Source organism: Calliphora vicina, chromosome 4 (genome assembly GCF_958450345.1).
Source record: "Calliphora vicina chromosome 4, idCalVici1.1, whole genome shotgun sequence".
In the NCBI taxonomy this organism is placed as follows: Eukaryota; Metazoa; Arthropoda; class Insecta; order Diptera; family Calliphoridae; genus Calliphora; species Calliphora vicina.
This window is the reverse complement of record NC_088783.1, coordinates 11,807,582-11,929,477: the sequence shown is the minus strand read 5'-3', so window position 1 is coordinate 11,929,477 and position 121,896 is coordinate 11,807,582. Positions and strand designations below refer to the sequence as shown.

Below are 121,896 nucleotides of genomic sequence, written 5' to 3'. Positions count from 1 at the left end.
TCACTGAAATGAGAATACTAATAACAACAACAGCAACTACGACGACATCCATAAACAACCTTACAAGTCAGTTTTGCGGTCACTAATGTAACCTGTTTTTTCCGTAGTAGTTGAAGCTGTTCGTTTATTTATCGTTGTTATTGCTATTGCTGTTGTTGTTTACTATTCACATTATTTTTATCATTCTTATGGTTAGTTACGTTTACTTCAGTCAATATATCTGTCAAATAAACTGCTCCTACTTTTTTTTCCTCAGTTTCTGTCGTTTGCAATTTGTTGTATTCGTCGTCGTTGGTTGTCGTCTCTGTTGTTGTTCCTGTAGTTGTTGCTATCTAACAGCAATTGTATGTTTGCAATGTGTGTATGTAGTTTATTGTCACTCTCAATTGCACTCGGTGTTAAAGTATTGTTGCTCTTGGAATATTGATCATAAATGACCTTGAAAATATTTATGCAAAAAAATGTAATTGTGTTGAGTGTGTTTGAGCTCTTTTTTTGTGTGTTTGTTTGTTTGATTTGGTTTTATTGGAGAGGAGTTTGGGTGTTTGTTTCTTCTATTAATACCTTAATTCAAATTTACCGTTATTTTGCTTTAATGGTTTTGGCAACACACACACACTCTAAACATAAGAAGAAGAATGAAAAAAAGAAAAGAAACATGGGTGCTAGTGGGTTTTTATTTTAGTTTGGAGGTAGTTACTACCTGTACAATGTACATATTTACTACACGTTTTATTTTCTTAATTCATATGTATAAAGTTGAATCATTCATAATTCAGTGTGTGGCATTTCTGCACAGTGTTTAAGAAGTTGTGGAAAAAGTGAATAATAAATATAAAAAATACCGGAAATACCTAATTTGTAGTTTACAACTCAAAACCGTTAAAAGAAGAAATAAAAAGAACATAATTGCAAATATGAATAAAAACCAATAATCAAAATTTAATTAAAAAATCGCAAAAAACCTTAAATTGGTAAAATAAAAATAAAAGTATTAATATTAGCAAACGTTTAATAAATTTTAAAAATTTAATTTAAAAATATGAACACTTTGGAGAAATCAAAAACACCAAATTCTAAATTTCAACTAGAAAAACATAAAGCTGAAGATCAAAATCAGGAATTGGTAAGTCTAAATTTTATTTAAATATTTAGTAGCTTTATTTAAATTTTAATAATCTAGGACAAATGCGTGATTTAAACAATGATTTATTGAAATTAGTTTAAATTTGTTTCCAATTTAGTTAACTTGGGTTAATTTGCTGTTGTGATTTGATACGATTACAAATGTGACAAGATGTTCTGAGAAACATATTAATGGTCATAAGTTTGGCACTAAATTTGTGTTCACGAAGATGAAATAATGAAGTCAAATGATTTTACCATCATCAAATTGCTGTTTTAGCCAAAACTGTCCAAATTTGCAGTTACAGAATCAATCTTGAAATAAATGTTAATGAAAAAATTAAAATTTAAACTACCAATAAGGAGCACTACAGTGAATATTTCGGAAATCTGCCATTTTTAACTGGCATAGGCTTAGCAGAGGAGTATTCAAGTTTAAGAGCACATTTTTCAGGAGCGGCGCTGTGGGATAGGGCACCTCAGACAACATTGGTTTATCCAAAACAAAAGATTTTAATATATGTAAGTCCTTGATTAGATCTATAAAAAGCATAGTGGCATCAGCTATTTACCTCTAATAGTTATTGAGTTATACGCATTTGAATACCCTGGAACAGGTTTTCACAATATCGGGCATAATGTATGACAGCAACGTTAAATATCAAGATCGTCCAATTGACAATTTCCTATTTTAGCACTAAATAAATGTCAAATGATGACAGCTTAGTTCTTGACATTTCATCATTTGACAGCCGATTTACATCCTAACCTCAATTAGCTCACCCTTTACTATATTTATTTGCTTCACAAAACCCCTTGTATCGAGTGTATTATTGTATTCAATACAATAGTGTAAGCTTGTTGTTGGAAATTTTCATACAAAAATTAAATACACTTGTACACTTTTATTTTATTTGTTTTTAAAAAGTTGTATTGCTTTACAGCTATAAATTTGTTTACATTTCTCTGAGCTCACATAGTACCCGTATATGTGAGAGAGTAATTTGAAAAAATTAAGAGTTGTCTACTACTTTTTCAAAAACATTCATACAATATAAAATGGGTGTTCACAAACTAATAAACAAAAAGTGTATTTCATACAAGATACACTATACAAAATGTTGTGAATTCAGCAATTATAGAGTTACTCATTAAACTATAAACTAAAAAAAACTGGAGCTAGATTTTTTTACAAAACTTGAGAAAAATTCAAATTTTCTCAATTATAAATACAATTTTCCCCTGATTGATCATGACAGTGGGAACGTATGAGTAATATCGATCAATCCTAACAAGTATACTTTAGAATAATATGCTACACTATACTTTCTCTTATAGCGTTTTCTTTTCTGGCATAAATGATGCCTTTATTCTGCCTTTTGTCCTTCTTTGTGGTATTTTCTGAAATAAATGTAGTTTGGCAAGCATATAATGTGTTCTTTTCAAATAATGTTGCCCTAAAAAACTGAAAATATGCTACATGTTTCACCCTCAATTTTATTAATAGGTTAGAAAGGCAGCACTTCTTAAATAGCTGTTCTTGTTTTTGTTCGTTTGTGTCAATGAAATAGTTTTTGTATTTTTTGATTAAAAGTTTTAAAATGGAATCAAAAGGTATAGTTTTAAAATATTTAGAAGAAGGGCATAAATCTGTAACTTCTAAACGGTTAGTACGATTTGAATTAAATTAGATACGCGAAAAGAGAAAGTATTGTCGAATTTAAGTTTTGAATTTGGACCTCATGAGCCCAACAAAGGCACGGCCAGGCGTCCCGAAAGTAGGACACCTTCGGTATGTTAAATTTTTTTTCAAATCGGATAAATTGTTCTCGTGTTATGCTGTGTTTATTTTCAAAGTCAGCCAAAACAATTATGGCTTTTATCAAAATTAACTCCAAAAAGTATGCTGCAGAAAAACAAAAATGTTTGTCGTACTGTGTTTTCAATGGTAGGATTATAAGAGGAATAAAATATTAATAAAACTTGATTTAATATTAAAAAGTTTTTCCGGGAAGATTTAGTTTTCATGCTATATTCCCAATTATTAATAAATTTAATTGAAATTTGTTGTTGGTGAATAATCTATTTCCTATGCGCATTTCACTGGTTGCTTAGGCCAGATCATCATAATATTGTCTTTTAAAAAATAAAAACCAATCTTAGTAAAATTTGCCATTTATTCTACAGCCAAAATAGATCAAATTATCCCCCAACTACCAACATTGTTAACACGTATTTGTCCTATTATTAAGAGCATGTATTTTCAAATTAACTAACTCACTAACTAAAACTCTCTTTCAACAATAATAATTCTCTTTAAACAAAACGAAAAAATAACATCAATAAACTTTTATATGTAAATAATAAACAAACATTTAAAACTGTTTACACAAGTGTGCTTTTACAACAGTGGTTTAGCTTTTGAGAATTTAACAGTAAATAAAATAAAGTTAAGCTTAAGCTTTTGCGCGTCAATACATACTTACATGTATAAGTTAGCATAAGTGTGCGTGGCTGTGTGTGAGTATTTGCGTGTTTTTAATAAGCTGTTCATTTATTTGGCTGATGTGGAAAACAAAAGCTTATTTTATTTTGAATTTTCATAAATTTTTCCTCAACTTCTGGTATTAAGCGATGAGAAATAACAAACAAACTCTAATACTCTGAGTTAGTAAAGGTTCAGTGCCTTGAGGTGCACGACGTGCTACGGATTAAAAAACCAAAAAAAAAAAGAAAAAAACCTAAAAAAAATTTAAACATTTTAATGAATTGGAATAATAAACAAATATTGGAATTTAATTGTTAAACAAAACAAAAAAAAGAAACAAACAAATAACATTTAGTTAGTTTTTCTAAGCAAGTGATTAACAAACAACATAATTGAAACAATTTTGTTAATTGTAGGTTTTAACTAAATGGTCATTGATCAAACATCATCATTAGCATCAACAAAAAGCATCAAAAATAAAAAAATATTCAGAAATCAATTTGGAAAAAAATTAACAAAAAAAGTGATTGATTTAAATTACATGTGTTGCATAAGTGTTTTATATATTTTTTTCTCTCTTCATCTTTTATATATTTTTTTTTTTATAAATTTTTCATACATTTTAACTATGAAAATGTGTATTAGTTGGTGGTGTGTGTTCGAGTGTATATTTGTATTTAAACTGTAAAACTAAGTGAATGAAATACGAATAAAAAAAAGCGCGCAAGAATAAGCAAGGGTCTTAGTATGAATTTCAAAGAAAACTTAATACTAAACCAACCCAACTAAACCAAAACAACAAGCTTGAACTGAACTGAAAACAGTTCATTAAAGAATCAAATCGTTTGTTTTTTTTTTACACTATACAATAAATGCTATTCATTTGTGGTCATTATTTTAAAAAAAATTTGAAATATTTTTGTGAGAAAAACAAATAAAAAATTTAAAATAAAAATATAAATTCGTTACTTACAGTTTAATGGTTAGTAAACAGAAGTTGTTTTAAATAATTTATTTGTTGTTATAATGAAATTCAGCAATAAAAGAAAAATTATATTTAAAACACTTTTAGAAGTTTAATAAGTGTTACAATATTGACAGTGTTTGCATTTGTCACTTAAAACTTTCATATAAATGTTTTTTTTTTTTATTGATTTGTGTTTATACAGCATTTTGTCTTTTTTAATGTTGGTCCAACCGAATTTTAATTTTACCGGTCTAGTTACACTCATAGATTCCAAAAATCTGTTCAAAATTAAGTAATAAATTCGCAACAATATCTCTGTAATTTTGACTTTTCTTATTCCCCAAAAATTCTTGAACAACAAGTTTAAAAGAATTCCATGCTGCATTTTCAACATCGGTTAATAGACACTCAAATTTGGTATCAACCAAAATTTTTCTTATTTGAGGACCCACAAATATCCCTTCTTTTATTTTGGCCTCAGAAAGACTCGGGAACACGCTGCATAAATATTGAAATGCTGGTTTTGTCTTATCTAAAGCTTTTACGTAATTTTTTAATGTAAATAAGCATTTTGCAGTGTTTGTGTTATAGGAAAACCTCGATTTGACTGAATAATTTTTCAGCAAATAAAACAAAAATGGTCTGGGTTTATTTTACACTTTCTAGAAGACATTTTAAAATAGTTTTTACTTTAGAGTTTTGTATTTAATAGCGATTTATTAACTTTTATCTACAGAAAAGATGTACTTTTAAACAGTATTTATTTTATTCCCGTAAATTTTTTTCGGAATTTGTCAAAAGAATACAACTCAGAAAGTATCTAGTAGCTTCGCCAGAGTGTTGAGTACCCAAAAACGATGTAAATACTTAATTACTACAATTCGGTACACTACAGTATGCATTAGTAGTACTCAGGGCAGGTGAAAAATAAAAACCCATATATCTCAAAATTTTGACGTATAGGTGGGAAACAAAAAATGGTCAATTAACTAGCGTCCCTAGCTCTTCTCAAAAATATAAGTTTCATTCCATGAGCAAACAAAAATGTTTGATTTGTAAACTAGTGTAATCAGTATATTAATTATACTATTAAGTATTATTTAAGTAGTATTTATAAAAGTGTTTAATATCGGGACAAAGTTTTTGGGAATTCTCGGGATTTTTTAAAAAATTTCCGCAAAATTTTTGCCGGCAAATGTCAGGAATTTCTTTATCCCCTGTCTATACTTAACCAATATTTTTCATAACAATTAATGACATTTGTTATCAAGACAAAGTTGTCTGAGCAAAAGCACTAATAATTTTGTCATAACGAAGCAATAATACTAATAAATGGAGACTATACCTGATAATTTTTTATCTTGACAACCATTTTGATGTTTATCATGATACAAATGATCAGATTATACAGATATGAATCAGCTGGTTTCAATAGAAATATAACAAAAGAAAATGTCAAAATGTTGTGGTTTCACACTAGTTGTCTATTAAAAATTATATTTTTTCTCTCGCTCTACAAATCACAACCAATGAAAACTTTTTTGACAACTGTCATTTGGTTCATATCTGTAATAATCTGTGTAGAAATGTATCAGGTATAGATAGGGGGTTATAAGTTTTCGACTTAAAGTTAAAGTATTATCTTTGAACAGATAAAATGGGCTCGTTGAGATTTATTGCAAATCTAATAATTCGATAGCAGCTGACAAAGATGAATTACCATTGATATAACGAATATTTGTCACCATAACAAAACATTTTATCCACAACACAAAAATTGGTTATTTAAACAGAATTATTAGTTTAGCAATAAATTCGGTTATCACAAACGAAACTTTTGTCTTTGTAAAGCTTAGTAATCTGTTCAAAATTCATTAGGACAAAGTTCAAAGACTTGCGAAATTATAGTACTCTAGATATTTGATAATAACTATTTAGCCAAACTTCATGTAGCGATAAGACAAAAATAGTTGAATATAGCAGGTGCCACGTCCACTAATCCAATCCCGTCCACTTTCAGCCAAATTTTCGAAAATTAAGTTTCCTATGATTTGTTTTCATTTAACATATTTCTCCATTCTTGATACCTCTCGATATACGAGAGTTGGTAAAAGACGAGAGTTGTGCCAGTAAATCGGAATTATTTAATTTTTCTTCCATTGTTGTTGTGAATAGTTTCTCTATGTTTCTTAAGATCAAAAATCAATTGACTGAAAGGGATAGAATACAAAGGGATTTGGATTTCTATTTGAGTTGAAATCCAGCTTTAAAAAGGCTCATAATGCTACAGGTCTTTTATTGTATTCGGATTGTTGTGAACTCTATAAGTAATCTAGACTGTTTCTTAATAAATTAATCTTTAATAATTATTATATGGGTTATTATCCTTTGCATGTCACTGTATAGATAAGTTTATTCGTGACAGATCACAGTTTGTTCAGATTTGGTTTGGTTTTGGTTTGTACCACGAATATATTTCGGGCAGTTCTACAGGGATCTATATTGGCTTCACAATTATTTTTATTGTACAGCAACAATATTTTTTACAGTTTATTTCCCTTGAGCGGATTTTTGTATGCAGACGATTTTCTAATTCTGTGTGCTGAGAATTTGATTAAATATTAAACGTTTTTAAATCGAGAGCGATATTTCGTTATGGATCGTCAATGATCAATGATCATGAAAGATCCATAAGTTATTTCTGAACAATATAAGCTAAAATTCCTTAGAAATGTACACAATTCTACACCCTTTAAATACTTTAAAAGCTCTGACAGTGAGGAAAACATAAAATAAACGAACAAACAAAACCAACAATAGTTTAACCAACGAACCAAACAACCAACTAACCCACCAACAAACAACAGCAGCAACAAAAAACCGTCAGTCAAGACAACAATTGTAACTTAAAAGTTACGTAACTCAGCAACGATCCTGTGAATTAGAAAAAAACCAAACAAAAATAAGTAAGACTTCAATAAAACAAGTGCAAGTGATTTGAGTGTGTGTATGTTCACACACATACTAATGCAAACACACTTACACAAACACATTGTGCTAGTACGTGTGCATGTTTGTTTGTTGTTATTTTTCGATTTGTAGGCCAAATTATTTTTATACAAGTTTTCCTGGGCGCAAAAAAAAATCAATTTTCTTATAGAAACAACAAAAAAAAACAGCGTGAGAAAATAATGTTCAAACAATATTTTTTATGACACCTTAAATGAACAACTTTTATACTCAGACAGACAGACGTACTACTTGATTGTTTGTTGGTGAATTATTTCAAGTGTTGTTGCAGTTAGTTGATGTTGGTGGTTGCTGTTTTAGTATTTTTATTATGCAGCAGGAACATTAGCAAACAAACAACAACAACAGCCAGTCAGCCAGCCAGCAGGCAGCAATAATATGTAACTATGTAACAACAACTGCAACTACAACAAAAGCTAAAACACCAACAAACAGCAGCAACAAATACATAACAGTACAAATCCAATGTATTTATTAAACAAAACGTACACATATTCATTCATTCAAACATATTTACATTCATTGTACATTTTTATTAACCAGCCCGCTAACTGGCATTCACTTCACTTCTAAACATGACTTAAAAAAATCAGCAACAACAACAATGCCACAAATAAGATAAATAATCATAAATAAAAAAGCCAACTGAGAAATAAAATAAAAAAAAACGTGTGAATTTCAATTTGGTTTTAAAGCATTTTCATTTTATTCTAAACTAAATTTTTAATATGAGTATTATTTATGCCAACAGCAACAACAATTCTGAGACATTTGTTTTGTTTATTTTTATTGCTGTTCTGTGCTCTCCTCTATAGTTTTCTCTCAGTGCTGGCACTTGCATTCATACATATTTTATCGATAACAAGTGAATTGTGGATGTGTATCAAACAGCTGAGTATGTTTTGTTTTATTTTGATTTGTTGTTTTAAAAAACAACTTTATTACTGAAATAAATTATGTAGCATTAAGTAAAGATTTTATGATTCTACTTGCTTGCATACATAAATTTTAAAACAGTGCATTTTAATTTCTTATTAAAAGGGGAACATTAAAAATAAATAACTACTGGGATTTGAAAAATTATTTGTGTGTCCAAAAGAATAAACCATTTTAAAATGCACTTTTCCAATGTTCTAGAAATTTGAGTTATTAAACTTTTAATTCCTTGACAAATCATTGGAAACTTTTCCAAATATTTCATTAACATTAGGGTGGCTCCAAAAAAAGTTGTGGATATTCCCAACTAAAATTAAAGTATAATTCATTCTAAGATACTGTTTCTCAAAATTTTTGTCCTGGCGTCCCTATTTGGTGAGCTGGATCAAAGTATAAAAGGTAATTTTTTAAGGTTTTTATGATTTTTTCATATTTCTCGCAAAATAAATATTGGTATCATATAAATCATAAGAAATAAATACAATTTTTTTGCATGAAATGTATTTTAGTTAAACTAAAATATTTGTTTTATAACCCAACAGAAAGCTTGTGAAATTACGCTTATGATGTTTATAACGTATTAATTTAAACTAAATTACCATTAATTGAAAAAAAGACTTAAAATTGTTCCCAAAAATTACATAAATTCAAATATTTTGATACGATATTGATTGAATTTTTAATTGTACAATATAAATTTATTCAAAGCATTGGCCATTGTTAGCTATCAACTTTCCCCATCTTTCTGGCAACATATGAATTCCGAGTTAAAAGAACTGCTCATCTCAGAGAGAGCGCTCTATATGGATCGAAACAAATAGTATTCGACGGCACTTTTTACACATAAACCGATAGAACTCATTCACCATAAGCTTTGGTGAGCAATCGGTGTGCTTCGACGGCACTTTTTACACATTAAAGAAGTAAAGCAAAACTTCCACTATAAAGTTTAATAACTAAGTGAGTTATTAAAAACAAAAACCGTGTTCAAAAGATACGCCATCTATTGTAAACAACACATTTTTAATAAAAATACACATTTTACCTTTCAAATAGAAGATACTTTTTGGAAATCGGTTTTTAAAATGGCTGAGTTATGGTCGATTAAGTTTCCAAAAACGCAGTTTTTATAACCTTCACCATGAGTAGCAAAGGTATATATCGTCCCCTTAATAAAACAATATTTAAAATTTTTGTGTTAGTTGACATCTAGAACAAAAATAATATTTCAATCCATTTTGTGGAAGTAGAATTTCACCAAATTTTGACCACATATAGAATAAGTTATGTAGATTCTTATTATGCAATAATGGTGTATATGCTTATACACTATTGTTTTATTGAGTGGACGATATAAGTTTGTCATTCCGTTTAAAATTTCTACATTTTTCATTTGCAACCCCACAAATTATATATATTCTGGATCGTTAGAGATAGCGGAGTCGATATACAAATGTCCGTCTGACAGTCTGACCGCATGTATGTTGAAATCAACTTTCCATGGCCCCCAAATAACTTACATACATCAATATATAGGGAATTCTAACGGCTCGGTTGCTATTTAAAATCGAGACAATCTACTAGGACAACCTCGATTTTTGACCTATTTTTTATCTCTATCTGGATAACTAAGACATTAATATCCAATAATAGATATTTCAAAGACCTTTGCAATTTTTTTCACTAATAAATTAATTTTTTTTTAAAAAAAACTTAAAGAATTTTTTAAAAATTGTGAATTTTTTTTTTAAATTTTGTTTACTTAAAAATATTTAAAATTTTTATTTTAAAGTATAATTTGGTGAAGGATATATAAGATTCGGCACAGACGAATATAGCTCTCAACAATTTTTAATTTTTTTAAGCTAAAAGTTGATCGTGAGGCTGTAAAACATTTTGTCCTTATTTTCGTGAAAAAGCAATAAAATAATAAACGATTTATGCTAATTTTTTTGAGAACATGTTCTTTATATTAATTTATATATATTTAGGGAGAATCCTTACTTTAAATTACCGTAACTCAGCCATTTTCCAAACGATTTTTACAAGTATTTTTATGTTTAAAAAATAAAACTTTTGTACTTCAAACAAAAGAAGCAGTTTTAAAATTTGTTTTAAAGGGAAATATTTATGATGTTTTGAAGTTGAACCGTTGTTTCACTAAAACGAAGTGATCGAGTAAAACTATAGGTATTTTTACATGAGAACCCCTTCACTTTTATAAAACTGTGCAATTAATTATTAACATGAAAATTACACTAATATTTTTTAAACTGGAATTACTTCCAGCGTCCTCATATTATATAAACATAAATATAAAAGCTAAATGATCAATGAATTATTATTAATAACTTTTTCAACAATTTCCCTAATGGGAAAATAATAAAAAAAAATTACGTAATTTCTCTATACTAAATAAAGCAAATTATTTTTAATTTGTAGCTTTGTTGCAATTAAAAAAAAACAATCAACTCACTGTGACTCCTAATAAAAAGTCCAATGTTCGGTGTAGATTGAAAAAGTCAAATTATATGAAAGAAAAAATGGGTTAAAAAACTAAGTGTAGCTATCATTACACTATTAGAATTGAAATGCTAAAGGTGCTTCTGAATTAAATGCACACAATATGTAGATTTGAGCACTTACATGGCTATATATAAATGTATAAATATAAATATGTATCTCTGTATGAATATGAACATGTTCATATATGTATTTATGTTTATTAGCATATATGTATGTACAATAATAATTTTCATTCATTCTTCATAAACACTTTATAATAGTTTGTCTAATGGCTAAAACCCAGTAAGTATCAGCATGTTTGGTTTTATTTGGTAACGAGTCATGTACACAAATGACAGTGTAGAGCAGAATATGTATGTGTTTGTTAGCCATTCTTTTGATTATACTAGTAGGTCCGTCCGGCGCAGACCTGGTCACGAGCTGCTGCTGTTTTTATTAGTATTTTAAAGTAAAAAAAAAATATATAAAAAACAACAGCAAATTTTTGTTTGGTTAAAAATTTTTCAACCCATATTTGCGTATTTTTTCTTATATATTTGTCGTCAAAATGCTGACTGTTAAGAACAATGCGAACGATTTTTGAATATTTAATTAAGTTGCCACAATTTATAATTGAACATTTATTTGGCTAATGAAGAAAACTGAAATTTACCAGGTTTTTAAATATTTTTTTTCTTTTTTTTTCAAATAATCCCAAAACACATTTTTTCTTCAAGTGCTTATTTATATAAAAGAGAGAACCGGTATTAAAAAGGCGCGATTTGCATTTCAATTTTATATATTTTCAATTTAATATTTTTTGTGCGAAAGTTGTTACTTAGTTCAGAGAGTGTGTGTGCAAAATATAAAAATGTTAAATGGGATTTTTGGATTCTGTTTGAAAACCACAAACATACTTAAAGTAGTACAAATTCTTTTAAAAAAATAGAACAGACAATAGTTAAACTTAATAGTTTATTGTTGTTAATAACACTATGATACAAATTAAAAATTAAAAGATTTTTATATAAGGTGCGTGTAAAAATGATAAGGTCACATACTACAAAATACAAATATTATTGATGGGCAAATTCAAACAAATATTTTCCCTGTATCATGTGTCTTAAATTGAACAAAATTAATTTTTACAATAAAAATTTTACAAAAATAAGAACTAAATCGAAAAAATTTGAAAGGCTTTTTAAAGCACTACACAATTTTGATGTATTGTGGTTCCAGTAGTACAAATATGGTCCAAATTTTAAATTCTATAGAGAAGTTTTTTTAAAAAATTTTTTTTTTTTGGAAAAAAAGTTGAATTTTTTTAGACGTTTTTCCACATAACTCAAAAAGGGTTAGTCCGATATTATTAAAATAAACTTAGAATTGTAACGAAAATTGTAACAAAAACAAAACACATGTAAAATTTACACTCAAAGTACACACTTGTAAGCACATACAATTTTGTGAAATTGAGCAAATTCACTTAATTGTGAATAAATTCGAAAAGAATCAATCGATTTTTATCTTCAATATTTCATTTTGTTCCTAATACATGTGGCTTTACGATAAAGCAATATGTCTGAACAATTTCTGCCTTTTTCGAATTTTCCTGATTTTTTTAAAACAAAAAAATTGGATATTTTTACATAAAAATTATATTTTTTGCTTCAATTTGTTATTATAACTCCGAAACTACTGAGCCGATTAAAAAGCAATATATATGTAAAAATGTGTACATAGCATGGGAAAATGTTTTCAAAATTCAATCATTCAAAACAAGAACATTTACTACTCAATTTTATGTATAACAAACAAAAAAGTTAAATTTTGTAAAAATGAGCGATTTCACTTAATTGTGAATAAATTTGAAAAGAATCCATCGATTTTTATGATCGATATCACATTTTGTTGCTAATATATGTGGCTTTGCGATGAAATAATAAATCTGAACAATTTCTGTCGTTTTCGAATTTTCATGATTTTTTTAAAACAAAAAAATTTGATATTTTCACAAAAAAAATATATTTTTTGCTTCAATTTGTTATTATAACTCCGAAACTACTGAGCCGATTAAAATGCAATATATATGTAAAAATGTGTACATAGCATGGGGAAAATGTTTTCAAAATTCAATCATTCAAAACAAGAACATTAACTACTCAATTTTATGTATAACAAACAAAAAAGTTAAATTTTGTAAAAATGAGCGAATTCACTTAATTGTGAATAAATTCGAAAAGAATCCATCGATTTTTATGATCGTTATCACATTTTGTTTCTAATATATGTGGCTTTGCGATGAAGTAATAAACCTGAACAATTTCTGCCGTTTTCGATTTTTCATGATTTTTTAAAACAAAAAAATTTTAAATTTTCACATAAAAAATATATTTTTTGCTACAATTTGTTATTATAACTTTGAAACTACCGAGGCGATTAAAACGCAATATTACAAAATAAAAAGGTTGTGTAAATTTGAACTTTTCTAAGTTTTTTTTAATAATATCGGGCCAACACTTTCCGAGTTATAACAAATTTGGAAAAACATCTAAAAAATTCACAATTTTTTGAAGAAAAAAATCTATCCATAGAATTAAAATTTTTTAGCATTTTTATACTTAGGTAACCATGATGAATCAAATCTATGTATATAGTTGTTAGTGAAGCCTTTGTTTGCTGTTGACCTGTGTTATCACTGTGTTAGGAATCGTGAATTTTTTCACAATCAGCAGAATTACGAAACAATTTTTTGAAATTACGAAATATCCTTTTTCTCATTTTTCCTATTCAAATTCTATGTTAAAAAAACATATAGGGAAAAACTCCCGGTGAATTTTTTTTCATAATTGGGCTGAATAATTCCAAATTTTAAGGAAATTTGAAAATAAAAATTATTATAATTAATAGAAATTTCCCGTTTTTACATTTAATGTCATAGTTAATCACAATTCGATTTAACTTACGTGAAAAATTTTAAAATTTTTATCTTAAGTTGGCTTTTTTGGCCCATAAAAATAACAAAATGAAAAAAAAACAAGTTAATACCAAAAAATGTTATAGTTATACTTAATTCTATATAAATTACGTGATAAATTTGCTATTTTTGCCTCATAAAAATATCAACATGAAAATTCCAAAAAAAATTTTTTACAAAAAATGTACTTATCACGTTTGTACAATTCGCTAACACCCCAAATTCTAAGAAAAATCTACAAAAAAAAAGTAATTTAACAAACCAAAAATTGAATTTTTTATATAAAATGCAAGGTTTTCAAAGTTTTATATCATATTGAAACAAATTTTAAACTTGCAATAATAAATCTAAACCTTACACTTAAAAAAAACCAAATCAAGGTCCTTCAACTTTTACAAAATATAAAGACAAAAACTTGAATTTTTCTTTAATTAATTATATAAACAAATAATGAAAACAATATAAAATTAAAAACAATATTTAAGAAAATTTCCCATAATAAATAAATATGAAGTGATGCAGGCAGGTATTTTCCACAACCTCCAAAATTTCAACTCTATTGAAAATAACTAGCTAGTTTTTTTCATTATTATTATATTATTAATTATGTAGTTTAAACCTGGATGGTTAAAGCTTGTCATAAATAGTCGCAAAAACATCACAAACTAAATGAAATTAAAAAAAATAACAAATAAAAACAAAAATGGCAAAAACAACACAAAATTATATCTACTGTAGTTAAATTTACAAAAAGATACTTGTGTATCCCACAATTGTATGCATGTCTGTCTGTCTCTCTGTACGGCGAACATTAAAATTTTAGTTATTGTTGTAGTTAGAGCTGTTTTTTTTGTTGTTATTGTTGCAGTGCATATTTTATATTTTAACTTGAATGTCGTGAGTCAAAAATCTAGGGCGAACTATTGAGTAACCCAACAAACTACACCACCACCACCAACAACAACAAAAGTAACAACCTCAAAAAAGGAAAAATCTAAAAAAAAAATAACAAAAGTTATTAATATAATACAACACTGCGAAAACACATATATAAAAAATAAAAAAAAAAAAAAAATAACTGAAAAAATATAAATGACAACTATAATAAACTAGAAAAAACAAATTACATTTTCATATGTAACATACACACGTACTAAATGTATAAACATGTGTATGATAGGTGATTTGCCATAAAGAAAAATTATCAAATAATTTATCCTCAATACAGGAACTAAAAATTAAAAAAAAAATATAAAAACAAAATCATCATTGGCATCACTAGCTGCAAATAAAATAAAAAAAAATAGTTTCGTGTGAATGAATAAATAATGGCAGTGATAATGATCAGCAAATATCATTAAATACAAAAACAAAACAATAATAATGTAGTCAAATAATGAAACAAACAATAACAACAACAATCATAAATATGAATGACTGTGAGATGTGTTGTGTTAAATTGTTTTGAAAATAGCAAAACTAATATAAAGAGAAAGAGAGAGAAAAAGAGTTACAAAAAAAAAACAAGAAGAAGAAGATGTTCTACAGTGAATTGCAAAATATGTCAATATAAAATTGTGTTTTAATGCATAGAATGCAATTTTTTAATTGCAGGAAATAAGTTTTTGTTGAAAACAGATTTAAATTACCAAAATTATCATTTACATTTAATTGTAAATAATATAGCGCTTAAAATAACTTTTATTAAAATCATTTTTGTTAACCTTTATTAGTTTTTGTGGTTTTTTTAAGCAAATAAATTCAAAATATCCACAACAACATCAAGAAACTGAATGAATTGTGTGTATTTTTACGCTCTATTACGCTATTTTGTTCACATTCGGGTTGTTTGACGAAAATCATCGTAACCTGAACAATATGAACGCCTACCATGGATCTAGAGTATCAAAAACCATCGGTTTCGGTTTAACCGGTTTTTTTAAAATACAATAATCAAAAACACTTTTTCGGTTAAACCGGTTTTTCAAATTTGCCGGTTTTTTGGACACTCTAGCTTGATCTCAATACATTTATTTGTCCTTTAATATTTACTCAAATATATATTTTTGTTAAAATTTTCTAATTCGTTTTTGAGAAATAGGGTTTTTGTAAATGAATTTTTTTAATTTTTTTTCTAATTTACATGTTTTTTCTGTGAAATGAATTATTCGTATTAATCGTATTTTATTTTAATCAAATAAAAGTTCATAATTTTTTTATTCGAGTGATCGATTAATTTTAAAACTTCCTTGATTATTTCAATGAATAGCGAATAAAAACCAGGAAATTTTTAATAATTTTTTTGTTAACGTATGACTTAAAAATGCGGATTTTTTAAAATTTTTTTAGTTTTAATTTTGAAACATTTGTTCAATATAAATTTATTCAAGGTCTTGGCCATTGGATTACGAGCCAAAAGAACTGCTCATTCTTTTGAGGCCAAGAACGAATCAGGCCAATTTCGGATACTCTGTTCTGAAGTGAAGCGTATCCCAAAGAGAGCATTCAGCATCGATCGAAACAGATAGTAATTGGACGGGCCACGGTCTAGACTATAAGGCGAGTCAGTCAAAACTTCCCAACCACTTCATTCTAAATACTTTTTAACAGATATTGCAACATGTGGCCAAGTGTTGACATGGTGTAATATTTTTAAAGTCTGGCCGCATATTCTGGGCTTTTTTCGGGCAATGCTAGCTTCAAACGAATCAGTAGCATCCCTATGATGGTTTGGTTAGATTTTAGCAGTAGATGGGACCCTTTTGTTATCACCAAATACCGAGAATTACCTTAGCGCCTTGGATATTTGGCATTGGTGTCGATTCGGCTGGTTGAGCGGGCTTCATCGCAAGTAATGATTCGGTGCAAACATGATTTTCTTTTATAGCGTTCAAGCATCATTTCGGTTATGCAAAATCGTTTTTCACAGTCTCTCAGCTTCAATTCGCATGAAACACAATTTCCCAGCTTTTGGATGAATTCTGCTGCTTGCAGACCTTTTTTGAGCAGCTCTCAATGATTATTATTACGCTTTAGTTGAATTTGACAACAATATTCATATACAGCCCAATTATGAATAAAAATTTCCCGGGAGTTTTCTCCCTTTTCCCATTTTTCCTATGTAAATTCAATGGGAAAAAACTCCCGGGGAATTTTTTATTCATAATTGGGCTGATAGTTATTCCACCAATTCTTGGTCTTCAAACTTGTTTGGCTGGCCTGGGCGATCTTTGTCTTCCGTGTCAAAATCACCACTTTTGAACCGAATAAATCATCTATAGAACATTGAAACCGATAGAAAACATTCACCATAAGCTTTGATGAGCAATCGGTCTGCTTCAGCGACAAAACTTCCCGCATATGACGATTCGTTGGTATAAAATTCGAGGACCTCATTCAGGTCCTGTATAATAATCTGAATATAAATGAGAGAATCAACAAATGGTCCAGAACGCGACAAACATAAAGTGAAAAAATTATAGAAATTTAATTTTTGGATATAATTTTAGTAGGTCCAGTATAATAATCTGAATATAAACGTTAAAACAAATGCCAGTCTTTGTATCGTTCTCCATTAAAATCCAAAAAATGATCCAGCACGCGACAGTCGTAAGCCTTTAAAGTGAAAAAAGTATAGAAATCCAAATTTGTTTTTTTGTTTACAAACTTGAGTAGCTCCCTCCTCTCAAACCATGCCGGAATCAGATTATACTCTAGTCAGACATAACGGTTTGTTTTCCAAGCCTTTTTGTTGTAAATATTGTATCTTAACTCATGTTTAAAACAGGCGGAGATATGTTGCTAATTAAGAAGGTTACTTTGTATTATCATTTTGTATTCTCAAAATTAGCACTTGAATGATCAAAATAGTGTCAATTTTCAAATGAATGCTAAATGCTTAATTGAGGTTTATCTTGTCTTACTATGTTTGATATATTTTTTAGAATTTTCTTTTAACTAAAAAATTATCTTACATAACAGAACATTTATATTTAATTAAATAAACTTTAAATAGTTTTTGTATTGCTAACTTTTCCATTCACTGTAATAACAGCACAATTACAAGGAAACTAAAATAGAAAATTGAATGCAAAACTAAAACAAGCATAAAAATAAAAGCAAAACACAAAAAACAAAAAAAACTATAAAATGTAGTATGAAGTCATCTTCCGTTAAATTTGCATTATTTAAACAAAATCACAAAACAAACAGAAATAATGATTTAATACTTGAACATCAAAAATAAGAGTAAAAACTAAAACTAATTAATGCATTTTAAAAGAAAGAAAAAATTAATTTCAACAATAGAATAATGAGAAAATTACACTATACAAAATGGCTAGACAATATGAAATTTAATGATCAAGTGAAATAATTGTATTTGGACAAAAAATAAAAAAAAGAAACAAACATAAAACATTATTCAAAAAATAATAACCAAGTAATAATTAACGCACACTTTTACAAAACTATAAGGTCACTCACGATCACGCTCAAGCTCAATCACTCCGTCAGTCGTCTAAAAAGTGACACAAATTAAATGAATGAACTATTTCAAATGATCGAATGGTGGTGATTTTACTATTGCCGCCATATTCTACAAATGGCTGTGATGGAAGATCAAATGAAAGCAGCAGTACTGCCACATCGACAACATCAACCGGCGAGACTGCCATACCAAATATCGACTATAATCTACCACAACATCAACTGCAAATTGGCAAATCATTCGAAGATTACAATAATAATAATCAAAAAACTGCATCATCGTATTATTACACTGCCCCACCACCAGAACCACCTGCAGATTATTATCAATATAGAGAAAACGCTAACACAACATCTACTACTACTACTACTCCTCAGCCTCAACATACTACCCCTACTACTGCTTTACCAGAAAATACTAGTCATTATAAATATACTTCAGTTTCACCACCCCCGCCACCTTTACCCAAAACCAAACCACCCAAATACAAGGCGGGTAGATCAAAGCCACATGAATTTGACTTTGAATTTGACCAAAGTAACAACAATGTCAAAATATGTGCAAATATTGTACCAAAACCACCTCGCTGCAGATCACAGTCACATCCGACTTTGGCCACAATACCAGAGCATACAATACAACATCAACAGCCTGCAAAGAAATCACCACCGACCACAGTTCCCGCAAGCACACCGACGACCACTACTACAACTGCGTTTCACAAAACCCACAATAAAAGCAACAGCAACAATAACAACAACAACTATTTACTACCCTCAACCTCAAAGAAATCCAAATCTCTTAAGAACTCTAATTATATTACTAACACCACTAACTATGTACGTCACGTAACCCGTGTTAATTTCTATGATATCGATACTTCCCAGGTCGAATACGAATCGAAGGATTATGATGGCGACGATAACGATAATTTAACACTAGACGATGAAAATAATACGGAAGCTTTAACCAAAGAAGGTAAGTGAATGAAATTTTTATTTTTATTTATTTTTAAAAGACTTTTACAAATAAAGGAATTTAAGTGGATCCCTGTTTAAAAACGTTAAGTGGACTACGAGTGGTATGAGTAATATTTTTCTTAATTTGAGTTTATTGTGAGAATTGAATTAATTTATAAAATTTGGATATTTTCTGTTTCTGTAAGGCATATTAAAATACGAGTATTAAAAATAGTTTACTGACTGTAAGTAAAACCGGCCGTGGTTTTTTCTAAAAATTTATTGGGTTTTTGACTAAAAAATGCGGATATTTTTTCTTCAAATTTTTAGCTTTTATTTTAAAAAATTTGTACAATATTGTCATTGTTAGCTATGACCTTTTCCCACCCATATTTCTTACAACATATGGATTTCGAGCCAAAAGAACTGCTCATCTTTTGAGGCCAAGAACGAATAAAGCCAATTTCGGATACTCTCTTCCAAAGTGAAGCGTGGTCTGCATAGATCGAAACCAACAGTAGTCGGACGGGGCAAGGTCTGGACTATGAGTCAAAACTTACCAACCACTTCATTCTAAATACTTTTTAACAGGAATTGATACATGTGAACGTTGTCATGATGGAATATTACCGTTTCATGTCTGGCCACATATTCTGGGCGTTTTTCGGCCAATGCTCGATTCAAACGAATCAGTTGCGTTTAGTGCAGGTTTCCTGTGATGGTCTGGCTAGATTTCAGCAGCTCATAATATATAGAACCCTTTTGCTCCCACCAAATGCAGAGCATTACCATAGCGCCATGAATATTTGGCTTTGGTGTCGATTCGGCTGGTTGGCCGAGATTCATATACGATCTCTTACGGTTTGGGTTATCGTAATGGATCAATTTTTCATCGCAAATCGTTGCAAACATTATTTCCTTTTAAAGCGTTGAAGCAGCATTTCATACATACAAAATCGTCTTTCAAGGTATCTCAGCTTGAATTCGTATGGTAGCCTATTTCCCAGCTTTTTAATGAATCCTGCTGCACGCAAACGTTTTGACATTGCTGTTTGATTAGCTCCCAATGATTTTACCAGCTCTTGTTGAGTTTGACTACAAATCTTCATGGAGTAACGCCTAAAATTCTTGCTCTTCAAACTTTTTTGGCTGGCCTGGCCGATCTTTGTCTTCCGTGTAAAAATCACCGCTTCTGAACAGCACAAACTATCTCTCGCACGTTTAAACAGATGGAACACATTCACCATAAGCTTTAGTGAGCAATCGGCGTGCTTCAGCGGTATCATTGTACCAGGTACCAAATTCGACATTTTCGAAGCATAGAAAAACTTTGTTATTTACACTATAATGTTCAATAATTAAGTTGGAATAAATGACAGATATGTACCCTTGAAAATGAAATATAAGTTATTAAAAACAAAAAATGCCTTCGAAAAATACGTCATATATTGTAAATCTTGCAATAGAAATAGAAATTTTAATAATTTCAAAAAAAATATTAAAATTTTGTGTAATTTTTGTTTCTTAGTTCAGTTTTAACAGAAGTTTCGTATTTATTATTAATTCTGTTTGTTTTTGCCAATTTCGATTGCACTTCTTAACTACTTTTTTCGAAAAATTCTTTATAATTAGTGAAACTATTTTAATTTTTCTTCATTCGTCATACATTTTATCAATCTAAATATGCCTGTTAAAATAATAAAAAAAACTTTGGTTATGAAAAATCAAATAGCGAACAAGACGCATTTGATTATAATGATTGCTAAGTACTGATAAAAATGCTGATTTAGGTAGCAGAACGCGACATTGGAACATGAACAAAAATCAAAGGAAAATTTTATTGTTAGTTGAGTTTTTCATGGCCTCAGGTAATTTGTTTGTATTGAGGATAGAAAGATTTCATAAGATGTGTGCAATCATGATTGAAAATTTTATTAAAAGTAGCTAAGATCAATAAAACTTATATTTTCAGTTTTCAGGCAATTTTTTTCATTATAACAACAAAGATTAGCTGCAAATACCTTATAAAACAAGTAAGAGTTCTATATTCGGCTGTGCCGAATCTTATATACCCTTCACCAAATACCAAATACGTCAAAATTTTAAATATTTTTAGGTAAAAAAATTTTATTTTTTTTCAGTTGTTTTTTTAATTTTTTTGAAAAAAAAAAATTTTTCGATTGTTATTTTAAATTTTTGTATTTTTTTTTAAATTTAAATTTTTTTATTTTAAATTTAGAATTTTTTTTTTTAAATTTTATTTTTTTTTTTTGTTTTTTCAATTTTTTTTGTGAACAAAAAATTCGGGTTAAAATTTTTGTCCGATTTTGACCCATTGTAGGTCCAACTTACTATGGTCTTATATACGTCGTTGCAAATGTCTTTGAAATATCTATCATTAGATTAGATATCCATATTGTCTATATTAATGTCTTAGTAATCCAGATATAGGTCAAAAATAGGTCAAAAATCGAGGTTGTCTTGGTTTTTTCCTCATATCTCAGCCATTTGTAGACCGATTTTGCTGATTTTAAATATCTGGGGTCTTCAGAAAATTGATTTCAACAGACAGAAGGACAGACAGACAGATAGACGGATATGGCTTAATCGACTCCGCTATCTATAAGGATCCAGAATATATATACTTTTTAGGGTCGGAAATGAAAAATGTAGAAATTACAAACGGAATGACAAACTTATATATACCCTTCTCACGAAGGTGAAGGGTATAATAAAAATCTAGACACTTTCAATTGGAATCTTAAAAAAATCCTTTGTTTATTTACATTTTAATTTTCGGGGCTGATGAACTTTTCTGTGAAAATGTAAAATTTCATTATTTTACATAAAAGTTTAAGTTCATTTCACATACGGTTGATTTTGTTTTATGCATTTGTAAAAAAAGTAAACAATGTTTGTTTCTAAAATCTTTTATTTCTACAACTTTATCACAAGTTTGTTTCTTAACTTCTTTGTTTTTTAATATACCCTGCAAGAAAAAGTTCGTTTCATAGGTCTTTCATTTACAATTTCAGTTCGGTTGTTGCTTAAGTCTTATGTTAAATTACACTCCATTAAAGAAGAATAATAAAAGTTTGCTTTTAAAGTCTTTTGAATTTTCATTGACCTCAAGGAAATTATGTTGCTAAAGTAACCTTCGATTTACGTTACAGAAAAAATTCGAAAATTTTTTTATTAAAAAAAATTCTGTTTTAATGCAAATAAAGTAAACAAAATTAAAATTAACCATATTTAGTTTATTTAAATAATAAAAAAAATAATAATTATATTGGATGTATGACTTAAAAATACGGGATTTACAATATATGGAGCACAGTGGCTCATTATCGTTTTTCATCGGCCAAAACTCTGTAGCTTTTGAACCGATATAGAGATACTTTAGAAATTTTTTAATTTGTTGGACCGTATGTATGTACTAAATTTACAATTTGGAACTAAAATTACAATTTGGAACTAAATTTATTAGTACTAAATTTACAATTTAGTACTAAAATTACAATTTAGTACTAAAATTACAATTTAGTACTAAAATTACAATTTAGTGCTAAAATTACAATTTAGTACTAAAATTTAACATTAAAAAAAATGTTTGTATTAAAATTACAATTTTGTACTAAAATTTTAATTCGCATTCGCTTTTTACACCAAATTGAAAGTGGAAGACTAAAAAGAAACATTTGAAAAAAATAAACCATTTTCTATATGCCAATATGTATACAAAAAAAATAGAAAAACATAAAATCTATATTTACACACATGAATCTATTTACAGTCATGTTGGCACCCCTTGAGCTGTATGTCATGTTAACTGCGAGCCCCCAGTGTCAATATGTTTATTTATGACAGGTGTTTTTTTTTATTTACGATCTTTTTTAATACAAAGTGACCATGAATTCAACTTGAACAATAAATATTCTTAGCTATAACAATAATAACATTGTTAATTTCATATTTCTAGCTTTATAAACTTATATGGCGCTTACAGCATGATATTTAATGACAGCGGTGGTCACTTTTAACCCAAAGTTAAAGAACTAGTTTAATTATTTGTTAAATGGCAGTTTATAATATTTTAATTAGCCAGCTATTGCAATGTTAGAAATTTATTTTGAATGTTGCAAATGTCATTGAATATTGAAGTGTCAGTTTGTTATGACAAGTGTTTTCAGTGTTAATTAGTTGGTGCAAGTACATTATGTGACCATCGGTCAAAACCATTAAGGTTTAATTACACGTATTAAAATATAATATAGAGTAAACAGAAAAAATACTAAATAAATGAACAGACTGACACTTGCAAAACAAAACTAAATAGAACAAACTTAAATAGTCTTTAAGTATTTCTAAATATTTATTTTGTAGTTGTTTCTGAAAAGTTCCTAAGATATTCATGTACAATTTTTAAGATAATTTGCAATTTCCAAACAGGAAAATGCCAGTAATAAAACACTTGGTGATAATTATTTCTAAATTATAAAACAATGCCGTCCATACGATTCCTTCCGTAATCAATGTGGCAACAAAATTAAGCGCTTAACTTAATAGCAGTACATACATATCCAATTAGTGTATATGCAATAAACTTGTATTTAAATTATGATTAAATCAAATCACCTCTTAAAAAATAATTCAAATTAATTATTTTAATTTACATCAATGATTTTACAATGAGTACACAACAAGTATTAAAAACATTTTCATTTCATTTAACATTTAATTTGTGTTTTTTTTTGTTTATTTTTTTATTGGAATTTTTTCCTTTTCAATTCTCTGGCATTATAAAATGTAATTGATATTGTGTAGCAGTTGCAGCAGCAGCAGCTGAGGCGGCTGTGGCAGTGGCTGCAGCGGTGGTGGCAGTAGTTGTAACTAAAGAAACTATTAGATAATTGATGTTTATGCCACGGAATGTAGTTTTTATTGAACAAAATTGATACCTCTTCAAATAGACAGAAGAAACAAACGGACGAAACCAGACATAAAATGTACTTAACTCGTGTACAAGTACCAGTATAAAACTTTGCGCATTCATGCACATGTTTGAAATTTTTCAAATATTTGCTTCTCTATGTCTATACTCGTATGTAGTATGTACGGTTGGATATTATTAGATTTGTACCCTTACATGTTGCCGTCCGTTGCAATGATTTGGTTTGTTGGGTTGTTTTATTTTTGATATTTCGCCGATATGCTTGAGCGCATTTTCTTATTACATAATGGACGTATAGTCAGTCAGAGTCTATAACAACCTGATAAATCTTAATGTTACAGTGAAAGAAACTACATATGTACATGTGTTGAAATGCATTTAAAATCTTTTAATTGTCATATGTTTGTAGATTATAAATGTGTTTGAATAAAACAATATTCCAATAATTCTGTGATTATTTTGAATAACCCTTATTTTTTTACTGATGCCAAATTCTTTAAAATTTAGGCCGGTTTCAAAGACAAAAGCACGAATACTACACCATTTCCAATTGTATTTTAGAAAATACCAATTATATTTCAGAAAATTTTAATTGAATTTCAGAAATTTCCAATTATGTATATTTAAATATTTTCTAATTGAATTTCAGTATATTCCAATTATTTTTCAGTATTTTCCATTTATATTTCAGAATTTTCTATATTTTCTGTATTTCAGAAATTTCCATTTGTATTTCAAAATTTTCCATTTGTATTTCAGATGGGAATTTCTGAAATACAAGTAGAAAATTCTGAAATACAATTGGAAATTGTGTAGAATTATTTTCATAAATTATAAGATTGTACGTACCACTTAAATTTATTTGTTTAAATTGTAATATTAAAATTACAATTAAGTACTAATATTACATTTTAGTATTAAAATTACAATTTAGTATTAAAATTACAATTTAGTATTAAAATTGCAATTTAGTACTAAAATTGCAATTTAGTACTAAAATTACAATTTACTACTAAAATTACAATTTAGTATTAAAATTACAATTTAGTACTAAAATTACAATTTAGTACTAAAATTACAATTTAGAACTAAAATTACTATTTAGTACTAAAATTACAATTTAGTATGTACTCAAATTTAAATTTAGTACTAAAATTACAATTTAGTACTCAAATTTAAATTTAGTAAAATTACAAATTAGTACTAAAATTACAATATACATAGTACTAAAATTACAATTTAGTATTAAAATTACAATTTAGTACAAAAATTACAATTTACTACTAAAATTACAATTTAGTACTATAGTTACAATTTAGTGTTATAATTACAATTTAGTACTAAAATTACAATTTAGTACTAAAATTACAATTTAGTACTAAAATTACAATTTAGTACTAAAATTACAATTTAGTACTATAGTTACAATTTAGTGTTATAATTATAATTTAGTACTAAAATTACAATTTAGTACAAAAATTACAATTTAGTACTAAAATTACAATTTAGTACTATAGTTACAATTTAGTGTTATAATTACAGTTTTGTACTAAAATTACAATTTAGTACTAAAATTACAATTTAGTACTAAAATTACAATTTACTACTAAAATTACAATTTAGTACTATAGTTACAATTTAGTGTTATAATTACAATTTAGTACTAAAATTACAATTTAGTACTAAAATTACAATTTAGTACTAAAATTACAATTTAGTACTATAGTTACAATTTAGTGTTATAATTACAATTTAGTACTAAAATTACAATTTAGTACTAAAATTACAATTTAGTACTAAAATTACAATTTAGTACTAAAATTACAATTTAGTACTAAAATTACAATTTAGTACTAAAATTACAATTTACTACTAAAATTACAATTTAGTACTATAGTTACAATTTAGTGTTATAATTACAATTTAGTACTAAAATTACAATTTAGTACTAAAATTACAATTTAGTACTAAAATTACAATTTAGTACTAAAATTACAATTTAGTACTAAAATTACAATTTAGTACTATAGTTACAATTTAGTGTTATAATTATAATTTACTACTAAAATTACAATTTAGTACTATAGTTACAATTTAGTGTTATAATTACAATTTAGTACTAAAATTACAATTTAGTACTAAAATTACAATTTAGTACTAAAATTACAATTTAGTACTAAAATTACAATTTAGTACTATAGTTACAATTTAGTGTTATAATTATAATTTAGTACTAAAATTACAATTTAGTACAAAAATTACAATTTAGTACTAAAATTACAATTTAGTACTATAGTTACAATTTAGTGTTATACTTACAGTTTTGTACTAAAATTACAATTTAGTACTAAAATTACAATTTAGTACTAAAATTACAATTTACTACTAAAATTACAATTTAGTACTATAGTTACAATTTAGTGTTATAATTACAATTTAGTACTAAAATTACAATTTAGTACTAAAATTACAATTTAGTACTATAGTTACAATTTAGTGTTATAATTACAATTTAGTACTAAAATTACAATTTAGTACTAAAATTACAATTTAGTACTAAAATTACAATTTAGTACTAAAATTACAATTTAGTACTAAAATTACAATTTAGTACTAAAATTACAATTTAGTACTAAAATTACAATTTAGTACTAAAATTACAATTTAGTACTAAAATTACAATTTAGTACAAAAATTACAATTTAGTACTAAAATTACAATTTAGTACTATAGTTACAATTTAGTGTTATAATTACAGTTTAGTACTAAAATTACAATTTAGTACTAAAATTACAATTTAGTACAAAAATTACAATTTAGTACCAAAATTACAATTTAGTACTATAGTTACAATTTAGTGTTATAATTACAATTTAGTACTAAAATTACAGTTTAGTACAAAAATTAGAGTTTAGTACTAAAATTACAATTTAGTACTAAAATTACAATTAAATACTCAAATTTCAATTTAGTACTAAAACTACAATCTAGTACTCAAATTACAATTTAGTGCTAATAATGGTTAGTACTAAAACTATAGGTCAGTACTAAGATGAGATCTTGTACTAAATTAAAATAAATTTGGAACCCAAATTGCAAATTTAAATTACAATTTTAGTAAAATATTACAATTTAGTTCTAAAATTACAATTTTGTACTAAAATTACAATATACTATGTACTAAACTTACAATTTAGTATTAAAATTAAATTTTGTACTACAACTATTCGTGAGTAGGGGACCACAACTAGCTAAAGGGTAGAGACCGGTTCCAGTTCAAAACTTTATAGGAAACACTCGTACTTAAAAAAGGTGATATTTTCGTTAAAAAATTTATGATTTTTTTATTTATTTTATCAGAAATATGTATGTATATGTATATTTCAAATTGTATAAACTATTTTTTGAGTTAAAACCCTTTTCAATTAAACTCTAAAACAATTTGTCTTTGTAACGGTTTTTATTTGAGTTTGCAAAATTCTGGACACACTTTAGGTTTCGCTTTAAAAGTTTCGCAAATGAAAATGAGAAAAACGAGTATTTAAATGCAACATTTTATAATTTTGAAAATTGTTGCTGTTGTTGTATTGCATTTTACTTAATTGTCTAGTATTTCATAAAAAGTACCGTAATGTGCATTTGGAATTGCTGGACCATTAAAGGTCGCTTGTTTTTTTGTTTTGTAGGTTTGTTGTTTTTTTTTTTTTGTTTCGTATCAACCAAATAGGAAACAACAACGAAATATTTCCATGTAATTCACTGTTGTCCGTCTGTTTGTCTGCGATTTACACTGATAAATATTGTATTTGTTCACAGTTTTTTAAATGCTTTTAAACTGTAAAACTTTATTTAAATACACAATGACAAGAAAATAATAAAACGTTAAAAATAGAAAAAAAAAACGTTACACATTGTTGTTAGTAAAGTTGGGTTGGCGCCATCTATCAACAAGTTGAGTTTGAGTTTAGGGCAGCAGACATTTGAATCTTGTTGTTGATTTTTTAGTCTTTTTTATGCAAGCTAAATAGTTGCACAATATTAAAATGCTGATAATTGAAATGTTCTTTATATAAACCACATATTTAATAAGAACATACGTATAAACTTATTTAGTACGAGTTCAACTAAAACTGTTACTAAATGAAAGGACTTTGGACAAAAAAAAAACAAAGAACAACAGTTGTGTTTTCTGTCTAACCGCCATTTGACATTTAATGTCACTTTAACATCAGTATCAGTATTAATAGAATTCATTCATTAATTCTTTTAGAAATTCATAGCGCGTATTTGTTGTTCGATTTATATGCAATAATTTTTTTATTTATTTAAATATAAGAAATAATTAATTTTCTTTTCTATTGTTTTGTATTATTATTTTTTATATAACTCACACGTCATATATAAGTACATAATACAAATAGCAAAAATAAACCTTATAATATGAAATATTAATATGATGTCATATGTTTGTAACTAAAGTAAGTAACTACGAGTACGTCGAATTGTACATAAATGGTCTTCTTATTCATACTTTGGTTTTTAGCACACCCTTTTTCCCAGTTTGCTTTATTGTTTTTTTTTTATTTATTGTTAATAATATAGATTTTGTAGCATTATGATGTACAAACTTTATTATGTTTGGGGCCTAATAAAATATTCTATATGAAAAACTTGGCCAGAAAAATATTCAAGACTTTCATAATAAAATTACAAATTAGTACTAAAACTAAAATTATGTACCACAATTTTTTACAATTAAAATTTTGTAAAAAAAATTCAATTTGGTACTAAAATTATAATTTTGTACCACAATTTCAATTAAGTACCAACAATTAGTGCTGAAATTACATTACAGTTCAAAAACTACAATTTAGTACTAAAATTACAATGTAGTACTAAAATTACAATTAAGTACTAAAATTACAATTTAGTACCAAAATTACAATTTAGTGCTAAAATTACAATTTAGTGCTAAAATAACAATTTAGTACTAATAATACAATGCAGTACTAAAATTACAATCTAGTACTAAAATTACAATTTAGTACTAAAAATGCAATTTAGTACTTAAAGTATAATATGCATAGAACTAAAATTACAATTAAGTACTAAAGTTACTATTTAGTACTAAAATTGCAATTTAGTACATATTAAAATTGCAATTTAGTACTAAAATTACAATTTAGTACTAATATTACAATCTAGTACTCAAATTACAATTTAGTACTCAAATTACAATTTAGTACTAAAATTTTAATTAAGTACTCAAATTACAATTTAGTACTAAAATTTTAATTAAGTACTCAAATTACAATTTAGTACTAAAGTTACTATTTAGTAATAAAGTTACTATTTAGTACTAAAATTACAATTTAGTACTAAAATTAGAAATTTTGATTTTCTCGAAATAAGGTTCAAATTGACACATAAAGAGATAAGGTAGAGCGTTAAGATCTTCCACAAAATTGATCCTCATAAAATTCCATAATATAACTCTGAAAATAAAATTCGCTCAGACATTAAGTTAGAAACTTTTTTAATTTTGTATAATTGTTCGACAAAAAATTTTAGTAAAATCCGGAAACGGAAACGTTAAGCCTTTCAAACTCTGGGTAAAAGTTAAAAATTTTTTATATTTGGTATTCTTTATTGAAGTATGTACAGTAAAATTATATAAATTGTAATTTATTAAAAGCGAACACATGTAAATTTACCCTTTTATACCCTTGGGACCAAACTGCTACATCATTATTATTATAGTTCTATTGTTCAGTTTTAGTAAAATACATTCAAAATATTATTACTCAATTCTTAGCAAATACATATACTGAAGATTTTATTGTAATCTGGAAACGTTAAGTCTGTATTTACACACAGCAAGTTTACTTGTAGCAAGTCACTTCGATTCCCTTTTAAAGTTGATCGTCTGTTTACACACAGCAAGTCTATGTTCAATTTTGTATGTCAAAACCTAATAGACGCTATAGTGAAAATGAGAAAACAAAAGAGAATTGAAGAGACTTGCCATTGCAAGCAAGTGTGTACCCCTCTTATTTCGTCTTGCCTCTCTCTCCTATAAACTCAGACTTGCGGCAAGAAAACTTGCCATGTGTAAAAGCAGACTAAAACTTCGAATATTCAAAATTTTTTAAACTTCACTCATAATCTAATTTTTTATAGAACTAATTCTGTATGTAATTTTAATGTTACAATTGCTCTGTACTCTGCCGTAGTCTATGTTTTTAAAGTCTTTCCATTATACTATTTGACGACATTTTCAGAGTTAAACTATTACAGCATATGTCACAATAATCCAACAACTCTCTATGAAATTCGCCAAAAAAACATCCCATATTATATAAAATTGTGGATTTTCTTTTGATCGCAATTATTGGTTGTATGACTTAAAAATGCGGAATTTTTTTAAAATTTTTTGTTTCTATTTTGAAACATTTCGTCAATATAAATTTATTCAAAGTATTGGCCATTGTTTGCTATTAGCTTTTCACATCTTTCTCACAACATATGGATTCCAAGCCAAAAGAACTGCTCATCTTTTGAGGCTAAATATTTCTAAATACTTTTAAACAGGTATTGTGGCCGAGCGTAGTCATGATGGCATATTACGGTTTCATGTCTGGCCACATATTTGGGCGTTTTTCGGCCAATGCTCGCTTCAAACGAATCAGTTGCGTTTGGTACAGAATCCCTGTGATGGTCTGGTCCGATTTCAGCAGCTCATGGACCCACCAAATACAGAGCATTACCTTAGTGTCATGGAAATTTGGCTTTGGTGTCGATTCGGCTGGTTGGCCGGTCTTCACATATGATCTATTACACTTCCGGTTATCGTAATGGATGCATTTTTCATCGCAAGTAATGATTCTGTGCCAAAATAATTTAGTTTTATAGTGTTCATTTCAGACATGCAAAATCGTCTTTCAAGGTTTCTCGGCTTCAATTCGTATTTTACCCAATTTTTCTGCTTTTAAATGAGTAGCTCCCAATGATTTCGCAAGATCTTGTTGAGTTTTACAACAATCCTCATAGAGTAATGCCTCTAATGCTTGGTCTTCTAACTTTTTTGGCTGGCCTGGGCGATCTTTGTCTTCCGTGTCAAAAATACCACTTCTGAACCGCACAAACCATCTCTCGCATGTTGAAACTGATGGAAGACATTTACTATAAACTTAGGTGAGCAATCAGTGTGATTCAGCGGAACTTTTTTTCAAATTAAAGAAGTAAAGCAAAACTTTCCGCATATGACGCGAAGAAAAAACAATTTGTTGCTTGCACTATAATGTTCAATAACTAAGTGATAATAAAACAAAATCCGTGTACAAAAGATACTCCTACTCCTACTCATCTAATGTAAATCCCGCATTTTTAAGTCATACTCCCAATAATTTATAATTAAATTTTCAAAATCAAAATAAATTTTATTTCTTAAACATTTCATTACGAATTAATTAATTCATACCCAATAAGCACACATAATATTAAAATTCAAGTGGTTGAATTTTAACTGGAATTCAATTTGAATTTCAGTTCTATTTTCAAGTATTTTTCGAGTAAACAATGTTTGATAATGTTTGAAAATTTGTTTCAAACATTTTTTTATTGTCAATATAATAAAATTTAAATCCGAAAAAATAATAGTTGAATTTAATGCTTTTAGAAATTGCAGTAAATTATAACTAAAATGCAAGAATTCAATATAAATAATCAGTGTTTTATAAAAAAAGTTAAAGTAAGTTCATAGTAAAATGGTGAAAAAATCAAAATTAGACTAAAAAAAAAATTGTTTCATTGTTTACTAAACAGTCAATAGAGCAGTCAACAGTTCCATAAAATGTGAGAAGTATATCCACAGATCACAAATATAATCAAGACAACAATAATCCTGGAAACATCATTGACAATGCAAGTTTTGAAAGAAAAGAAGAACTGGAAAACTAATTAGCTAAATTATCCTGGTGCTCCAAATCTGTATTTATAATTGAATTGTAATATTTCAGTTTAATTTTACGTTAATTTATGTAAAAAAATGTAATATAAATAAAACCAATATTAATAAGAGCTTGAATATAATTATTTTGTTCGACTTGTATTGAACTATAATTCAAGGGTTGAATTAATCTATATTTCAAAGCTTAAATTCAAGTATTTTTTCGATTTGTATTTCACTGTAATTCAAGGCTGTAATTCAACTGTATTAACACTATAATGTTTGACTTGAATTCAAGTTTCCTTTTCACTGGAGAATGCTATTGAAATAAAGTGTAACCCAAGTGTATTTCAACTCTTGAAGTTTGAATGTATGACTGGAATTCAACTTGTTTTACACTTGAATTCCAGCAAAAATGCTTATTGGGTAGGCTTAAAACCTTAGTACTTCATACATATGGAATTCATTCCTTTAAGCAGTCATTCTTTATATAATTAATTTTTCATTACATCATACAAGCTTTCTTCCAAATTAGATTTGTTTAATTGATCAAATTAATTAATATGTATTGCAAATGAAGCATGAAATGTTTAATTTCATTTATCAAAAAAAATAGTTTCAATTATGTTAATCTTTTAAATCAAAACTCACCACTGTTACCATCAATAAATGTTAACATAATAAAACATCCATACACACATTCATACATACGTATATGGTCACCTTTAAAGCCCTAATCGACACTCAATACAATTTGTTTGTTTTAAAACGAATATAGAGTTTCAATTCAATTAAATAAATATGATTAGTATACTTTTAGGCCTTTAACTATTAAAAATAAACTTAATACACTTACAGAAACTACATTGTACTCATACTCTTTGGTTTTTTTTTTATTTTATGCTCTTTTTGCAGAAGAATGGATAACAAAACGAAAAACCGAATTAACAACAACACGTCAAATCGAAACTCATGTCAAACGTCAAGTGGTTTTCGAAGATGGCAAAGTAATCGAAGACAGTGGACCCATTGTATCAACAAATACCACAGAGGATACGGATAAACAAGAAACTGAAACAACAGAGGTATGTACAACTGCTAGATTGTGAGTGCATTAGAGTGTAGACAATTGAGCAACTTTAATACAATTTACGAACACAACACAAAACAACAACAAAAATATGAGATTTGCATAATCAATACACTTTTATGTGTTTTTTTCTGTTATTTCTGTTTTTCTATTTCTGGCAACTTGTGGCAGAAACGAGATTTAGGTTTACCAGTTGCCTTAAATCCCAACGATATTAAACACAAAGGTGCTTTGCAATATGGCAAAGATACGGGAGTTGCCGCAGCCGCTGGCGGAGAAGGAGGAGGTGGTGGCGCAGAATTGGCAGAATTGGAAAATGCTGGGGGCACATTAGTCAAGAGCATTGTGCCTAGACCGGCTGATGGTCTAGTGAGAGAGATCAATGAGAAACGGGTAGTGTCGCATGAAGAAACAAAAGATTATATTGAAACGGAAGATGTCAAACATATGGGCGATTTTTCCGATGAGGTAAGTTGTTGTTCTACCACTTCTCTACTCAATTAGGCAGCAGTTGCAAATGTTATAATATTACACATACATAGACGTTTCTGTGGCACTGCTGCACAGCTCAACGTTATAAAATAGAAATGTGGAAAAAAAACCGAAGAAAGAAAAAAACTCAAAAAACAAGTTAGTAAACAAATTATAATATTAAAATGAAAATCTTGTTGAAAAATGAAAAGAAAAGATAAAGAAGAAGAGAATGAACGCATTGCAAACATCTTCTTAAATCATCTTAATAATGGGCAAAGTCTCAGTACAGTGGGTTAGGTGGAAAGATTTTTTTTTAAATTAATTTTATTAATGGATTTAAAATATAAATTGCCTATGGTATAACAGGAATTTCCAATAATTTAATGATTAATACAATACATAGTGGAGCAGAATCAAAAAAAAAAATATCATACGAAACAAGTTTCAAACCAAAATATTTTACGAGTTTAAAAATAATTGAATTTGAGTATTGAATTTGAAAATTGAGAACATTTTTAATTTTCTTGTTTTTTGATTGAAAATTTGCTATTACTCTTTGCTTGCTAGAGAAAAAGTTTCTTAGGGAACTTATAACGATTTTATATTTTTTGAAAGGTGCTTCGCCAAGGATAAATTTAAAATAGAAAACGCATAAAATAGGCCCTACCGAATTTAACCTATTTTTTTATCTGAATTTTGAATTAAGGCTAAGCTGGGATTCAAAAATAGGCAACAGTTTTAGGTATGCATTCCAAATTATTTTACCAGCCTCGGACCAAATGTGGTTTTTATGGGCGAAATTTCTGTTTTTATGAGAATTTCTGGATTTGCTTTTCCTAAACTGAACTGATCATCTTTTGAGGCCAAGAACGAATCAAAAAAATATGGGATACTCTGTTTCAAAGTGAAGCGTATCCCAGACCCAAACAAATAGTAGTCGGACGGGACACGGTCTGGACTATAATGCGGGTGAGACTAAACTTCCCAACCACTTCATTCTAAATACTTTTCAACAGGTATTGCAACATGTGGCCCAGTGTTATCATGGTGTAATATTTTTCCTGTCTGGCCGAATATTCTGGCCGTTTTTCGTCCAATGCTCGCTTCAAAAGAATCAGTTGCGTTCAGTACAGGTTCCCTGTGATGGTCTGATCAGATTTCAGCAGCTCATAATAGATATTTTAGCTGCATAAATATTAGGCTTTCTTGTCGATTCGGCTAATTGGCTGGGCTGCACATACGATCTCTTACGTTTCGGGCTATTGTAATGGATCGTGTTTTCATTGCAAGTAATGATTAGGTGCTAAAATTATATTTTTTTTACAGCGCTCCAGGACATTCAAAATCGCCTTTCAATGTCTCTCGGCTTCAATTCGTAAGGTACCCAATATTCCTGTTTTTGGATGAATCATGTCGCTCGCAAACGTTTTGAAATTGCTGCTTGAGTAGCTCCTAGGGTATTCATTCGACTAATGATCGATCGATTACGATTCGAACAATTTAAAAATGACCATTTTCGAATAACGAATAATTCGAACAATTTTATGTAGAATAATCGAATAAAACGAATAAATGTTCATAAATATTTAAATTTATTAAATTTCTTAAAATTTTTCATAATTTCAAATTTAAATAAGTAATAATGACTCACAAAAATTGTATTGTTTCTGAAATTCGACAAATAACTTAAGACAAAGGGACTTTCGGTCACTGTAGTTGAGTGTTCCGATAGCTCCTTCTATAAATATATAAAAATTACTGCCAGAAGTTACAATTCTAAAAACAAATCTTTCAAAATGTTTATTAAAGCATAGCTCCAAAACGGAAACTAAAGAGTTAGCTAGTCAATTGTTTTTTAGATTGTTCGGGAGGGAATCTGATCAGAATATTTCTGATGCAAATTTAATGATGGACTTTGTTTTCGAATGTTTTTTTTTTAACATTAGCAATACATGAATTGTTAACTTTAACGTTATTTTTTGTTTTTCTTTAACAATAAAATATTAAAAAACCGACATCAAAACTTCAATCTTTACCTTTTTAAAAAAAAATTTAAATTATTCGAATAATTCGATTAATTTTAAACGTGTGATCGAATTATTCGAACAAGTTAAAATTCTTATTCGTTTTATTCGAACAAGAGAAAAATCGAATAATTCGAATACCCTAGTAGCTCCCAATGATTTTTCAAGCTCTTGTAGAGTTGACAATAATATTCATGGAGTAATGTATCCAATTATTTGTTTTACCAAAATTTTTTGTATCAAAATCACCATTTCTGAACCGAACAAACCATTTCTGGCGCATTGAAGCCGATGTAACACATTCACCATAAGCTTTGGTGAGCAATCGGGTGCTTTGGAGGCATTTTTTTCAAATTAAAGAAGTAAAGCAAAACTTCCAGCACATAACGTGCTGGCAAAGTTGTAGCCCTTGTCATAAAGAACAAAAATTGTGAACATATAAAATCAAAAAAACTTCATCTTCAAGATCAATATCGCAAAATACTTTAAAAAATTCGATTTTTTTACCTCGGTCATTTTTTTTTTGGTCGGTCATGCCCAACCATTTTTTTCTTTTAAAATTTATAAAACTAATTTTCGGAAGAGGGTCTTATTTGGGAGCTATGACTAATTATGGACCGATCGCCATCAAGTTTATTTGCGTTGAATTTTATGTGTATACCAACATTTTTAAGAGATTTATGCTCGTTAAAGTGCCTATATGGGAGCTCCTACATGTGAGCTATAACTAATTATAGACCGATCGGCATGAAATTAGGTGACAGATTTCCATAGAATAAAGTATTTCGGGAGGACATTTGTATGGGAGCTAGGGGAAATAATGGACCCATTTCAGCTAGTTTCAATAGGGTTCGTCCTTGGGCCTAAAAAAGTGTATATACCACATTTTATCGAAATGTCTTCAAAATTAATCGACTCATAAAGTGATTCTGAGTCTATGGGTATAATTTAAGGTGGGTGTTAGACTAATATTTTTGGGCGTTACAAACATCTACACAAACGTATTATAGCTAAGTATATTCGGCTGTGCCGAATCTTTTATACCCTTCATCAAATTGTACTTTAAAATTTAAAAAAAAAAATTTAAAAATAGTTTTTTAAAATTTTTAATAAAATTTTTTTACAAAACAAGTAGGAGAGCTATATTTGGCTTTGCCGAATCTTATATATCCTTCGTAGAAAAGTTTTTTCGAAATTTTTTTTTTAAATTATTAAAAATTTTTTTAAATTTTTAAAAATTAAAAAAGAAGAATTTACGGCAAAAAAAAAATGTATGAAAAAAAATTCGGGTTAAAATATATTTTTCCTGATTTTGACCCATTGTAGGTCCAACTTACTATAGCCTTATATAAATCGTTCCAATGGACTTTGAAATTTCTATTATTATATACCAATATTGTCTATATTAATGACTTAGTAATCCAGATATAAAAACTAGTAAATAAGAAATGAAAGACAAGTTCTAAGAAAAAGACATAAGTCCATAGAAAAAATACAAACTAAGCAATAGAAAAAGCTCTAAGTCCAAAAAACCTTTTACCTCGGCAAATACTTATGTTATCATTTTGCACATCGAAAACAAAGAAAAATACAAAAAAAATTGCGTTTACAGAATTCAAAAATATTTACGCAAAAAAAAGTTTGAATGTTTTTTGTCTCTCCTGTAAAATTTTAAAATATGGACTTAGAGCCTTTGCATATTAAGCCAGCGATATGGATATTTTTGTCGAATATTTGTATTTAGTTGGAATAAATTTATTCGATTAATTGACAATTATTAACCGAATAATTTTTTATACTAAATTGAAACAAAATTATTCATTCTAATAAAAAATATATTTTTTCCTCGATTATTCGAATACTTGTTTTAATTTTTTCCTCGATTATTCAAATTATTATTGTTTTAATTCGGAATTATATTAAGAACCCACTGGTTATATTAAATTTAAACTATGTGGTTTCTTGTTATACGCCTGCGCACATTGCTCCACTGTGCAATAGTATACTTTTAATAGAAACTCTTTAAAGTTTTTGTTATTTTGTTTTTTGTTTTTGTGAGTAGTAGTAGTAGTATATATACTCTAAACAAGAAATAACAGAAAAAGAAGAAAACAACAGAAACTTTAAACTAGCTACAGAATTATTAAGTGTTATTTGTGGACAGCAACATAACTTTGTTGGTTTTACGCTCAGTCTGTGATTGGAGTACAAACCGTAAAGACGTCAAGGTTTTGCTACGAAAGACGACGTTACGGGGAACGCGTTTTCAAAATTGTTTTCAAATAACAAACAACAAAAAGAAATAACAATAAATAGCAAAAAAATAAAAAATAAAGAAACAATTAGTGTTTGTTTTAATTATAACAATAATAAAATTATACAACAAAAATATAGAAGAAAAAAAATTTTAAACAAAATATTAAAAATCATAATAAAATTTATAACATAATTTCATGTTTTTCCTGTACAAAAGAAAAGTCAAGTCGTGCATTAAATAAATTAAGAAACAAAAAATATAATTTAAAGAAAAAAAATCATCGTTCAAAAAAAGAAAAAGGTTAATTCATGCGGTTTGTAAATTATTTCTTTTAGTGGTACAATAATTTTGACCTTTTGTGAAAGATTTTAAAGAGTATGTTGGTGTTGATAATGATGATGTTGATGTTAAAAGAAAACAACAAATTTTAAGAAAAATAAAAATAATGAAGTGAAGTGAAGTTTGTATTGTAGGTATGTATAGTATATAAAAGCAGGGAATGTTGTATAGAGTTGTAGAGTTTGTTTGTTGCTGTTTATATGTATATTGAGTGAGTGGTAACTGAAATAAAGTTCATTTAAACTTTTTTTAAAAAACAAAAGACTTAAGAAGCAAACTTGTCTAGAAATGCCAGAGAATTTGTTTGTTCGTGTGTGTGTGTGTGAATCTTAAAACAAAAGACTTTAAGCAACAAACCTTAAACCTAGACATGTAATCTTTGTGTTTAATAATGCTGCTGCTGCTGCTTTAACTGCTTGTTGTTGCTGTTTTTATTACTATTTTTACTCTATGTCGAAGGTACCACCTACTTGCCTTTGAAAAATAAAACATGGCTTTAAAGCCTGTTCAAATTAAAAATATAAAATATCTGATTATATTGGTTTAATCCCCATCGTACAACCAAATACCATGTTATGGTTTATTATGTGTTGCTCTGTGTGTGTTTTTTTTACTATTAATACAAATGTTAACACTTTTTAGACAGTTTTAATAATAAAAATCGATTTTAAAGGCCACTGGAATAAATGTTTTAACAACAATGCAAAAATATTATATGTATGAGTATAAAAAACAAAAACAATTCGAAATCAGTTTAAGCATTTTGAATGTTTTAATTGGTTAACATTGAGAGCATTGTTGCCAAATATTTTGTTGAAAAAAATTTACCCGCAAAAGAATATCCATAATATTAATAGAAGAAATCTGAAAAATTCTCATAGTAGTAATAAATATAATAGAATTTGCGTATTATATTTTATTGTTTTCGATCATAGTAGTTGTTTAGAAGATTTATTCAAAGACAAAATAACTACGTACGTGCTATAAATGGTACCGTTCCTGGTCATGCATGTCATAGCACCGGTGTCGTTTTTTATTTAAAAATGGTTTCTATATTTTTACGAGTAAATTTATTTAATAAAAATCAAAAGCTCGAATGAATTACTGCCTGACCCACGATGTCGAAAAAAAATTAGTCGAAAAACACTTAGTTTTTTTAAATTCTTTCGAATATAAATTCATTCAAGGTATTGGCCATTGTTAGCTATGATTTTTTACCATCTTTCTGGCAACATATGGATTCCCAGCCAAAAGAACTGCTAATCTTTTGAGGCCAAGAACTAATCCAGCCAATATCGGATAATCTATTCCAAAGTGAAGCATATCCCAGATGGAGCATTCTGCATCGATCGAAACAAATAGTACACAGAGAAAACAGTTTCGTAGTAGCAAACGAAGGTTGTAGCCAATCCTATGATTTTTTGGTTGTTGATAAAGATGAATTTCGGTTGAAGCAACCAAACTTTTGTTAACTCTTCTTAAATTTTGTAGCTGCAACTGTAAAATTCAGTTGCTAAGGTAGAATCATTCGATTGACAACAAATTTGGATGCTATCATGAATCTGTTTTCTCTGTGCAGTCAGGAGAGGGCACGGTCTGAACTATAAAGCGGGTGAGGTAAAACATCCCAACCACTTCATTCTAAATACTTTTTAACAGGTATGTGGCCGAGCGTTGTCATGAAATATTACGGTTTCATGTCTGGCCGGATATTCTGGGCGTTTTTCGGCCAATTCTCGCTTCAAAAGAATCAGTTGCAAAAGGTACAGATGCCCTCTGATAGTCTGGCCATATTTCAGCAGCTCATAATAGATGGGACCCTTTGCTCTCACCAAATAAAGAGAATTACCTTAGCGCCTTCAATATTTGGCTTTGGTGTCGATTCGGCTGGTTGGTCGGGCTTCACATACGATCCCTCACGTTTCGGGTTATTGTAATGGATCCAGTTTTCATCGCAAGTAATGATACGGGGAAAACATTCACCCGTATGTTTTCCCCGTATCCCCGATTAAAGAAACAGTTTGCATTTTATCTTTAATCTAGTACGAAACAGTCTCTTTCAAGGTCTCTCTTCAATTCTTGCTACGGCGTTGTCATGATGGAATATTAGGGTTTCAGTTGCGATCGGAGGTTCCCCGTTATGATCTGCTTAGATTTCAGCAGCTCATAGTATATAGGACGACTCTTTTGTTCCCACCAAATACAGAAAATTACCTTAGCGTCATGGATATTTGGCTTTGGTGTCGATTCGAAATATCTTCGGAATATCGTAAAGAATCCATTTTTCATCGCAAGTAAAGATTGGTTAAAAATAATGATTTTCTTTTATATCGTTCAAGCTTATTTTTGGACATGCAAAATCGTCTTTCGGCTTCCTTTCGTATGGTACCCAATTTCTCTGCTTTTCGACGAAACGTTTTGAAATTGCTGCTTGAGTAGCTTCCAATGATTCTGCAAGCTCTTGTTGAGTTTTACAACAATCTTCATGGAGTAATGCCTCCAATTCTTGGTCTTGAAACTTTTTTGGCTGACCTGGGCGATATTTGTCTTCTGTGCCAAAATCACCACTTCTGAACCGCACAAATCATCTCTTGCAAGTTGAAAACCATAAAACACATTCACCATAAGCTTCGGTGAGCTTTTTTATAGAAGTAAAGCAAAACTTACAGCATATGACGCTTTGTTGGCACAAAATTCGATATTACCGAAGAAAATTTTGAAACCCCCATTAGAGAAAATTTAATTAAAATAAAACAATTATTAAAGAAAGCTCGATTACACAGTCCAACATGAAAAAAACCATATACAAACACCAAAAAAAGATAAAAGACCCGTGTCTCCCAGTTTTGCCCAAAGTCATGCACTTTCTTTATGGGCCCCAAAAGATTTGGTGTGTCGGTGTAATTTTTGCAAAAAAGTGATAATTTTCTCAGGCTCATATCTTGCAAACAGTTCGGAATTTTGATTTACTCTCTGAAGCAAAGTTGTAGTATGGTTGAACACAATCATATTATGGTTGTGCTATTATTAAATTATGATTACTAAATAACAAATAATTATACAATAAAAAGGTGAAAAATTTAGTAGCGATGACAAAAATTCGGTTATTTAAATCGTAATTCTTCTGTGTCAACTGATTGATATTTCGATTGGCAACAAATCACAATAAAATTTTCCCGATTAGGAACCCTTCACTGTCAAAGTAACCCCAAACATAGACTAATTTACATATTGTTTTATATATCTATTTGCCATTGATTTTGGGGCTGGTCCCACTGTGTAGCTGCTGCGGGTTTTCGAAACATGATGTAATTATTCCAAAATTAATCCAACAGCACAAAAATTAAGTTGTTTATGTCATTCGGTAAGACTGTTGTGGCCAACAAAAAATCACTTAATTTTGTTTTTAAAATTATTCGCAAACCTTAATTATATTTAAGTTTTAGATTGCTAAATATGATTATAGCAAATTGAACGTCCTCATGTCAATGTTAATTTAACACCCATCCAAAAAATATGAAATTGGGCCATACGTGCCGTGAAATTTAAAACAATAATCAAGCGAAAAAACTCCCATGGCAGCAGTTGAAAATTCAATGCACTGCAATAGAAACATAAAAAAGATTACGCAGAACAGATATATTTATGGTGACAAAAGACTAGATTGTCAATGAAGTTTTAAGGAAAAGAATATTTCAGTTGTGTTTACAAAATCTTTATTAAGGCAATAGTAATTCAGTTGTTAGCGAATTTTAATTTATGCAGTTCTATTATTCGATTAATAATTATCGATTAATCTTGAAATTGAATTAAAATAGTTTTTATAAACAAAAACTTAGACAAAATGATCACAAACGAATCAATGTGTTACACTTTTTGTAATTTTTTGAGTCATGGAAATATAACCATATACGGTCACCAGTACGTGATAAAAACCCCCCAAAAAAAGTCCAATGTCTCTCAGTTTTGCCCAAAGTCATGCTCTTTTTTTATGGGCCCCCAAAGTTTTGGGACCTCGGTGACATTTTTGCGAAATAGTGATCATTTTCTCAGGCTCATATCTTGCAAACAGTTCGGAATTTTGATTTACACTCTGAGGCAAAAAAAACTTCTTCAAGATCAAAATTGCAAAAATCTTTAAAAAATTAGAAATAAATTAGAAATACTTTTTTTAAAGCTGCCTAAAAGTATGCTTTAGTTTATAATAATTTAATAGTTTTTGGCCCAAAACACTCTTAATTCCTTTAGTTTTTTCTTACTAACTTATATTGAATAAGATGTTCATATGTTCTAGAAAGTTGTTTATTGAGATTTAAGTACATTTTTGTAGTTTATTGTTTCCTTGAATTTTGAACGGTTTGCTACCTATGGACCTGAACAGGGAAAAAAAGGTAAACAAAACCGAATTTTTTAAAGGTTTTTGCGATTCTGATCATGAAGATGATGTTTTTTGATTTTATATTTTCACAATTTTTGTTCTTTATGACAAGAGCTACAACTTTGCCTCAAATAGTAAATCAAAATTCCGAACTGTTTGCAAGATATGAGCCTGAGAAAATGATTACTTTTTTGCAAAAATAACACCAAGGCCCCAAATCATTGGGGGCCCATAAAAAAAGAGCATGACTTTGGGCAAAACTGGGAGACACGGGTCTTTTTTTTGGTCTTATATGTCCGTATATGGTTATGTTTTTGGTGTTGCACTGTGTAATATAACGGCTACAAAATGATGTGTTCTGCAAATATAATTAGACCTAAGTATCCCAATTATTTTATATTTTCCATTAACCTGGCTACCCTATAAAACAGGGCAAAATACTTACCTACGTATTTATACAAATGTATTAATGTATATGTGTATGCCAATGTACTTCAAAGTTAAGACATAATTGATCGATTCAAATTCATAGCAAATCACTCTTAATAAAATTGTACTAAGAATTGCTGTAGTGTTAATAATAAAAGTGCGTTGTCGTAGTCATCGACATCGGCCGCAACAGTAACAATAACAACAACAACGTCGTCATCATCATCATGATCATTGTGTTCTACCTACCGGTCCTTAGTGATTGTGTTAAAGAAAAACCAACAAAAATTTCTTTATAGTTTATTCTATGGTACCAGTACCAGCAGCAGTATTTAATACTGCGAGTATACGGCATTTAAAGTTGGTGGCTCTGGCCTGTGTGGTGGCTTGTGAATGTCATTAAAAAATTCAATAAAAAATAAGTAAAATAAAAAATAACGAAACATACAGATACTAGTGTTATTGAGTAGATTTGAGTTCGGATTGGAGTAGAGTAGATTGGATTGGAGTGTACTTACTATTCGTATACGAAAGAAACCTGTTTAATGGGTTTGGATACAAAATACATAATAATATAATAAAAAATAAAATATTTTATATAAATTGAAGAAATTGAAAAAAGGCTAAGTTAACTGCATTTAGTTTTTGTTGTTACTGCTGCTCCAGCTAGAGCTATTGCTGGTTGTTGTTGTATTATTATTATTATTGTTAGTGGTATTCAAAAGCCTACTATTAACTAAAAATTGTAATTGAAAGAATGAATTCTTAATGAAATTAAAATAATTTAAATAAAGTGATTAAGCTGAAATCTTAATATGATTAGGCATAATCATAATATGGTTGTGCAACAATACCATATCAAATATCGTGTTTTTACATGGCCATATTATGGTTGAGATACAATCATAATATGGTTAGACATTATCAGATTATGGTGAAGCTACTATTATATTATGATCGTTGAATGATAATATGGTTACTAAGGTATTGAATTATGGTTAAGTTGTATCATATTATGACATTTTAGAATGCTACCATAATATAATTTGACAGCAACTATAAAATCTAAACATAATATGGCTGTTCGATTATGGTCACCACTAACATGTTTTTCTCTTTATTACTAATGTGTAGCATTAAACAAATTCTTAATATGATCCTACTTAACTATTTTTTAATCCCTTTTTGTTTGTTGGTAACCATAATATAATCATGTGTATTAATATCATGATCATATTATAATTGTAACATAGACACCTCAACCATAATATAGTTATATAAACACATGATAGCTGATATGATCTTATTGTGGTTGTAGCACAATCATATTATGGTTGATCCCATCACTATTGTAGTCACATGAACATATTATGGAGTATTTGTGATAATGTCATGATAAATAAGAGGATTCGAAGCCAAAAGAGCTGCTCATCTTTTGAGGCCAATAATCAAGCCAAGGCGGGTGAGGCAAAACTTCCAAACCACTTCTTTCTAAATAGTTTTTAACATGTCATGATGGAATATTACGGTTTTATGTCTGGCCGCATATTCTGGGTGTTTTTCGGTCAATGTTTGCTTCAAACGAATATGTTGCGTTCGGTACAGGTTCCCTGTTATGGTCTGGCCAGATTTCAACAGCTCATAATAGATAGAATCCTTTTGGTCCCACCAAATACAGAGAATTACCTTAGTGCCATTGATATTTGGCTTTGGTGACGATCCGGCTGGTTGGCCGGACTTCACAAACGATCTCATACACTTCTGGTTATCGTAATGGATCCATTTTTCATCGCAAGTAATGATTCGGTGCGAAAATGATTTTCTTTTATACCGTTCAAGCAGCATTTCAGACATGTAAAATCTTATTTCAAGGGCTCTCAGCCTTCCCTTCTTTTGGATGAATCCTGCTGCTTGCAAACGTTTTGAAGTTGCTGATTAGTAGCTCCCAAAAGCTTTTCAAGTTCTTGATGAGTTTAACAACAATATTCATTGAGTAATGCCTTCAACTTTTTTGACTGGCCTGGGCACCATCTCTCGCACGTTGAAACTGATGAAACACATTCACCATAAGCTTCGCTGAGCAATTGGTGCACTTTGTTGGCATAAAATTCGATTTGTTTTACCTTCAGGTTCATAGGTAGCAAACCGTTCAAAATTCAAGGAAACAATCAACTACAAAAATGTACCTAAGATCTTAATAAACAACTTTCTAGAACATATGAACTACCTAGGAATGATTCTTGACACCGTTTAGGTAGTCAAGAGAAAACTAAAAGAATTGTGTGTGGCCATAAACTATTAAATTATTATTAACTAAAGCATACTTTTAGGCAGCTTTAAAAAATGTATTTCTAAATTTATTTCGAATTTTTTAAAGTTTTTTGCGATTTTGATCTTGAAGATGAAGTTTTTTTGATTTTATATGTTCACAATTTATGTTCTTTATGACAAGGGATACAACTTTGCCTCAGATAGTAAAGTAAAAATTCCAAACTGTTTACAAGATATTAGCCTGAGAAAATGATCACTTTTTTGCAAAAATCTCTGGGGCCCCATAAAAAAAATGCATGACTTTGGGCAAAACTGTTAGACACGGATGTATTTTTTGTTGATCTTTCATCACGTAGTGGTGTCCGTATATGGCACACAATGTAATACTAATTTAATACATACATAATTTAAATAATTTTAAGAATTTTAAACTATGAAAGGATTTAACAGCTATAATTTATATGACATTCCTTAAAATCTCTGACGAATATTCGATATCTTAAACACACGCAAACCTTTTTACGAGTCCAACTTTGTGTAGTTTGTGTAATCAAACTAACAAAAAAAAATCAAACAGCTACAACAACAAAAAGAGTTCACTTTATTGTTTTTTCCAAAAGTCCGGCCAGGCGATTATCGAAACCAAAATATACTCGTTCGTTTATGGCCACAACAAACTAGAGAAACATTTGCTTGAATTCTTTCTTTAGTTTGGTAAAACTTAATAATGAGAATAAGAAGTAGAAAAATAAACGACTAAACAAACAAAAACATAAGGAAATCGAATTAAGTTGGGGAAAACATAAGGTGACACCATGGGGCCGATCTCTTCGCTTAAACTCCATAATATAATAATCTCGAGTTTTACTGTAAGGTTTTTTACAATACAAAAAATTGTTTGTAAAAATATAGCCATGTCGATATACCCACCATAAAAAATGTGACAATAAATTATTTATCTGATATAGGGGTTATATGAGGTCAAATATGGACCGATCCTCACAAAATTTGGTAGAAAGATTTAGATATAAAACTTGTTTATGTTCAATTTCATCACGATATTAATTATTATAAGACAATTATGAATGTTCAAGTTCTTTTCTGAGGGGGACCTTGTATGGGAACCAGGGAAAAATTTTTCCTGATTTTCGCGAGTACTTAGGACTAATTTGTGCAACATTTTATCAGGATACCGCATATGGGAACTAGGACCAATATTGTCCATTTTCAATACCAAACCAACCTTGTCAACTGATAGTATTTGTGGAATTTCAGCCGGCTAGCTTCATTTGTTTGGGTCCTATCGTGTTTTCAACAGATAGACAGACGGAGGGACATAGCTAGATCGTTTTAGAATCTTATGAGGGCCCAGTATATATATACTCTATTTGTTTAAATTTATTAGTAAAAATCAGTTTAAACCCAGGAAGTATTCGAAGATGAAATGTTCTAACAATATTTTATTTCATATTTCTATTTCTTACTATCATTCTTACGTCCCACAGTGTTTTGACTTTTATGTTGTGCTCTGCATGCAAAATATTTACAAGATTCATTTAACTCCAACTTAAATACAAAAAATCAAACAAATGTCTGTCCATCTATCTACCAATATATACGAGTGACTACAAGTACGTAGAGATATACGGACAAGTACTATGCTATAAAATCACCAGCAGCAGCAGTAACAGCAGAGCCTTAAACAGTACAAGAAATCCGATGACGGTTATAAGTCAGACAGACCGACAGCCAGGCTAAAACGAAAGACAAACATACATGTAGACAGACATTTTTATGTTGAACATGTTCCAAGGCAAACAAGTCTTGGGAAAAATGAAAGAAAAAAAACGTTCATTAACCCGAAAATATGTAAAAATCAAAATTTTTTAAATATGTGGATATTTTCCTTTAATAAAACAAGAAGAAATAAGAAATATATTAATAAATTTTATGCAATTTATTTTGTAATAAATTCAATTGATATTAATTATTATAAAAACACTTTAAGTATGGGTGTTTATAAAAATTTAATATTTTTTAGATTTCTCTAATTATTTTTTTATCGAAAAACAACATCAGCAAATAAATACCTACAAAAAATTATATAATAAATGTGCTGGTAGTTAAAATAAAGAAAATATGTAGTAATGTCTCTGATTTATATTTAACTATCATTAGTGAAGGCACGTTAACTGTCAATTTGTTATTGTTTTTTTCTTTCTTGTCTGTTTTGATTTTTTCTTTATAACTGCTGCTGTAACTGGTGTTTTTATTTTATTTTTACTTTTATGGCATTTCAAATTTACCTTTGTTATAATTAGAGGCCAACAAGTGGATACCTACCACGTAATCTTTTATAATGATTGAATGTAATTTTTACTTTCTTCGACATCGATATTTTACACTAAAAGTCATTAGTCATTTAATACACTTCACACAAACAAAAATCGTGTAAAATAAGTTTAAGCATCATTTGGAAATTAAACAAGATCCAGGTTTATGACATTAACAAAAAAAAAAACATCGAAACTAGTTTGTGTATGCAAATAATTAGTAAATGCCGGTTAAGTGATTTCTATCATAAAAAATAAATTAAAAATTAACTGCTACTTATTTAAGATTTAGGATTCATTAAATATTTTTCAATAACAGCACAACATAGAGAAAACATTGTAAAAACCTAATAAATTATTGCCAGGACTAGTTTAAATATGAACAAGTTTTAAAAGGCACACCAATCTGGATATTAACACAAAATAAGCTACAGAATATATTGAAAAATTCAAGATTTTTAATGGATTTCACTAACAAACGTTTAATTGCACATAAAGTAATGAAAAATGTTGCATATGTTTAGGCATATAGATTTGTTTACACGAAATTGTTACCTTTATATATCGTCCGTAATGTCAATAATATCATGTAGTATCATTGCATACTTTTACCGTTTCCTTTTCTAGATACAAATTTAGCCTTTTTTGGGTATATATTGCAGATGAATTCGGTACCAAATTAAAGAGCGATTTATAAGCAAAAAAGCTCCAAATTTAAAATTATTGCAAAAAGTTTGTCAAAATATTGAGTTTCGTGTTCGGTTTTAATCGTAACCGAACCCGCGGTTTTTCAAGGCCTAAAACCGAAATCGACAATTATTCTTCGGTTTTTACTTTTAATCTATTTTCAGTAGAGAAATTACAAATGAAAAACAAACTTTTCATACAAAAATTCATCCAAATATTTCCTGGCAATTAAAATTCAAATGACTGTGTATTTATTTAATTTAAAAAAAGAATTCAAAGTGCTTTTAACAAAGACTTTGTTATTTTCAAATATCTAATAAAATGAAGGCTGACATGGTCCCTTCGCCACCCCAATTAGAAGAAAGAAATAGTACTATTGTGAATTAATAATCATTCAGGATAACATGTCTCTAGTACCAATTTTCCACAATTCAGCCCCCGTCAAGTTTGAAAAAATTCAAAAAGTACCATTTTAAAGAACAAAAAAGTACTCCTTAGTTTGATTTATTTCTCCTTTTTTGAGCTGCCTATTCTTGATTATTTCTTTACTCAAAAAAGCGTAACCACTTTTAAATAGCACAAATTTGTTTGACGTGTTTACTCTTACAAGTGTTTTGTAAGATCAAACAGCATCAAATAAAATAAAACTAAATTTTTTGTTTTGAATCATCCTAAGTAAAATAAGTTTTTGAAATAAATAAAAGAATTCAAATGTATTTTATTTAGTGGTTACGTCTTTTTCGTCAAATATTTGTCATGTGTGACCCCACCTTTAGAAGCATATTAGCCAACTTTAATGTATGTATATAAGCTAACTAATTTAATATATTAAAAAAGTACCATTAAAAGAAAAAGTACCAATTTTCCTTTTTCTTCTTTGTTAGCTTTTCTTATATTATCAACTGATTTTGTTTCTATAACACTTGATATTTAATAAATTATCACAAAACGAAACCGCGGTTTTGAAATTCTTCAGTTTTTTGGAAACTCTACTATAAACGATTTACTCAGTTGTTTCTCAGGAAAGATGATATTTAGAGTACATTGGGGGCCATTTTTGGCAGACATGATTTGGGTTCCGACATATCAGTTGGAAGCTGGGAGGGAGTAGATGTCAAAACTATATAGGGTATATGTAGTTGTATCTCAGGGATTTTGTTCAAACATTTACGTTCAGAAAGTTATAGGGGCCATGGAATTTAGAATTTGTTTTGTTTGTTTTTATGGATTAAATTGCTAACATTTTTTAATTGAGAATTAAGCTTAAATTGAAATTCATTCTCTGATCTCATGCAATTGACTAATAAGTATCAGTTAATAAATAAGCCATTATTTGAATACAGTAAAACCTTGATAATCCGGATAATTTATTTCAGACCCTAATCCGGATTATCAAATTATCCGCACTAACGAATAAAAAATTTAAACATTGTTCTTGTATTAAAAACGCTTTTAAAACACATATCTAATGATATATTATATTTATGTATCATTTAAATAATGATTACATTTAAAAGGAACATTTATAAATTCTACAAGTCAAAAAAAAAATATTAAAGCTATTTATTTTGCTTGGTAAAATAGTCATTCAATGTTGTTTGTCGAGAATTGTTCAAACTTTTTTTTCCAAAGTTTGTATGAAATCCGGATTATAAAGTTATAAAAATGTAATCAATCCGGATGTAACGATAACTGATTATCCGGATTATCAAAGGTTTACTGTACTTCTACGTAATGCGGGCGGAATTTAATAATCATTGGAAAGTATGTTATTCAGTAATTGCAAGTCATTACGAATTATTTGCTTTGTTAATAATGAAAATTCCAAAATGCGAATGTTTTTGTATTTCATAACCATTAATGAAAATCATATTACATTACAACGACTTTAAAAGCATCTGGAATGAGCCAACGCAAAGCGGGCAGTAGCCGAATTTGTCATCTTTTAAGTGTTATTAAATCATAGATTTTTGACTCGAGGACTTTTCCGGTCCAAAATTGAGCAAAATTTAATAAAGGCACAACATAACTGAACATAACTTTTAAAACAACACAACACTTGAATGGTAAAGATATGTCATTTAAAATAATGTTACGTTTAAACCTTTTCAAAACGTTTGGTTTATTTCCTTTAAATAAACCGGATACTTTTGATTGCAAATAAAAGCCGTTTAGTAGTAGCAGAGGTTGCAGTCGTGAGTGAGTTTATTCAAATAGCGTCTCTGATAAACTCACTCACGACTGCAAACTCTGCCACTATTTATAACACTGCCATCTGCACTCTAGATTGTTCTTTAACTGTCAAAATTCGAATATTCTAGATCTTACTAATACATACGCCATCTGTGGTGTACTTTCTACAATGTTCTTTAACTGAATATTCGAATTCGAATACAGCGTTGCCAACTTACGATCAAATCATCTGAAAGCTTTTATTTAATAATGCCCACAGATATGTTACATTTTGCTATTACAGCACTGTTATCCTACTTTTAAATCAGCCCTTAAAATCGTTATATTTGAATTCAAGTACAATTTCGTAACAATAGTATAGTTCAAAGTTCGTAACAATTTTATGAATACCAATCAACAAGATGAAAACTTCTCTTACATTTATACCCGATATAGCTATTTGTAACTTAATCTGATAAAATACGTAGCGCATGTTTATATTCGTCATGGCTGTCTAATAAATGTTCACAATTTATTTATAGCTTTGGGCAATACGATAAAAAAGTTTTCAAAATTAAAAGTGTTGTAATTTATGTCAAAACTTTATACACAGTAGAGAGTAGTAGATGGCGATAATGATGTCTTATGAATGTAACGTTTAATACATTTAATACACATCATTAAAGTAACTAAATATATATGAATTTATTTAGTACAATATATAAATAATAATACCTTGCTTTTGTGCAGTTTAGCTCGTGTCTAATATTTTATAATTTCCATTTCCAATAAAAATAAATCATAAACCAGAAAGAAACAAAAACTCCATTGTGGTTAAAATAGATATGTATGTATATTTTGATTGTTGAGTTGCAAATGATTTCTTGAAAGAGATTATAATTTCGTTTATAGACATTTATGATGATGAATCATTTAAAACTTATTGATTTGGTTTTATTTGTTTAATTTATAGACAATATAACCAAAAATAGCTAATAAATTGTGGATTTATCAGACTTCATATTTACATCATAGTGAGCGTAACGTAGGAAAACAAAAAGCGGACTCATACGTCAGACATCGGAGCATAACTAAATTCGTCTACTATCGATTGTGTGTCAAATGAATTGAGTAAAAACAAAACAAAAACAAAAAAAAAACAACTATGAAATATGAGTACGAGTATTAGAATTTATGTTTGTATGAGCCAAGCGGCTCTTCAAAAGACTGGCTGGCTGCTGGCTGGCTGTATGAAAGAAGATGAGGATGGCAATAGAGATAAAATTAATTCTTTGTTTTTGTTTATTTGTTAAAGAAAAATTTAAATACAAGTAGCAGTTGCTAACTAACTATTAAGTGTTATGATAGTTAATAGTTTAAGTTGCATTTTATTTTTCATTATTTTATGTTTGATGTTGCTGTTGGTTTTTTGCCTCTTTGAAAATTGTAACGCATTGTGGTTTTTGGTTGTTTTGCTCTAGATAACGCCCTTGCATTGCAAAGTGATTGGAGTTTGGCAGTTGTTGTTCGGCAGCAACACCACCATCACCAACCAATAAATATATTAAACGGCACACTAGCCTCAACGGCTTAATAACTGATGTACAGTGTTTAAAAATCTTTTGATTAGAATTTTAGAAGCAGAACCTAACAGAAACACAATAAATTACTAATAGTCTGAACATTAGTAGAAGTGGGAAATGACGTTTGCACAAACTTACATTACTTATATATCATATTTCAGCCATTACCAAACTACTTTTAAGTAAGTTGTTCAGTAATTGCAAGTCATTACCAAGTTTTCGCTGGAGATCTCTTTAACAAATAAGTTTTTAAGTCAAAATTTTTCAAATTATTAAAATATTTACCCGAAACGAAAGAAAATAAGATTAACACGACATGAACGGGCATGATAATAGAAAGGAAACAAGGCATTGCACCAAATTTGTTATCTTTGATACCATCAAATGAGTCTCGATAGAACTACTAAACTTTTGAATGTAAAATAAAATTACAATAGCAACCTAATTTCGTCTTTAAAACAATATAATTTTAGGAATAATATTCTAACTTTAACTTTGCTTTTTGAATTAAACAAACCACTGTAAAAGTCTGTGGCAAGATATGAAGGTGGCAGGCAGTACTTACTGCCATTACTTGTTTAAATAATGAATTGTTTCTTTAAATAACAAACTACCTATTTATATACATACATATGTATATATATATTTTGTTTATGTAATATTATATACTTTATATTTTTTTCAACACCTTCCAATTAAGTTTTTTTCAAAAGAATTTCGTATGATTTTTCTATGTGTGTTCATGTTTTTCCATTTACTTTATTTTTTTTTATTTTTTGTTGGTGCACAGGCCTTTGTAAAAGCTGTAACTAGTGGTGTAGAAAACGTAGAGGAAGTCTTACTATCGCCAGAATATCAACATCAGTTAGTGCCACGAGGACCTCGTTTAGTGGCCGATAAAACAAAGTCTTTTAAAACAATAGACTCGGAGAATATTCAGAAAAGATCTTTGGCCCAGGATGATGGTAAGATAATAACTGAATCCAAGAAAACCACCGAGCACGAGGAAATTGTGGATGACGAACTACCAGACAACAAGTCCGTCGAAAGTACAGAACAAATAAAAACTTTAGTAAGTTGATTTTATTAACCTTAAGAAAACAGAATTTAAATTTGATCAATTACAGGAAGCCAATCAGAGATATTTTAAACAACGCGATGAACAGCATGTGGATATTATCAAAGATGGCAAAGTGGTAGGCACTGAAATGAAATACGCTGCCGAGACCATGCACATGGAAAATGATGATATGCTGGAACGTCCAGGTGATTGGGATAGTTTATCAGATCGTATGAAGAAAATGCGCAAACCTCACAATAAATCTATAATGCAGCACCCTAAGGGTAAGAGAAATTCTATTACCAAACCTTACCATTAATAAAATACTCTTTATTTTGATTCAAGGGGGTGTTTTAATGGACCGCAAGGATGCCCTTACCAAACGTCCCTTAGATTTCGACAAAGAAGAAGAAACTCGCAAAGGGGAAACTATCAAGTGGCTGGAGTCACATTTCGGTAGCGAATCAACTGCTTCTAATGACTCGCGTGAGGATGAAGTTGATGTCATCGAACCAACTAAGAAAACTTACTTTAATGTTACTATCAAATCTAATCAAAACCACACAACTTCCAATGCCCACTATGATACGAACGACAAAAAGACCTATGTCAAACGTGGCGTTAACGATGCTCCACCCACAGCCAATAATGGAGCAAAATACTATCAAGGTATATCGAATTGGAATAATCGCAATGAACCGACTACAGCCACAACAACACCAGCTAATCATTTTGCTTCCAAAGCATTCCGTGATGATCTCCATGCTTCCATAGAACGTAATCAATTGAAAAAAACGAGTGCTGTGTATTCTAAGAAGGATAGTTATGTTGGTGACACTAAACCATATATAAAACCCATGCCCAGCGATAGTTATGTTAGTCGCGAAGACATACTGCAGCAGAAGAGACAAAGTCTCTCCTCGCAATTTCTAGCCAGATCAAGGCAAAATTCACGCGATCATTTAGATGATTTGGACAAGGCAGGTCCGAGTTCGTTCGAGGAAAGCCGTTATATAAGTGGCTCACGCACAGACCTGCACTATGGCATGAATATCAAGGATAAGGAGAAGCGCAATTACACTAGAGCCGAAATAATAGATGATGTAGATTCACCAGTGCCACCACGTAAAAACTCCTATGTTGAGGAGAGAGCAAAATCGTATGAACGCAGCTACATAGAGAATGCACGTTATAACTCCCTACGCAGAGAATCGCAGCAGCATGATTCTCCCTCGCCCCACAGGGAAGTGAGTACTTTAGAAAGACCCACCGTACCACAACGTAGAAGAAATGGCGAAAAGAAATTACGCCAACATAGTGAGGTGTTATCGGAAATAAAAACTCCTCTGCAACAAGTGCCAATTGATGTGGCAGAACCGCCACCCGACTATTCACCACCACCCAGAAGTCGATCATCCTCTCCTAGAGAAAATTACAATCATCATGGCTTAAGGGCCAAACCTTATGCCCACTCACAACAGCAAATGTATCCACCCTCATCAGTAATGGAACAACAGCCGAGGGAAGCTCAAACTTTAAACAGAAAACAAAACCAACGTACTAGATTTGCTCGCAATACACCATCTCCTCCTGTGGCTCTGTCACAACATCAAACTCTAAGACCGAGCATGTTGACACAAACTACTCAGACTACACCGTCCACCATTTCAACATCTACAGTCGCATCTCATCGGTCCAGTAAAGTAGGACAGGCTATAGGCAACTCTTTGCGAAAACTTGTTGGCAAACTGAGATCAGCCAGTGTTGAACGTAAATTACGCATGAAATCCAAGTCAAAGTCGCGTGAGCAATCTCCAGCACCGGCCACCCATCAAGAGCAACAAAATCTACGCACCTATCAGCAATACAATGTCATCGATAGCCATATAGGAGGAAATCATCATACCACCTCCCACGATGAGTCTGAAGAGGAATTCAACAGTCAACAAAGAAGTCATTATCCACCGGGACAAGAAGCCCCAAATAAAACAGCAGAACATGCTGCCTACACCAATGCAAGCGTAGATCGAAGGGCACTTCTACACTCAACTTCTTCTCATCCAGTAGGTAATAATCGTGACAATGGCTATCGAGTAATGAGTCCAAAGCATCGTTACTATTTGGGCGAAGATCCCTACTCCAGCACCTTGTATGGTAAAGAAAATGTACATGAGACTATAAAAATGCGCAATGGAGCTCCCCCACCGCCAACGACCTACAACAACAGAGAAAGTTCAACATCTTCTCACACCTTAGGCCGTTATCAGAAGAGCAATCAGCGTATGTCGGGCTCAACGCCCAATTTAAATCAGGCTTATCGCACCACCCAGACATTGCCGCGTAAACTCAACGATCATCCATCTGTGCATCATTACGAAACACAAACCGTTAATATAGCCCGATCTAATGCTACTAGTAAAGTACAAAGCAAATTGCGGCAACAGCAGCAAGCGCCAGCTGAACAACGCATATCCTATCAACCGATTAGTCAAAACACTGGACCTCTTAAGCCGGCCAGAACTTATGCAAAGTCGCTTAATCGTAGCAAATCATTTAGTGTTCATGCCATGAATGGTAGCAATGATCCTAGTCCCATTTATATGGAAAAATTAACGAGTAACAACTACACGAACAACAATCTACACTCTAGCCAGGCATACAAGTCAAATCCTCATCTCTACTCTAGTTCCAAGGAAAATACACTGCAACAAAGTGCCCTCAAAAGTCCATCGATTGTAAATCTAATAAGTCGTAGTCAAAAGGATTTAACAAAAATAGGAACGAATGAAGACGACACCGATCATTATGCCGAAAGGCAAATGTATGCCCCCAATAATCGTCATTCTGCAACGAAACAACAGCAGTATGAAGATAGAAAAGTTATGCCAGCCTACAGATCTGGTTCCTATATAGAAGACGATTATAAATATCGACCAGCTCCACATTATCAATTGCAACAAAAGCATTCATTGGAATCTCGCGGTTCCGTAGACATAAACAAGGACACAGCTAGTATTATAAGACACGAAGATTATATAAGGCAAAAAAGAAATCCACCCTCTGGATCCACCATTATTAAAGTACGCAACATGGATTATAGAAAATGAGAAATTAACATAAAGAATTACATACATATGTATTTTTAAAAGAGGGTGGATAAAGAATTTATATATATTTTATGAACTGAAAGATTCATCACCCAAATTGGAACACACTCCCATTTATGCAACCTTTCTAAGCAGACATTTCAATACAACTCCGTAACTGAGATCGTGGGGCTCACACAAATAATAACTAATACAGAAAACCCTTGCTTCGGCTTTAGTTTCATTTGACATGTTAGCAAATAAAAATCCAAAGCCATTTTAAACGAATTTTTACGAAATATTCGGATTTTTAATATCCGTATCCTAATACTAATATTTTTTTAAAATAAAATCATAAAAACCAACCGTTAATGGCTTCCATTCTTAATTTAATACAAAATAAAATATATCTAAATTAAAATTATTTAACCTAAATATCAATTAAATCAAAAAATAATATTTTACTTTTTAGTTAAATTAAAAAATCAATCAAATTAATTATTTTATTAATATTACTTAAGTAGTGTAAAATCATTTGTTAAAAGAAAAAATATTAATAATAACAATTAATTATAATCAGCTGACATTAAAACAAAAAAAATGTATTAACCTATGTTAAGTATACCATTTATTGTGGTTGTCAAATGCAATAAAGTGCCAAAATTTAATAAATTTGAAAAAAAAGTTATATTCTTTTACTTAATTATACCCTACACTGTGTCGATTTGAAAATAAAAGACGAAGGCTATTGAAATTGGTTAAAATCGGTATAAATGTCCTGCCGAAATATGATTTTATAGGTCATAAATATTTAATTTATATAGGTATCTACATCAGACGGACTTAGGTCAATAGATTTAGAATTCCAATTGAATTACGTATGTATATTCCGTTAAATTATAATATGTATATATCAAATGACAAAATATTAATTATAGGATATATTTCAGCTATATTTAAAAACTTAAGCCATTCAACTCCAAACAATTCGAAAAATTCAACACATACCCACCTTTGAACTACTAAAATCACATTTGCAGCCACTTGCAAGTCTGATCACTGTCAAGTGATTTATTTCTTAACTAATGGTATAGATTGGCAAAAAAAATTCATTAACATATATTGCGGCAGTGAATATAGTGAAGACATATCTTTTTCATACCTGGCAGTAATGGTCAACGATAAACTGCATAAAATATCAAATTTGATTGTCAATTTGTGTTTGACATTTCAAAAAAAAGACAAGCCATTTTACAAAATTATAAAATAAAGTAAATCATCTTACGTCTTTTAAATTGTATGTTAACATTAATACGTTTCCCCATAGCCTTAACATAAGACCCCTTTCACACACACAAAACAACTTGCCGTTTACAAGCAAGTCTGTACTAAAATTTGAAAAAAAAAAATGTTCTCTTAGCCCGACCTTACCTCTGAAATTTACAAACACAAAAATTTCGCAGAAGATTTGCTAATTTCCTAATGTGAAAAGGCTATGAAGCCTCTAAGACAAATGGTTAACACCCATTTGTTTCCACATAAGTTCTCATGGTTGTGTTAACCATTGTCTGAGCATTTTTCTGACAACCATGTATAGGTAGCTTAAAGTACCCCCTGGATATACGTGATAAATTTTTACCATGATAAACTTCAAAATGGTTGTCTAAATAAAAAATTATCAGGTATAGTCTCCATTTATTAGTATTATTGCTTCGTTATGATAAAATTGTTAGTGCTTTTGCTTAGACAACTTTGTCTTGACAACAAATGTCATTTATTGTTATGATGAATATTTGTCAAGTATAGACAGGAGGTAAAGCAATAAGCAATATTGTTCCGTTATTCTGCTGGCGTTATTGCCTACATATTTATTGCAGGTTTAAGCTGGAGGTCCACACCACGCGTTTTACGCTTTCTCGCGTTCTACGCGGCTGTCAAAAAGTAGAATCAATGAATTTGTACGCTGCAAGTTACAAGTACAAAAGCGTAGAATGCTTAAAGTAGATTTACTTTCTACTTTTATAAAGCGGCGCACGAACAAGTTTAATGGTGAAAAAAAAATAAATAAAAGCTGCAGAAAAATTGACGCTTAAAAAGCATCGCATGTAACTTATTTTATCTATGGGTATATATGTAAACAAATATTAAAATTGCCATTAAGGCGTATCGTATTCATAAAAATACTTATTTCATAAGATTTGTTAACACAAAAATGTTCCCAGAATTTTTTTTATTTCATACACTTCAAGCTCTTTTTGTAATTAATTGAATTAAAGCAGCAAATGTAAGAAATACATATATTAAAAAGGTTTATTTATTTCTCTTTCGTTTACATTTACCTAGCGTTTACACATGCAAGTAACAGTAACAAAAACTCAACACATTCATACTTTTGCACTAACACAATGCACTGTTACTTGCATGTGTAAACGCTAGATTAAAAAGTGAACTTTTACTCGCATGTATAAATGCTCAAGCATCTTGCCAACGTTTTGGTATATTTATCCAAATTTTCGACAATAATATGTATTCCTAACTTTCAAGAATTTACTTGCATGTGTAAATACATGGTAAACTGGAAAAAAAATCAAAATCTGGAGACTTTTAACATAAAGCTAATTTAGCAAATTCACTAAACTTTTCTTCACGTGTAAGTTTATGTAAATTCATCTGGCATCTTAACATTTGTTTGTGTTTACAACAACCGTCTGGCAACACTAACTACAATAACAATTTGACGTTTAAAATAAAATAGATGCTCACAGCAATTTACGTCGATTATAGTTTTTTGTTTACTACAGCTATTTGTTGTGAAATTTATTTAAATTAAATACTAAGGAAAAAAAGAACATGGTCGTTGAAAGTAAAAATGTAAAAAATACCAGCGAAACAAATGAAGATGAGTGCATGAAAGAAGCTGAGGAGTCCGGTGGAACAGAAGAAAAATGTGACGAAAACACGTTCAAGAATAAAGACAACAATGAGGCGGCTTTAGCAAACAACAATACTGCCGCCACACAAAAAACAAACGTAAACACAACAGCCAGTCCCAGTCAGGAAATGGAAATAAACATCGGTGATGTTTATATGATAAAAAGGAATGATGGTAATGTGCATGCGGCGCAAATCATACAATCGAGAGAATGTGAACAAGGCTCGAATCCACAACAACAAGAATACTATGTACACTATGTGGGTCTTAATCGTCGACTAGATGAATGGGTGTCTAGAGATCGTATAACAGACTGCACGGATGCTGAAGGTGGGGGCACGGCAGCAGCAGGTGGTCCAGATGTGGCTGATTCTGTGGGAGCCAAGACCATTAAACAGTTGAGCAAAGAACAAATAGCTTCTTTGGAAAATCCTTCAGCGGTAGACAATAGTGATCGTAAATTGACGAGAAATCAAAAAAGACGCCACGATGAAATAAATCATGTGCAAAAGACATATGCCGAAATGGATCCCACTACGGCAGCTTTAGAAAAAGAACATGAGGCCATTACCAAAGTAAAATATATTGATAAACTGCGCATTGGCAGATTCGAGATAGACACTTGGTACTTTAGCCCGTACCCAGATGAGTATGGCAAAGTGGGCACATTATACGTGTGTGAATATTGTCTGAAATATATGCGTTTTCAAAAAACCTATCGTTACCATGCCTCAGAATGTACACAACGACAACCACCGGGCAATGAAATTTATAGAAAAGGCACTATATCCATATTTGAAATTGATGGCAAGGACCACAAGTTGTATTGTCAAATGCTTTGCTTAATGGCAAAATTATTTTTAGATCACAAAACATTGTACTACGATGTGGAGCCTTTTTACTTTTACGTTTTGTGTGAAATAGACAAGAGGGGTGCACATATAGTGGGATATTTTTCAAAAGAAAAAGAGTCTCCTGAAAATAATAATGTAGCCTGTATTTTAATACTTCCACCCTATCAACGCAAAGGCTATGGCAAACTCTTGATAGGATTCAGCTATGAGTTATCGAGACGTGAAGGCATAGTAGGCAGTCCTGAGAAACCCCTGTCCGATTTGGGTCGTCTCAGTTATCGCAGCTATTGGGCCTACACTTTATTAGAGTTGATGAAAGACTGTCGCGCTACCACACAAAGCATTAAGGAATTAAGTGAGCTAAGTGGTATAACTCAGGACGACATCATATACACACTGCAGTCCATGAAAATGGTTAAATATTGGAAGGGTCAGCATGTGATCTGTGTGACTCCAAAAACTATTATGGAACATTTGCAATTGCCTCAATTTAAGAGACCAAAATTAACCGTTGATTCGGCTTACTTGAGATGGTGTCCGCCCAAAAGAACATCAGGTGGAAAGTTTAGCAAGAAGGCTTAAGTTTAGTGTGTAATTTTTATTGTGTAAAATAAATGATATCGTTAAACAAAAACTCATTATTAGTATTCTCTTTTATTATCTTATTGACAGCATATTCTGCGGAAAGCTAAATTTAGTCCAAAGGATTTTAATAGGTGCAATATGTATTTATGTTTTAACTTTATCTGTATTTTCTGATTGTTTGGACATAAGAATGATTTGGGTATATATGAAACATATTTCAGAGATTTACATTAATGAAATTTTTGAGAATGGTGCTTTGCAACATTGTGGACCGATCGGTACTAAATTTGTTCGCCTTATATAAAAACTATTTGTAATGAATTTGGATTGGATATCTATATAATTATGTTATTTGTAAACGCTTAACTATTTTTAGATGGGGCAGTTGTATGGGGGCTAGGAGAAATAATGAACCGATTCTAACCAAGGCTTCGTACTTGGGGCAATATAAAATCTTGTGCAAAATTGTGTCGAATTATCTTTGAAATTGCGACCTGTAGTTTGATTAAAAGGTTTACATGAACGAATTGGCATAAGGTATTTTTGGACAAACCCAATATACCCTCTCCATAAACATGTATGAAAAAATAGTTTTATGAATAATTTTAAAAGTCTATTTTATTTATTAGATCAGACTTGATCTCTAGGGGGAAATCAAAATGTTATATTTTTTTGATAGATTTTTCTTGGTTCAACTCATTATAGAAAGAAAATAGTTATCTACCCCACATCGAGAGTACTCCTATTTAGTACTAGTGATTGGGCATGTTTTTATCTAAACTTTTAAAGGACCGGAGAAAAATTTTTTAGATAGCCGCCAACTACCAAAGTTTTTAAGATTATAAATTCTTACCTCAGATTCAGCATATTAAAAAGGTGGTCCCTAATTGCATACATTAGTAAAATGTTCAAAAGAATTGATGATTTAAAAAAACATCATCAAAATAATTTTTTTTTCACTTGGTTACTTCAATTTATGGCGCACAAAATATTGCGTTAAACAAATTTACTTTCACATTACACTTCATTTAAATTTGTATTTTTTTCTTGCATTTAACATAAAATTAATTATGAATATTAATGTTTACATAAATTGACAAAAACTTATAAATTTTACAATGAAATCAAATTCAACTTCCATTTTCATTCACTTGTTAAATATACATAGATATGTACAAATCTTTCAGCAACAACTTGCAGATTTATCGATATTATAATAATTGCAATCGATAGCATTATCGTTTAACGATTCAGACAATTCAAAAACATTTAAAAAAAAATATAGTTAAAAACTAAAATAAATATGTATATAAAAATTATACAATTGTCCAATTCACAATTGGTGTCGTAACGTTGTATCGTTGTATGTCGTAATTTTTTTTATTAATGTTTTCTTTTTGTTTCGAAAAATTTGTTTGAAAAATATTTATGACATACAATGCTACAACACTACGACAACAATTGTGAATTGGACAAATGTTTTTTTTATTAAATGGAAAAAAACTGATTGATTTGATTGATGGAAAAAAAATGTTAAGATTAAAAATAAAGAAATAAACTTTTAAATATTAGATTTTTCAAAATCTGCAAATTTATGAAATTTGCTAATGAAAATACACTAATTTTTTTTAAATTTTTGCAATAAAATAAGAAACGACTTTACGATTACGATTTTTATTTTCCAAAAAAGGTCCAAATGCAATTTATACATCCTAATACCAAGTGAACTGTCAAAAAACAATACGACAACACTGACATAATAAATAAAAACAACAAAGTACGATTTGTGATTTTTTTCTTTTGCCGGAAGAATTTTGCAGAAAAATTAACAAAAAATATTTAAAGTTGTTATAGAACTTAGGCATTCCATTAGCATGGGTCTCTTATCTGATCCCTCGTTAACACCACGTCATAAATTTGGCAAAATACTCACCAAATATCATTCCAAATTGGGTTGGCTTTTGTACGTCGCCAGCATTGTATGGTTTGGCTGTCTGGGTCATAAGGACTTTAATCATGGTACTTATCTATCGGAAAATGCACTATCACCGGGTAAGAATATATGTTTTTATAAAATAACTGCAAAATTTTATGCATTTTAATTTGCACAGGTTTGGTTTATCCCGAAATCAAACAAGACTCCAGCCGCTGGGCTCAACAATTGATGGATGAACTGAAAGCCGAGCGTGACACTCATAAATCAACTACACCTCATGCTTGGATAGCGGCTAAAATGAAACAAATTGGTTTGGAGACGTATGTGCATAACTATACATTGCGTTATCCCTTTGGAGGAGGCAAAGAGTTTCATGGCAAAAATGTTTATGGTATTTTGAGGGCACCACGAACTAGCTCGACTGAGGGTTTAGTATTTTCAGCACCCTATAGGCCTCCCTCATCGTATCATACGGATATAGCAGCTAGTGTACCCATTTTATTGGCATTTGCAGATTTTGCGAGAAGTAAAATATTGTTTGTTCTTTATAAATAGTGTATTTTGTAAAAATTTTATGTTTCCTATTTTAGAGAAAAACTACTGGGCTAAAGATATTATATTCTTAGTGACTGAACAGGAGCAATTGGGTATGCATGCTTTCCTAGAAGCCTATTTTAATACAGAAATGGATACGGACACAAAAAAGAATAACTTTTTAAATTATGGCAACTTGCCTGCACGAGCTGGATCACTGCAGGCAGCTTTAAATATTGAAGTGCAAGACTTGGATATAGGTACTGAACACATTCATTAAATACGAACGAACAGTTCGTCGCAAATCATATTTTGTTTAAGAAAGTCTGCCCCGAACACTGATATTAGGTCAATAATTGGCCTAATCCGAAACTGGTTATTCGTTCGGACTTTAATGCTTTTTCGGTATTTTTCGGTTTCGGTATTCGGCTAAATTTTTGCCGAATACTGGTATTATTCTGATTTTTGTATTTTCATAAATGTTTTTAGAGCTAACCAGTTATATTTCTCTCTCTTCAGATTACATTGATGTTAAAATTGAAGGCTTAAATGGTCAATTACCTAATCTAGACATGTTTAATTTAGTTCAGCGCATAACTGCTCGAGAAGGTATAATCTCTGGATACAAACAAACACCTTTGAAGAAACGTCGTTCATCTCACTACACTTCAGTGGAGAGTAATATAAAAAATTTACTCAGCATGTTACTAAGTCAAACCACGGGAGTGCCAAATGGCAATCATGGCCTCTTTCATAGACATCGCATTGAATCATTAACGCTGGAAGCTGTTAAGAGGCCAACTACCGGTAGTAATCGTTATAATGGTGGTCTGCCATTGTTGAAAACCATAGAGGGAATATCACGCAGTCTTAACAATTTATTGGAACGTTTTCATCAGAGCTACTTCTTTTATATACTGGCACAAAATGATCGTTTCGTATCGATTGGTGACTATATGCCATGTCTCGTATTGTTGGTGGTGCCTTTGTTCATTAAATCATTTTTAATGTGGCTTATAGCGGGCGGACAAATTAAGGATGCTGATAAAGAACAGGTGGAAGAGGAAGTTCCTTTTATAAAGGATAAAGAAAATGCAGAAGTGTACTTAGTACCTGCCATTCTATTCATCATCTATACATGTTTCATAGGTTACATGTGTCAACAAATACTTGGCTTGGAATTAGTGGTGAACTCTCTGTCCACTTATGGTTTAACCACGGCCCAAAGTGTTACCGTATCTATGGTATTATGGGTAGTGTTGGCAATTCTTTTGCCATTTGTGTACCGTTTACCTGTCATCGCCATGCATTGGCTGCATTTATCCTCTTTAGTTGGCCTGGGAACAGCTTTAGTGGTAGTAGGCTTGCTAAACTTTGCTTTGGCCTTTTTGATTGCCTTGGTTTGTGTACCATTGGCTGTGGGAGTTAAACCCAATATGCAGAAGGGTTTTAGAAAATCTCTACTAACCTTTTATTGTGTGCTTTTAAACCCTATAGTATTTATTTATGGTTTGGTGTGTATATTGACCTTGTTCCAGTTTCCTGAATTGAAAATTAAGGATGTTGCTTGGCGTGCTGTCACTGCCAGTATGGATGCCATAACATTTTCGTTAACCGATAATTTGGTAAGTTTTAAAAATTTAGTAAATTTCGACATTTGGTGGAAAATATATGATCACAGATTATTATTCTTTTTGCTCTAGGACCTCTTATTAATAAACTATAAGTGATTTTTGATTTTCATATAAAAATCGATATTTGTTGGAAAATATGAGTGATCACAGATTATTATGCTTTTTCCTCTAGGTTCTCTTATTAACGAACTATGAGTGATTTTAGATTTTCATATAAAAATCGATATTTTGTGGAATATATGAGTGATCACAGATTATTATCCTTTTTCTTTTAGGACCTCTTATTATTGAACTATGAGTGATTTTAGATTTTCATATAAAAATCGATATTTGGTGGGAAATATGAGTGATCACAGATTATTATCCTTTTTGCTCTAGGACCTCTTATTAACGAAGTATGAGTGATTTTAGATTTTCATATAAAAATCGATATTTAGTGGAAAATATGAGTGATCACAGATTATTATCCTTTTTCTTCTAGGACCTCTTATTAACGAACTATGAGTGATTTTAGATTTTCATATAAAAATCGATATTTGGTGGGAAATATGAGTGATCACAGATTATTATCCTTTTTCTTCCTCTTATTAATAAATTATGAGTGATTTTAGATTTTCATATAAAAATCGATATTTAGTGGGAAATATGAGTGATCACAGATTATTATTCTTTTTGCTCTAGGACCTCTTAATAACGAACTATGAGTGATTTTAGATTTTCACATAAAAATCGATGTTTGGTGGGAAATATGAGTGATCAAAGATTATTATCCTTTTTCTTCTAGGACCTCTTATTAATAAACTATGAGTGATTTTAGATTTTCATATAAAAATCGATATTTGGTGGGAAATATGAGTGATCACAGATTTTCGACCTTTTTGCTCTAGGACCTCTTATTAATGAACTATGAGTGATTTTAGTTTTTCATATAAAAACCGATATTTGGTGGGAAATATGAGTGATCACAGATTATTATCCTTTTTGCTCTAGGACCTCTTACTAATAAACTATGAATGATTTTAGATTTTCATATAAAAATCGATATTTAGTGGGAAATATGAGTGATCACAGATTATTATCCTTTTTGCTCTAGGACCTCTTATTAACGAATTGTGAGTGATTTTAGATTTTTCGCATAAAAATCGATATTTGGTGGAAAATATGAGTAGGCACAGATTATTATCCTTTTTCTTCTAGGACCTCTTATTAACGAACTATGAGTGATTTTAGATTTTCATATAAAAATCGATATTTTGTGGAAAATATGAGTGATCACAGATTATTATCCTTTTTCTTCTAGGACCTCTTACTAATAAACTATGAATGATTTTAGATTTTCATATAAAAATCGATATTTAGTGGGAAATATGAGTGATCACAGATTATTATCCTTTTTGCTCTAGGACCTCTTATTAACGAAGTATGAGTGATTTTAGTTTTTTATATAAAAATCGATATTTAGTGGGAAATATGAGTGATCACAGATTATTATCCTTTTTGCTCTAGGACCTCTTATTAACGAATTATGAGTGATTTTAGATTATTATCCTTTTTGCTCTAGGACCTCTTATTAACGAACTATGAGTGATTTTAGTGGGAAATATGAGTGATCACAGATTATTTTCCTTTTTCTTCTAGGACCTCTTATTAACGAATTATGAGTGATTTTAGATTTTTCACATAAAAATCGATATTTGGTGGAAAATATGAGTGATCACAGATTATTATCCATTTTCTTCTAGGACCTCTTATTAATAAACTATGAATGATTTTAGATTTTCATATAAAAATCGATATTTAGTGGGAAATATGAGTGATCACAGATTATTTCCCTTTTTCTTCTAGGACCTCTTATCAATAAACTATGAATGATTTTAGATTTTCATATAAAAATCAATATTTGGTGGGATATATGAGTGATCACAGATTTTTGTCCTTTTTCTTCTAGGACCTCTTATTAACGAACTATGAGTGATTTTAGATTTTCACATAAAAATCGATATTTGGTGGGAAATATGAGTAATCACAGATTATTATCCTTTTTGCTCTAGGTCCTCTTATTAACGAAGTATGAGCGATTTTAGATTTTCATATAAAAATCGATGGTGGAAAATATGAGTGATCTCAGATTATTATCCTTTTTGCTCTAGGTCCTCTTATTAACGAAGTATGAGCGATTTTAGATTTTCACATAAAAATCGATATTTAGTGGGAAATATGAGTAATCACAGATTATTATCCTTTTTGCTCTAGGACCTCTGATTAACGAACTATGAGTGATTTTAGATTTTCACATAAAAATCGATATTTGGTGGGAAATATGAGTGATCACAGATTATTATCCTTTTTGCTCTAGGTCCTCTTATTAACGAAGTATGAGCGATTTTAGATTTTCACATAAAAATCGATATTTGGTGGGAAATATGAGTGATCACAGATTATTATCCTTTTTGCTCTAGGACCTCTTATTAACGAAGTATGAGCGATTTTAGATTTTCATGTAAAAATCGATATTTGGTGGGAAATATGAGTGATCACAGATAATTATCCTTTTTGCTCTAGGACCTCTTATTAACGAACTATAAGTGATTTTAGATTTTCATATAAAAATCGATATTTGGTAGGAACTATGAGCGATCACAGATTATTATCCATTTTCTTCTAGGTCCTCTTATTAACGAACTATGAGTTATTTTAGATTTTCATATAAAAATCGATATTTGGTGGGAAATACGAGTGATCACAGATTATTATCCTTTTTGCTCTAGGACCTCTTATTAACAAACTATGAGTGATTTTAGATTTTTCATATAAAAATCGATATTTAATGGAAAATATGAGTGATCACAGATTATTATGCTTTTTCCTCTAGGACCTCTTATTAACGAACTATGAGTGATTTTAGATTTTCACATAAAAATCGATATTTGGTGGGAAATATGAGTGATCACAGATTATTATCCTTTTTGCTCTAGGACCTCTTATTAACGAACTATGAGTGATTTTAGATTTTCATATAAAAATCGATATTTGGTAGGAACTACGAGTGATCACAGATTATTATCCTTTTTGCTCTAGGACCTCTTATTAACAAACTATGAGTGATTTTAGATTTTTCATATAAAAATCGATATTTGGTGGAAAATATGAGTGATCACAGATTATTATCCTTTTTGCTCTAGGACCTCTTATTAACGAACTATGAGTGATTTTAGATTTTCATATAAAAATCGATAGTTGGTGGGAAATATGAGTGATCACAGATTATTATCCATTTTCTTCTAGGTCCTCTTATTAACGAACTATGAGTTATTTTAGATTTTCATATAAAAATCGATATTTGGTGGGAAATATGAGTGATCACAGATTATTATCCTTTTTGCTCTAGGACCTCTTATTAACGAACTATGAGTGATTTTAGATTTTCATATAAAAATCGATATTTGGTAGGAACTACGAGTGATCACAGATTATTATCCTTTTTGCTCTAGGACCTCTTATTAACGAACTATGAGTGATTTTAGATTTTCATATAAAAATCGATATTTGGTGGGAAATATGAGTGATCACAGATTATTATCCTTTTTGCTCTAGGACCTCTTATTAACGAACTATGAGTGATTTTAGATTTTCATATAAAAATCGATATTTGGTAGGAACTATGAGTGATCACAGATTATAATCCTTTTTCTTCTAGGTCCTCTTATTAACGAACTATGAGTTGTTTTAGATTTTCATATAAAAATCGATATTTGGTTGGAAATATGAGTGATCACAGATTTTTGTCCTTTTTCTTCTAGGACCTCTTATTAACGAACTATGAGTGATTTTAGATTTTCATATAAAAATCGATATTTGGTAGGAACTATGAGTGATCACAGATTATAATCCTTTTTCTTCTAGGACCTCTTATTAACGAACATGAGTTATTTTAGATTTTCATATAAAAATCGATATTTGGTGGGAAATATGAGTGATCACAGATTATTATCCTTTTTGCTCTAGGACCTCTTATTAACGAATTATGAGTGATTTTAGATTTTTCATATAAAAATCGATATTTGGTGGGAAATATGAGTGATCACAGATTTTTGTCCTTTTTCTTCTAGGACCTCTTATTAACGAACTATGAGTGATTTTAGTTTTTCATATAAAAATCGATATTTTGTGGAAAATATGAGTGATCACAGATTTTTGTCCTTTTTCTTCTAGGACCTCTTATTAACGAACTATGAGTGATTTTAGTTTTTCATATAAAAATCGATATTTGGTGGGAAATATGAGTGATTACAGATTATTATCCTTTTTGCTCTAGGACCTCTTATTAATGAACTATGAGTGATTTTAGATTTTTCAAATAAAAATCGATATTTTGTGGAAAATATGAGTGATCACAGATTATTATGCTTTTTCCTCTAGGTCCTCTTATGAATGAACTATGAGTGATTTTAGATTTTCATATAAAAATCGATATTTGGTGGGAAATATGAGTGATCACAGATTATTATCCTTTTTCTTCTAGGACCTCTTATTACGAACTATGAGTGATTTTAGATTTTCATATAAAAATCGATATTTGGTGGGAAATATGAGTGATCACAGATTATTATCCTTTTTGCTCTAGGACCTCTTATTAACGAACTATGAGTGATTTTAGATTTTCATATAAAAATCGAAATTTGGTGGAAAATATGAGTGATCACAGATAATTATCCTTTTTCTTCTAGGACCTCTTATTAACGAACATGAGTTATTTTAGATTTTCATATAAAAATCGATATTTGGTGAGAAATATGAGTGATTACAGATTATTATCCTTTTTGCTCTAGGACCTCTTATTAACGAATTATGAGTGATTTTAGATTTTTCATATAAAAATCGATATTTGGTGGGAAATATGAGTGATCACAGATTATTATCCTTTTTGCTCTAGGACCTCTTATTAACGAACTATGAGTGATTTTAGATTTTCATATAAAAATCGATATTTTGTGAAAAATATGAGTGATCACAGATTATTATCCTTTTTGCTCTAGGACCTCTTATTAACGAAGTATAAGTGATTTTAGATTTTCATATAAAAATCGATATTTAGTGGGAAATATGAGTGATCACAGATTATTATCCTCTTTGCTCTAGGACCTCTTATTAACGAACTATGAGTGATTTTAGATTTTCATATAAAAATCGATATTTGATGGGAAATATGAGTGATTTTAGATTTTTCATATAAAAATCGATATTTGGTGGGAAATATGAGTGATCACAGATTTTTGTCCTTTTTCTTCTAGGACCTCTTATTAACGAACTATGAGTTATTTTCGATTTTCGATATAAAAATCGATATTTGGTGGGAAATATGAGTGATCACAGATTAATATCCTTTTTGCTCTAGGACCTCTTATTAATGAACTATGAGTGATTTTAGATTTTCATATAAAAATCGATATTATTAACGAGCTATGAGTGATTTTTTTTATAAATCGCACTAAAAATCATTTACTAATTATAATTCTTTTTTTGTCAGATTTATAACAATTGGTTGTGCACAATTGTCACCTCAGTATTACTGCCTCTATGGTGCTGCTTTTGGACTTTGGTATTAAACAAAACTAAAAACGATCCTATTGTCAGCATTTCAAACAAGAAATTGGACTAAGCTGCAGCTAGTCTTTAAGAAAATATTTATGTTCTAAGCTAATTAAAAATAACTACACTTTTTTAAAAAAATAAAAATAAAACTATTAAGCTACGAAAAATGTAATAAAAAAGCATTTATATGTTTATATTTATTTATATATAAATTTTTATTTATTTTGTTTATATGTACTTACATATTATTTTATAATACAATAATAATTGATATTTTTAGAGTAAAAAAAAGGAAAAGAAAATTTACACATATTTAAATTTATTAGTAGTATCTGAAATATATAAAGTGCAGCATAAACAAAATTTCAAAATAGTATGCGAAAAAAATAAAATAAAATGAATTTGTTTTGTATCCATTTGGTTTGTTTGTTTTGCCTTAAAATCAATCAATTAATTATATATAGGTTAGGACTTATTTTATATATATATATATTTAATTTTTAAATTTGTTGCAAAAAATAAAGGAATAGTTTTTTTTTATACTTATACTACATACAATAATATTGGTTAAAAAAGAATAATACGCATTTGCATATATGCATTTTTTCAAAATATTATATTATGTTTTTGACTTAAAACTAAAATTTCAAAAGGAAAAAAACAGTGTATACCAACGAAATGATAAATATTTGTATAGGCTACTCGTAAATCTCGTATATTTTTAAATTCCACGAGTAGTTAATTAAAATATATAATAATATGTATTTAAAAATTCTACCAATTATTGTAAAAAAAGTAGTTACTGTTTTTAGTATTAGCAATGAAGTTCTTGAAATATACCCCCCTGTGTTCTGTAAACTGAATATGAGTAACGTTTTTAAAACGAATTCACATGATTTACTCGTTCTAGCTTCGAGTAAACAAAACTGTTTCAATGTACAAAAACATACATTTTCCAATTATTTGCTTTTGAAAATCGCTTGGTTCTGAAATCACTCGATTTACAAAACAGGGGAGCGATAATTACAATTTAGAGTAATTTTAATTGAAATTCTCATTTTTGACTTTTGAACTCATTGCAATTATCTTAAAAAAGTAACTAACTAATTGTATTTGCTTCAGTTTTTGTTGTTTATTTTTAAAGGTACTTTCTACTTTCTCCGCTCCATTAAATCGTCTGACTATTTTTGCTTTTCGAAATTCAACGATCTGGGCATTAGGGCGAGATTCTTAAGACAGGCGTGAGCCTGTTGCACCATATATTGTTGATCTTTGGTTTGGCCACAGGCCATTTTCTCCCATTTTGGATCTAGGTATTGTTGAGAATTTCGCTGGCGTGCCAGCACAGTGTCCAGCTGTGGTTTGTTCTCCTTCTTATCATCATCATCTCTGGCCTCATCATCGTCAAGCAGCAAATCATTTTCACTGCACAGTGTATCCCTCATAATGCTGGACTCAGCCGATATCAAAAACTTACTGGGTGTTTCCGTTTCAAATGGTTGAGGTTTTTTGTCCATTTTTGACTCTTGGGAAGAGTGATTTGTTGGCATTACATTTTCTCCCCAGGAGGTTATAAGTGATTTGCGTGCTTTCTTTGTGGGCGGTGGCAGTTGAGAGTTGTTATGACTGCCAGCGGCTGTTGCTGTCGATACGGGTATGTTTTCCTTTTTGACAACCGCTTTATTTGTTTGAATGGTGTCATTTAATTGCTCATCGTGAATGATTTCGGCCAGATCCTCGACCAAACTGGAGGGACTGGGTGGAATGTAACGTTCGCCGCGACGTTTTTTACCCAAGGCAGCCAGTGCATTTTTGAAGGGTGTTGGTGTACGGGGACCAATAAAGCCTGAAATAAGAAATGTTTGTTAATATGTAAAAGAAGTCTTTTAAATTAGTTTTTAGAAAAAAATAAATCCCTCATTGAGGAGGGATGTCCCATTCATGCTGAATTATCTTTCTCACCACAAAAATTATAAAAGGGAATTATTGGTTGTATAACTAAAAATGCGGGATTCACAACAGATGTCGTTATTCTCACTTAGTTATTGAACATTATAGTGAAAACAACAAAACTTTGTTTGCTTCGAAAATGTCGAATTGTGTGCCAAAGAAAGTTTTGCTTTATTTCTTTAATTTGAAAAAAAGTGCCTCTGAAGCTCACCAAAGCTTATGATGAATGTGTTCCATCGGATTCAACGTACCAGAGATGGTCTCTGCAGTTCAGAAGTGGTGATTTTGAAACGGAAGGCAAAGATCGCCAGCCGAAAAAGTTTTAAGACCAAGAATTTGAGGCATTACTCCATGAAGATTGTTGTAAAACTCAACAAGAGCTTACAAAATCATTCAGAGCTACTCAAGCAGCAATTTCAAATGTTTGCAAAGAGCAGGATTAATCGGATTTTAGCAGGATTATTGTACAAATGTTTCAAAATAAAAGCTAACCATTAGAAAAAATCCTACATATTTAAGTCATACAACCAATAATAAAAGTATTCACTCACAATTGAGTTTTGAACATAGAATAAATACATAGAACGGAAGGCTAGAGAAATGTCAATGAAAAAATGTCTGTATTTTTACACATATGGGTGATAAGTAACAAACCCCATTGAAATACATATATTCTCATGAATTAGGTTATTGTCTCTCAGTTATCTATCTATGGCTTTGAAGCTAAAACTCGTTGGAAATAAAATAGTAATCTGAAAAAATCCCAATCAAATATCAAAACCAAAAACAGCAAAAATTAAAGAATGCTGAGAAATTATTGCGACTAATCACTAACTATGAAAATAGCAATCAAATTTGTTCAGTCCTCAATCATTTTATAACATTGTAGGTATATGTTTTTAGTATGTAATATTATTTTGTGTTGCACTGCAATTTTACAAAACAATGCAATGCAATTTAGTGTGAGTCAGCATCTATAAATTGTTTAGTTTTCTGATACGATATCAGTTAATAAGAGTATTGGATTCTAGAAACAAACCACAAACCAAAAGAAACAGTTTTAACAAATAATCAATGTTGTATTTATTTAGCTTTCAAACTTGTTTTACCCTCAACAAACAGCCTGATAAGAAATTCACAATAATTTTTTTTCTGAATTAAATAAGTATTGCACTAACAATGAGTTCTAGTATAAACATCCCATATTAAGATATACAACTTAATTAAAAATGTATTTCTAAATAATAGTAACCTTGCTGTAAATAAATATAAATAACTTACTTTTATGTGGCGTTTCTATAGAAGAGGATTCCAATTCCTTTTTCGTTTCAGCGCCCAAACGATTGTGATTCTTATTTACGGGTGTACTGGCATGTAAATTCATATCTTCGAATGTGGTTAGACAGGGTGAATTTAAGAATTGACTGGGTGAAAATGGTAGAGTTTTAATGGGCGTTATAACAGGTGAATCGGGTAGTTTAACATCATGTTTGCTGTTTGGATGATTTAAATGATGAGAATTCAAATTGAAATCATGCATTTGTTGCAGTTGATTTTGTTGTTTAGCTCTTTTGAGAATATTTGGTGTGGGTCTGGTAGATATTTTAGCAATACAGGGTTTCTTCTCAGGCGGTAGGCTTTTATTTTCGTTCCTTTGTAAGATTTGGGCCGACAAAACAAGGCCCGGTGTCATGACAGCGCCCGATTTGATAAGTGTTTTAAGATGTGATCTAGAGCTTTTCAAGTCCGAACAGGGTCGTGTGGATTTTCGTTCATTGTCGTAGTATTTACGACGCATTGTGGAATTCCAATGATTTTTTATGGAATTGTCTGTACGTCCCGGCAAAAGTTTAGCTATTTTAGCCCATTGATTGCCCCACTGCATGTGAGCCTGGTAGATGATGCGATCTTCCTCTTCGGTCCAGGCGGTTTTCTTAATGTTGGGATTTAAGTGATTGTGCCAACGTTCTCGGCATTGTTTACCAATGCGTCCATTGAGGTAGCGAGCTATAAGAGTCCATTTTTTGGGACCAAAACGTCTGACTAGCTCCATAACTTTTTCATCCTCTTCCTTAGTCCAGGGCCCTTTTATCAATTCGGGATTAAGAACTTTAGCCCATCTCTGCTGGACCTGAGGTTCTGTGCGTTCTTTGAAATGAGGAGCTATAAGATCCCATCTATCGCCATGCTGCTCCACCAGACTTTTGAGTAGATTATCTTCCGATTTGGACCAACGTTTGCCAAAGCCACCCGAACTGCCATTGTTATTGCGCGAGCTAATGCTACTGGCATCATCCTCACATCTGCCATCGACATCCGAATAATCGGACTCGGCAGATTCAGCGCTCACACTATCTCTCTGTTCGCTAATGGAAACAGAATAGGATTCATATTTCATCATCATTAATTATCTTCTCCTCTTTTCCAGCGCAAACAATTATGATAGTATTTATATTGTTGTTGGCGATTGTGATAATATTGATGCACTTTACCTTGACAGTACAGGCAATTTGCGTAGTGTCTTAGGTGTGGTCGTTCTCTGTAGTGCTCGTAGACTTCTATGAGGGAAGTGGATTTAAAGGATTCTGCACAACTTAAACAAGTCAGATATTCGAAGCCCTCAATTACACCGTCTCGTAAGCGGAAATGTGTGGCATCCCTTTCGCTCAAGCCTGGTGGTTCTATGATATTTGCAGTGGTTGTCCCTGATAATGACGTAGTTGTTGAATTTATACCAGTTGTTATTATTGTTGTTGTTGTTGCTGATCTATTTATAAATTCCCTTGTTGATTGTGTGCTATTGAAGTTGTCAAAATTGTTGTTGTTTAAGTTTCCATTTTCGGCCATTAAACGCAAGCGTAACTACCCCCCTTTCAACAGAGGCCTTTTCTAAGCATACATCAGAATTTACTTTTCTTATGAAATGTTTTTTTTTTATTTTTTATCAATAGTCCCAAATCAAGCAACACAACACACGCACTCACAGCCCATGAATTCTTTAACATCTATCTCCTTTAGGTTTTTAAGTTTGTCTTTTAGCTTGCTTTAATGAATTCTAAACAAAAACTCAAAATGTATGTTTATTTTATTTATTATAAATTCTCAAAATGTTTTTCTGTTTATCCACACTCATACATACGTTTGCAAACGCTCTGTCAGTCACACATATATATAAGGCGCTTTGTTAGTGTTTGTATGTAATTAGCTAAGCGCTATGCAGTCACTATGACGAATGACAGCTGCTAGCAGCACGCTTTTTTTTACACTTTTGTGCCGTCGTTGGACAACAAAATTTTTCTAGTCAACTTTTCCAACTTTAATTCGCGAATTTTATAAAACATTAATTTTGCCCTGATAGAACTTTTCACACACTTTAAATTGATATAAAATTTAGAATTTTTGTTAAATAAAAACCACGAAAAAATATAAAAAATTTTAGCAGCAAAGAAAATTCTTCTTTATAAACCGTTTATTATCGATAATTTTAGATGGCCATTTTGAAATTAAAGATAATTATAGAGCTACCAGATCAATATAAAATACAGTGGCAACTTCTTTTGTGACATAAACAAAAGCTACATGATGTGAATGAAAAGCAAGTAAAATTTAAAAACATAATTTAATAATAAAAAAGAAATTGTATTATGAAATATTTTGTATTTTTAATTCGAATAATATAAACACCAGTATTTAACCAAATAAGCTAGACAGTTAGTCCCTTACAATAAACAAATAGTTTATGTTTATTTTTTTATCGATATCTGTTTTTTTTAACGGAGTAGCCATGAGAACAACAACAAACAGTAGTGGCAACTATTTTTCGTATCATATACAATTGCTAAGCGTTGACAACTTGTTACATTCAAGTTCAAATATCTTTAGCATATCTTTAGGGTTTTTTAAAATCGTGTACAAACTTGTAGTGGCAACACCGCGTCAGCCGCCAGCGGCTTGTACAAGTGCCAGTGGCAACACCGCGGCTGACATGAGCGGCTGACGTCAGCTAAACCATTTTTTTTATATGAAGTTTTTTCTATTTAGAATTGGGGGGTCTATCAGCCAAACATTCCCATATGAAATACACAGGCGTGAGCATGTGAGCGGCTGATGTCAGCCGGAGCAGGAGTATAAAGTTGCCAGATTGATTAAATATTCAACAATTTTCTTTTTTATTATTTTCTATTGACACGACTTTGACGTTATTATGTTAAATCAACAAAAAAAGCGGCAAAAGGTAGTTTTTATGAGTTTATTTTTAAAATTTTGTGAAAAACATTAAAGGATTTTTAAATAAAGAATCCTTTGAAATATGGCTGATATCAAAGTCGTGAAAAGCAAACGTAATACGCTGTTATCGTAAAAAGGAGAGACATGGTATTCTGCAAGTCCCGGGGTCACTAATTTAACGGCTTCTTCAAAAGCCGATGAAAATAATATTGGAGTTGTTAAGAATCCAGCTATAGTAAGAAAAGCGGAAATGGTAACTCATACACCTTTTATTTATTATGTAAGATTTAACTTAAACAAAACAATTATTTTCCAACTAGAAGCTGACACTATAGTGTGCTGGAAATTCTGACAACACCATCGCTAGTATTAACCCTTAATTTCTACTCATAATAAAATCTGCGATTGTTGATTATATATTATTGAATAAAGTGGCCAACAAGGGTGCCGTTTGTATCATGCTGATTGTTGCTGCATGCTGCTTAATGCTCCATTTACAAGTTATTTTATCGTAAGTAACCAAAGTTTTTAACATAAACATACATACATATATTAATATAATCTGAACAAAAAATGAATGGCTGCGACTGGCGTTCAATCTCTAACGTCTTGGTTTTCCGTCAAATACACTAGAAAGCTGTGCTAATGCCCGTAATTTCAAAAATAGGTACCTACCAGTGCTTAATTACTTATGGAGTAAAAATATTTGGTAATTTTTACCCCTAGATATTTATTTGAAGTTAATGTCAAGTTACCTTTTAGGTAAATTTATCTGATGAGTATTTTACACAGTAGATATCTATTTGTTGAAGTTACGGGCATAAATGCAAAAGATAATTACCAACCTGTATAAAAATAAGTACAGACTCTACTAAATAAAATAATTGTCTGGGTAACGGCCACTCATAAAATAATATATGAGGTAACTAGTTGTCATTACCAAAATTCACAAAATTTTAGCTGGCTGATTATATTTATACTAGAAGAACGACTCAGAATCACTTTCTGAGTCGATTAAACGATGTCCGTCTGGCTGGCTGGTCGGCTGTCCATGTAAACCTTGTGCGCAGAGTACAGGTCACAATTTTGAAGATATTTCGATAAAAATTGGTACATATAATTCGGAACCTATTGAAACTTGCAGAAATCGGTCCATTATTTCTCCTAGCCCCCATACAAATGTCCTCCGGAAATTGGATTTTATCAGTCATAATTGTTTAATTTATACAGGTATCATCACAAATTTTGCTCCAAATAAGTTTTATATATACGAAATTCATGTCACCAAATTTTATTATGATCGGTCCATAATTAGTCACATCTCCCATATAAGGCCCACTTCCGAAAATCACTTTAACGAGCATAAATAACTTTCATATAGACGTAAATAATACAACCAAATTTCATGGCAATCTGTCCAAAATTAGTCATAGCTCCCATATAAGGCCCACAATATCTTTAACGGTCATAAATCTCTTAAAAATGTTGGTATAAACATAAAATTAAAATAACGTTAACAAATAACTTTCATATAGACAAAAATAACATTTTTTTGTGGCGATCGATCCATAATTAGTCATAGCTCCTATCATAACACTCTTCTGAAAATCATTTACGAAAATAAATTATTGAAATCCGACCATACTTTCTTACTTGTTTTTAATAAAAAAAACCGAGAAAAAAAATATCATTTAACTCAAACACCTGCATATAAAACCTTTCGAAACTGCCTCATGCATGAAAGTGATCCGTGTTTACCTGGGGTGCTAGTCGATTAAAAATTATTCGAATAATCGAGACAAGGATTTATTTTTTATTCGAATAAATACATTTTTTCAATAAAAATTAAGTAAGAGAGCTATATTCGGCTGTGCCGAATCTTATATACCCTTCACCTAATTCAAAATAAAAATTTTAAATATTTTTATGTAAACAAAATTATTTTTTTTTTCATTTTTTGGAAAAAAATTTGTTTGAATTGTTTTTTTAAATTTTTTTTTTTTAAATTTAAAATTTTTATTTGTTTTTAAATTCTTTTTTTTAATATTTAGCAAAAATAAAATTTTTGGTGAAAAAAATTCGGGTTAAAAAATATTTTTTCCGATTTTGCCCATTGTACGGTGGTCAATTCCGGCCAAAAATCCATAACTTCTTTATTTCTTCATAAAGATGTTTGAAATTTGGTATTTGTATTAAGATTAACATAACCGATCGATCGATAAACATTTTGATGTTCAAATACAGGGTTTGGCCAAAAAAGCATTGACGTTCTAAAAGTATCAAAAAAATAATGTAAATGGTAAATGGCTGAAATTTAGTCCAAAAATAAAGAATAAAATATGTGATCGAAAAAAAATTGGTCATTCAAATTTCGGATTTCATATACAGGGTTTGGCCAAACAATCACGGATATTTTAAAAGCATCGAACAAATTAGGTTTTTCATGTAAATGCCTGAAATTTAGTCCAAAAATGAAGAATAGCATAAGTGATTGAAAAAATGGTAGTACAAATTTCGGAATACATATACAGGGTTTGGCCAAACAATCATGGACGTTTTGAAATTATCGGAAAAGTTAGGTTATTCATGTAAAATTTGAAATTTTAATTTTTTGACTTTGTAAAAGTATCGAAAAATGTATGTAATTTTTGTAAATGGCTTCAATTAGGTTTATAATTAAAAATAACATAAATGATCCATTGAAAAAATTTCGACATACAAATACATGGTTTGGCCAATTCAGCATAGACATAAATAACTCTGAAACTTACATAATTTTTTAAATTGGGCAAAAAAATACAAAAAAATTTGTAAAATATGAAGGCACTGAAATCGTACTGGTTATTAGAATGGCAGATAATTGCAGCTGAAATTTATAGTACTTACTCTAGATCAGGGAAGCGCAAAAAGAGAAATTGTAGTTTGTGTGCATGTATGGGTTATGAATGGAACACATTGAAGACAGCAGGCTACCAACTGCAATCTGTCAAAATTAGAATACACACGTTTATATGAAGACGATTCTTTTGACGACAGCACAGCTACACGACCACACGATTGCTTTTGCCGCTGTAGCCGAATTAAACTAATTTATATTTCTGTCAACTACAAAGCAGAAATAGTGTTGCTAATATAATAAAAAATGTAAATCAAATGAGTGCTTAAAAAAATACATTTTTTTTACTTAATTAAGAGAAGTTTTTGATAACCATATTGATGTAAATTAATAACAGGTACATAATTAATTATAACCATATATATGTATATGTTTACTCAAAATAATTGTTTAAATCTTAATTACTTTGGAATTTTGTACGGTTATTTTTTATTAAAGTGGCACCACTGAATTATAAATCAGCTGTTTACTTTGTAGCTGTCGTCTTCAAAATAATTCAGTAGCTGCCACACGACTACAACTCCAGCCAGCAGAATTTGTGTTCGTGTAGTCGTGTAGCCTGCTGTCTTCAATGTGTTCAATGCATTAAAAATAAAAATTCCGCAACAACATCAAGCAACAGAATGAAATATTTGTATTTTTACGCTCTATTGTAAAAAAAAAATTTAAAGAAAAAAGCACAGGCTACTTCGATTCAAAAGTAAAAAATCACATTTTTCTAATATTAAAATGACAAGAAAAAACGTTTGACTTTACAGAACTATAAATAACCATATACAGGCAAATCCCGGTATAACGAATCTCACTTTAACGAAAAACCTATTTAACGCACGGTCAAAATCGCAACATTGACTACCTTATATAACGAACGTTTCAAAAATTGTATGCTTGATATAACGAATGGTGAGAAAAAACAAACAAAATCAAACAAACGACCTAATTTTTAACATTGGCAACCTTATATAGCGAACATTTCGAAAATTGTACGCTCAATATAACGAACAGAAAGTATAAAAAACAAAAGTAGTAAAGAATGTAAAAAAAATAAAAATAGGTCGTTACAATACCGTTTTCAATGGTTACTCTCTTTAATAATTAGAATGCGAACGAAATCTTTCATTCGATATTGTGAAACAGGGTATAATTGTGCAAGTGTTCACCTGAATAAGGTAGGGAAACTGTAGTAGAATTTCATTGAAAGAAAAAGTAAAAAATTTAGATGAATGATTGAAATATGGAATAACAAAATTCTCAACATGTATTTTGAAGAAAATAAAAACAAACATTTAATCGTGACTAAGTGTTTGCTGTAAATTATCTTCACACAAATTAAGTGGAATCTATAAAATCTGTTTTTTTTTTTAAATGTTTGTCCCTGAGTTTAATTTTCTACAGGTTGAATCATTTTCAGAATCGAAATCCTTTACAATGAAGGATTTATTAATCGTGGATAATTCACCAAGCCATCCTCCAGAAGAACAATTAGTAAAAACTACTAAAGATATACATATTTGGACAATTTTCATTCCTCCTAATGTAGCACAGCTCATCCAACCTAGGTATCAAAAGGCCATGCGTTTAATTAAATTCCAATACAGAAAAAGTTGTCCAAAATTAAAAAAAACATATCGATATAACGAATTCAATTTAACGAATGGGCCTGACAACATATCGTTCGTTATACCGGGATTTGCCTGTAGTTACTTTATAGCCAAAATAATTATGATACTGTATACTGAATGGTTAAGAAAAATTTACCATCAAAATTTTATAAAAATTAAAAAAAAAAAAAAAACATTTTGAGGAATAAAACCAGTATGTATTTTATAATGTTATTCTATATTCATTATCACATCAAAATTAGAGCATTATGAAACTTAAAAGGGAACAACATGTGACTACATAAGAACTTGGAAATGAAATTAATAAAATACATAGTACAATGAACAATATAATTTATAATCTAAAAATTGACTGAAAGTTTTATACGAATTTAAAAATACTTTGGAATCTGAAGTCCTTGAATCAACAATTATTTCATGATATATTTAATGAGATTTAATATAATTAAAATGCTCGAATTTTTTATTAATATTTACATGATTATATTAATAATCTTGTATTTCTTTTCTTTTGTATTTAATTATATTTTAATAAATAATTAAAATACTAAAATACTAATAATTCGAAAAGTAACTCCTTATTCGAAGAAAATTAATTAAATTGTAAACTTTTATTCGTTTAAAATAAAACTTGAAAAGAACTCTAATGTTTACATTAAATTAATACAATTTACCATTTTATTGTTTGGTTTAACGTTAGAATAAAATATTGCATTTTCTGTTTTGTTTTAATTTATTCCGCATACGTTAAATAATCATTTAGAAATGAATACTTAGTAACAACAATGGAATTACTCATTTGAAATTCTTTCAGGACTCGAAAATGCATTTCCTACATTGTCTTGTTTCTCAGTATTTAACCATAATATCTTTTTCCCTGTTTATATTTGCCAATTTCATTATAAAATATGTTTTATTGAACTGATTTAGTAATTACACAATAATTTTTCTTAATTCCTGGTAAATTTAATTTATTTTTAACCCCTTCCCCCTCCTAGAGAAAAATAAAATAATTTTTTTCAATGACAATTCTCGTATTATAATAATCAATAAATCGACTCATAATTTGTAGAAATTCCTTGCAAACAAGTACAATATGTAGTGAAAAATAAGAGGGAACTAAGAACTAAAAAAGATAATTCCAGCCAGCTGTGGTTAAACTCAAGTATCTATCGGTTTAACTTTGTTTTGTTTATTTAGTTTAATGTGGCATTTCATAATCCCATGAAAGACTGACTGACTGAATTGAATTGAATGTATGGCAAAACACTTGCCAAACGAAATCAGCAGGAAGGAGTTTGGGTGGGTGTTTTGATAGTGGGGAGGTAAACAAATAAATCATATTAAATTTGGCCAAAAAAAAGTTTGAGCAAAAGATTTTCTATTTAAATATTGTAGCAAAGAAGAAATGCTTGGTTGTCATGATGATGATTTAACAATAGATTTTCAACAATTATCTCTTGTTAAACATTGAAATAATAGCGACAAATTAAATACTATTTACAACCACAACAACAAAATATTATTTTTGTGGCCAGCATGAATAAAGGAAAGGAATAGAAAAAAAGTATTCTCTAAAGATATAAAGAAACAGGTCAATTAAGGGAAAGGCCATCTGTCGTTTATTAGTAACATGTCAAAATGTTATTGTTGCAAAAATTTCATTTTGATATGAGATGTTTACTAAATATGTAACCCCCCTACCACCAGCCTTACAGCTCTGTTGCACAAAAAAAGGAAGAAAAATCTGTTAAAAATTCATTTAACCTTCTTTGGCTGGCGCTACTACCCAGGAAATCCTGGCCACAATAAAGGCGTTTAAACAGCGTGTAGTCTTTTATAATTTACAGCATGTGTCGAGTACTTGGTTTAACAACAAAAACAGTTGAATGTTGTTGAGGAGAGGGGAAAGGGAAAGAATGAAATGAAATGAATTTCAAAATCAATTCCATTGAGACCCGGAATTCGTCGAAGCATGAGAGTTAAAAGGTAATACAAAATCTATTAGTGTTTCGACAATCCTCAACTCGTCGTCAGCAAATGATGAAGGAAATAAAATAAACCCCCCCTCACCACTTCTCTTCACCGCTCTCCTCCTGTTCGCTAATAAAATACGATTCGATTGTAAACATGTAATTGGAAACCTGTTGGTTGATGAGCAGTGAAGTACTTACTTACATACGTACATGCGTATGTATGTACGTACACAAACAAATGAGTATTTATTTATTTATTATATGAATATTGTAAGTAGTAATGTTGCACAGTGGTCTGGAGGGAATATTAGTATCAAAGTTCGAAATAAATTATTATTATAAATGAAATGAAAAGACATACATATATAGTGGCTGCCAATACAAATAAAACTTTTCCAAATTCATATTCAACTAATAGGTCAAAATCCCAAAAAAATCATATATGAAATTTGTATATTTTTAGCATTTTATTAATATCCCAGCAGTTCTAGGAGACAGTACCGAACTAGTGATTTCACCCATCATTTAGGGTGGGAGCTAGTTACTTCAATAGCCACGTGACTAGTCATTTTAACACGGGCATGTCCTAAGCAGGGGGTCAATTGTCTCTTTTTGATTACAATGGTACTGTCTAATAGTTGGTCCAAAGTAGGCAACATATTGGATTCACATACTGGTTACATAGCGTTAGTTACCTTACTATCTTTGTAACTGGTTACTTGATCATCTACTTGACTAGTTATTTTAACACGTGCATGTCCTAAGCAGGGGGTCAATTGACCCTTTTGATTACAATGTGACTATCTGATAGCTGATCGAAAGTAGTCAACGCTTCTGGTGGGTAAAATAAAGTGCACTACAAAAAAAAAAGTTTGAAGTGACTTCACCATAGGTTACTAAGAAACACTAAAGTGACTATTGGCTTCATGCTATGTTACATGGGATATCAGTATACTTAAACAAAAATAAAAATAAACTGTATGAAAATTATATCAACACAATTTGTATAAAACCAGTTTGTACGAATTACTCACAAAACGTTTAAAGTGACTATACTCCAGATTACTTAGAGACACTTAAGTGTCAATTGTCTTCTACAAAGTGCATACACTTTGTGAAGCTATTTTGTTATGGATTTGAACAAGAAATTTGAATGATTCAATAAGAAATAAATTCTATAAATAATGAATTCACTTTTTAAATTTTCATACGAAAAATAGTAAGCGCTCTATTATTGCCGAGATATAAGCTAAAAACTGTAAAAAACTTTTCACTGTTTTTTGGTGAAAAAAATGGAGTTCTTAGTTGTTTTCTATGTATTTCCGTCAGTTTTTAATTCCCGGGATTTTTAGTCGGGTAGTGAAAAATTGTCAAAATTCCCGGGAAATTTGTACCGGGAATTCCCGCGATAAAAACCCTATTTAGAACCTTCATTTTGTTTGATTTATTTAAAATATTAAGAATTACGATAAGACCTACAATCGAAACTGGTAAATTTAGACAGAATACAATTTGAAAATTTAATTTCTTAAAGGAATTATTAAGGTTTAAAACATTAAAAATTTTAGGGATATTCATTCTTATAGCATTTGGCCTAAATTATGCTAAAGAGATCTAGTAGGCTGAGCTGATAAATTCCACATCCAATACTACTTATCCGGAATCTATATCAGAAGCTTTGGATTAGTAAAATTTGGGGTCTTATATCGCCAGTCCGCCTTAGCTGAGTTTACACCCAGTCCGCATAGTTGGCAGATATTGTGCGCTGATTCTATAAATTCCGATTGTAGCATGCAATATTTGTCCGTTACCGTCATGACCAAATCATCTACGTATGCAATAGATTTGTACAATGTTTTAACAACAGATAATTCAGTATATCTATCTTTATATAGTATATAATTCTTCTGTACATGTGTTAGTAACTGAACTCCTCCTTAACGGCTTTGCCGATTTCGATGAAATTTGTTGGGTGTGTTTGAATGGGTCTCTGGATGGTTTAGATTCACAATTGACCTATATAGGAACAATGGTCATGGCACCTCCCATACAAAGTAAAAATTTATTATTGCATATCTGGAGTACTATTCAAACTTTGTGTGAGCTATGGCAGAACAACGTTTGCCGGGACAGCTAGTCTAAATATAAAAAAATACAAAAAAATACATTCTTTAGTTGGGGTGCCAAATCGGTACACAAATGTCCGAGATATAAGCTACATCTAATAAAAAACTTTAAAAAGTTGACTTTCAAATAATCTAACAATACATTTCAATGAATTGTTTGAATAGTTTTTCTAAAATTTTAATGGAAATAAATTCACTCTAAATGTAATTTAAATGTTTTCCACTCACTAAACCACTGTTCAAGTATTAACAGAATGTACGCAACTCTCTATGCATACGAGTGAAAAGCAATAAGTACGAATACACTTCAAATCATTGGAGGGTAAAATGTGTTTTCAATTTAATACCTCTAACACTGCTGGCTGGATGGTTGCTTGCTTCATAGCTAAATGTACCTCTCTCTTTGCCCGTTTAACTTCACTGACTGACTGTTTCCCTTTGCCACCACGAAGACGACTTGATGCAACTTGTTAACAGAGTGGCAGGCTAAAAACTTGACACAAGTCTATCGAATCAGACGGACGCAATGAGCATAAAGTAGTAGATAGTGAGGAAGTATTAAATTTCATTTTCTGTCTTTTAGGGTGGCAGGCACAGTACACAGTACATGAATTTTCACCGAGCACTGTGTACGATTTTGTATGAAAGCAAGGAAGAAATATTGAAACGGCACTTGCCGATTATTATTTGCTAAACATTGAGGTAAACATTTGCGGCTTCAGTGTTTTCCACTGTGTCTCTTTATTATTAAATTTCTTTTGCATTTTTTGTTTGCTTGTTTTCAAATTTTGTTCATAGTAAGTAGTTATTTTCATAGAATCTTTTCCTTCTTTTTCATTTTCGTTTAAATAATGTACATATGTATGCAGTATGTAGGTTTTCGCTGTTGTTGTACAAGTAGTACTTTTGTATCTGTTTTCATTTTATGTCATGCTGACAATAGTCCCCAAGGAATGGTGAAAAATTCATTAAACTCCAATCATTCATTCATTCATTCATACAGTCAGCCCGTTTTCTTTTCAAGTCTTTGTTAGTTTAGTTTGTGCCTTTTATTTCATTCTATTATATTCTTGTTTTTACATTTCAACATTTGCATTAGTTTTTTTTTCCTATTTGGATTTTCATGTTACATTTTTGTTCAAATATTAAATTTCATTTAGAGTGAATAGACTGTTTTTTCTTTAGTTTGAACTCATTTAGTATAAACAAAAATTTATTATTCTCTTTTGTTGGAAAAGACAGCCCAAGAGGGGTGTTATTTATGCAAGGAAAATGTTGTCAAAATATATTGAATATTTCAATCTGTTAACATTGTTGTAGAATATGTTATCATTAAGATAGTTTGAAGATGTTATTAATTTGCTGCAATTGGAACTTTTTGAAATCATATGACATAGAATGGAAGGAGAGAGAAATGTCAATGAAAACATTTAAACAAAATTACTCTTTTTTCACACAAAAACTTAATACCATAGAGAAATATACATAGAGAGGAAACTAGAAAAAAACTCAAAAAAATTATGCAAAAAATCACACATAAGAGTGTGGTTTTTATTTTCACATAGTTTTTTTACTATTACATTTTCACCACTTAGGTTTTTGACAACTGAGTTAGGTCTTTGACAGGAGAGTTTCCCATCTATGTGTATATATCTATGCCTAATACATTCTTTTGACAGCCGACTTAGGTTTTTAACTCTCAGTTACTTTGTCATCTAGAATTTAACAACTCACAATACCGTTATACTTTTCTGACTTTAGGAAACTTTAATTTTTGATCAGAGGAGTATTTTATTAATATTACATTTTATGCTCTGAATGTCACATTTGATGTCAAATCCGAACAGGACATCAAACTTGACCTAATGTTCTATTTCTTAAAATAACAAGTTTGGTTTCTTGTACAAACAATTCAGTTGACTTTTTCAAAACCGAATTAATTTAGCGCGGTTAAGATAGTTCTTATTTATATATAGCGTTTGCTCTAAACTAAATTATTGACTGAGATTAATATTAAAAATCTGTCTCAATAAGCACTCAATAAATTCAAATTCAAGCATTGGAAAATTAATTAGAATTCAATTTGAATTTCAACTTAAAAAATTTTGATTTATCTTAAAAAATAAAAATAATAACAGATTAAAGCTTGAATTCAATTACTTTTTCGATTTTAATTATCCGAACTTTTGTCGTGCGCCTTCGTTAATTCGTCAGGTCAGGTAAGAAAACTGTCGCCCAGCATTACCAATAACAGTGATCACTGGTCACTGTCAGGGTTTGACAATTGCAGATAATATGTACCAACATCTCCTGCTCTTATTCACCATTAGAAGTTCTACAGAAGTCATTATATATGAGATTTAATTTCCTAGTGTGTACATCGAACTGGCAGTGATTACTGATCATATTCCGTAGAAGATCACGTGGAGTATATGAATATCAATGTTGTAGATCGACGGCCGTCATAAATCCAACTTTCATTAGAGGTATATTCTCACTCCACAATGAGAGGTTAATGGATCTGTATATTAGGAAGGCAATAATAATGTGTTCCTGAATCTGCATGCATCGAAGAATTGTAAACCAACTGAAATTTAAAACTTCTCCAACTTGTTGCCTTTGATTGATAACTAAATTCATATGTCTTTTGGCGAAATAGTTTAGATTGTTGCATTGTAGGATGGCTCATGGGTTTTTGGTCATGGGTTTTTTCACCACTGCTTTGGTAACTTGTCATTGAGAAAATTCTTTATGTTTTCGGTTACGCTGATATCTTTTATTCTAATGAAGTGAAATATCTGAATATCACACTTGGCCAGTAGGGATATTTGCACAACGAAGTGTTTCTTAGTAGTACCAGGAGCTTGAGTCTAAGAATGAAAATAGGTTCCAGTTATCGTCCTATAGTTCGTTATGACCATCCTCGGCACGATTTTTTTATGGAAAAAACATCAACAGACATTTTTATAAAGTACCAGAGCAATGTAGAATGGATTTTTTGTACATCACTCCATTCATATGGATTCAGAATAAACTCTAAACTATGATTCAGTATAAGGTTCAATGTCATAATCTTGGAAATGCTGATTTGGACGAAAGGAGATCTTGTTACAGAATAAAAAGGTCGTGGGTGTCTTTGGATCAAAAACAAAAAAGCGTGTGTCAATGGATAGCTATACCATTGTATTTTAGCATAAATTTAGATAATAATTTCCTTAGAACCCACGTTAAGGATTTAAAGAGTGCTCATTTAAATATGTTCTGCTTCCTTTGAAATCTTTACCACATATCTGTCTTGGATCTTTGGAATATGTTTGTTAATGAGCGAAGCTTCTAATAGAGAATTCGACTAGATAAACGCTTCGGCTCTAGGTCGGCTAACGACTAATTATTCGTAAATACTGTCTATGGATGCAATCCGAGGAGATAAATTCTTCAGCTCTAGTCGGCTAATTACAACTTATTAACTTATACTAGCTAATGGGTATAATTCGACGAGATAAATGCTTTGGCTCTCGGTCGGCTAACGACTAATTATTAATAAATTCAGCTTATGGATGCAATACGAGGAAATAAATTCTTCAGCTCTCATCGGCTAACTACAACTTATTGGCTATGACTAGCTAATGAGTACAATCCGATGAGATAAATGCTTTGGCTCTGGGTCGGCTAACTACGGTATTATTACGAAGTAAGAATTTAGGCCTCGTCCAATTATGCTTTGTTAACCGGGCGCAAAATATAAGACTTTGTTGATTCTAGCCTCCCTTGTTCAAGTTTTTCTTAGATGTCTTATAGTTGAATTCACATAAACTGTTTGGGTATTTTATTGTATTAGTATTAATTATGTTATGTTGATGTATTCATTTTTGTAACTGCACGTTACAATATTGAAGATCAATTAGACAAAATTGAAGTTGTGATGTTTAAGCCTAAAATACAACGAAAAAAAGGAGTGAATTCGGTTCGAAATTTCTGGGTTCGTAGATACTAAGCTGGTCTTTCCTTTGTAGGATCTTTATAAGGAGTCTCTAGTACCAAATATTCATACGGCAAATCTGAAAGCTGAAAATCGTTAATTTCATCCATCACTATTGTTTAAATTTTTGCTTTATTTCGGGCCACGAATAAATTTAAATATTATACTATATAAAATTAGGAAAATATATCGAGGTCCTATATTCAAAACCCTCTATCTTGAAAAACACAACTTTTCAGGAGAGACAAAAAACCATATATGAGGGCTGTTTTACTGAACATTTTACCATCAAAAGTCATTTTCTTGAAAATCAAAGATAGAGGGTTTTGAATATAGGCCCTCGTATAATCTATTAAAGGTTCAGAAATTAACTGTAATATGAATCTATATATATAAAAATGGAATGGTCCATGTACATATGTAATAGCATCACGTGAGAACGGCTGGAGCGAGTTGGCTGATTTTTTTTTATTCGATTCGAAATTTTCAGGAGATGGTTTGTAAAGAACAAAAATTTAAAAATTCCGGGTGTAATAAAAAAGCTCCCTAAAGTATGCAGTACAAATTTAGATATTTTATTAGCAAATAAATAAGAACAGGCAGGTTTATGTGGGTTGGAGAAACTTGAAGAACTAACATTAGTAAATGCTACCGGGTCAACTAGTATTATATAATTTTAATTACGTTTCCAAGGGTTAAAATATAGACAGACCCCTTTCACACTAGAAAATTTAGTTGCGCAAGTCTCTTGTATTTCTAAATGCCAGATGTAATGTCGGGTTAAGGAGAAGAAAATTTAGCATGTTGTTTTCTTGTTTTGCCTAGTGTGAAAGGGGTCATACTACCGCATGACTCAACTCTTTCAATGCATACGATTCTATTCAAATGACCTTTGAACTGCGAGGTCGACTTGGCCCTTATATGATGCCAACAGAACGAATCTACTTATAGAATACCGTCGTGAGCAAATTAGGCTAATTGTATCCTTTATTACAGGACACTGTTTAATTGGGACACATGCTAGAAGATTGGGCCTACGCTACAATGATTACTGTAGAAGCTATCATAATGAAGAAGAGGAAGAGACTGTGTTCCACCTTTTCTGCCAATGCCCGGCTCTTACAAACCTGAGGGAACGCATCCTCGGATTTCCATTCATATCATGCTTTGACGAGCTATCAAGGATGAATCTTAGACGAATCTGTTCCTTCATCCAGGAATCTGGCTGGTATAATTTGGAGGCAACGGAAGTATTGTAAATGCCCTGCTGTATACCCTTGGGTATCACAATGGGATCAGATTTGAATGGAACCAAGTGAGCTGCTTGAGGAGCAGCAGCCCATGGAACCTAACCTTTGCACTTTTGTAAAAATAACATTACAGCAAGTGTTTACGAAGATTCCCTTAAATTGTTGGAATAAAAAAAATTAATTTTTGTGGTTTTTGGAAAACTCTTCTATTTGTTATCTAAAACGGATTTCAATTTGTTTCCAAAAGCTCATAAAGCTTAAACTGAAAATAAACGCCAATTAATTTCCTTCGACAAGTCAATGCTAAAAAAAACATCAAACGCCAATAAGTCCGTTTGATAAAATTGTATAAAGCTGATCTTAAAAGAATGCAATTTTTTGTTTGATGCCACATTGCGATTGTGTAACAACATTTAGTCCTTTGAGACCTTTGATGACAATAACAAAAGCGGAAAGTAGAGAGTTTTGCAAACAAGTGAATGTTGCAACAAGCAACCAGTATGACTGACGTGTATTATCAAGTGAGTATTTACCTTTTTCAAATAATATCTGAAACAAAGGCGGGTATTTATGTGTGTTTGTATGAGTGTAATTTAAAAGTCGTTTAGATTTGAAACTCCCAGATATGATATGAGTATGTGTGGCTGACTGACTGCATGCATTCTCTATCTATAAGATGCATTATTATTGACATCAAACGTACAGAATTCAGTTCAGGTCTTTTTCAAGATTTTGTTGCGTTTTTTCTTCATTAGATATTTTTTATGAATGACATGAAATTAGACAATAGAGATTTTCATCTCAATGTGGATGGATGTTCATTAGATTTGGTAGGAAAGATAAAAATTCCCACACTTGCTGGTACATACACATGAAAAGCGTAGGTTTACTCAAAATATCAATGTGTTTGTGTTTATAGGAAGTGCAGTGGAAAATTAACCCAATTTTCTGTTTGTGCCGCCAAATATTGTAACAAATTTGTATCCAAAACTACCTGCCGACACAAAGTCTAGCACTGCTTCGAAAAAGGTAGTTTCTCTGTCTGTCTAAATAGAATTGGAATGGTTTGGAAGAAAGAAACACAAAATCAAAGAAAATCCTCTATGATTCCCATAGACTTTTTTGTTCTTTGTTTTCAGTTTGGTTATTTTTTTTTGTTTTTTAAAGTCTGTCTATTGATTTTATAGTTCATATTCATGTGTCATTGCTTTTGTTTAACTTTTTTCATTTATTTTGGAATGTAAACGACCGAACATACAACTGGTTACTGGTTTATAATGTTGCTTATAATTTCCCTTTAGGTTCTATTAGTTCCACTCCCTTTATTACACACATTTTCACTTTACTTTCTTGTGCATTGGCTGTCTGTCTATCTGTCTATTTGACTGGCAACCAATCCATTGTTGTGTTTGTTTTGATATTTTTGACTGTATGCTTAAAATGCATAAAATTGCCGGCATCATCAGTTGATCACGAATAAATAAAAAAGGTAAATGCGCATAAATAAACGGAAATATTTATCTCATTATTTAATATTTGGTGCAATTTACTCTATTAATATAGCAGAGCATAATAATTGTTTCGATCTGCATTTCAAAGTTTGTTTTGATTTCAATTTGCTATTGTTTAGGTACATAATTGTTCCAACAGATTCCTTTATCTATGATGTACTTCTGAATGGTAAAATAATGTTTGATTTAAATGGTGGGTTCAATGAGATTCATGTTTTGATTACGCTAAAAAACATGTTTAAGTTTTAATAGGAAACCTAATCATTAGGCTATAATGGTTGGAGAAACTCTTCTGACAAAGACCTAACTCAGTTGTCAAAACCCTAAGTGGTGAGAATGTATTAGTAAAAAAACTACATGAAAACAAAAACAACAAAACAGTTTCCTATCTGTATGTATTTATTTAGGGATGGGGCCCCCAATTTGGGGGCGAGTACATCAAAATATTGAAAAATATTTTTTTTTAAATTTTGTTATACATATCGATGCCTTAATATAAAAAGGCCCTAACTCGTGTTTTTTTTTGTAAGTCCAGATTTTTGTTTATTTCGATAAATGCTCCGATCATATATCATAATTAGCCAAAAAAATCTCGACTTAAAAAATTATTAGTTAGGGCCTTTTTATATTAAGGCATCGATTTATGAATTTAATGCAATACTTTATAAAATTTTAATTTAGACAAGTAAAAGTGTTAGGGAAGTGTTGTGACGAATCTTGTATACCCATCATCAATATATGACAATAAAACATTTTTCTGATATAGGGGTTGTGTGGGGGATAGGGTAAATTATTGACCGATCCTCACAAAAGTTGATAGAAAGATTTAGGTTCATATAAAACTTGTTTAAGTCCAATTTCATATATTGATTATTATAAGACAATTATGAATATTCAAGTAATTTTCTGAGGGGGACCTTGTATGGGGACTAAGGATTTTTCCGATTTTCGCCATGCTTTACAGCAGTCAAATTTTTGACTGCCCCAAAAATGTATTCCGTGAGGATATTTGTGTGGAGGCCAGGTGAAATCATGGACCGATTTTCAATACCAAAGAAACCTTATCAACAGGGAGTATTTGTGAAAAATTTCAACAGACAGATAGACGGAAGGACATAGCCTGATCGTCTTAGATTCTTATGAGGACCCAGAATATATTTAGTAATGTAGGTCTGTGACAAATATTTTGATATGTTACAAACGTAATGACAAAATCGATAAACCAAAATCGATTTCTGGATTGTGGGTATAAAAATCATTTAAATTTATTGGTCTAATTTATTTTAAATTGCTTTATTTTCGTGATCATAAAGTGGCAACAACTTCAACATAGATTTTTACAAAATTTCAATGTAATGCTGGCTGTATGTACACGCAGAGAAAAAATATAATTGGGCATGGTTACTGTAACAATTTAAATAGTGTTACAAGATTTTTAACAATATTATAGTCACAGTAACCATTTACATGATTGTGGTAACCATAATATGGTTAATTTACGATTCACATGATTGTATCAACCATATATATGGTTACAGTAAACAAATATATGTTTTTGGCAACCATATTTATGATGAATAATTTTATCATAATATGTTGTTCCCAGATTATGATAAGCCTTAAGCCGAGAGCACCATAATATGATAATTCCTTCATCATATGAATGGTTGTCACAAACATATATTTGTTTACTGTAACCATATATATGGTTGATACAATCATGTGAATCGTAAATTAACCATATTATGGTTACCACAATCATGTAAATGGTTACTGTGACTATAATATAGTTACAAAACTTGTAACAATATTGAAATGGTTACAGTAACCATGCCCAACTATATTTTTTCTCTGCGTGTAGGATGGATTATTGGACTGCATTCCATTCTGAATATTTTGGCACAAACATAAAGAACTTTTAGTTAATATTCCATGTCATCATCATGGAAAGGCTGATTTGGGCTAAAGAAGGTCTTGTTGCAACACAAAAAGGAGAGGTCGTTGGTTTCTTTGGTTTAAACATGAAGCGTGAATATAAATAGTTCTTAAGTTCGTGAATCTTTATGCATTTATGGACAATTTTAAACTTTACTGCTCTTTGATTGGTGACTCTATCATTTCATTGTGGAATGCTTCAGAAAGTAGGGACATAGCTCACCATATCTACAGACTGTTTAGTTGTTGCCCTCAGGTTGGGGTTCTATCTCCACTCCTTTGGTAACTTGCCGTTGATTGATTTCTCTACGTTTTTAGTAGACAGGTTTATGACTCAATCGTTTACGCTGATCTATTATTCTAATGAAAGATTTGAATATCAAATTTGATAGAAAGTTTGTTTGTATTCGACAAGATCACTAGGATTATTTGGACAACGAAAAGTTTCGTTTAAAGTACCTGGAGCTTTAATCCGAGGATTGCAACACATAAAGGACAGGTCGTTGGTGCTTTGGATTAAACACGAAGCGTGAATATAAATAGTTCTTAAGTTCGTGAATCTTTATGCATTTATGGACAATTCTAAATTTTACTGCTCTTTGATTGATGACTCAATCATTTCATTCTGCAATGCTTCAGAAAGTAGGGACATAGCCCACCATATTTACAGGCTGTTTAGTTGCTGCTAATGTCGCCAAGGACTGGCCTCAGGTTGTGATTCTATATCCACTCCTTTGGTAACTTGCCATTGATTGTATACAATTTTATGTCTCAATCGTTTACTATTATTGTAATGAAATATTTGAATATCACACTTGATATAATGTTGGTTTGTATTCGACAAGATAACCCTAGTGATGGGCAACGAAGTGTTTCGTTTCCAGTTCCTGGAGCTTGAATCCGAGTATGGATATGAAGATCTAGCAAACGTTCTATTGTTCATTATGACAATTCATTGTGGAATACTCAGAAAGTGGGGACATAACTCACCCTCTACAGGATGTTTAGTTGCAGCTAATGTGGCCAAGGACTGGCCTCAGGTTTTGATTCTATCTCCACTCCTTTGGTAACTTGCCATTGATTGATTTCTCTACGTTTTTAGTAGACAAATTTATGACTCAATCAAGTTGGTTCGAATTCGACAAGATCACAAGGGTTATTTGGACAACGAAGTGTTTCGTTTCCGGTACCTGGAGCTTTAATCCGAGAATGTATATGAGGATTTAATAATCGTCCTATAGTTCGTTATGACAATCCTCAGTTCGTTTACTTCTATATTATCCTATAGTAACAAAAACTTCAACAGAGATTTTTAAAAAAATTCACAGTTAAGTGCCTTTAGAGCTTAGATTTTAGAGCTTAATTCTATTTTGAATATTTTGGCAAAATCATAATGTGCTCTGAACTAATATTCAGTGTAAGGTTCAATGTCATCCTGATTTGGGCGAAAGGAGGTCTAGTTACAGAACAAAAATGAATGCAAATATTTCTTAAATACATGATTCCATAAATTTCAACGCTCCTTGAGCCTTTAATTAATTATTTGGTAACTTGTCATTGATGGATTTCTTTACGTTTTTAGTAAACAAATTTATGACTTAATCGCTTATGCTGATCTCTTATTGTAGTGAAATATTTGTATAACAAACTTGATACAAAACAGTGTTTCATTGGCAGTATCTAGAGATTGAGTCCAATGATGGATATAAAGATCTAGCAATCGTTCTATAGTTGATATAACAATCCTCGTATCGATCAGTTCTATGATATTTTATATTGAAAAAAACTTCAACAGAGATTTTTACAAAATTCCACAGCAACGTTGCCGGCATGAAGGATGGATTTTGGGTACACCATCCGATTCTGTTTATTTTGGTATGTAGGTATGTAATGGGTACAGAATGAACTCTGACCTTAGATTCAGTGTAAGGTTCAATGTCATCATCTTGGAAAGGCTGAACAAAAAGGCACATTTTGAAGTGTGTGTCAAAGATTGATTGTCGAAAAACAAAAGCATCCACTGTTAGTGGTTAAAGCGGATTTTGCGCTGAAGGCATTATTGGACCATACTTCTGGCCATAGACATGGACAATACCTACATAGTAATACCCAGAGACCTGCGCCGACTAAATTTCACGGCGGCGGCGGCTGACTCCAAAAATGTCAGCGGCGGCGGCTAGCTGGCTGTCAGCCGACTAAAGAATAACTACTCAAATTCTAAATAATTAAAAATTTGAAATTTGAAAAAAAGTGAAATTCGGCTATTTTCAAGCCGAAAAAAAATACGGCGGCGGCAGCTTTGAAAATTTATCGGCGGCTCGGCTCAGCCGGCTTACAGCCGTTCGGCGCAGGTCTCTGGTAATACTCTACACTGAATAAATTATCAAAATCATTTTTCTTTTAAAATTTCAATAATTTTATTTCGAGAGTTATTTTCGGAAATGGGCCTTATATGGTAGCTATGATCAGTTATAAACAGATCGAAACTTATTTCTGTTGAATTTTATTTGCAAACCAACATTTTTTGTGAGATTTAAGCTCGTTATAGCGATTTTCGGAAGTGGGTCCGTTGTATTATGGACCGATAGCCATGAAATTAGGTCGCATGATTTCACCTGGAACTTATTTGTGTTGAATTTTTTTCTGGATAATTTTCGGAAGTGGGCCTTATACGGGAGCTATGGCTTATATGGCCGACAAAGGACTATTTCGGGAGGACATAAAAATAACCACTTGTACTTTACGCAAAAATAGATTCAGAAAATGATAATGAGTCGATCGGTATACATTAAGTTGGGTGTTTGACTACTACGGTTGTGTAGGGTATAAATAACAACATAAAGTAATATAACTGTGTTTTCTATTTAACCCTCTAACCGGCCAATTTTATATCGAGGTAAAATAATACACCAGGTTATTGTTTGAAAAAAAAGAAATACGTTGGAATAAAAACAAACAAAAACAAGTGCACGTTCTTGTTTATCACAATAAGTAAATTGTTTGTCTCTTTACACATATTTACCGTTATAACCGGAAAAATAACCAAATAAAGCAGCATTACATATATTTAACATACCCGCCTTAAGGCAGTCTTGCCGGTTAGAGGGTTAATTCAATTGTTGCATATATTTCTCAATATTTATCGATAAGATTTTTTCAGAGGATTTAAAAAGACTTATTCAAACCTATTTTAATAGAATTTTCAAATAAAATGAATAATATTGATGTAATCCTACCTAACAAAGTGTAAAAATATGATGAAAGTGAGAACAGGAATAAACCTGATTTATTACTTATTTATTTCCTTTTCCTTTTGATTATAATTTCTATTAAATACAGACCACACATTCATCCAACTTATTTCCTTGAGTGTAACTACATATATCCCCATAACAAGAACAATAACTGCTATATTTACTAATATATCTACTGACTTCTTTACAGCTACCGAAGGAAGTGTTAAGGTTATAAAATGATCCAAAAGGAAATAATGATCGTTTTACAAATGTTATTTATCCTATCCGCCTTTTCTTTTTTTACAGCTTCTATTCATACAATTTTGTTCCTTTTCTTATTGTTATAAACTGGCATTTGGCACATTTACCTTATTTTGCTTTCCTGTCAGAAAAACTAAAAATCAATTGCCTTGAATTTATTACCTGTCAACAGTTTATTGTCAATAATTGTTTATTGTTTACATACAAAGTCAGCCAGCATGGAATTGGAATCATTATTTTGAATGAATAATTGTAGTTGTTTAGAAATTCGTAATTCCCATCAGGTGTATGAATCTACAAACAATTTATGTCCGTTCGATCATTATGTTTTAACATTATAATAATGATTCAGCTTTTAATTAACTAAGTAATTGTTGTAAAATAATTGTCATTGCGTTTGTTTTGTTAAAAATATCATTTATTACCCGTAATATTTATAAATTAAAAAGTAAAGAACAAATTAAATGTCATGTAATTTTTGGTGATGACTGGCTGACAAGAGCTTAAGTTTTTTTTTCCTCCAATTTTTTTAAACTTTCAAATGTTTTCAGGTGAAATTAGCTTTAATTAAGGTGGAACTGCAAAGGATGATGATTTTTGAGAAATTAGTTAGAAAAGGTTTTTTGTGTCAAAGAGCATAACATGATAAGTATTGAATGCTTGACTTCAGATTGTAGTCATTCTATATATTCTATATATTCTTAATAGATTGAGCCATAGAGAAATTCTCATAAAGCGAAAAATGGAAAAACTCCAAAAAAATCACACATACGAGTGTTGTTTTTGATTTCACATAAATTTTTTTCCTCAAAACACTCTCACCACTTACTCCCTGGTTATACCGGATAAAATTTTATCATGATAAACTTCAAAATGGTTGTCTAGATAAAAAATTATCAGGTATAGTCTCCATTTTTTAGTATTATTGCTTCGTTATGATAAAATTGTTAGTGCTTTTGCTTAGACAACTTTGTCTTGACAACAAATGTCATTTATTGTTATGATAAATATTTGTCAAGTATAGACAGGGGGTTAGGTTTTTGACAAATGAGTTAGACCATTAAAGAGAGTTATTCTGAAAATTGGCGGAAAACATTTTATTCTTTAAAATGTTTATTCTCAAGTTCTAAAGTTTTCAATAATACCAAAACAGGAATATCTTTAGAAGTTTTAAACAAATTTCATTAAGAACTTCAAATTTTTATCCTGATCTCAATAAACATTTTTCTGTTTTAGTCACACAGAGAAAATAGTTTTTGTGATAACCGAGTCTATTGCTAATCAAAAATTTTAGTTGGGGTAACAAAAATTCGGTTATTAGAATCATAATTGTTTCTGCAAAAAAAAATAAGATATTCCCAAAATTGTCCGACGGGAATTTCAAAAAAATATTCTCTGAATATTTTTCCAGCTTTGGAACCCCAGCTCCAACCCAAAATTCTCATCATTTTATAAGTAAGACAAAACAAAAATGCATTAATTGTCACCTCAAACATTTCAACATCACTCAAGGTCTGCTTTTAATATACAAAAAAAAAATCAAGACTACACAAAAAGAAATATAAAAAAACATATTCAATTCCAAACAAAAAAGTGTCTGTCAAAAAATTGAAGACGGATTAATTGTTTTTATATTTTTTCCTTTTTGTCTCAAAAGATTTCCAATCAGATGTGTTTTGTGACCTAATGGACATATACTCTTTTTTTTAGATTATAATCTCCACACTTGTGTGAATTTGATTCCACCAACTTAAAATCACATCACAATATGGCAGAGTGGAATACAGAGCAGCTCATACAAACAAAATTTAATTTTAGGAAAGAATATGAGCCCTGCAGTTTTAAAGATTGGCTACTTGTTACTTGGACAGATCTTACTATGATCAGGCGGTAACAATGATCTTAATAATTTATTTAAGAACATAAAATATTCCTTGATTAACCAAACATATGACAGTCAGTTTTTTAATGTATAGTTAAGCAGGAAATAAATTTTAAAATAGGTTCGATCTGCATTACCTCTCAACAACAAAATCCCAATTACAAAAGTAGTAAATTAGTAAACATTTAAAAGTAAGTTGATAAACATGATTAATTTTAAATTAAAAATAGTACTTTTTTAAAAAATTTAGAAATTTTGCAAATTTGTATATGAAATATGTTTACTAAACAAATATTCCTTAAAACACAACAGTTTTTTTTAAATTTATTTCTAAAAAGTAGTGAATTATTTATTAATGTTTTTACAAAAAGTAGTAAATTATAAAAAAATGTAGCTGTAAAATATTATATAATTAAAAGTAATTTAAAAACCATAAGAATATTTCCGTTTAAAAAAAAGTAGTAGAAATACTACTTTTTTAAAAAACTATTAAATTTTTATTTTTTTAATAAAGAATATGATTTTTTGAACCATTAGCTTTAATGAGTATTTAATTCTTGGCATATTGTTTTAATAAGTAAAAAATTATTTAGTACTTTTTTACAAAAAGTAGTAAATTATAAAAAATTGTAAATGGAATTAATTATATAATAAAAAGTAATTTGAAAAACATAAACATTTTTCCATTTAAAAATAGTAGTAGAAATATTACTTTTTTAAAAAATTATTAAATTTTTATATTTTTAAGTAAAGATTATGATTTTTTGAACCATTAGCTTTAATGAGTACTTATTTCATGGCATATTGTTTTAATAAGTAAAAAATTATTTAGTACTTTTTTAAAAAAAGTAGTAAATTATTAAAAAATTTAGCTGAAATTTATTAAGTGATTAAAAAGAAGTTGAAAAACTTGCATATTTTTCAATTTTAAAATAGTAGTAGAAATACTACTTTTTTAAAAAAGTATTAAATTTATGGTTTTTAATATAGAATATGATTATATAATGCATTAGCTTTAATGAGTACCTATTTATTGGTATTTTCTTTTAATAAGTAAACAATTATTTAGTAATTTTTTGCAAAAAGTAGTAAATTATAAAAAAATTTTACTGGAATATATTGTATAATTAAAAGTAATTTAAAAAACCTAAAAATGTTTCCGTTTAAAAAAAGTAGTAGAAATACTACTTTTTTAAAAAAGTATTAAATTTATAACTTTTTAGGGAATATTATTATTTAACGCATTAGCTTTAATGAGTACTTATTTATTGGTATTTTATTTTAATAAGTAAAAAATTATTTAGTACTTTTTTAGAAAAAGTAGTTTATTATAATTAATTTTAGCTGAAATTTATTAAATTTTTAAAAAGAAGTTGAAAAACAGGTTTCTTTTTAAATTTTTAAATAGTAGTATAACAATACCCACCAAACGACCACCTTTTACTAGTAATTTCACTGGTAAATATTGAAATCGTTTGAATTGTACTTCTTGGTTAATCTCTTTACTGCTAGTGTTGAATTCGCTCTACAAATAGTAGTATCTGAACTAGTTCCACGGACTGCAGGGAGTTGGAGTGTAGTATCTCTAGTCGTATGTGTGCGTGTTTGTGTAAAAGTGCAGATTTAAAAAATGGGGGGGAAAATACTTACTAAATGAATTTTCAATATTGTTTATGGTGTTGTTATATGAATAGTGTGGTGGAGTCAAGTGTAAATAAGCTAAAATCCCACGATTCGGGTGGTAAAATATTTTATACAAAACATATTGAGAAATATTCATTCTTCGCAGGCAGACACACAGTCGTGCACATACGCACTCTCGTATTTTACTTTTAGGTGTCTTTTTTCATTAGATGACATACGCCATATCAGTTGTCAATTAGTCTAAATATATATTATATAAAAATACATACATACATATGTATGTACAACAACAAAAACGAAAACATAAATAAAATCAGACAGGAAGTCAAGTTTGTCAATGCATTCAATAAATTGACATTATCGTCCACATAAATATTTGACACTTGACATATTGAAGACCAATAATGGAAAGATAATGCACACATACATCTTAAAACAAACTCAGTAGATGATGGCTGGATGGTTGATTGTCTCAGCAAAAGTACCTTGAATTTGTATGCTAGTGAATCACAATAAAAGTCAATTTTTTTTTTTTTAATTTTGATTTTTTGACTGCTGCTGTCGTTTTGTGCTTTTAATATTAAATGCCACCAACTGAGCTGGAGTGTCAATAATTTTGGCGAAACTTGAGGTCTACTTTTTTTTTGTATTAATTTAGCAAAACGCAATATTTGATAAAGTTTTAAGATTAAACCAATAATGCAAAACAGTGGTGTTAAAGGAGTGCTTTCTACTTTAATAAATTGGATATGAATAAAACTCTATAACCTTGGATCTAGTTCAATAATTTTATGGACTATAATGGGCGATTTTTCTACTGTAAATACTTAAATAAGAAATAGGTGACTGATTTTTGTTTATACTCTTCACCATGAGTGACGCCATAAAGTATTCTTATGAGCTACTGGTACTTGATCCGCTACTTAACTAGTTATTTTAACATCGGACATCTCATAGACAGTGCAATAATCGATTGCTTGTAAACAAACCTCCGAAAACTCTCCGATAACTTCAAATGTACAGTACATTGTGACTACACTCTAGGTTACTTGGAGACACTAAAGTGACAATTGGCTTCACGCTAAGTTTAGTACAAAATATATGTTTAAAGTGGCTACTCCCTAGATTACTTAGAGACACTTAAGTGACAATTTGCTTCACGTTAGACTACCTGGGATGTATAAAGTAATCAATTGTATTGGAGTCAGCATAGTGATCAGACATTAGTGAAAATTGTAATTAGTATTCAGTGATATTCTTTGAATTATTACAAATAAATTATAATAAAAATGAACTTAAGCCTAATTAAAAATTTACTTTCAAATTATATATATAAAAAGTTCGAATAATTACCAAAAATCTATAAGTAATTTAAAAACCATAAAAATTTTTCCTTTTAAAAAAGTAGTAGAAATAATACTTTTTTTATAAAGTTTTAAATTTATAACTTTTTAGTAAGGAATTTTATTATTGACTTCTTGCTTAACTGCTGGGAATATCTAAATAAAATCCATTTTATTCCTTCAAGTACTGTAAAGTACAAAATTCCAAATTTTTTGATTATTATTACTGCCACCACTAGTAAAACACTTAAGTATTTCTACAACAAACAGGAAACAGGATTTGCCACCAGTTTCCCGTTTACTACAATACAAAAATCATACAAACAATCAAACTTACAATACATACCCTTTTGTCCAAATACACACTCTTAAAAAGTTGTGCAAATATATTCAGAACAAAAAACAAAAAGCCAAAAAAAAAAAGAACACTCAACCGACTGTTTTATTTATTTGTTTGTTAAATTAACCAAAAAGAAAAGAAAACTGAAATTAAAATCCACAAAAAAGGGGTGGCTCATTTCAAAATTACACCATAAATAAATAAAAGTGGCACAAAAAAGAAATGTTAATAACAAATCTTGACATTACACAAGATGTATTCAATACAATTTTGAATTGTGTGTTGAATTCATTGCGCTTTTTTGTTGTCGCCAAAACGAACACTTTTATTTGTTTGATTTCTTTTATTAAAAAAATGCATCAAATGATTTCAAGTGTATATGTTTTACAATACAAAAAAAAAAATAATAATAAAAATAGAAATTTAATGTCAACACTTAGACTTTATAACCCGGAATATTATCGAATTCAAGGGGGGTTACTCCCTAATAGGGTGCCTCGATAGACCAGTCGATAGTGTGCTGGACTATTAATCTGAGGGCTGCAGGTTCAATTCCCGTCAGAGACTCTGGGTATATCTGCAGACAAGCAAAAACAGTTTGTGTTTGTTTTTTTTTTAAAAAAAAAATCGATTCGAAAGGAAATCTTTCGAATTACAATGTAGTTAGCACACTTTTTTGTATTCGGATTGAGCTAACCGCCCAGTATTGGATTCAGTCTTAAGTCTATTTCGTACCATTTACATAGGATTTTACACATATGGGCGATTACACGTCAAGTGAACCAACTTTTAAAATCGATGTCTTCCGATCGATGCTCCAATGTTAGATCTATTAAATAGTAATTCAGACACAATTTTTAAACAAGATCGGTCAAGATCTCTCAGAGTTAGAGGGGATAAAAATTTGACATTTTGGCCAAACATGTGATTTTTCTCATTATATTTTTTTCCGAAATCAAAGACTTTTTTTTCAAAAAGGTCCCTTTTTTTTCTTAAAATAAAGCTTAGATATTTTCCTTGAAGACCTATTTGTTCGCTTAGTGGGATGCGAGTTCGATATCTATCAAAAAATTCAAAACATGAAATTTTTAACTTTTTTTGCAAAATCAAAAACTTTGTTGACTTTTTTTTTTGAAATGGGCCCTCTTTTTAATTTTTTATTTTTGTTTGCTCAACCGAAAGCTCAGATATTTTCCTTGAAGACCTATTTGGTCGCTTAGTGGGATGCGAGTGGGATATCTATCAAAATAAATGTTTTGTAACTCAAAATATGCAATTTCTGACTTTTTTTTTGCAAAATCTTACTTTTTTCTTTTTGCTCAAAAGAAACCTTGGGTCTATTCATTTAAGACCTATTTGGTTGCTTAGTGGGATGCGTGTGGGATAGCAAAATAAATGTTTTGTAACTCAAGATATACAATTTTTGATTTTTTTTTTAGCAAAATCGAACTTTTTTCCAAAATCTTTTTAAATTTTTTTTTTTTGCTCAAATGAAATCTTGGGTCTATTCCTTTAAGAGCTTGTTAGTCTCTTAGCACACATGCGTGCGTGTGCTATTTATCTATAATAATTTCCAAGTTATAGGCATTTCAAAATTTTGCCATACCTTTACGCTTTTTTTAAAATATAGGGCGTACTTTTGGACCGAATGGAGTCGAAGTTTGTTAGTTAGACAACTAAATTACAAATAATATACAAAAGATTTAAAAGCAATATCAATTATGAATCCAAAAATAAACGATTTTCAATTTAAAAATTCAAAAAATAGCAGTTTTTTGGGCGAAAAGGTGACTTAACTCTTTATTAAAAAAAAAACTTTCTTTAAGAACATTTCGGAGAACATTTTTGTATAAAAAATATATTCTATTTTTCGAATATGTCGGCCTTACGCCCTTCGGAAATTGACCTATTTTTTATCAAAATTTCAACATTGGGCCACTTGTTGTAAAATCCCAAAGCTGGGATCAGAAAACGGAAATCAGCTTTGGAAACCTTGATATGTTTTCTACACGCAGAGAAAAAATATAATTGGGCATGGTTACTGTAACCATTTCAATATTGTTACAAGATTTTTAGCTATATTATGGTCTCAGTAACCATTTACATGATTGTGGTAACCATACTATGGTTAATTTACGATTCACATGATTGTATCAACCATATATATGGTTACAGTAAACAAATATATGTTTGTGACAACCATTCATATCATGAAGGACTTATCATATTATGGTGCTCTCAACAACATATTATGATAAAATTATTCATCATAAATATGGTTTCCAGGAATTGCTGGATTCCCTTTGACCTTTTGACAAGTTATTTACACTTTGTTATTTAGAATGACAAATTTAAAAAACGTTGAAAATTTCATTGAGTTTTGTTAATAAATAAAGATTTTATTACATATTTATTGAGTATTGAGTTTCTAAAACTAAAATTTGTATCAGAATTTTAATAGGATTGCAAATATTAGGACCAATTTGAACCAATTTTTTTTGTTTAGATAAGTTAATTTTAGGTTTACAAAAAAAATTTCAATTCAATTAGATTAAAAAATATGCCACTTTAGAATTCCGTTCTTCAAAAATATTGTACTCACAGCGCTGACCCTAGAGGATTTGTGAAGTCCACTTTAATAGATTGAACTCGAATACTCGAATACGTCAAATTTTATCCCGATCGGACCAGCCGTTTAGATATGTCAGATTTATTTCCAAAAAATTTTGATTCTGCCCCAATGTGCATTAGTTCACTTAGCGAGGTAATCGCGAAATATAGCAATTTGTGCCGAATCTAATGGAGATCATAAGACTACGTATCCTGAGGCAAGGCATACCATACACTACATGCGAGGTATTTGCAAAAAGCGAGTGGGATATCGGAGAAGAGATGGATATTAGATTCATGTAGCATGAATCATTGTATCCGTAACAAGATTATACTCAACATCTCAGTGTTCTCTTGTCAATATTAGAGATAATGTTGTATATATCTGCGGTTTCGGTTAAAGAAAGGCATGGATCCAGGGGGGGTAAATAGGAAATGCCCCCAAAACCAAAAAGTTTTCATATAAAAAGGAAACAAAGAAAAACGTAAAATTAATTTTACTTTATTTTCCGCCTCAAATGGTTGACCAGGATCCGTGCATGGTTTATGTTAAAACCTAAACCAAACTCATACTTATACTTAAACCACTAGTTTTATCTTTAATAATTCTAGTAAACAGCTTAAACCAGTGCAGTTTAAACCAGTACCTATTAATTAGGCCTGTGGTATGCGAGCTTAAATATGTATTTCATTTTAAGCTCAAAATTTGTTAAGCAATAGTTTTTAAGTTTTAAAATTTTCTTTGGGAATTTTTTAAATGCGCAGATTAATATTTATAATCAAAACTGTATTTAAAAATTTAACATTTTTTTTTTAAATTTTTAATACCCTCCCACTAAATTTTGGAATAAATCTACCAACATATTTAATAACAAATAAGCTGGAAACTTTAAGCTTATAATTTGACTTAATTTTCTTTAATAAAAATAAATAAAAATATAGTTTAAACTTCCATATTTTTATGGTTTATTTTGTTTAGCCCATAACGAAATCGGTCGTTATACATTTATTTATTCATTTGAACTCCTATGTGTATTTGTATTTGTTGTTGTAGTTGTATTGTTATTGTAATACATATTTATTTTATTTATTTTAAATCGGTATTTACGAGTATACTACGTATTTAATGCAGTTTTCTTTTGTACATTTGACTTTTCATCATAACTGTTGGTTGGCTGGATGGTACTTATTATCCGCACGCTTTTAAATTAATTAAATAAAGAAGAGTGCATGCACACCTACACAACACACACACACACATACATTTATATATATACATACATATGTATAATTCCATATTTAAATTAAACACTAACAATAATACATGAACATAAATACTAGATAGTAAAATGTAAAACTTTATTACATTCAGTAGCTGGTTTAAATAAAAAAATGTGAATGAAAATATTTGAGGTTAGTTTGGAAATTATCTTTAAAACCAATACATTATTATCTTTTGCTACAAGTCATAGTTTGTAGTCGTAAATAACTGGATCCATGTGGTGATTTGGATACTATATTTACTATATACATTAGGATGGTACTTATTTTGTATTTTTGTCCGTAACTTTTTGAATGAAACACAGGTTACTGGATAAATAATTATTTTATTTTTCAACTTAGTCTCCTTTGAGCTCTATGCGCTTTGTCCAACTTTTCTTCAATTTGTTTATCTTCAGGTTTGGAAACAAGAAATTGTCACTCGGGGCTAAATCCGGTGAATAGGGTGGAAGAGGAAGCATTTCGTAGCCTAATTCATGGATTTTTGCCATGGAAACTGCACACGCGGCAGCCATCTTGCGGAAAGCTTGTTCATACCCAAGTGATTATCAAAATTGAAACCACTGAGCCATGTGAGAAGCCTACGGCTTCCACAATCTATCGCACTTTCAATCTCCGATTGGCCAATACCATATCATGATTTTTTTCAATTGTGTAGAGACATAAATTGGTCCAGAACATTAGGCATCTACCGTGCTTGTACGGCCACAACAAAATTCAGTAAATCCCTTTTCTACCATTGAAATTGATGGTGCAGAGTTCCTTTAGAAAATGTCACAAGTGATCTGGAAAGCCTGAAAACTTACTCAATGCTTTGTTTTCTATATGTCCTACTTTTTTTAAAAAAGGAGTAGAAATACTACATTTTTTAAAAAAAGGAGTAGAAATATTACTTTTTTGAAAAAGGAGTAGAAATACTACTTTTTGTAAAAAAAGGAGTAGAAATACTACTTTTTTAAAAAAAGGAGTAGAAATACTACTTTTTTAAAAAAGGAGTAGAAATACTACTTTTTTAAAAAAGGAGTAGAAATACTACTTTTTTAAAAAAGGAGTAGAAATACTACTTTTTTAAAAAAGGAGTAGAAATACTACTTTTTGTAAAAAAAAAGGAATAGATATGTACTACTTTTTTTAAAACAGGAGTAGAAATACTACATTTTTTAAAAAAGGAGAAGAAATACCACTTTTTTAAAAAAAATTTTAAAAAAAGGAGTAGAAATACTACTTTTTTAAAAAAGTAGTAGAAATACTACTTTTTTTAAAAAAGGTGTAGAAATACTACTTTTTTTAAAAAAGGAGTAGAAATACTACTTTTTTTAAAAAAGGAGTAGAAATACTACTTTTTTTAAAAAAGGAGTAGAAATACTACTTTTTTTTAAAAAAAAGGAATAGACAAATGTACTACTTTTTTTAAAACAGAAGTAGAAATACTACTTTTTTTAAAAAAGGAGTAGAAAAACTACTTTTTTAAAAAAAGGAGTAGAAATACTACTTTTTTTAAAAAAAAGGAGTAGAAATACTACTTTTTTAAAAAAAGGAGTAGAAATATTACTTTTTTGAAAAAGGAGTAGAAATACTACTTTTTTTAAAAAAAGGTGTAGAAATACTACTTTTTTTAAAAAAAAGGAGTAGAAATACTATTTTTCTAAAAAAGGAGTAGAAATACTACTTTTTGAAAAAAAGGAGTTGAAATACTACTTTTTTTTTTAAAAAAGGAGTAGAAATATGTACTATTTTTTTTAAAACAGGAGTAGAAATAATACTTTTTTAAAAACAGGAGTAGAAATACTACTTTTTTTTAAAAAAGGAGTAGAAATACCACTTTTTTTAAAAAAGGAGTAGGTATACGAGAGACCCTGAAAGACGATTTTGCATGTCCGAAATGTTGTGATGGGATACGATACACTTTGGAACAGAGTATCCGAATTTGTTCTTGACCTCAAAAGATAAGCAGTTCTTTTGAATCGGAAACCATATATTGCCTGAAGGATGGGAAAAGGTCATAGCTAACAATGGCCAATACTTTAAATAAATTTATATTGTACAAATGTTTCAAAATAAAAGCTAAAAATTTTAAAAAATTCTGAATTTTTAAGTCATACATCCAATAATTTTGTTTGAAAATCTTGCCACATTGACCTAGAAAACGTTATGAGATTTTACTCTAATGTTCAGCATTTGATTTTTAGATGACGGAGAACAATTTAAGACAGCTCCTGACTGTAAAAAGATTGTGGGATATCCAAATTTCAAGACGAATCCAACTGTAGCGATAAAACTATATCTATCTCTCAGATTGACCTCGTATGAGTGCGTACATGTGTAAATCATGTGTTCGCACATTCAACACACAAGCAGACAAACAGCAGCAGCAAAAACAACAAACAATCATGATATTGTTCTCGCTAAATCATTATCCTGGCCGCAAGGGTTGTTTAAATCACATCCTTTGTAGTTTTTATATTAAACAAGTAAAGCACCTCTCTCGCCTTTACTTTGCTAATTGACGGCATCTGCTCGATTAAATTATGACGATGATAATGACGACGACGACGATGATGACAACAATATAAATGATAATAATGGTTTGGTTTGGTAGGATTGTTTGTTTGTTGTGTTATTATTCTTCTCTTATTATTTAATAAAATATAATAATAAAAAAATTTAAGACTTTACCACCCCCTTCCCAGCCCAACTTAAATTAAATAAACAAACATACACACACACATACACTTTAAGCATTGTCAGGGGCAACACTCTTAAGCTGGGTGCTCGTTAAAAGCTACTCTGCCGCAACTAAATTCTAGGTAATTTCAACAAGTGATGCAAAGCATACAAAGGAATGATGAAACGTACCAACCAACCATCCAACCCACTGCTATCCTAGCATTTCCATTATTATAATTGTGGCATCATCAACATTATTATCGGCATAACCGAAATAACAAAATAATGATTTAAAACATTAGTAACACCGCCAACGCAACTGTCATGCATCATTTAATAGCTGATTTTGTATTCATAGTCATTATTAGTTTTATTGGTTGAGGGCCAGTAGCTGTTTCGGATTTTTTTTTATCATTTTATACCTTTTAATTTGTTAATACCTGCTAGGATTGTACAGTGGGGCAGAATCAACATTTTTTGTAAATGAATCTGGCATTTCTAAACGGCTAAACCTATAAATGCTCCAGGAACGGCGCTATGTGGGCTCAAAGTACCTTCGACATGTAACATTTGAAAATTTTGCCATAACTTGGTGCGTATTTTTAAAAATATAGGGCGTACTTTAGCACCGAATGGACTCGAACTTTATTTTGTTAGTTAGACAACTAAATTACCAATAATATACAAAAGATTTCAGAGCAATATCAATTACGATTTTCCAAACTAAAAGATTTTCAATTTAAAAATTAAAAAAATAGTAGATTTTTGCTGTTTTTTGGGCGAAAAGATGACTTAACTCTTTTTTTATTAAAAACTAGTTGACCGCCCGGCTTCGCCCGGTAGCATTTACTAATGTTAGTTCTTCAAGGTTCTCCAACCCACATACACCTGCCTGTTCTTATTTACTTGCAAATACAATATATAAATTTGTACTGCATACTTTAGGGAGCTTTTTTATTACAGTTCACTGTACTCCAAAAAAAAAATTTCCGAGTTTTACCCCGAATTTTTGAATTTTTTTCTTTTATCCTGAAAATTTCGAATCGAATAAAAAACAAGTAAGAGTGCTATATTCGGCTGTGCCGAATCTTATATACCCTTCACCAAATTATACCTTAAAATTTTAAATATTTTTAGGTAAACAAAATTTAATTTTTTAATTTTTTGGAAACATTTTTTTTTCGATTATTTTAAATTTTAATTTTTTTTTTTTAAATATTTTTTTTGTCTTTTAAATTTTAAAAAAATTTTTTTTTGTCTTTTAAATTTTTTTTTTTTTAAAAAAAAAAATTCGGGTTAAAATTTTTTTTTTTCCGATTTTGACCCATTGTAGTTCCAACTTACTATGGTATTATATACGTTACAAATGTCTTTGAAATATCTATCATTAGATATCCATATTGTCTATATTAATGACTTAGTAATCCAGATATAGGTCAAAAATAGGTAAAAAATCGAGGTTGTCTTGGTTTTTTCCTCATATCTCAGCCATTTGTGGACCGATTTTGCTGATTTTAAATAGCAAAATTCTCGAAAGCATGTCTGACAGAATTATTGAAGATTTGGGGTCTTCAGAAAACTGATTTCAACAGACATACAGACAGACGGACATGGCTTAATCGACTCCGCTATCTATAAGGATCCAGAATATATATACTTTATAGGGTCGGAAATGAAAAATGTAGAAATTACAAACGGAATGACAAACTTATATATACCCTTCTCACGAAGGTGAAGGGTATAACAAGTAAGAAAGTATATTCGGTCAAGCCCGACCATATAATACCCTACAACAAGTAAATGATTAAAAATATTTTTCTTTTAAAATATCAATAATTTATATTTTTGAGTGATTTTCGGAAGTGGGCCTTATATGGGAGCTATGACCAATTATGGACCGATCACAATAAAATTAGGTCGTGTGATTTATGTCTATATTAAAGTTAACTATGTTGAATTTTGTGTGTATACCAAAATTTTTAAGCGATTTATGCACGTTAAAGTGATTTTCGGAAGCGGGTCTATATGGGAGCTATGACTAATTATGGACCGATCGTAACAAAATTTGGTGACATGAATTTTGTATATATAAAACTTATTTGGAGCGAAATTTGTGTAGATACATAGATAAATTAAACATTTATGACCGATAAAGTCCAATTTCGAGGGGACATTTGTATGGGGGCTAGGTGAAATAGTGGACCGATTTCAGCCAGTTTCAATAGGCTTGGTCCTTGGGCCGAAAAAGTAATATGTACCAAATTTGATCGAAATATCTTCAAAATTGCGACCTGTACTCTGCGCACAAGGTTTACATGGACAGACAGCCAGCCAGCCAGCCAGCCAACCAGACGGACATCGTTTAATCGACTCAGAAAGTGATTCTAAGTCGATCGGTATACTTTAAGGTGGGTGTTAGACTAATATTTTTGGGCGTTACAAACATCTGCACAAACGCATAATACCCTCCCCACAATGGAGGTGTAGGGTATAAAAACTGTATTTAAGAACATATAACAATATTATGTTTTTCTGTAGGCTATCTTTGTGGAGAATATTTTGGTGTAAAAAAACATGTACTATTTACTGGACAAGAAATGTCTAGTAAAAATATCATGTTCTCTATCTACGAACTGTCACTTTTAACACTCTCTTGCTCTCTCGTTACAAGTTTTTAGAAGTAAACGAACGGAATCCCGTAACTTCCAGTGATAATTTGTCCAATTTATTACAAATTTTCGAGTACGCGAACACTACTATTGTCACCGTTTTTTAAATTTGTCATTCTAAATAACAAAATGTAAAAATACTTATCAAAAGGTCAAAGGGAAGCATAACTCCCAAAAATGGTATTTTTTACAATTTTGCCCATAGGGTCCACATTTGCTTCGGCGCTGGGAAAATACTTTGGGGATAGGGTATTCATTCGACTAATGATCGTTCGATTAATCGAATAATTATTCGAACAATTAAAAAATGGCAATTTTCGAATAACGAATAATTCGAACAATTTTATGTAAAACAATCGAATAAAGCGAATAAATGTTCATATATATTTAAATTTATTAAATTGGTTAAAATTTTTCATAATTCCAAATTTAAATAAGTAATAATGACTAACAAAAATTGTATTGTTTCTGCAATTCGACAAATAACTCAAGACAAAGGGACTTTCGATCACTGTAGATGAGTGTTCCGATAGCTCCTTCTATAAATATATAAATAGTACTGCAAGAAGTTACAATTCTAAAAACAAATCTTTCAAAATTTTTAGCTTAGGACTTGAACCAATGAAAATAAAAGGTACGGAATAAAATATTTGTTATTTAGCTGGCGAAATATTAGAAGAATCGCAATTAATAATCAAAATATTAACATAGATTAAAGTGGAGTTGAATGTGATGGAGAATGTGATTTTGAAACGGTCATCGAAAGTGATATTAATGATGACATTTATAATGATTATGTACATTGAAATAGAAGAAGGCCATGATCTTAAAATATATGTATATAAAGATGTTATTAACCGCGTAATATTTAATATATCGAATGATAAACACAAATATTGCAAACTAATGTTTTGTTGCAAGAAAAGCATGTAGTTCGTCTTATACATGATTTTGAACATCGTTGAACATATTTGTCTAACATGATAATAAACTTTTTGCGTATTTGTAAATGCGTCAATCATGCACTGCCTGACTTAAAATTAGCCACGTTCACTGACAATGGTATCAAACTTTGGACAGATTCCCTTTATTGTGTAATTCCCCTTTACTAAGCAAAGATTCGGCAACGTTGATAGATCTTGATGTATAATACAATTTGTTATAAATAATTTAGAAATAGTGAATAATTAATTTACTAAAGAATTAGTTACTTAATTTAAAACCCGAATTAATGAACGACATAAATAAGTTCTTAATACGTGTATGTTGTATTTGAATTCAGGATCATGTCCAACTAGCTTAAATTTTTTAAAGCATAGCTCCAAAACGGAAACTAAAGGGTTTGCTAGTCAATTGTTTTGTAGATTGTTTGGGAGTTAATCTGATCAGAATATTTCTGATGAAAATTTAATGATGGACTTTGTTTTCGAATGTTTTTTAACATTATCAATACTTGAATTGTTAACTTTAACGTTATTTTTTGTTTTTCTTTAACAAAAAAATATTAAAAAACCGACATCAAAACTTCATTCTTTACTTTTTTAAAAAAAAATTAAATTATTCGAATAATACAATTAATTTTAAATGTGTGATCGAATTATTCCAACAAGTTAATATCCCTTATTCGAATTATTCGTTTTATTCGAACAAGAGAAAAATCGAATAATTCGATTACCCTACTTTGGGGATAAATAGGAATCATATCAAGGTTACCAAAGCTGCTTTCCGTTTTCTGATTGAAATTTTGTTAAAAAAAATGGGTCAAACTTCGAAGGACGTAGGGGGACATTTTCGGAAAATAGGGCATGTTTTTTATAATAAAATGGTTTGAGTAAAGGTACCTTACAGATAAATAAAAAAACTATTATATTGTTACGAAATTGTACTTGAATTCAAATATAACGATTTTAACGGCTGATTTAAAAGTAGCATAATGTTTTCAAATAACAGTGCTGTAACACTGTAACATATCTGTGGGCATTATTAAATAAAAGCTTTCAGTTGATTTGATCGTAAGTTGGCAACGCTGTATTCGATTTCGAATGTTCAGTTAAAGAACATTGTAGAAAGTACACCACAGATGGCGTATGTATTAGAAACCTCTAGACAGTTAAAGAGCTTTCTAGATGGTAATGCAGTGTTATAAATAGTGGCAGAGGTTGCAGTCGTGAGTGAGTTTATCAGGGACGCTTTTCGAATAAATATGATCTAAGTGCCTTAAAGTGTGTTGTGTTTTTCAAGTAAATTCGTGTACATTATAAATTGTGTCTGTAATTTTGAGAATTTATAAACGTGTATAAAAAAACATTGAGTGGCTATTTAATTCTGTTGTTGTTGTACATTTTAAAGAAATAAAGAGTTGTTACAATTTTCAAACTACTAAACGGCTTTTATTTGCAATCAAAAGTATCCGGTTTATTTAAAGGAAATAAACCAACGTTTTGAAAAGGTTAAAACGTAACAATATGTTCTTAAAGAAAGTCACCCTTTTGCCCAAAAATCTACTATTTTTGGAATTTTTATATTGAAAATCGTTAGTTTTTCGATCCATAATTGATATTGCTCTGAAATCTTTTGTATATTATTGGTAATTTAGTTGTCTAACTATCAAAAAAAAAAATCGAGTCCATACGGTCCGAAAGTACGACCACTATTTTAAAAAAATTTGAAATGCCTATAACGGAAATTATAAAAGATAAACAGCACACACAGGCATGTTTTTTCAAGACCTATACGAGCACTTTCCAAAAATATAAAAATCTTTGAAATCGGATCGAAAGAAAAAATGTCACGTATTCAAATATTTTACATGTCGAAGGTACTCTACTTTGAGCATTTGATAATCCTTGGAGCATTTGATAATCCTTGGCTATGCCCAAGTCAAATTTATTTTAGCTATTTAGAAATTCCAGATTTATTTCCCACTGTGGATCGTAATAAAACTTCTTTCTAGGTTCAGTTTGTTTTCCAAAAAGTGGTATCTTTAAATTACTCCCAATGTTTCAATATTTCGCTACAAATTAGTCTAAAACACCATTTATTTTATAATATAGGTTATATTTAATAATTTAGGACATTTTATTCCATACAAATTAATAACTTCTAAAGCAATGATATAGGCAAAAATCCGATTATGTAACCTTTGACCTATAATATTCCATGTAGCGTATACGTGATTTATGGAGACTTTTAGAGCTTTTAGACTGAAAGTGTCACCTGTAGGAATCTTCTGGAAACTTACTTTTTCACATCCCTCACAATCTAAACTGATTATTATTGAATATTTGAAGTTACTTTTTTTTCATCTCTGCACCAGTATAAAGCAAGGAATATGGTCGCCCGTGTGCATGTGTTTTTATCTAATTGAATTTGTGTGTATCTGCTAGTATGCAAAAGGTAACACAAGTCACTATAGTGACTGTAGTAGTTCGCTCTCTCGTACAACGTTTGTTATCCTGCATTAGCATCTTCAAAGCTAATGACGTAAATATTGCACATGCCATGATTTTTTCCACAACATTTTTTTTTTTTTTTTCAAACATTTAACAAATTTTTGTTTAAATCCTATCAAAGTATTCAATTATAAACAAAAATACAAGACTAGCATATGAGTAAATGTGAATCTACCAGTTATTTATCATAATTTGCTACGACGACGATGATGATGATTATTAACTAAACGTTCAAGCATGAAAAATTGATAAGATCAAGGTTAAAATGGAAAATATTTTGTAGCTAATAATGAGGTGGAGGTTTGTTAATAGATACTACTTTAAATTACTGCTTAGAAAAACAAATTCTTCATTGTTTTGAAAAATATTTCAACATCTAAGATAAGAGTCATTTTGAAATAAAAACAAAACAAGTTAAAGAAAAGAATCATAGCCTGGGCATCATGTGTCCATAAGCCCACAAAAACTGGCACATTATTGTTTATGGATTTTGTTACTACATATTGCTGTTGCTGTGTTGATGTCATATTACAATTGCTTAAACAATTCTTATACAAATTCTATTGGAAATCTTAGGTGCCAAGATCCTCGGCCAAAGAATGAAAGAAAGTAATCATGGTTGACTACTACGTCACCTTTTTCTTTTCTAATGATCTTATCACTTTGTTCGTCTAGTTTTTGATGAAGTCTTCTCAAATTACTTTTAATCTGTGATGTGACTAGAGTTAAAAATAAATGACAACATTTTTTAAAAATAGTATTTTTTGTGATATTTGAATGTTGTGTAAGATGGGAATTTATATTGTTTGTGAGCCCATTTTGACTTAGAGAGCGGGAGTTGTGAATTTAAATTTCAATTCATTTCAACCTTTGAATGATTAAATTATTGTTAATTGAAATCTTATCCAAATTGCTTTAAAATACTTATTTGTTCTTTATTCAAATTGCTTTTTTTATATCTTAGAAAAGAAATGAAGAATAATTTTTAAAGACAATTTGTAATGGATTAAATAGTAATAACTTATACTCATGCCGCAAGACTTGGGTTACCTTACAACGACTTCTGCAGAAGTTGTCAGAATGAGGAAGAGACCATCCTACACTTCTTTTTTAATTGTCCAGCACTGGGTAATCTACGTGCCAGGCTTTTAGGTGAGCGATCCTTTAGTACCCTCTCCGGGTTATCTGTGAAGGAAAGGTTGGTTGACATGCAAATTGCACCTCTTAGGGACCTAGCAACTATCCCATAATGGTCTGCGTTATTTTAATTCCTTGAATTCTTAACCTCTTCTCCTTTTCCTCCAATTTTTATCTACATATACTCTACTCTTGCAAATTTCACACTAACTCAATCTATAGACTTCCCTTTTCTCCGACTTCTATTTCTCTTTTTCTTTCTGTTTTTCATTTTCTTCTTCAGGTATCACAAACAGGACGATTATTGGACCCAAGTGAGCTGTTCGAGACAAAGGTTTTGGACGGCTGCCTGATTACCATACCAATAACTTATTTAAGTCCCTATTTGTAAGCGAAGGTGATAGTGACTTATTTAACTTCCTATTCGTAAGCTTTTGTGGTAAGTATTTGCCTATATTGTTACTGGGATTTAGCTGTGATCATAGATAGATTTTTTTCTAGAAAAACTTAAAATTAACAAAGTTACAAAGGTTTTAAATTGTTATTGATATCTTTTGGCGTATCTTTTGAACGCAGTTTTTGTTTTTAATAACGTATATGTCATTTGGAAGAGTACATATCTGTCATTTATTCTCACTTAGATTATTGTGTTAACAACAAAGTTTTTTTTGCTTCGAAAATGTAGAATTTTGTATCAACAAAGCGTCATATGCGGGATGTTTTGATTTACTTCTTAAATTTGAAAAAAGTGATGCTCAAGTACATCGATTGCTCACCAATGCTCATGGAGATGGCTTGTGCGCTTCAGAAGTGGCTCATATTTTGAAACGGAAGACAAAGATCGCCCAGGCCAGCCAAGAAAATTTGAAGACCAAGAATTGGAGGCATTGCTCCATGAAGGTTGTTGTAAAACTCAATAAGAGCTTGCAAATTCATTGGGAGCTACTCAAGCAGCAATTTCAAAAAGTTTGCGAGTAGCAAGGATTCATCTAAAAGTATGGAAATTGGGAAAAACGATTTTGCATGTCCGAAATTACGCTTGAACGCTATAAAAGAAAATCAGTTTTGCATCGAATCATTACTTGCGATGAAAAATGGATCCATTACGATAACTCGATGCGTAAGAGATCGTATGTGAAGTCTGGCCAACCAGCCGAATTGACATTAAATCCAAATATCCATGGCGCTAAGATAATTCTCTGCATTTGGTGGGAGCAAAAGGGTCCTATCTATTATGAGCTGCTGAAATCTGACCAGACCATCACAGGTAACGAATGCAATTGCTTCGTTTGAAGCGAGGATTGGCCGAAAAACGCCCAGAATATGAGGCTAGACATGAAACCGTAATGTTCCATAATGACAACGCTTGACCATATGTTGCAATACCTGTTAAAAAGTATTTGGTGTGAAGTGGTTGGAAAGTTTTATCTCCAGACCGTGCCCCGTCCGACTACTATTCGTTTCGATCGATGCAGAACTCTCTCTCTCTGGGATACGCTTCACTTTGTAGCAGAGTATCCAATATTGGCTAAATTCGTTCTTGGCCTCAAAAGATAAGCAGTTCTTTTGGCTCAGAATGCATATGTTGCCAGAAAGATATGAAAAGGTCATAGCTAACAATGACCAAAACTTTGAATAAATTTATATTGAACAAATGTTTCAAAATAAAAGCTAAAATTTTGAAACGATCCCGCATTTTTAAGTCATACACCCAATAGATTCAAATTTGTGTTGTTTCAAATTGTCTTTATTAAACTGCTTTTTAATATCCACCACCAAAAGACGTTTGTAACAAATTGAAATATTCATCAGATAGACCCCCAAAAGTATATTCTGACAGGCGTGGATCCAGGAGGAGAAAAAAGGAAATTTCCCTCTCAAAACCAAAAAGTTTTATTATAAAAAAGGAAAATGAAAAATATTTTTTTATTATTTCCAAATGATTGACCAGCATTCGCGCCTGGGCAATTGTTAAGCGTAAATTGAAAAAGAGTGCAGGTACAGTAAATAACCAGATTTTGATGAGAAAAAATTGTAATGACGGTAGAAGTGGGAAGAAAAGTTGTGCAGCTATTAATGGGAGTCATTAAAAGAAAAGCCAGAAAATTTATTTGAAATAAAGACACATAAACCTACAGTTATATTAAAGCACAGACACAGATAGACAGACTTGGGAGCAACCAAATACCAAAAAATTTACTTTTCCCGGCTTCAGCGTATTCAAATTAGTATAAATATAAATTTTCATACTTTTAGCTCGCCTAAATTATTTTTGACCCTGAAAGGGTTAATAAATTACCTTTAATTTCATGTATAAAATGTTAACATACGTTGTTTCATTCAAAAGTTATGGTATCTTTAATCCGTCCCGATTTTAAGTGGCCACTTCTTTATTCTGGTTCCTTATAAAATTCTAAGAGGATCTAGCTTTGCCCGTCCTTCTATCTGCCTGCACGATAAGGACTAAAGGAAAGGACTTAAGGTAGGATCACACGATTGCCGCAATGAACCAATTTAATACAATTTTTATTGTGCTGAATTGGGGCCCAATAAAGAAATTGTACCAATCAAATTCTCTGCAGTCACATGATTGCTTCATTTTATATAAATTTGATTGTCGTAAATTGGCGCAAAGCGATTTAGTGGCAATAATTGTCGCATTTCAGTCACACGATTGTTCTAGTTTACGGCAACTCAGAGAAACAGCTGTTGTGCTAGATTTTAAATTTTGTTTTGTTTACATAAATGTAAAAACAATCTATTTTTGAAAAAAATATTTAATTATCATATAAAAAAATTAATAAAGAAATGTTAAAAGATGTATGTGGGTCAGAGAGTGGCTGACAAAAACAATATTTCATTTACAAAAATTAATATTGGCGCTAATTGTCTTCTTTGATTGCCGCACTAGAACACAATAAATATTGGTGTATTTTTAACTCTTTTATTGGTGCATGTTGCCTATCAAGCATTCACATGATTGCCGTACCAGGGTTGCATTTGATTGGGCCAAATAAGCACAATATTGTTGTGGTTTGACATATGAGCCAATAAGTTGTGAAATCACACGATTGACGTATAAAATAGACCAATAATTGGTGCATTGCGGCAATCGTGTGATCCTACCTTTAGGATGATGAAATTTCCACAATTATTCCCTGTTGATCAGATATGTTAGGTATTGTAAATGGGTAAGTAGAACCAGAGTTATGGTTGATATTTTTCAAAACTTTATTGCTAATTTCATTAAACATACTGCAGATATACATGCACAACTTATTCCTATTATAAAGTTTTCCTATTTTTTTAATTCTTATTAACAATTTGTGTTGAAAATTATACAAATCACTCCATGATTTTTACTAGCATCCATACAAACATCTTCCTCTTTGATACATAAATGTCAATGATAAAAATAATTGTTTTTATACTAAAAATTATAAAAATCGGTGTCAGTATTATATTGGAGGTGGGTATATAAGATTCGACACAGCCGAATATAACAGTCTTACTTGTTTCAATTGAATTTTTCCACTTTTATTTTGTTCTTCAAGAATTAACTTTTAAAGTAAAATTAATTATATTTTGTTCTCTTTGATTAAATAGAAACGTATCCTTCGTTATATTTTTTTTTTCTTCAACATTCTTATAAATGCAATTAAGGCTTAGATGGTTGTATGTATGGTAACGTCGTACAATCATGTTTATCTAGACCTATAACTATGTCAAAATTTCTGTGTTTAGTTGAGAAATATTATCAAGCAAATTGTGTAGTTCTTTTGCACAAATAACAACCACAACAAAAAATGTGTAACTGTAAATATAACCAACATTAAACAAAAGAAGAAAAGAAAAAAAATAACTGAATTTTTCTTATAAAACCATTCCAAGAGTGATAAAACAGAAGAACAGAGGGAACAAAGGAGCTGGGAGCTGGAGGAGGAATATATAGTATAAAAGCCAATTTCTTATAGTGAAACGCCCCAAATATGAGTCACAATGAGCAAAAATAAGAAAAACAAGAAAAAAATTTCGAAATAAATGAAAGAAAAAAGGGAAAACAAGAAAATTTTTTTTATCAACAACAGCTCGAGGATAGTGGCAACAAACGTTAACGACAACAATCTGACGATGATAACAACAATGACGATGGCGACGACAACAACAGAAAATACAACCATGTTTTGTATTGTTGCTGCTGCTTTTGTTGTTGATGATGATGATGACGATGGTGGCTTATGTGCTCAACTGAAGAATACTTGTTAAAGAACAAATACCCAACTACAATAGCAGCAAAAGACTAGAGAGTTAATAAGTGTACGACGAGGATGTATACAAAAATACAAGAGTACTCATACATACAATTAGGACTACAACAACAAAACACACACTCACTTAACAACATCATCGACATTTATACATGCAACCAACAACTAATAAAAAAGGAAGGATGAAAAACGAACCATAAACAACTCACACATACATACATACTGGTGGCAGGCACACTCTCTCGCCAAGTACAAAAAACGAAGGATGCCCAATCCCATTGGATGGATGTTGGGCAGACTCATAACCATTGAATACTTGTGTTGTCATATTCTTTATAAAGTTTACACCACCCACCCACTCACTCCCTCATTTACTCACTTACTACAGCTTTGGTTTGCGATTTATGTTAAGGACTCTTTTATTGCAGAGTTGAGAGCAATGTTGTTGTTGTTGTTTCGTTATGAGTATCGCCTCGGTACTCATAGAAAAATAGAAAGAACCGTATTTTTTTGCGTTTATAAAGGCGATTTTTTTTGTGGGAGCCTTTTTGCAAAATACAAACATAATTGCTGGCTGTGCTGCCAGAGTTAGGTTTTTGTATGCAAAGTGGGGTCGGAAATAACGAGATGGGGATTTATTATTATTATTTCTTTTAGATTTTATAATGATCATAGGATCATTATAAATTCTTTCCATTTAGATCTATCTGATGCCAGCGCTTCCCGAAATCCATCGCTGTTAAAGCACCACCATTTTGGCGTTCAGATCTATTACTTTGGTTTAAAAAGATGGAATCCTAGTTTATAATGGCTGGTGTTACTCAGGACGCAACGAAATTTTACACAATTGTGGCATCAATAGAGAAACATCAAAACATCCTCGAGAATGTGCAAAATATCATAATTAACCCTCCGACTGCTAACATGTATGAAACCTAACAACATGAAAAACAAAGCTCATCAGTTCATTTTCCGACTCTGAAGATAAGTGTCTGAAGAAAATTTTGAC

General features: G+C 30.2%; 4 protein-coding genes across 5 annotated transcripts; 3 read left to right on the top strand and 1 right to left on the bottom strand.

The window, feature by feature from the left end:
* Positions 1-818: 818 nt before the first annotated feature.
* Positions 819-57,242, top strand: chas (chascon). 2 transcript variants are annotated; one of them, XM_065506812.1, is made up of 7 exons: positions 819-1,126; positions 19,405-19,495; positions 33,291-33,460; positions 33,637-33,933; positions 53,203-53,484; positions 53,540-53,756; positions 53,818-57,242. In XM_065506812.1, the coding sequence occupies exons 1-7, from the start codon at positions 1,043-1,045 to the stop codon at positions 56,577-56,579; spliced, it is 3,903 nt and encodes a 1,300-aa protein (XP_065362884.1). In that variant the 5' UTR covers positions 819-1,042; the 3' UTR covers positions 56,580-57,242. The 2 variants fall into 2 exon arrangements, with proteins under 2 accessions (XP_065362884.1, XP_065362883.1); XM_065506811.1 differs by lacking the exon at positions 819-1,126 and adding an exon at positions 3,654-4,025 and having other exon boundaries at positions 18,083-19,495.
* A 2,091-nt stretch (positions 57,243-59,333) lies between these two features.
* Positions 59,334-60,982, top strand: mof (males absent on the first). The gene has a single exon (XM_065507978.1). The coding sequence runs from the start codon at positions 59,409-59,411 to the stop codon at positions 60,924-60,926; it is 1,518 nt and encodes a 505-aa protein (XP_065364050.1). The 5' UTR covers positions 59,334-59,408; the 3' UTR covers positions 60,927-60,982.
* Positions 60,983-62,725: 1,743 nt separating this feature from the next.
* On the top strand, positions 62,726-71,041 carry GAA1 (glycosylphosphatidylinositol anchor attachment 1). Its single transcript, XM_065510340.1, has 5 exons — positions 62,726-62,981; positions 63,041-63,391; positions 63,456-63,659; positions 63,919-65,024; positions 70,561-71,041. Exons 1-5 carry the CDS (start codon positions 62,804-62,806, stop codon positions 70,690-70,692), a joined length of 1,971 nt encoding a protein of 656 aa, XP_065366412.1. The 5' UTR covers positions 62,726-62,803; the 3' UTR covers positions 70,693-71,041.
* Positions 70,808-75,942, bottom strand: Myb (proto-oncogene like protein Myb). The gene is made up of 2 exons (XM_065510341.1): positions 73,857-75,942; positions 70,808-72,471 (listed from the first exon to the last, which is right to left on the bottom strand). Exons 1-2 carry the CDS (start codon positions 74,977-74,979, stop codon positions 71,807-71,809), a joined length of 1,788 nt encoding a protein of 595 aa, XP_065366413.1. The 5' UTR covers positions 74,980-75,942; the 3' UTR covers positions 70,808-71,806.
* Between the last annotated feature and the right edge of the window lie 45,954 nt (positions 75,943-121,896).

Excerpts from the sequence above, each read along its gene's own strand:
- GAA1 (XM_065510340.1), top strand. The coding sequence starts at position 62,804 with ATGGGTCTCTTATCTGATCCCTCGTTAACACCACGTCATAAATTTGGC. Across the intron at positions 62,982-63,040 it reads GGAAAATGCACTATCACCGG|GTTTGGTTTATCCCGAAATC; the intron begins GTAAGAATATAT and ends TAATTTGCACAG. Across the intron at positions 63,660-63,918 it reads AGTGCAAGACTTGGATATAG|ATTACATTGATGTTAAAATT; the intron begins GTACTGAACACA and ends CTCTCTCTTCAG.
- mof (XM_065507978.1), top strand. The coding sequence starts at position 59,409 with ATGGTCGTTGAAAGTAAAAATGTAAAAAATACCAGCGAAACAAATGAA.
- chas (XM_065506811.1), top strand. The coding sequence starts at position 18,595 with ATGGTGGTGATTTTACTATTGCCGCCATATTCTACAAATGGCTGTGAT. Across the intron at positions 33,461-33,636 it reads AAGAAACTGAAACAACAGAG|AAACGAGATTTAGGTTTACC; the intron begins GTATGTACAACT and ends AACTTGTGGCAG. Across the intron at positions 53,757-53,817 it reads TATAATGCAGCACCCTAAGG|GGGGTGTTTTAATGGACCGC; the intron begins GTAAGAGAAATT and ends TTTTGATTCAAG.
- Myb (XM_065510341.1), bottom strand. The coding sequence starts at position 74,979 with ATGATGATGAAATATGAATCCTATTCTGTTTCCATTAGCGAACAGAGA. Across the intron at positions 72,472-73,856 it reads TATAGAAACGCCACATAAAA|GCTTTATTGGTCCCCGTACA; the intron begins GTAAGTTATTTA and ends TTCTTATTTCAG.